Consider the following 123453-nt stretch of genomic DNA (forward strand, 5'->3'; position numbering starts at 1 on the left):
GCCTCGCCGCTGCCCCCCGCTCCCAGCGCCGACAGAGCCGGGCACGGGCGCTCCGCGGCTGCGAGCGCGCCCTGCGCTGAGCCCCGCGGCGGGGACGGCACAGAATCGTCAGAGATAAAAGGGAGCGCTGGAGATCACCTAGTCCGACCCCCTGCCAAGGCAGGGGCACCTGGAGCAGGTGACACAGGAACACATCCAGCTGGGGTTTGAGTGTCTCCAGAGACGCATGGAGGTCCAGCGCTCTGCCAGCCTCAGTGGGAAGTTCTACCTCATGTAGTGGTGAAACTTTTTGTGTTTCAGTTTATGGCCATTGCTTCTCATCCTGTCACTGGGGACAACTTAAAAGAGTCCGACGCCGTCCTCTTGGCACCCACCTTTGAGATACTTGTATATATTAATGAGATCCCCTTCAGTCTTTTCTGACGCCCAGAGTCTCTCCTCATAAGAGAGATGCTCCAGACCCCTAATAATCTTTGTGTCCCTTCGCTGGACCCCCTCCTGGAGCTCCTTGTCTTTCTTGTACTGCAGGGTAAATATTTGCTGTTGTGAGGAAAACAGTCTGTGAGAGACAGCATCCTGCAGGGGGCTGTGCATATGCTTAGTCCTACACACCATGTGCTAGGCTAGGCACGGGATGGGGACTGCTCTGGTTGTGAACCATCTGAATCCATCTCCTTTTTCTTTTCTTTTCTTTTCTTTTTTATTTTTTTTTTTAAGCTTTTCCTGCTATGTGCAGAAATAATTGAAAATAGTAACTCCATTCTTTTGCCCAATCCCGGTAGTACACACCCATTTTGGATTAAAATAGTCAGCCTGAGGTTAGTAGTAGGTTGCAGCCCACATATCACATACCAAATTTAAGTAAAACTCATCAGCTTAAGGCTGGTCCTCTGAAATCAATGAAGAAGAAGCCATAAGCATTCTGCTCTGGGTATGCAAGGTTCTAGAATTTTTGGAGAAGGGTTGCGCACAATAACCCTAGGAAGGCAGAAGAGCATCATCCATCAGATATTTTAAATCAGAGCCTCTCTGTTCTGCTTACAGTTTTTGAGGTTTTTGGTTTTTGTTTTTTTTTTTTTTTGGTTTTTTTTTTTTTTTTTTTTTTTTTTTTTTTTTTTTTTTTTTTTTTGGTTTTTTTTTTTTTTTTTTTTGGTTTGGTTTGGTTTGGTTTTTTTTCCCTGCACTAATTTATCAGGTAAAATTGCTAAAGGGAATTGAAGAAAATCTTGATCAGTCATTGTGAGATTACTGCCAGGTCATTAGATGCTTCCTGGCAATAAACTGTTGTGGCATTCATTATAACTCTAATTAGCTCCACACGGAGTCCTGCACTCCGTGTGGACAATAGGCTAGATGGAGATGTTTGCCCACTTCCAGAGATCCCAAATCCTAGGCCAAGGAAATGCCTGGAGCAGAGCAGTTGTTATCTCCATGGAGGAAAGCACTGAAGTATTGCTAGCAGAGTATTCACAGCCTGTCAGGAGAGAGATTATCAAAAGACAGAGATCAAAGAAGAGGCTCATCAGAGAGATGTTTTTGATTTAATTAAGCTCTTTTATTTTTCTTTTTTTTTTAGGAGAATTTAGCAGAGAAACAAAACACAGCATGTTTTTTAGACAACAAGTAAAGAACATTGCAAGGATTCTGGCTGCTTGTTGCCTTTCCACAAGAATGCCTTATACACTAAAGTATTTCAATAAGCACATGGGATACACTCCCTGATGTGGAAAAACTACAGTTTGCGCTCAGCACGTTCAGTTTAAAGCAGCTTCTAATTAGTTTTACAAATTTCAGCCAGTAATTAGTTCTACAAATTGACAGAAGATAGAAATTTTTAAGGTTTTACACCATCCCACTCCATTCTTTTACAAAGAGTGTTGTGGGTCAGGATCACCTTTCCATAGATTCTTTTGGGGGTTTTGTGATGTTTTTTAAAATTTCTGTATCTTTCATGTGTGCTATTAATCATCTGTCCCTTTCCTTTGGTCCAGATTTTGTAATCCTTGAAGTCTGGGATTTTTTTCATTACTGTATATGCGAAACATTATGCCACCTGAATTAATTTCAGCAACACACACTGGAATTACATTTTCATAGAATCATAGAATGGCTTGGGTTGGAATGGTCCTGAAAGACCATCTAGTCCCAAGCCCCACTGCCATGGGCAGGAACACCTGTCCATTTTTCAGAGAGCAATACATCTCACTGACTTCAAAGCCATATATAACTACATGCCCACTTGCTGTCTGGACTCAGTACCACCAAAATACGAGACAGTGCCCGTCTATTTGCCCAGGAAAGCAAGTCAGATTCTCATCTTTCATCCTACCTGGGGAAGTTTCTCATATACACACCAGTGCAGTGTGAGCTCTCACTAACAGAAGTTACAGCCCAGACCTCAAAAGTTTCTTGCTGAATAGAACTAATGGCTAATTAGCTAGCTACAAACAAGCAAGCTGTTTAAAACAGTAGCACAAAGATGACCCAGTGGAAGTTGTTCAGGCTGAAACAGCAGAAGAGAGGTTGTCAAGGGCAATTTTATTGTACAGTCAAAAAATATAAAGAGCCTAACATATAGTACTTGTTTAAACAAAAAGCCTATGAAAAACAAAAAACAACAAAAAAGGTATCCCCAAAAATTTTGAGTATCCCCAAAATTAGGGAGATAAGAAGAGAGAAAAACAACAAGCAAACATGTTCCGGTATTAAAAAGTTACTGATGCTCACTCTTCCAGGAACTGGCATAATCCTTGTGTTTGTCTGCATGCAAGACGCTGTGGTCAGGAAAACATTTTTGCAGAATTGGTCATGTTGCAGTGTTTTCAAATGGCTGATTAAAAATAAAGGAAAACAAATCTTTGCATCCCAGAACTTTTCTTTCTTTTTTTTCCCTTCCTTTTGTAGCATTTTATTCAATGAATAATTATAAGTTTTGAAGCAATGGTGTACCTCACTTCTTTCTAACCAGCTGTATTTTGGTTTCGGGAGGTACAAAGCCAAGTGGCTTTGGTTTTCAGCAGCCTTCCTCTAGAGCTTTCAAGTGATGGCATGGTGTCCTTCTGTGGTCTGGAGCAATGGCAGCTGGGGCTGCTGATGTCCTTCTCTTTGCCCCTACTCACATGTGTCTGCCCCACTGTGGCTCATGCTGGTAGAAGACTAGTTTAAAAGTTTTCTAGTTTTCTATGTTTAAAAGTTTTCTATGACCTCAGTCTCCTCCTCCCTAGAAGTGGTGTAATGGTATTTAGAAAGCCTGTATTGGTAGGAAACTGGATGCTTTTGAGGTTCTGGCAGTGTTTGTAAGCTTATGAAGGCATCTTACACTTCCTTCTCCTGCTTCCTTTCTCTGTGAGTGACGTAGGTAGAGAAAGATCCATCCAAGACCCTGATGTGTACCCAGATCCTGAAACTGCTGTTGTCTGTCCCAAACACTGATGAGTTACTTCCTTTCTCCCATGTTACTTCCCCTCTTGATTTCTTGGCAAGCATCTTTCTCACACAAAAATGTTATCCCCCCCCTTCACTGGCTAATTCAATCCCGACCCTCCTACTATGGGCTGCCATCCCAGCTCTTATTCCCAAGGCAGGGAACAGGAGGCAAGTTAACTCCCTGTTGCCCAGGAAGAAATGCCTCTGCATCCCTTGGATGACAGAAACGTGAAGTACAGTAATGACTGCCACCACAGAAATCTTTCTGGTGCTTGCCCAAGAAACTGCCAAAATCTCTTAAAAGGAAAGCAGCTGCTGCTGAGCAAGCTGTTCCTTGACTGGGAGGAGCAGCTTCCAGCTCCTAGATCCCATACAAAATCCAGTGTTTATGAAATGGCTAAAATTCTGGGAGATGCTATTTTTGTTTGTTTGCTTATTTGATCAAAGTAAATGTTTAGTTAATCAAAATTTTTTTATTTAAACAAAGGCTAGAAAAGGACTGCCCTGGAAAAGCATCATGAGAGTCCTGAGACATGAAAACCAGAGAAGTACAGGAATGACCCGGTGGAAATAAGAGCATGATTCTGATGTCAGCTACACAGGTCTTAAACCACTGCAATTTATTTTTTTTTAGTTTGAGAAGGGTTATTCCATTTCATTGCACATGCAAAAAGTGAATTAGGTTCTTTATAACTCACTGGTTCCAGCGTTAATACCTGGAGATTATGTAGCTGGCTGCTACTTCATTTTGTTGTAGAGTTGCTTCATGTTTTAACATCTTCTGTTTATGGCAGTTGGATGGTCCAGACACTCCCTTCTGAAGAGAAAAATCTGCTGGAAAATGTTGGAGGGGAGTAAACCTCTGCAAGATTCTACTTGCAGCTTGACTGCCGCTTGACTGCCAAGAGCTCCAAAAAGCACCATTATTGCCATTGAGTGAAACCTGGAAATTGTTTGTGCAAAGCTTAGCAGCAAGCTTCTTGTTGGACCTTGTAAGAGATGCACTGTTCCTAAAGTATTTGGGAAACATTTTGACATCTTTGGCATTAGAGATGTATGTTTGTCAAGAGGGTCAAGATTACTCACTGCTAATCCCCAAGGCAATCTCCTATCAAAGGAGTGAAAAATTATGCAAGACTTCTCATTCTTTACAAATGATGTCCCATAGCCTCAAGCTGGTGATAGTGCAACTTTTCTCCGCTGTTAGATGGGGAAAGAATTTTAAAAAAAGCTTTTTGCTTACATCAGAAAAACAGAAGCTGTGGTATAACTTGAGAACACTGCAAATACCATAGCAAATTAGGTACCAAGAAGGGACAAGAACTAGCTAAAGCAAAATATTGGCTCAATTAAAGAAGAGATCTAAATTAGCTTCAGATGGATTTAGTCTGGAAGCTAGGATTAGGGCTTTCTAAGTCTTTGAAAAGCTCAGTCAGAAAGATAAATGAAAAGTAAACTAATTTAAAGGTACAGCCTTATACAGGTAAAAAGAAATGTCTGAGAAGTCTTGGAAAGCAGAAGTCAAGACTCAGTGATCCAACAGATTATTTGTCCATATTGCTGAGTAAATTGGCCAGTGGGCTCGGTTTGACTGGGGTAGAGTTAATTTTCTTCCCAGTGGCTGGGATGGGGCTGTGTTTTGGATTTGCACTGAACACAAATTAACAGGGTTGGTAATAGAGACATGTTTTTGTTATTGCTGAGCAGGTTGACACTGATCCAAGGCCTTTTCCGCTCTTCGTACTGCTGTGCTGGGGAGGAGGCTGGGAGCATGTGGGAAACTGGGAGAAGACATGTCTGGGGCAGCTGACACCAACTGACCAAAGGAATGTTTATTTGACATCATACTCCATTTATAAGTGTGGGAATAAGGAAGAAGGGGGGGACATTTGGAGTGATGGAGGCTCTCTTCCCAAGTCTGTGCCATGTGTAGGGGGGCCCTGCTCTCCTGGAGTGGCTGAACACCTGCCTGCCCATGGGAACCAGTGAATTTATTCCCCTTTTTGCTTTGCTTGCGTGCGCAGCTTCTGCTTTGCCTATTAAATGGTCTTTATGGGAACTCGTGAGTTTTCCAGCTTTTACCCTTCTGATTCTCTCCTCAATCCCACTGGTGGGGCAGAGAGTGAGTGGCTGCCTGGGGCTTGGTTGTTGGCTGGGGTTAAACCATGACAGCCAGTCAACACCAGCTGTTGAGGCTGGACATCAGGTCACAAAGGAATCAAGTTAGAGCTCTTTCTGCTGAGACTGAGATCATCTATGTGATTTTATGGAATCAGTCCAGCAAAATCAATCCAGTTGCTGCATCCTGGAAATTCTTTATTGAATTTGTGAATTTGTACAGTAAGTTCTTGATGAAAGCTCTGTATCTTTTTATCAAACTCATTTTCCACATGAACCTTATGAAAACACTGATGTGAACTCACAAGGCTGTGCGAATCCTTTGTTGTGTATCATTCCATACAAAACCATGCCTGAGCATGCAGGTGTTTGCAGTGTAAACACCAATCCAAACAAAAGCCTATTGTGATTTCCTGTACCAAGGCACAGCTCAAAACAGGGGGTCACTATCTGGGGGATATTCAAGGTTGTAATTTTGTTGTGTCCATAGCTCTTGTAACATGCTCTGTTTGGCAGGTCCTCATTTTGAGCTGCCAGTTTTGAGAACAGTTTGTAAAGATGGCGTGATGATTGTCCTGAATGAGTCCCTGGACATGACAAGAACTCAGTTTACTTTTGGTGGCGCTAACATTGGTTTGCTGGGCTCCTTTCATGCTTCTGGCATAGGTGACACCTGTTACTTGCTGCTTGGAAGGGAATGTGAAGATCAGCTTTACCCAACTATTGGTTGTCTGGTTGGAGTGATAACTGGAGATCTCTACTTCAAAATTCAGGCAGTCTTTGCAGCAGGTCGGTGATACCTTCTTGCCTTCCAGCTCATTGCAGGAGCAGCCCAGTGAGGTTCTCATAAATTACAACTGGATTTACTGAATAGACATGCTGTTTCCTTCTAGCAGTACATTCCACAGTAGACTATTCTTGTATAGAGTGGTGCAGTATCTGGTTTACCACCATTAGCTTTGTATGAGGTGAAGGAGCCTGTGTTTACTACCAAATGAAAGGAGAGCATACACAATTCTCCTTTTAATTAAGCTTAGCCTTATAAACTATGAAAAGGGTTTTATACTAAGGCCAAAGTTTTATTGTCAGGCAAGCAGGCTTCTGTTGTGCATACTGCCAAGGAGAGATAACAGGGCTCTTGTACTTCAGAAATTTGTCCTGCCAAGTGAGCGTCAGGTTTGTCTAAAACATACCCAGCATGTGCTGCCAGCCAGAGCAGGTTTGAACTTACAATGATTTTTCTCATTAAATCTGCAGGCAGTGAATGTACATTGATGGGTTCTTCCTCTGGTTATAGAAGACCCAAACAGGGACCTTCCAAACAAGGCTCAAATGAAAATTTTCAAATGAGAATGCATCTATCCATCCTGCCCTTACGGTAGTTTGGGCAGTGAGAAGGGCGTCTGTAGCCAGCTTGTGGTGTCACTCCTACCTTTTTGTCTGCATCAGTGGAACTGGGTGTTCATTAGGAACAATCATGAGGCAACTGCAATGGAGAAACTAAAATCCAATTGTAAGCCATGTGATGTCAGAGGAGACTTATCTTACGTCTTAGTCCTTAGTCTTACATAATAAAGTTGATTCCTTTGTTTAGATTTAACAGTGAGGGGATCTTTGCACTCCCAAAAGAAAACAGGAAAACAATAGGAGAAAGGAATTTCAGAGGGAGAAAAATCTGATAATTTTGATGATAAGAAAGAAATTCTCATCAATTCATAAAATCTACAGCATAAAAGATAGAGTTCCTTTTTCCCTCCCCCCCTTTTTTTTTTTTTTTTTTTTTTCTGCTATGAATAACATTTTTGTGTGTTGAAATGAGCTTAAGTCTAAGTTTGGGAGTGTGACCTCCCCTCTTTCCACCACTAGTCTAAACAGCCCTGAAATGCAAAGGATTTTTGATGTAAATTCAAAATTCCCTTTTTGGGTCTATATCCTTCATGAAGATAAATTAACCCTTAAAGAAACCTGAAGTTTTGCAAAGTTTTGACAAAAAAATTTATAATCATTGCTGGTAATGATGTTGGCATTTTTCATTTCAGGACAACTCCTTGCTTAATGTTTATTTCAATTTCCTTGTACAGCAGTGGTAGTACTGCCTGTTTGTGGACCTCAGAATCTGGCTCCAACACAGATAATCTCAGTTTCTCCAAACCTAAAAATAAATAAGAAGTTAATGTGCTTTGTTTTGTAGGTTTTTTTAATATATATTAATAAAATATTATACATGGGGGAAAAGAATGCATTACTTTATCAATAGCTTTAATTTTCTAATGAAAAGTAATAATATAGTAATCTCTTCAAATAAGCAATAACTTCTCAGGACCTGAGGTGCTGATTATCCTGACGTAACTAATAGCTAAGAAACTATCTGGAGTAGCAGAACCCGGAAATATGCACAATGCAGCCTGTTTTATCAGTCCAGCTATTTTACCCTCCTTCTCAATCAGTTCTTGCGGTTTCTTTAAAGATGATGGGTACATTAGGTCCAAAAATCCTGCAGTCCTCCACTAGGAGGCTTTAAATGTTATTTTTAGGGCAATTAAATGTAAAAGAATAGTTCTATACTAGGTCTGCACTCTAAGGGTCTGCAGACTTACCTTCATCACACATAGATCATGGAATCATATCTCTCATTTTCACAGTTAGAAAAGTTTTAAGAATAGATGAGAATAAAAAAGTAATAGAGTAGTAAGTCTTGAAGGTATAGCTTAAAGAGAACTAGCACTAATTACCTTCAGCAAAGGAATCAGCAAAGTGAAGGCCTATCTGCAGAACAACCTTAAAGAGAAGCTACATGGTCATAATCTTTCTTATGATATCAGAAGGGTGGTAAAATGGATTAGAAAATAAATCTGATGCTCTGGCAGAGACAAAATATTTCACCAAAACCCAGAAAGAGTCAGAAGTCTCATTTTGGTGTTAGAACATATTAAAAAATTCCAATTCAATCTTCAAGGCTTGGTTGAAGTGAGTTTGAGCTAGTAGTGCCAAGTAATTCCTTTCAGTAAGACAAGTGGCTGGAATGGTGATGTGGTCCCTGACCCCCTGATCCAAGTGTTCATGCAGTCATTAGCAAGGGAAGAGCCTAGCCTGTGAGCAATTTGGACTTTATGTGAGCCACTACTGTTCACTTAACTTCTGGGCTTGTGACTTGACTGTAATCCCTCTTCCAAAAAAGCTCAGATGAACTGCGTCTTGGTGGGAATATCCCTTTGGCTCCTACACGGAGAATGGGAGCACTTGGGCATCTGGTTGACTTAGGTCATAGCAATTTCCAATAGCCTGAAAAGTAAGGAAAACAGACCACTGGAAATAGGAAAGGATCTGGGAAGCTGGGTCCCAAATGATTTGCACAGAGGATGAGGAAAAAATTGAACTACTCTCTGGCTTTATCCTGCAGGAAGGGAAGGTTAACAATACTGTGGGAGTTCAAAGAATTCCATCCAGATGCAAAGCTGCCTGGGCGTGTTATCCCACAACACCAGAAAGTTCATAATATCTTATTTATTCCATCACAGGAGCGAGGACACAAAGATGTCTTTGAGGAGGAACCTATTGCACACGCATTTTTGGACTTGTCACCCAAAAAAATAAGCTCACACCGAGGGCTGGCTGATTGGTTTATCTAGTCCAAATGAAGTGTGATAGGTAAGTAATCAGGCTCAATGTATGTATGCTGTGTTAGTGGCACATCAGGAGTGAAATGTGGAAGAAAAAGGAATGCAGAGATTTTTGAAGATAAGATTACCTAAATCCTGCCTTAAAGCAAGACATGCGGCTCCCGGCTCTTATCTTCATGAAGGATCTGTCTGCAGATCAAAGAAACAAAATCAGGCTACAGCTTCTTTTTTTCAAGATAAGCCAATTTTTCACTGCCTCTCCTCTAACTAGCACTGGCATGCTGTACACTGCTTGCTTTTGTGTTTGCTTATCAAAAGGTATCATGAGATAATTAATGCATATAAGCTAGAGCTTTCCAGGAGAAAGAAGTTTTCCTTTATTTTCAGATCTTAATATCCCGAAGTTTTGTTCCATGTCCGTTCTGAGAACTTTACAGATCAACTTTTCATGGGTAGCTGAAGGACACCACAGCAAGCACAGCCTTCTATTTAATCTATTTCTCACTGCGGCAAATTACAAACTAAAATCTTCCCTGTGTATTTAATCTAATATAAATCTTAAAATACAATTGAGGGAAAGGATGTAATACATAATTTGAAGCTAATCCATTAACCTATAGGTTAATAGCATTCATACCCTTAAAAAAAGGAAATTCTGAGAACTAAATAACACCTTTGTAATATTAGCTCTCTATAGACAGGTCTTGCGAAACAGCAGAGTACTTTTCAAAGGAAAAGATGGAAAGCCCTCTGAAAACATTGTGTCTGCGCCGACTCCTGTACCAAATCCTTTCCAGCGCTAGGGGCAGACCTGGAGCCCTTTTAGCTCCTGGTACCAGGGGAGTTCACCTTCTTCCTTCTGTCCGTTTTGTACGAATGTGAGTCTTGCAAGCTCCTTCTCCTCCATAAAACTCTTCCTCTTGAAACAGGGCACAGCCTTCCTTTCACTAATTTCACTTTTATTTCAGTAAGCTGTCCCACCTCACAAATGCATGAATTTTGCCAAGGGAGCAGTTAGGACTAGGCACGGCCAGACTAACAAGGTGGTTACGCCCTCTGAGTGCATCAGAGTGGAGAAAGCAGGGATAAAGGCAGAATACTCTGTTTCTACTGTTCAGCAAGCAGTATATGATTAAAAAAAGAAAAAGAAAAAAAAATTAATTCTTGATCAGGAGTCAAAGAAGAATCAAACCTAATGTATTTAAACAGGGGTTTCATAAATGTAACAGCTTGATTTTTAATAATGGAACTCAGGACAGGATTATCCCTCCTGCCAGGATGAAGTCCTCTAAGCAGGGCTCAGTTTCTCAGTGTAAGAGCTCCTTGTTCTCTCTACGAGTGGCTTCTTAGTCTCAAAAACAAAATCAGCACTGTGGTTTTCAAAATACTGACTGGAATGAGATGCAAACAGGAAGAGTGCAGAGAGGGTGAGGTACATGCATGCAAATGTACAACCACAGCATACCCAGCTCAGTATGCTTATGGATGCCAAATTAACAGCAAAATTGCATTTAAATGAAAATGTTGCAGCCACTCCATTAGGGAACAGATAGAATTTTCTTCTGTGTTGCAACTGCAGACGGTGTCCCTTTAAATCAACGTTATTTTTATTATTATTAGTACTTTTCCTGCCTTTTACTTCCAACAAGTCTGGCTGTAGTCTCATTGCCAATGGAATATCTGAGGGTGAGTGCTGCAGCTTTTTTAGTTTTTACTTTAATATTTTCAAAGGGGGGTTCACTGGAATAAATGACAGTTAGAATATACTGAGGTTCTCACGGGCTAAATCCATCTTCATTCAGAAAGAAGATTTCCTGTATGCTGTGCTTGACAAACATATTACACTAAATCAGTACTTTGATCCCACCCAAATTCCAATACCACTGTGCATACTTTGTCTGTCTTACTTTATGAATCACTCAATAAAACACACCCAGTTTAAGATATTATTGGCAATGCTACAATGTATGTACATTAAATCTCATTTTAAACAGAAACCTTGGAACCTGGAATGTTTCCAGTGCTTGAATCCAAGAAGAATTTGAAATGCATAATGTAAAGCTTCTTAATATACCTGACACCCTTCAACTGTTCCCACAGTTAAAAAATATGACAGCTTACATTTGTACCTCAACCAGGCACCCAGGAGGTCAAGCCCTATATGATGGTAAAAGAAAAGGAAATAATCATTTTTATATCAAGTGAGCAAAGCTGATTTGAAAATTATTTTAAGAATCAGCCTAGTCAGGAGCTGCTTTAGAGCTATAATTGCTCTTTCACATCTTAGCTAATTTAATTAAACAAGGAAATTATTTTTGGACTAGACAGGTCTTTAAACTTTTGGTACCTTCTATTACAAACCATCTTGCCCTGTATGTAGTCAGATTTCTTAACTCATACTTTATCACAGTCTTCTTCAGAAATTATGCATGGGGTTTTGTGTGTATTTGTATCCCCCATAGTTCTGTGTACATTTATTTCAGATAAAAAAACTTAATTCTTTGGATTCCCTCCCAGTTCAATAGCTGAAAATTTCAGTGTAGGAACCAGCACACGTCAAGAACCATCATTGAGTTCTTCTCTTTATTTTGGGTAGCTTTTTGGTGGTTGTTTCCTCTGTTATATAATTCTTTCCTCATAGTCTGTTATCCTTTTCTAACATTGCACAAAAGATAAGCATTGAGTCTTTTTGGATATTGTCAGCCTTCACTTTGAGAGGAACAACAGTTTCAGTTTTAATTAATTCTTCAGTGAAAGGACCTCTGCTATATTTTGCATATATTTGACAGGTCTCCAAGTGTTGTGCCACAGTCTGTCCGTACCTCTGTCTGGGCTCAGTGCTACACGAAGTGTAATTACACAGTTGCTGATTGAGGTGGACCAGAAGCAGAATGAGCTCACATCAGAAGACTGAACAAGCACACACATCTGAAGGCTGCCTCCTCCAGAGGTCTAAAATACACGTGTGTAACTGACCCTGAAATTCAGTGCTCTTCCTCCAAGAGCCAGGGTTATCTAAACAAAGGGTTCTTAGGAAGTAACCTCTTGACTTCTCCACCCCTCACATTTTTAAGGATTGACAGGTCCTAGCACTTGCACAGACCAGGATAACAAGCCGTGTCCCACAACAATCATTCTCCTGACATGCTTCCCACTGGCACCTACCACCCTTCAGATCAGCAAAAAAAGAGCTTGTCTGCCTGCATAGGCATGTACCCAGTCCTCCCTGACTAAATGGATTACACACTTGCTGGCTGAATAGGGTGCCAAGAAGACTTCCAGCCAGCTCGTATTCATGTGGGTTATGAAAGAGTGCTACTCCTGAGTCCAACCTAAGTTCAGTTAAAATATGACAAAGGCCTTACAGACAAGGTGCCAGACTCCATTTTTGCCAGGATTTTGGGTTTTTTTCTGTTTTATTTTGGAAAAATGCAATGTTAGTATAAGAAAATAAGCAAGAAGGTTAAAAAACTGCCAATGAGAGCAGAATGAAATGTACTGTATACAGCAGCTTGCTGAGAGGAGTTTGGAATGGAAGAAAGTGGGGAGAGCTGGTGCTGAAGTAAGAAGAGAAAGGATCTTAGGAAGGGACCAGTTGGAGGAATGTGAAACTCATGGAAAAGAAGGTTTGGGAGTAGTAATAATTCAGCTCCATTTGTCCCTTTGAGATAGGTTCTGGGATTTTGGTAACTCATCTCTGGTTCAGAAGAATGCGAGCCATCAGCTTACATGTGCCAATATCTAAGTAGATCTAACAAGATGCAAATTTAAACTCAGTAGACCAGGAAGCAAAGGAGTGAATAAATGCAAATATATTAATATGAATATTGGGTTAGGTATTTCCAGGCAGGGACTAGTTGGGTGGGGAGGGGAGACTGCGTGGGCTGAGGAAAGGCTGGAGAGCCTGGCTGGCCCAAGGGCTAATCTAACAGGGAGGGTCTGGCCTGGCATACAACTGAGCTGGCACAGTAGGAACCATGCATTAGATTGCTACTGTCATATATGTAATGGCACCAGGTAGCAAAAAATACCACAGAAGATTTTTTTGTGTGTGTATTTTATTTTATGCACTAATTGTCATCTCAGGCCTCAAGCAGTATCAAGCACATCACTTTGCTTCTTTTGTTCTCTGTTTCTTTACCTGTAAGATGACAGTAATTTATTTCCTTTCAAAATGATTTGGAGATCTAGGATGAAAGGTTGGGAGATAAATGTATCTACTACAATGGTATCCCAGCTGCACATATAGGTGGTTGCTGGAATTTCTTGAAATAGCCAAAATTCACTCTTTTTTTTCTTCTATCAAAGCAAACAATACCAAAATAACAAAACAAACACAAACAAACAAATGCTTCCCTCTCCCCCCCCACCAAAAAATAATCAACAAATTTTTCCCCCCAGGCAATTCAGTGAGGAGAAGATTCAGTTTCTTGTTGCTCAGTCTTGTTCCCTTCTGATACGACAGTGAGCTAGACACCTCTGAGAACCAGGAAATCCAGAGCTAAGGTACAACCTGAACTCTGCATTGTTTGATCAGTGATTCAGTCTTCCTGTAACACACATATGCATGACACCGTGGCTCCTGAAGCAGAACATCTCAGAGCTGCAGCACTTTAAGTGCTCTTAAAGGAAAATTTTCTTTTAAGTGCTCTTAAAGGAAGACCTGTGTTCAGGTGAGGGCTACAAAATGAGGAATCCTGCACATATGCTGCAGTCAAACTCTGAGACCCATCTCCTCGAAACAGCCCCTGATGCAGCAATTCTTTGTGCTCTTTCACCAACTTCAGCACCTGAAAGGTCAGATACAGACAGACTTTCACTTCATTGCTATTGCGATGACAGACCCCACTTTCTTTGCTCTTTGGCCAAAGGAGTTGTGAATACCACCACTGGTCATGGTCTGAATTGAAAAATGAGGCACCAGGACTTGTCTCCTGACTTGCATGCCTCTCTTGCTTTTGCCCACACAGCTGCCATCTCCACATCACCAGTGCAAGAGGTTTACTTGAAAATTAATGGCAAAAGCCACTGCAAGCTCCAGGTACAACCTTAATTCCGCACTGGGATGTACCTCAGGTGGGTATTTCCTAGTTTTAAGAGGTTTGAGCATCACTTGAACTTGCCACAGAATTTGCTGCTGACCTGGAATGACATGAGGAACCCACAAGGCAAACTTTATATTAACCAGGCTCTTTCTCAGCAAATTTAGGTGTTAATTTATTCATGGTTGGCATATTGTGTGTTTAAATCCTTCTGCAAGGATTTGAGAGAGACAATTTGCTTCTCTGAGAGCAGCAGTAGCTGAACTTTAATGCTAAAGTCACCAGGTTTGCCAATAGTCACCAGCTCAGACTCTTGCCCAGGAAACAGCAAAAATTAAACTGAGTGATGCACAGTTAAAAACTTTTGCAACCACATGGAGTACAGATATATAAAAAAACCCAACCCAAAACAAACAAAACTCCACCCCTCTTCAGTATTTTTATTGGAGGGGGAAAAAAGAACAGGAGTAGGTAAGGGAAGAAGAGAAGGAAAACGGAAAGGAGAAGAAAGGAAACATTCTATGAGGAACACCTCTTTTTAGCAGAAATGCTTTACTATATTTTCAAATGCAAATTGACTTAAATCCTAGACTTCAGCACTGGGTTTTCACATGTATCTATACATATTAAAGCTATGTGTGTGCTTCTGTATGTATATATATATTAATCTGTATATTTACTTATGGGCCAAATTTGGTTAAACACTCTGTAAAGAACAAAGCAATGGTCCAGAAAACAAAGAGTGAATGGTTGAACCATCAAGGACAACACATGCAGGCAGACAGAATCCTGGGGGTGGCCAAGAAGACTATGAGTCAGGATTACTCAAGAGGATAAGCAGTAGCCTTGGTGCACCAGCAGTCTAACCCTGATCCATTTCTTGATAGGCTTCACAGGAAAAGAGTTTCACAGAGGAATCCAAAGGAAGACAGAGAGATGGCTGCAGATATTTATGGGAAGCTTGTCCCAAACATGAAGGTAGCCTGGGAGGAATGCAAAGCAAGTTAATATATGGACATTGAAAGCTGACACTATCTGATCAGACCTGCTTCTTCAAGCAAATGAGCAAAAATAGATAATAGTACCTTAGATAATAAATAAAATAACATGGGTGAGTTCCATGTGCAGCAGTGTTTTTGAGCCTGAGGTCCTTAGACCCAGAACAGTTTTAAATGAAAAGATGTCACCAATCAAACTACAGAGTAACTTGTTGCAAGTATGTCTCAGTGGATGTCGGGTATCTTGTGTTTAACGTGCAAGTTTGGAAGGATTTATGTAGTACTTTATGTAAATACTACACTTTTACTTTATGGAAATGTCTTGCTGATTGCTATGAACTTTTTCGAGATACATCCTGGAGATTACAATGCAGGTGTCTTTTATCATGTGCAAAGGATCATGTCAAGGAGTCTTCCATTTGTATCTTCCATCCCTAGGCTGAAGCAGTGGTGTAATGTTTGTAGTGTGTTTTTTCCATGAGATAGAGTGTGAGAATGTGAGTTTATCATTTTGCAGTTCTTTACTTCCTGGTTCCTGTAAGGGTACTTAAGCTGACTATGAGAACTCCAGCACAAAATCTGCTAGAATGTTTTGGTAGGTGTTATATTACTTGCTCCTTAACAGGTCTCATCTAACAAAACAAGGCTGTAATGAAAATTTTCTTCCATAATTAGGTGTGCTGGTTTGGAACGGCCACTCATGTGCAAGAGTCAGCATCTATCCTACACTTACAAAGTTCTATATCTGCCTCATCCTTGACCAGTGGCAGGGAATCTTATCATCAACTTGAACTTTGGATCAGACCCTGAAGGGCCCTCTGGATTTACTGAGGCCAACAAGTTTAGAAGTACCTGGTTGCTTATTCATTAAATGGGATTTTTCATTGCGTGTTGGCATTAACCCTTTTTTGTTTGTTTGTTTGTTTGAAATTATTTTCCCCCTATCATGAGTGTTGTCACTGTATGAGCCAAAGGTTTTGCCAGAGTTCCTGCTCCTTTCCTGATGGCTGCTAGTGATGGTGCTGGACCCAACTGTGCCTGAGGAGCAAAGTCTGATGTTCTAGAGGTAACACCAAGCACAAAATCCCCTGCAATTCCTGAACAATTATAATTTATAGCACACTGATCCTTGTTATCTGTGCTATGTAAATACCACATCGCCTTGCCTGCAGAGAAAGAACCAACAACCACTGAAGATCACAAGCCCATAGGAAGATCCAAAATTAATTTATATGATCCTACGTTCAGTATGACTGCTTGCAATTGTCATTGCTTTATTCAATAAATTATACTTCCTCTCTTTAAACAAATACACACATAGAAATTTTTAAAAAATCCTAAATACTCTAGAGGCAATTATGGAGCAATAATTAATTTATGATAATTAACACTATTAATACATTTTTAGGAGCACTAATTCGGGTCATTGTATACCCAGTTCTCATAGATGTATCTCATTAAGTTCTCCTTATGATGATAACCCTAATAATGCTTAAGGTAGCTTTGATGGTCTCAGACCACAGGCTTGTGAGCATTAATGCCTTTTCCTAAATGGTTGGAAAAAGGAGTCAGACCCCTTGATTCATTCAGTAAAATGAAGTGCATCAAATTTTAGTTGTGAGAGAGATTCTTAGATTCACTTCTAATGAATTCAGTAGGAGCAAAACTGGTTGTGGGGAATGATGCAGAGGAGATGTGAGAAAACTTCCTGGAAATAACTTGCAGTAATAAAGATAATAAAATGAGGTCTTGAAGTACACCTCATTTTTCTATTCTAAGTCTATTGCTATCACATTCAGCATTACCAGAGATTTGTGATGTCAAATATTTCCCCTGAATCCCTTCGTAAATTACACTGGCAGAGAATAGCACGGTTCATACAACTTAGTCATGGTGAATTTACTTGATTTACTCAGATTTTGAGATTATATATCTGAGTGAAAGAAAATGTTAGATTATCAGTATCCAGTAGGCCCTAGTGGCTCATCCAAAGATTGAACAGGTGTCAAATAGGACAGAGCTTGTTCTACAGGATTGTAAGGAAAGGGATGTATGGATTTTGAAAGAAGATTACACATTTTCATTCACCATGGCAAAGAGAATGAATTACTATGGAGATTTAATCCTTGTACAATTCACCAAATAAAACCAAAAATTGTTAAAAAGCAGCTTACAAGACATACTATCAAACACACAGTTAAAAATAGTGCTAATAAAATTGAATATTTTTTTGCAAGCAAAAAACATTTCATTTTGCTTTTCTGTGTATTAACAACTTCATCAATTATTATGGAGGTTTAAAACAAGACTGTGGAAGACTCAGGTAATATACCCAGGTAGCACTAGTACCAGTAATGGTCCTTTCCTCTATCAAGTGCCCTGGTTATCAACTGAACAGAAAATTTGTTTCATCCAACACTTTTAATATTGCAATTCACAGTGGAAAAAAATCTATTGGAACAGTTGAAATGAGAACCATCAGCAGGGACCAAAAGGTACAGCCAAAAAAAGCAGAAAACCATGTGTACCTTTGTGTCTATGTACACCTAAGCTGCCTGTTTTTAAAGCAGAAGTCGGAAGGCACAGCGGGCAGTGGGGCAATATCCTGCGTGTTTAAGCCATGGGATCCCAGCTGCAGAAACCTGGCAATTCACATGAGGATGCTTGCGGGCAACACAGTGGTGGTGGGTGGTGGCACGGCTGCCCGTCACAGAACCATTAGGGTTGGAAGGGACCTCTGGAGATCATCTGGTCCAAACCCCCCGCCAAGGCAAGGTCTCCTAGAGCAGGTGAGGCAGGAACACATCCAGCTGGGGTTTGAATGTCTCCAGAGAGGGAGACTCCATGACCTCCCAGGACACCTCGTTCCACTGTTCTGCCACGCTCAGCGTGAAGTTCTTCCTCATGTAGAGGTGAAACTTCTTGTGTTTTAGTTTATGGCCAATGCTCCTCATCCTGTCACTGGGAACCACCAAAAAGAGTCTGGAACCATCTTCTTACCTCCATGACCTCCCAGGACACCTCGTTCCACTGTTCTGCCACGCTCAGCGTGAAGTTCTTCCTCATGTAGAGGTGAAACTTCTTGTGTTTTAGTTTATGGCCATTGCTCCTCATCCTGTCACTGGGAACCGCCGAAAAGAGTCTGGAACCATCTTCTTACCACCCACTTTTAGATATTTATATGCATTAATGAGAACCCCCCTCAGTCTTCTTTTTTAGACCAAACATTGCCCAGCTCCCTCAGCCTCTCCTATGAGAGAGGCTCCAGACTCCCAATAATCTTTGTGGCCCTCCACTGAACCCTCTCTAGTTCTTTCTTGTACTTGTCTTTCTTGTACCGAGGAGCCCAGAACTGGACACAGTACTGCAGATGTGGCCCCATCAGTGCCAAGCCGAGGAGGATAACCTCTCTGCTGGCCACACTCTGGTAGGTCACGGAGCCTTCCTCCCCAGGTAACCCCACGGCGTTACGGCGCCTGGAAGCGACCCCACGGTGACCACGGCGAGGAGCTCCTTCGGGACCCTTCCTGCAAGTGACCCCGCAAACTTCACGGCAGGGGAAGAAGCTCCGTGGCCTCGCCTCAGCCCGTCGGCGGGCGGCAGGAGGAGCCCGAGCCCCGAGCTGGCGGAGGAGCGTGTAGCACAGGTGAGCGGGCCGGGCCGTATGGCCGAGCCCGGGCGCTCCCCAGCCCCAGGACCAGCCCGGGCGGCTCCGGCCGTGAGTCAGAGCGCGGCGAGGGGAGGCGCGGCCGCCTCAGCGAGCGAGCGCCGAGCGAGCGAGAGCAGCTCCGCGGGGCGGAGGCGGGGGCAGCGTGTCCGGCCCAGACCCCTCCTCCCGCCTTCCTCCGCCCGCTCCCTCCTCCTCCCTCCCTCCCTGCGCGGCTCTCCCGGGGACGCGGAGAGGCGCCGCCGGGCCCGGGGCCTGGACCATACGGGTGCCCGCCCTCTCCCACCGCCGCTCCCACCGCCCGGCCGCGGGCTGGATGTAGCCGGGCGCCCCGCGGGGGCTGCAGCAGCAAGATGGCGGGTAGGCATCGCCCCCCTCCCCCTTCCCGCACACGCCGCCTCCCCGGCGAGGCGCCAGCCCTCCCTCCTCTATCCCCCCTCCTTCTCCTCTCCCCCGCCCCGGCTTCGGGAGCGCTGCCCGCCGCTGTCCGGGCTCGGAACGCAGGGGCTGCGGGGCGGGTCGCGTCGGGGGGGCGCAGCCCGCGGGCGGGGCAGGGTCACGCGTGGCACGGAGGGTCGGCGGGCGCAGTGGCACATGGTGCGTGTGTGTGTGTGTCTCCCCCACCGCAGATCTGTCACTGCTCCAGGAGGACCTGCAGGAGGAGATCGACGGATGTGAGTGGGGACGGGGGGGGGAGCGGCGGGGCGGCTTTCGGGCGAGGAAGTGGCTTCCGCGGGGGAGCGCCCAGGGTGCATTGTGGGAGGCGGCGGCGGGGAGGAGGAGGAGGAGGAGGAGGAAGCAGCCATGGCCATGCTCCCCGCTTCCCGGTGTCCATGACCCGGTCCCGGTCGCGCGTGGGGCTGCGCCGGGCGGTCCCGCGGGGTGCGTTGGGCGGCGGGCGGGGCGGGGGCGCCGTTAGCGGCCGCCCCGGAGGGAGCGAGGGAGGGGGGGAAGGAGGGATGGAAGCCGGGGAGGCTCTGCCTGCGGGGCGGCGTCCCCTCATGGCCCGGGCATGGCAGGGCGCCGGCGGGGAGGAGCAGGAGGTGGCTAAGGCTGCTGCATCTGCAGCAGCGTGTGGGTTGCTCGTTCCTTTTATATCTCTGTGTTTTGTATATATATATATATATATTTTTTTTTTTTTTTCCTGTGTCCCCCATCCTTCCCCCTCCTCCACCCCTCCCTCTCAGGCTCCCTCTTCCTTGTGAAGGGTCTGGAGCACATGCCCTGTGAGGAGCGGCTGTGGGAGCTGGGGTGCTTAGGCTGGAGAAAAGAGACTCAAGGAGGGACCGTGCTGCTCTTTACAGCTACCTGAGCGGGGGCTGTCCCCGGGTGGGGGTCGGTCTCTTCTCCCAGGCAACCAGCGATAGGAGAGAGGCCATGGCCTCAGGCTGCGCCAGCGGAGGTTCAGGCTGGACACCAGGAGGGATTTGTTCTCAGAAAGGGTGCTTAGATATTGGAATTGACTGGCCAGGAGGCGGTGGAGTCACTGTCCCCGGAGGTGCTTAAGGCGAGCGGATGTGGCGCTCAGTGGCGTGGTCCAGTTGGCAGGGTGGCATTTGGTCACAGGTTGGAGAGACGATCTCAGAAGACTTTTCACACCTGATTCTGTGAGTCCTGACCCCGCTGGAGAGATCTGTGGAGAAGAGTTAATGTCAGGGTACAAAGTCACAGAATTGTGTCTGGGGTGGCGCAAAATTGGTACTAACTCGGGGCTGAGAAGCCTTAGCATGGCAGACTGAGATGCTTACTCAGGTGAGAATGTGTCTGTTGATCGTGTCAATACTGAGGGAGCTTCTTGGATGCAGAGGAGGATGAATTTTGGGTGGAAAGTGAAAATGGAAGTAGAGGCAAGCGCCTGCCGGACCCCCTGGTGTTGTGTGCTGTGCAGTCTGCAGGGCATCCTCTCACCAGGGCTGGAGTGCAGGGAAAAAACCTTGTGTTTTGTGGCTTACATTTTTAGAGGAGAGCTATTTAAACTTTTCGGGATTTAACTGATACATCTTCTTTTTCACTTTTGTCAGCTGATATTTAGAAGGCTTGTATTGTGCTTTGCCTGGCACAAAGAGAGAGCCTTTCCCTCAGGCTTTTTTTTTTTTTTTTTTTTTTTTTAAATTCAGTGTGATAAGTCGCTGTTTGAAAACTCTCTGTGATTACAGAGGACTTTTTCAGAAGGGACACACTTAAGAAACAAAAAGTGCGTTCTTAAGTTTCCACTTAGATTATGTTTTTAGTTGACTGTAAGACAGGAATTGAAATTATCTGTAGTCATTGGAGGGGTGACAGAAGCTGTAGGTTCCTGGTGCTGGTCTTAATGTTATGGTCTTCAAAAATGGAAAAAAAAAATGCTTGGAGATATGACTCAGTCCAGATGAGAGCATCCTGAAGGCAGAAACCATAGAAATATAAAGATTTGAAACCTCATTAAAAATTACTGAGGTTTTGATGGAAGTAGATAAAAGCAAATGTCTCAAACTTATGCATGGTATTTTTGGAGGAAAAAACCAGGACTCTGTATGAATCAATATGTCCTGTTTGGATGTAGTTCAGTCACACAGTGGCTTTTATGGTTCTAAATTTTACATGGTGTTGTTCTTGGGTGGTGTCTGTGTGCCAAAGAAAAATAATACAGATCAAGGAGACTGTACATATCTAGTTAAAAGTACTGTTTCTTGTGCAGTACTATTTGAAATAGCTGAGTTATGTACCCATACACGACATGTTTTACACAATTATGGAAGTGTTTCCAATTGGTTGGTTGCACTTATGAAAGAGACAATTAAAAAATAAGACACAAAGTTGCAACTCCTGCCTGAACCCCACCCTACACTATCCCTCTGTTGTAAATATTTCAAATGTTTGCAGCTCTTTCAAGTAGCAGAGTTAGACACTGGTTTAGGGGTGTATTACTGAAGTAGTAGAATGCAATAGTGATAAAACTGGAAGTGCTGGCAGCTTTTATGTCTGTGTGATTCTGCCAGCTGCATTCTTGTTAAAAGTGTGCTAGGCTATACTTAAAGACAAATAAGAGAGAAATACTTGCAGGCATACCTGTAGTCCTGGTTGTATAATTTAGGAGGAGGAATCAGATAAATGTAAAATAGTCTGATTGATTGACTTGCTATTTTGAAAAGTGAACTATGTTTTCAGTAAATTTTTGGGCTTTTAACTGATCTGATATCAAGCAAATAGCAAGACATGTGTGAGGGTGTGCTGGAGAAATCAGGAGTGTTTAAAACTGGATGCGTGTGTCAAGGTCTGGTTTGGACATCTGAAGCTGAGTCTCTGTTCATATGGCTCAGAACATTTCACTAGATTAGGTATTCATCTGTAGCTCATCAGTGGGCCTAGGTTTGAGTCTGAATCATGAAAGTTTGTTGTTGTATTGTTTTGGTTTTTCCCTTTGGTAATGAGAATTTCCAGTGTTTCCTACTGAAGAAGGAATCATTAAGGTGACTTAAGAGCTACCTTTTGTTGGTAATGTTCTAAAGCAATGGGAGAAAGTCCTGGACCTGAGCAAACAACCATGCACAGTTCCTGCTGAAAGTAATGAACCAAGCATCTGTGCATCTTTTAGACAGGCAGAGTGAAGAACAGCTGCTTTATGATCTTTGTCTTTTAAGGTTTCTGGAGTAAAGTGTTTTACTGGAAAGTTGGAGTTTAATCAACAACTTGTACAACTGTACAGTTTGTTCTTCTCATTCATTATGCTAGCTTGTTGGAAGCTAATTAACCTGAAATATAGAACAGTAAAATATTATCTCTTTGGAGTACTGTTTTAATAGCTGCTCGTGAAACAAAGTTTACCTTTTCTCTGAAGAAAACTTGATAAGTATTTAGGTTAATGAAACATTCTTAGATTTCAACAGGGAGCAGTAAATCTGCTGTTGGAATAGTGGAGACCTTCAGAATATATGCTGTGGAAGGCATCTATTTAAAAAAAAAAACAAAAAAAACCTTCCTTTTGTTGATTTGTTTAAGAAGTCAGAGATTAAACAAGAGCTTTTCTAAGAAAGGCTTTCAGAGAGTGGTTGATAAACCAGCTGGATTGACTTTTAAATAATTAATTTCAGCTTTGGTTTGCATTTCTATTTTGAAAGCTTCGTATTATTTTTCTGCTCTTGGTTGCTTGGTAACCACTAGAAAGCTCTGATTTTTTTTTTTCTTGAGGTGAATGCATACTTTACACCTGGTACATTAAACAGATGATTGCTTTAAGTATTTACATAGCTTGCAAATGAAATGGCATTTCAGTATTTTGATTTTAGCTGATATTTCACTTCTGTAAATACAGCTCCTGATGTCAAAGGCTGCAATAATAATTGAAAAAATTCTGGTTCTTCCAGAATTCTTTAGGCACTGGCTTTTCCTTGTTTGCTTGTTTAAAGTAAAAGGAAAAATAACCCGAAACCAAGACAGTGAGTATACCCTGGCTGAACGTACAGAAGGCTAGAAAAGAAAAATTAATTCCTAGATATGAGTTCTTACCGTGAAAGACAACTTAATTGACTCTAACCCCCCCAAATAAGGAACATACAATGTATTTCATTTATGTGAAGATAAAACTAAGAAGAATCCTTGTGTGATATTATCTATTAAAGGAAAAAAAGAATAAAGGCGCCTCACTCTAAAGACAGTTGAGTGAAAATTAAAAAATTCAAAGTGTAAGCCTGAAGAAGAATCTCCATTCCACTACTTGGATTGTTAATTTCCTTGCTCTTCTGTCTGAAATCTTGCACAATATACAAAAAGCCAGGGAAAATTTGGCTTTTATTCAAATCATTTGTGCCTACAAAATCAAAACAGAGTAGTAGAAGTGTCTAAGATAAGTACAGAAAAGAAAAGAAAACAGGCAGCAAAAATGGTTGAAAAGCAGACGTGGGCTTGTGGAAAATGAAGTGTTCTTTATGACTCTTGCCAGACAGTTTGTGCTCCCCCCTCCCCGCCTGTTTCTGAAGGCTGAGCTGATCAGTCCAGATAGATGAAATGAAACGTACCATGATGCTGACGTCTTTCAGTCTGACCATTGATGTGTGCAGGATGTGTGCTCTAAAAAACAGAGCCATCTGTAATTAGAATGCACATTTGGGAAGGGGATAGCTTTATTCAAGTCGTTATTTTAATTGTGATTTAAATCAGGAGAGAAAAGAAATTTTGAGCTGATAAGTGGTTTTAATACTGTTTTACATTTGTTTATGGAAAAAGTCTTTGTTAGTGATAGCTGACAGCTGCATTTGCATGCAGTGTCAGGACTTCTGGTGGTTGCAAGTATACATGCATGCTTTGGTGGTTATGTAGCTTACTCAGATTGTGGAACTTTACCTTTTGCCATGCTGACAATGCTGAGTTTCTTTTTTTCTGTACACTTAGTTTCCAGATGTTTTAATTAAAAATGCAGGAAATGGAGTTTTAATATATACACATTGTTTAGACAGTTCTAGTTTAGAACTGTTAAATGGGTTTTTACATACATACATATATATATATATATATATACACACACACTCCTGTGTGTAAATTAGTTTTCTATAGCACTTATTGCTTTATTTCTTTAGCAGTAAGGTAGTTTTTGCAATTGGCAAATCTAATGTTACGGTTTGGATTTTACTAGTGGATGAAACAGTTATAAAAACTAAAAACAGAATAGTGATGATCCAGCATAGCTGTATTTTTGTTATTGAGTTCTTTTCCATTGATTAAAAAGGGAGGACAGGTCTTCCTTGCTTTTCCTCCCAGCAGGCTTCTCAGTGAGTGAAACACTTCTTTAGCTGAGCTGAAGAAAATTCTCTTTGTGCATCTGCAGATGTCAAAAGCTGTTTTATCATTGATGCTATGTTCTTTTTCCAGGTGATGAGCAAATCATCTGGCATTAGCAGTGAGCTTGTGTTGGTTGAATGCTTTTAATTAAATTATTCTCTTAGACTTTGGGCAGGGCACAAGTCTCTCTCCAAATGGAAGCTAAAAAAAAAAAATTAACCTTTTAAAATTATATTTTAAGTTTAAAAAATGTTGGTTTTTTTTCTTTGTTGTTGTTTTGTTTGTATTAAATCAGTCTGTATTTCCCTGTGGTGTCAAATCACAGTCACAGCTTGATGCTGTGTTGTAGTTTTTATTCTCTGTCAGTGAATTATGCTGGCATAACATGCATTCAGTATATTAAAATTCACCTTCCCTTTCCCACAGCTGTACATAGTAATATCAGAAGCTTTTGCACTGTGCTTTCTTTGTTTCTTCACCACAGAATAAGAATTAGCAGATTTTGTTATGCTGGTAGTTGTTTTGTATAGGCTGCACATTGTGTCACTCTTAGACTTAATTCCAGCTTTGAGTACAGCTAAATTTCCAACATGAGGTTCAGATGCCCTGTTGCAGTACTGACCTTTTGGTCCCATCAGAGTCTGAGCTCTGGTGAAAGAGTGCTGAGATAGTTTGAATTACTGAGTTGGCATTTAAGCATTGCAAAAAAGTAGTAACAGAAATTAATGGCAGACTTTCTGTGCTGATTGGAATCAGTTCTCTGGTGTGACTGAGATTCTGCTCCTTTGGGAATCCAATAACCGTTCCGTAATGCTAATGAAGCACACTTGTTAAGGCCCTTGTTTTCCCTAGAGATAAGGGTTTAATTCTCCCAACACTTCAGTTCATTTCTTTGTCTTTTAATGTGGTGATTGACCCTCATAGAAACTGGGAGACTCAGGTGGATGGCAGTGTCCCCATGGAATTCTGGTGTTAGTGGTCTCAGGTGGGTAATGGTTAGTCTCTCTTTCTCCAGCAACCGCTTAGGATCCTAGAGAAAAGAAGATGATGTGAGGAAAGGATTGTGCTTGATTTGGTGTAGGCTAATGAACCTTTCTCATGCAGCTGCACATTTTTTCTTCATTACACCTAGTAGAGGTTTGAAAAAGAAGTAATTTTCTAGGCTTTCAGCTTTGTGAGGCCACTAGCATCACTTCTGATGCACTTCTGAATGTGCTTTTCACCAGCCAACTTTTATTATTCCATCTCTGGCAGGGATCCTCAGTTAAGGTTGCCAGGTTTTTTTTTGGTTTTTTTTTTTTTTGTTTTGTTTTTGTTTTGTTTTGTTTTGTTTTTTTTTCTTATGATTTATCTTCCAGGGCTTTGGATATTCTCCTCCTTCTCCCTTTCTCTCCCACTTGCAGCTAAAAAACAGAGGGAGTGAAAGAGTCATGAAGGAGCTGGAAATGTTCAAAATCCTAGGCTTAAGATAGTGAAGCCTTGGTGCTTGCAGTTATTTCTGACTGCTGACCTATTGTGGAGCTGGCAGACTGCAGTGTGTTGAAGCTGAAATGCTTTTCTTTCCTGTGTGTGCCTTTTGCTGCTAAGACTTTCCCTCTGTGTGGGCAGGAGGTTTTCATTGCAAGAGTTATACCATGTGCAGAACTGGATGAAAGGATAGCTTCTGCTTTGAGAGCTGGAGGAACAGTTCCCTCTTTGGAAGAGCGAGGCAGGGACAGCTGCCCCTAAAGGTTCCCAGAATATCAGGGCTCCTCTGTCTGCTTTAGAAGGTACAGTATAAGAGAAACTAATGTGGCTGTTCCTTGGTTTGAGAGGGATGCTGCATTTCTTTCTGGCAGTAGGGTGCTTAAAGAGTGTCAGAATATGTTTGTGGAGGGTGTTTGTTTGCAACAGCAGAACAACTGCACTGATGGTTGGGACCACTGGTTTGGTGGGTTTTTCTTACTGCTTTTAAGGTAAAGAAAATAGAGAGGTAAGTAGTAGCATAAATATGTGTTATTCTCTGTACAGTTTCTGGAAAAGCTAAATAGATTAATGTATAAAATGGACGTGGTATATGAGTGATATTGCAGGCTGTTGAAACATTTTTCTCTGATAAACAAATCCGCTAAGGGAATATTTTTTGTGTTGTTGCCATAGTGCCTGAACAGTTCCCAGATATTTGAATGGAGGAGAGGACTACCTTTTCCTTCCTCTCTAGCCTACAGGAGGAACAGCTTGATTAGTCTGTAGGGATGCATTCTTGTGCAAGTAATGTAAACATGAAATTGCATTGAAATGAACACCCCAACCATGTTCATACTTTTTTCCTAAGAGTGAATCCGCTGCATTCTGTCCTGCTCAACCTTCTCCCATAGACCAGTTTTAGACTTCAGACTGAGCACAGAGAGGAAGAGTGTGGAGAGTTGCAACAAGACTTTATCTGTATGCCCAGAAAACACAGATGTTTATCCCACCTGCACTTTTGAAAGCTGTCAAGCAGTGTCTCAAGAACATTGTCTGGGACTTAAGCAGAGAGAGGAAAAGTACAGTTAGAAAGTTGAAAGGGATTTATGTTGCAAAGCCATGTTTTTATGGTATATGGATGTACTGGTTGTAGAGCTTGCCCTCTCTGCAGCATTTAGCCCAAGTAAGTGTATTTTAGTTACTGCGATGATGCTGTCAAAGTCCCTGCACAATGGAACAACACATCATAACTCATGGTGTCACATTAAGCACTGCAGAGCTTGCACAAGTCTTTGGAGTGTTTGAGCTTCAGTTGCCTGCTTCATGTCTCTCTTCCTTCTAGTTAGTCCAGAGTTAAGGCACATAGAGTTAGAGCTTGGTGGTTTTGTGTGTACCAGATACCCAGCTGTGTAGCAGAATTTGAGCATGGCCCCAAGCACAGTGGATGTATGTGTCCTATTGTGGTAGGAGCAGAGAGAACATGTTGGTTGAAGATGGAAGTAGGATTTCCCTGCCAGTGCTACAAAATTCTCGGTCAGTCATAAGGTCAGTTGAAAATCCCATGAACAGCAGTGCTCTGCAGAGAGAAAAGGGATACCTTTTTTTGATGGTAACAACCTTGTAGAGGTGAAAAAAGTACCTTAGAGGAGCTTCCTACTTGCAGTAGCTGGCTTTTGCTTCACTCCAGCCTCATTCCAACAGTTCTTAAGTGTATGCAGTTGTTTGGAAGGGGTGGAAGACCGAGACTTAAATAGCAGGGAACTTGAGTGCCTTGGTGATGGGCGTGACATGCTCCCTACAGGAAATAGGCAGACAGAATATAAACTGTTGATTGTTTTAACTGGTAGCTTGGATGTCCTTCTCTTTGTTTCAGTTTCCTCTGGAGCAGCTTTTGTTGCAGGTCAAACTGTTAATTGGTAGAAGGTGCATTCAGCTGTTGTGCAAATAAATGACTAGTGAGCAATATGAGATAGAACTATTGCTTTTTTTTCCGAGCCAGTCAGGATTTTCAGTGCTGTTTTTGTATACCTGAAAGAAGCAAACTTGTGTGTAGCTCCACCTCTCCTCCTTAAAGAATTTTGTACTGCTCCTTGTTTCCTCTGGTGCTTGATGAGAAATTCAGCTCCCGTGGCTGCTTCGTAGCTATCTTTTTGTGAAGGCCTTTACTGAATAAAAATTTTCTCATGGCCTGTTACATTTAGATGACTGGGTCTTTGAAATTTGCTCTGCCATGCTTGCATCAGTTTTGTGTGCAAACAGCTGCTGATTTTTTGATTGCTGTGTCTTTCATCTGCTAAGTGCTCCCCGTCCCTAGCCCCCCAAACCTGTACTGAAGCTTTATTTTAAAGAGTTTGCTGTGTCTGTGCTTCTAGCTGTTAGCAAGCTCTGCTATCAAAGGGCTGCATAGGGGCTAATGTGGTAATTGTGTCATAGCTGCTTTGCATTTCCATTTTTCTTATCTCTTCCTTGCTCCTTCCTCTCTACTCCTGCCCAACCCCCAAACCCAGTCCCGCCAAACTTGGAGTTCAGACAACAAAGTCTGTGCATACAGGTGTGGTAACTTGGCATTCATAAGAGGCTTAAATCTGATAGTGCTCCATGGTTTGATGGGCCAGTTTAGGGGAGAAACACGGAAGGAGAAGGGTGGTTCTTGTTTCTGCTAATATGGTAGGTGGGCTGGAATCTAGCATTATCACTTGCAGTGATGACTTTTGCTGAGTAGAATCACACATCTTGTGGCTTCTCAGTTGCATTTTCAGTCTCGGACTACAGCAGGAGGAAAACAAATAAAGTAGGTTTGAAGCATCTCATGGCAAAACCAGCTGCTGCTTTCTGATGGTGGGTTCTGTGATGACCTGTGAGTGATGCCTGAATGGGGCATGCAGGGTGGTAGAATTCAGCATGACGAGCACATTTTGTAAAATTTGTGTGATTGCCATTGCAATAGCTGTTGGTTAATGTTACTGAAGCAGTGCAGTAAATATGTGGTAGCAGATTAATTTGAAATAATGTCACTGATGCTTTGGTCTGTGTTGTCACCACAGAAACAGAGCTGGGACATCATGCAGTAGTAGGAAGGGGTTAAGAGTAGTGAGTCCAGCTGTGAGCAAATGCAGATGTTTAAGCATTAACGCTCATGCTGAGGTGAATTTCTCTTTGCAGCACATCAGATGCAAAGTGATGTTTCTTACAGAAAGTTACATAGAAATGAATGTGTTTACAATATTGAAGGGCTGAGAATACTGCTTATGTTCCGCAAAAGTCTGAACCCAAGGTGGATTTACTCTCTTGTAGCATGAAGGGCAGTAATTTAGAACAAAACCTGCTGCTGTTATTTTGTGCTCATGATATCAAATGTCTGGGCTCATAAGATTACAATTCTTGCTTTACAGTTAAGCAGAAAAATTACTTGCCTGAGCAGCAGAACAGAACTCAGTTCTTTCTGCATATAAGTGCTGTATTATCCTGAATATTCATATGATAACAATTGATGTAGAGTGTAATAAGTAGTTTATACTAAAATTGAATAAAAATTTGTCCATTTTAGTAGATATATCTGCCACATAGTTTTTGCAATAGATCGTGAGAACTTTTTGGGAATGCAGAAGATAAAATGAGAGAACTGTTAATATTAGCTGGAAATATTGAATCCTTAAAGTTGTTTGTTGTTCAGCTTTCAGAATTGAAAGTTGCTTATTTTTTTTTAAATAGACTTCTTGTCACTGAGTTTCTGTGCCAAAACAAAGAAGAATATGTTCTGCCATGAGGCTCATAGGAAATATAGAAGAACAAGAAGAATACATATAGGCCTCGTTACTGAACAGTCTATGGCAGAGAATGGTTCGTGCATTATTAAATAAGAAAAACCAGTAGTTATGTTTTTCAAATGTGATTTTGTGCACCTCTCTGTAAAATATTCAGTATGAGAGACCTTTGCGAAAGATCCTATGAAGGTGAGATACATAGTAGAAAAACCAACTCCCTTGAAAATTGGCCTAGAGGCTATGGTTTTATAGGGGACTGAGTTTTAAATGGACCTCTGTTTTGTTGTTGTATGCTCAGCCAAGCTTGGCAGTGGTTGACTGAGCACCCCTAAATGTAGTCTGCCTCAGCAAGATTGCTGTATAGTTCACATTAGTTAATAACTGTGTCACGTTATTGTTGAGTCCTTGCCATAAAACAGAGGAGCACTTAAGGGAAACAGCAGAGCTTAAAGCAGGGAATGTTAGTATATATTTTCACACAGTACAGTATGGTCCAGGTGCAAGACAGATAGACAAGCTTGAGCAACTTCTACAAAAAACGTTCAGGTGTTTTGGTAGGAAAATGAAGGTACACAGAGGAGTTACTTGTCTTCTTAATGGAAGTTAATGGCAGTCAGACATGGAAGCAAAAGACCAGGTGCAAGACAGATAGACAAGCTTTGAGCAACTTCTACAAAAAACATTCAGGTGTTTTGGTAGGAAAATGAAGCTACACAGAGGAGTTACTTGTCTTCTTAATGGAAGTTAATGGCAGTCAGACATGGAAGCAAAAGGCAGTGCTTGTCTTGTTATGTGATGCTTCCTTGTGTTTGGCAGTCATTGTGTAGAGTTTTGAAGAGACACTTTCAAACTTTGTCTGGATAGATTATGAATGTATTCATTTATCTTTGCTTTGGTACTTGAATATATGGAAATAGAAGCACTGTGGTTGCATTTGATATCATCATGCAATTGCTGTTTCTCCTGACACCACTAGTGACTTTGAACTCCTAGGATAGTGTGTTCTTAAGGAAACTCCTGTTTTCTCTAGCTCTACTTTTGCATGCTTACATGTGAACACGTAAGACCAGATTAGAAGGTAGTAAAGGCTCTGCACTAGCAGTAGTTTTCAGTGGTGTCTTGTAGCTTATATGCTTTCTGAGGATTTGGTCCTTACTTGTACCTGTTTGGAAAAGTAGATAAAAATAAGAAAATTGATCCCTGGCTTTTCTGCAGTAGATAAGTAATACATGGCCCTGTCACCTGGTCTGCATTCTGAAGCGGGAAGAAATTTGTGTGCTCTGCATTTGAATTAGCCAAAATTTGTACTGGTTTTGACCAGCATAGAGCTAAATTTCTCTGTAATACCTTATCTGGGACAATGTTTTGGATTTGTGCTGAAACTAGCGTTGATAACTCACTGATGTGTTAGTTAATGTTGAAGACAGGGCTTAAACACTCTCTGGGCCTTTTCTATTCCTCATGATGTCCTCCCAGTGAATAGGTTGGAAATGTGCAAAGTATCCCCATATAAGCTACCTTGGAGAGGTTTAATGCTGTCCCAGCCAAAACCAGTACACTTATGTTGTCTAGGCGTGTGGCTTGCATTTGTAAAATTCACAGAAGGTCCTGTGGTACTTAGCCAAGTGCTCAAAGTTGGGTGGCAATATTCAGTTAACAGCCTTTTTGTTCACTGTTTTGGTGTAAGGTGGAGGGAATAGCAGAGTGACTTGGTTAATTGAATAATGCAAAATATGTCCTTTATGCATTTTAGATGAGGAGTGATCAGATGTTGGTGATGTTCATGTTTGTGGCAAGTTGAAGGCAAATATCCACTTGAGGGGCTTTGTTGGAATGGGAGTTCTTTGTCAGAATGGACTGTCTCTTGACTTGGAGAGATGTTGTGAAAGTGAAAATAAGTATGTGATGTAACCGTAACAGCACTTTAAGAACTATAATGCTTCATGTGCTGATTGATTTCTTCCCTGTATGATAGCTGTGTTAATCAAGATGCTGTCATTTGAATGATCTCTTATGTGACTATGAGCTGAGATGCTGGAATGATTTAAATAATAAATGCTGTTTGGTAGCAGAGGCACATCAAGCTCAATGTAGTGCTAAGCCTAATTTTACAATCAGTAAACTCAGCAGAGCTAAATCCACACAACTCACACAGTTGAACTAGCAGGAGACATCAAACAGATAAATTGTAAGCATATGCACATATTTTTATCATTGGTATTTACATCTGATATAGAGTGGATTTAGCAGTTGGGTTGACTTAACTGGATTCAAGAGGCGAAAATTGTAGAAAAATAAATGTAGAGGGTACAAGGAGGAACATAGAACAAGGCTGAGGTTGAGAACAGGGAAATTGAGTGAGTAAAATTGATGGTGCATGTAATGGTCAGCATTTTATTTTTTTGCATTCATGAGTTTGATAGCTAAATAATTATTGTCAGCAGTATAGTTATTTTTATGTTGGTATTTTGACATAGATTCTTTAATTTATGTTTTTAAATTTACAGTATGATCAACAGACACTGAAATAGAAAAATAGGACCCTGTGATAGAAGTAATTCCACTGTCTGGTTTGGAGAAAAAGAGGCTGAGGGGTGACTTCATTACTTTCTGCAGATTCCTGAGAATGGGAAGTGGAGAGGGAAGTGATTTAAGTTTTGGTCAGACCTGAGGTGGTTGGGCAGTTGGACTGGATGACAGCTGAAGATCTCTTCCACTGAAATAGTCTAGGTGTGAGATGGCAGAACTAAAAGCACAGAAAAATCCCTGCTTTCAGTTGGGTTTGTGGGTTGAATTAAAGACCTATGAGCCTGTGAAAGGATGTAGCCTGTTTCTTGTTAACTTAACCTGGCATAAAGTCAGTCCTAGCTTGCACTAGGAGTTCATTTTTACTTGCCTCCCACTTCCTGTGAAAATAAAACAGATTCTTGCAAAAAGCCCAAACTAAACAACAAAAATTAAACCCAAACAAACCCACAAACCCAAACCAAACACAAGTTCAAACAGTTATGTAAACCTGGAGTTGCTAAACACTTTCCCTTTGTGTTGCAATAGCTTTTTGCAGCTGATCTTTCTTTTCAGCCTTCCCTTCCTCCCCCTGCAGTTTGTTATTCTATCCTCTACCTTACAAATATCTAACACCACTAATTCCCCTTCTCAGATTGCTCTTTCATTTCCTTTGGCTTGTAGACTTTCTTCCTTTCTCCCATCTCTTAGATTGTTCTTACACACTTGCTCTTTCCCCATCGCTTTTTCATTTGATTCCTGGCAAGAATTTCATGTCCTATCAGCAACTGCAAAATCTGGTCTTTTGTGCACGGACGGGATCAGTTGATGTATAAAATGGGAGAATTACTTTGTTTGTAAAAGGGTGCCATTACCTTAGTTTATGTCTAAAAGTATAAGTCTCCCAGAGCTCAGTGTTTGTCTTTTGACATTTGAAGTGTAGAGTAAGGAAGATGTTCAGCAGTGGTAGCTGTTTATGTGTTCTGAATGTTGAAAATAATGACACACTATTTGGTAAGCAATATATATAGCACAGCATAATTGCGTGGAAGGTAGAGGACAATAATTTTTTTTTTCTTCCTTTTGTAGAGTTTATTTTAAAAAAGTCATTGTTGGACTTGTAGGTCTGCCTTCTGATCTTCTCTGTTTACAAGTTCTGAAAAGGCATTTCAGAGAAATTTGGATAGACTGAAGAATAGGGGTAGTGTACTGTAGTGTTGTGTTTTCAGAACTAACGGAGGTGACCTTTCCGACAGGTGATCTCATTTGCAGCCAGAAGTGTGTGTTTGCTATGGGATTGAGTTTTGGAGCAATTTTGAGGGCATACAGAAACTAAAAAGGTCGTAATTCAAATCTTAATTCTTAAGCAGCTCTGCAGAACATGATTGGACTTCTTTCCACTTCTTTGGTTCTATGTTGTATATGAAGTTCCCTGATGATTTGTTGGTTAATAATTATGCAGTAATTGAAGTGACTTGTGCCCATTTTATTTAGTAGTCAGATCTAGCAACACACCGATTTTTTTTTTTTGACATGCCTAGTTTAGATTTTTCTGTTCTAGAACAGTGTCTTTTTGGTCTTTTAATTCATGTTGTATAAACTTTGGGCTACCTGCAGCTATGATTTGAGTAGGTGTCTTCAAAAAGCTGACTTTATAATTAAATAAAAGTAATTTTCTTGAGAAAAATGTAAGGTATAAAAATACTCAGGAAGTTTAGTGATGAATCTTACTTGGGAACTTAGAGAAAATTACTCAAAATCCATTTATACATCACCAGTCATACTTTTATAGAAAAGACTATGGGGGCTGGGGAAGCTGGTGGGAACAATGTGATGCAGTTACTAAATATGTTGTCAGTGGGACCTTGCCTAGACTCTTGTATTTCAGACCAACAACAGACATCATTCTAGTGTCAAACTACTGTGATTATAAGGAATATTTCTGATGTCTCTGATAGTTGGTGTGGATGACTACAGCTCAGAGTCTGATGTGATTATTATACCTTCAGCCCTGGACTTTGTCTCACAAGATGAGATGTTGACGCCTTTGGGAAGATTGGACAAGTACGCTGCAAGTGAGAACATATTTAACAGGTATGCTTTTAAAATGTCTGTCTGGCTAATGGTATGCAAACTGTTCATCTGATTCAAATCTGACTGAAGTTAATTTGCATGGAATACAAATAATTTCAAAAAACCCAACACCTTTATGAAACTCCAGTTTTCACCCCTCCTTCTGTTTGCTCATGCGCCTCCTACTTAGAGAGAGCAAAATATTAATGGTAAGAGAAAAACATTAATTCACCTTTTAAGCAACTATAGTGAAGGACTTCCTGAACTTCTTCCTTAATTGGAGAACGTAATTTAGGTTTTTTTGCAGATGCTAACATTCCTGTTGGCACAGGACTGTAAGGTGATAATAAAGTCCATCCATAACTCTGTGTGAAAGTAAGTTTAAGAAAATACTTCATGAACGGTCAGGAGAGCATAATGAAGAGCCAAGAGATTGCCAGGAGAAAGCCAAGAACTTTACTTCAGAATCAATCTCCTCTGTAGTTTACAGCTTGAATATTGGTGCTTCTGGTTATTGAAAGTGAATTTGCCCAGTTAATACTGTGTTCTGCATTTCCCCTTTTTATTTCTGTAATGCCACTGAGATGGTTGTTTCATCTAAAAGCACAGGTATTGTAGCATACTTCAGACAGACACACATCCCACCCCATCCCATCCTCTTGCACTCAGATGTTCTGCACTCGAATGGAGTAACTCAAACCCATAGTTTAATTGGAACTGTAAACATTAACATGATCACAGAAGTGTATAAAATATGTTAACATTGAGATTTTCTGGTATTTCGTTTGAACACGGTTTAGTTTGGGCTTCAAGTAAGCTTTTAATGAAGCGTATTTGCTTTAATGTTGAATTCTTAATACAGTAATATGCAGAAGCAAAGTCTGTGATCAGCCACCCAATAGGATAGCCTCTGTTTTGTTGTTCATGGCTTGGGTTTGGAAAGGATTTAGCCCTGTTCTTAACTTTAGTCACATGAACTGTACTTAAAATTCCACGCTACGTGTGTGAACATACCATTGAATCGAAGCTGAAAATTGCAGAATGGTTTCTCTTGTTACAACCTGCATAAACCTGTATGCACTTATAAGTTCTGAAATACACGTCATTTTCAATTTTTGTTTTTTCCTGAAATCCAAATTTGCTGTATTTTACAATTTAAGATGAAATTGGCTCTTATACTACCAGGAGAGAATTTTTGCATGTTTTGACTTTCCATGAGGAGGGAGGGAATAGGAGCTTTCAGGCTCCAGGTGACAATTCTATAATAAAAGCCAATAGGGAGGAGAACAAACTCAGAAACTCGAGTTGTGTATCTTGAATTTTAACCAACAATGCTGTTCCTAATATCTTACTTGCCTGCCTAAGAAAAAACTGTGTCTGATTTCTCAGTATGGATTACATTGGATATGGGCATGCATAAACTGGGAATCCTTTTAATTGCTCTGTCCAGCTTTATTCATGCTGTGCTTTCCTGCAGGGAAAGGTGGTCAGAGTAACTAGTTTTTCCTGATTTTTTTTTCCCCTCTGCGTTTGCTTGTTTGGATTATTTTTGCTGGTACAAACATTTTTTAATCCTAGATCTCTTTGTAGGCCTATTGCGTTATGTAGGATAAGAAAATACAGGAAATAGCAAATGATAATTATTAGTGGTATAACCGAGTAGCACTTAGATCACAATAAATGATAGTGACTACTGCAGTCAGTTTATGATGATTCAGCATTAGTCAGTCTCAGAATAATAGGAGGGATTTCTGCTAAGCAGAGGAACTGGAGCATTTAATACAAAAAAGATTAATTAAATTACATTCGTTTATTCCTATGTCTTAGTATGGTATCAGCACATCCAATTACTAATGAGTAGTTGAAAAGTATTAAAGTACTGTGATTGAGTTAATAATGTTTCAGTTGTTTCTGTGACCTGGAACCTGCATTTCTGTGGAAGCTTCATATTACACATTCCAAATTCTTGAAACATAATCATTGAATCTGGGTGAATTAGGGTAAGATGTTTCTTTTCCCTTTAATTGGATGAATTTGCTTTTAGGATGACAGGTTTTAATCTTAAAATTTCATTTTAGGTATGACTTCTCTTTGCATTTGGTTTTATTATCCTTTTCTATCTGGTTAGTCATCTACCTGTGCAGCATATTTGCAGTCTGTGATTGCACTGAATGATTAAAGTGAATGGATTTTTAACAACTGCTGCAAAAGTCTAGTCTCCTTTAATTGGATTCCTTGAGCACTTACGATTTCTCAGCCACTTGTTGTGAGATGGAAACGAATCTGTGTCTGTGTCCTAAAAAATTTCAGGAGATGAGGCCTGGAAATAGGAATGTCTTCTTTGTTTAAATATGTAAGATTTCTGATAGGATTAACTGAAAAAGAGAGAGAGAAGTAGGGAATCCTTTAACAGCTTCCCAAGTGATGGAAGGTGTTGCTTTGTGACAACTTTTGGTATGTTATGGTTTACATTTTTACTGGTTTAGGTGTTGCTCATAAGCACCACAGATGTTGCCTATGAGAATGGAGGGGAAACTGACAAATATTACAATAAATTACCCCTGTTTGTCTGCAAAATAAGGCAAGTGGGAGTCTGGCTGTGGTGTGATTATTGAAGAGGCAGCCTTCAGTTCAGATTTGAGAAGCATCTCTAGGATATGCGTTAATAATCCAACACCACATTGCAGCAGGAGTCAATATTGAGCAGAAAGCCAAAGCCATCACCCTAAACCACAGTGTCTTCTTGTGTCTGGTAGCACTGGTGTGTGTACATACATACAAGGATGATGACTCCCTTTTCCTACTTGCTTTAAAAACCAGTTGCTAGTTGCTGGTGGAGTTTGGAGCATGGCTTTTGTATCTTTTTGGGGTTTTTTTGTGTTAAAATCCCTTGTGGGTTTTTCTAATCTTTATTGCCGTGAAGTTGCTTCCATTCCTCATTAAGAAGGCTCAGAAGTGTAGGACGCTCACCAATAAATCTATGTGAATAGTGAGGCAGTTCCTGAACACAGATCCTTCTTTTCATAAGCCTATGAGGAATTATTGCTGCTTTTTCTCTTCAGACCAAAGCACATCTTGGCAGTAGCGCTGTTTACTGTGGTTCCTTACTTGCTGAGACTCAGTGGGTTAGTTGACTTGTCTCTCACTTTCCAAGACTACATTTAATATGTAGGAGACACGTGTCCACACAGGCTGGTTTATGAAATTGCTTCATCTGTTCCTCTTCTCTTTTCAGAGGTGTCCAGCCCTTTAAAAAGACCAAGTCAACTCTGCTTCTAGGTTAGTGTGTCATGCAGTCTGTTTCCCTCTGTTAGGGTTTTTATGGCTGAATTTTAACTGCGTACCAAGATCTCTGCTGAGAGATGTACTTCTGTTGAGTTGAAAAGAGTGAGGGAGAAGAAATTCGTTAAAGGCAAATGGTTTCTTCAGTTTGTTTTTTTAGAAGATTTTATACACCTGTATGTCAAAACAGTTTAATTTAAAATAGTTCTGCAAGTGGCCAATGTGAAAAATTTAAATTACTGATTTTCAGTAGGAGAAAATGTTTGCTTAGCTTTGGGAATTCATGGAAACCTTCTGCCTTTCTCTGATTGCATGGAATTGTGAAGTTCTTGAGCTTCCCTTGTGCACTAGGAATGTAACCACCTGTTCTCTTTTCAGTTGTTGACCACTGCTCAAGTTCACTGCTTGTAGTGGACATAATAAAGGTTAGGTATGCATCTGCTCTTGTCTGCAGCAGTGCTGTTTGTCAACAGTGCTTTTACCTAGGCTATATCCTAAAAGTGTTTCTGTCCTTCAGTTCTGGAAATACCTGGCACTTGACACTTGCTACTTCAGTGTTTTGTTGAGTTACCAGATCTACCAGTGTCTTGGAGGCTGTTCCTTGGCTCATTCCATTATCCTGGGATAATTCTGCTAGCTCTCTGAACTGATGTGTAACCCACGTTATCCAGTAGGGCGAGAAAAGTTATGCCATTGCAGGGTGTTTTTGAGGGGAAAGGTTGATTGCCACACATTCCCAGCTCCATTTAGGGCTCTCTGGGTACCTGATGGATATGGCTTTGTAGCGTAGGCTGCAACAGAACCTTGGAGGACAAATTCCCAAATTTTGACTATATCTCATTACTCATTAATTAATCTATAGAAAATTTCATTGTGTATTAGAAATAGTAACTGAGTTGATTATGACTTATTTAATATTTTCTTAATGTTTCTACTTTGTGTAATGTATGTCTCAGGTACACATGGGTTGGGTAGTACATGTTATTTTCACAGTTTGTACCCACCACTCACAGTATGTACCCACAGCATTCGAATGACGTTTGACTTTTAAATGTCAACCACCATTGGTTTAAATGTCAGCTGTAACACCATTGGTATGAAAATCTTTGACTTGAGTGTTCATGCTTTTGTGAAATAAATTCAGAATTTTGTTTAAAAACATTTTAACAATACTAGTGTTACTTTGCTTTGTATGGAACAAGTTAGGGACTTCATAGATGAGGATGGATGGAAGGCTGATTCTGACTTCCTAACATTCAGCTCCTGTTTGCCCACTTAGCAGATGATTGCTATTTCTGGTCTTGGTCGCTGCTTTCTCTTATCCTTGTAAATAAAAGGGATACTTTTAATGTTATATTCAAAACTTACAGTTCTTCAAGGTTATGCCAGGTATCAAAGTAAGAATTCCCAAAGCAGGGTTAACTAAACTTACTGTAATTTATAAATTAAATTTTAAGTGAATATATGTAAAATTCTATTTGGTGTAAGAAACTTCTATGATTCACAACTTTTTGATTTAGCAGTATTTCTGGACACAAATAATGCTGATTTTTAATCTTTCTTGTAAACTAGGCAAATGGTGGCTCGAAGTTTGCTGGACACTTTGAAAGAAGTCAGTGATGATGAGAGAGATTGTATTGCTGTGTTGGAGAGAATCAGCAGATTAGCTGATGATTCAGGTAGGTAGCATTAAACATTTTACTGGGTTGATGTGGGAAAATCAGAGGTGCTAAACCTGTGTTTAGCACAGGAGCAGTATGTTCTTTCTCCAATATTCAAACTAAACTTCTGCAAATTCAATAAAATAGTGTAAAATTTAATTTTTCTTAATCATCCCCCAAAGATTACTTTTTTCCTTACTATTTTCATCAACAGATTTACACTCCTTCAAAATGTAGGACTGTGGCTTTCCAACAGTACATTTCTTAGTAACTTTTATTATTTACTTTTGCTGCTCAAAAGATCTACATGATTATTTTAGATTTGTAGATCAAGATTAGTTTCATGGCTTGAAAATAAACTTGGAAACCATCTCTGCAACACTCTCATAAGTTTTGATAGAATTTAAATGCTGAAGTTGTTCCTTTACACCTTTTTGGGCAACCAGGTGTGAAGGTAAGAAGCAGCAAGAATTGGTAAAGGTGCAAATACAGAACCAGAGAATGGTTTAGGTTGGAAGGGACCTACCAGGACAGGGACACCTTCCACAAAACCAGGTTGTTCAAAGCCCCATCCAGCCTGATCTTGAACACTTCCAAGGCTGAGGCATCCACAGCTTCTGGGTAACCTGTTCCTGTGCCTCACCATTCTCATAGTGAAGACTTTCTGCTACCTGCCTTCTTTCAGTTTGAAGCCATTACTGCATATCAAGTCGCTACTACTTTGTAAAAGGTCCCTCTCCAGCTCTCTTTCAGGCCTCCTTAGGTACTGGAAGGCTGCAGTAAGGTCTCCCAAGAGCCTTCTCTTCTCCAGGCTGAACAGCCCCAGCTCTATCAGTCTTCTCTCGTAGGACAGATTCTTTATCTCTCTGATCAGTTTCATTACCCTCCTCTGGACTTGCTGCTACAGGTCTAAATCCTTCTTATCTTGGGGTCCCCAGAGCTGGATGCAGCACTCCATATGGGGTCTCACTAGAGCAGAGGAGCAGAATCCCCTCCCTTGCCCTGCTGGCTGATGCTGCTTTTGATGCAGTTTAGGATGTGTTTGGCATTCTGAGCTGCAAGTTGCTGGGTCATGTTGAGCTTCTCAGCAACCAACACCTCCAAATCTTTCTCCTCAGAGCTGCTCTCAGTCCATTCTCTACTAACCCTGCATTGGTACCAAGGTTTGTCCCAACCCTGGTGCAGGACCTTGTTCTTGGCCTTTTTGAAATTCATGAGGTTCACGTGTGCCCACTAAACCTTGGTACCAATGTTGGCCTTTTTCTTGGCCTTTTTGAAATTCATGAGGTTCACGTGTGCCCACTTCTCAGGTACATAAAGGTCCCTGTGGCTGCTGTGCCTTTTCTGTAGCATGTCAATCCCACCACAGAGATTGATGTAGTGAGCAGACTTGCTGGGGGTGCTCTCCATCCCACTATCCACGTCACCCACCAGGATGTTGAGCAGTGCTGGTCCCAGTATTGACCCCTAAGGAGCTCCAGATGTCATTGGTCTCCCCGTGGATATCAAGCTGTTGACCACAACTGTTTGAGTGCAACCATCTAGCCAGCTGTTTATCCACTGAGTGGCCATCTCTCAAATCTGTGTCTCTCTGATTTAAAAACAAGGACTTAACGAGATAGTGTCAAATGTTTTGCATGAGTCCAGGTGCATGATGTCAGTTGCTCTTCCCTTATCCACAAACACTTTAACCCCATCGTAAAAAACCAACAAATCTGCCAGGAATGGTTTGACCTTAGTGAAGTTGTGTTAGCTCTTACACATTAATTACCTCCTTATTTTCCATGTGCCTTCTCACAGTTTCCAGGAGCAGCTGCATCATAGTCTTGCAAAGGCACCAAGGTGAGATGGCCCTGTGTCTTCTTTTTTTCTCTTTTTGAAAATGAGGGGTTTGTTTTCCCTTTTCAGGTTGGTGGGAACTTCACTGGACTGCCACAATTCTCAAATACAATGGATAGTGGCTTCTTCCACCAGTTCCCTCAGGACCTGCAGATGTGCTGCATCAGGTCCTATGGACTTGTGTACCTTCAGGTTCCTTAGATGATCTTGAGCCTAGTCTTCTGTGGGCAGTTTTTCATTCTCCCAATCCCCATCTCCGCCTTCTGGGACTCAGATGGAGAACTTGTCACTGGTGACTGAGGGGAAAAACATCATTGAGTATCTCAGCCTTCTCATTGGTTGGGGTAACCAGGTCTCCCTCTTTCTTCTAGAGAGGGCTCATATTTTCCCTAGTCTTTCTTTTATCACTGGTGTACCTATAGAACCTTTTCTTTTTACCCTTAATGTCCCTGACCAGTTTTAATTCTTTGAGGCTTTAGCTTTCTTAACCCAGTCCCTGGCAGCTCAGACATTATTTCTGTATTCCTCCTAGGCTACCAGTCCTTGCTTGCACCCTCTGTAGGCTTCCTCTTTTTTGCTTGAGGTTGTCCAGGAGCTCCTTGTACATCCATGCAGGCCTCCCAGTGTTTTTGCCTGACTACTTCTTTTGGATATATTGCTCCTGCACTTGGATGAGGTGATCCTTTAATATTAACTAACTTTCTTGGGCACCTGTTCCCTCAGGCTTTATCCCATGGTACCTCCACCAAGCAGATCCCTGAAGATGCCAAAAGTCTGCTCTTTAAGTCCAGTGTAGTGAGCTTGCTTGTGCACCCCCTTTGCTATGAGTAGGAAGGCTCTGTAGATCCAGTGTGTCTGTTGCTAATCAATATGTTGGGACTGCTTAGCATTTGAAATGAAAGGCAAAAGCAAAAGAAAAATTAAAAACAAATGTGAAAGAAAAGAAGTGCTTAAAAAGTCACAGGGAAGTGGATGAAGGGAAAAATTATGTGGACAGAGCTGTGCCAGAATTCTGGCTTAAAAATTATCTAGAAAGAATTTAGGGTTTGATTTCAACATAGCTAGATACAGCTGACATACCAGAAGGAAGAAATTCCTGCAGCAGAACATCAGAAAAGATCTGGTCATTCTTTTGTTATTGTTGGTGTGCTGTGAAGATAAATTTGTATTAAATCTTGAATGAGAAGAAAATGTTTCTTCTATTTAATATGTGTTAGTTTTTCTCCCTTCTTGTGGAGCTGCAGAAGATAATGCTTTCCAAGGGTAAAAATACATTCTGCTGATTTCTGTTATTCTGTCACTATTGTCTTAATTTAAAATGCATGGTTTTATTTCTCTGAGGGAATGTCCTTGTTTAGCCAGGAAAAGTAGCCTGTTGTAAGCATTACATAATTGTATTGAGTACCCCTCCAAGGATTCTTTAAAAAGGAAAAAAGTCACTATTCACTTACAATAAAATGTGTCTTTAATTGAGAACAGTGGCATGCTACTGTTTATAGAGTGCTTTCCTAGCAAAGCTCTGCTTCTGAAATCTGCATGTACAGTTGCCTGTTTGTGTGGCCCTGTGAATAGTTTTGAGCATCAGACACTTTCTGAAGCTCCACTTCAGTTTAGAAAACAGGACAGATGTGTCCAAGGGAAAATGTCCTCTTGCAGCAACTTGTAGCCTTAGGCTTTTCATTGGTGACCAACTAAGTGTGTCAAATTGAAGTTTATTTAGGCAGAAGCGTAGTAGAAGCCAAGAGTTAAGCTCAAATCAATTTGTTGCCTTTAACGAGGGTGGGGTACATTTTTAGTCAGGGCTGATATTTTCTCAGCGTCAGTAAAAGCAGCAGTTCAGGCTTTTCCTGCACTGTAGAAGTTGTCTCAGATCTGCCAAACTAGTAGCGCTGGATTCTGCAGCTGCCCCACAAATTAAATTTCTGCAAACTTAACTGTGAGCTTTGTGCCTCGAGCAGTTGCAGTATTGGACTTGGCTGGTTTCGGTAAGACAGGTTATTAGAATAGCCTTGTGTTTTAAACCATGTGAAAATTCATTAGGGAACTAGATCTGCTTTGTATCTTCTTAATATATGGGCTTGACTGTTACTCATGCTGCAGCACGGTGGGGTTTGGGTTTTTTTTGTTTGTTTTGGCTTTTTTGTTTTGTTGCAGGGGTTTTGGGTTTTGTGTGTGTGTATGTTTAAGGTTGTTACTGTTAGACTTCTTAATTTTTGTCTTGCTTCTTTTCATTTATAGTATTTTTCCCCCATTTTGTCCATAAAATATAAAAGCCCTTGAATCTGGAATAAGAAAACATTGTAAAAGTGCCTGTGTGTTTTAACTTGCTTGGTTAGGGAAAGACATTTGTATGGGTAGAGCCATCCTGGAGTCAAACCTTCACGTTTAAATAAATAAAAGAAACAACAAACTTGGAAGTCAAACTGAACGATGACTAAGTACAAGTCACTGCATTTCTAATTGTTGATGTTTGTTAGTCTTATGCCATTTCTTTTAAATTTGGAGCTCTTTGTCTTCTCTTGTCAAATCAAGTCATAGAAAGTGAGGTACTTTTCCCTTTTTTTTTTTCAGTAGTTGGTATAATGAGGTTGGAATTGAAGGATATACCCAGGATACACAATATCTGTTCTCTTTCTGGGCTACTGATGCTGTCTTCTAAAATGGAGGTACGGCAGTGAACTAAAAATACCAGCTATCCTAAAGTTGCCCAAGGAGTCCTCTGTCCTGTTAATACCTTGCAATTTCAGAAGTCTTGTAGTGGGGTTGATGTTTTTCAGACACAGTCTTTGCTTGAAAAAGAATCAGTCTCAATGGGTTTTTAAAGTTCTTTGAGTTTGTGGTTTGTTGGTTTGGGTTTGTGTGTTTTTTTTTTTTGTTTTTTTTTTTTTTTTTTTTTTTTTTTTTTTTTTTTTTTTTTTTTTGGTTTTTTTTTTTTTTTTTTTTTTTGTTTTTTTTTTTTTTTTTTTTTTTTAGCTTTTTTCAGGTTTGTTTTGGTTGTTTTTAATACCTTTTAATAAGCTGGGACTATGCTGATACAGCATTTCTGTGTTTAAAAGCAGGAGAATTTCTAATAATTTTTGTTCTTCTTCTACTGTGATAAAACTTTAAGAACCTAAATGTCATCTTGATTTCACTAAATACTGTTTTCGTGTGTAATAAAAATAATCTTTACAAGAAAAATACCTGGGTCCAAATATGATAGTAGGATGGAAGAAAATTATGAGAGTATGGTTTGCTATGATTGGTACATATATTGAGATACCAACTGGCTAACCGAGACACATTTTTTGAGGCATCATGGCAAAAGCAAATATCAGCTCTAAAACTGGTTTTATAAAAGCTTTTTGTAAAAAAAAAAATCTGAAAGAAATAGCTTTTGATGGAAACTCATTTGGACCCTTTGAGTAGAGTTGTAGTGAATTGTATTTTGTGAAAGAGAGTTTTGACTACCATTGTGTCTGCAGATACAAATAATATAAAGTGTGCCTTCTCCTGACAGGGTAGTTTGGACTCTTGGTAATGAATTAGTTGCAGTTTACACTTGCAGCCTTAAAATCAATCACGACATCAAAATGTTGTGTTTCTCCTGGCAAAAAATGTTCACTTCAGGTGGTACTGGACATGAGCTGCTCCCAGTGCTGGCAGAGCACAGGATTTGCTCTGCCCTAGTGTCATGTGCTGCTGTTGTATGTATATGGCAGCACAGAACAGCTGTTCCATGGAAGAAACCCATCAGTGGCATTTGGGGAATAATCCCCTGCCCCCAAGGCCCTTACTTGCTAAAGAAAGTTATTCTCTGAATCTGAGTTATTTGTAAGGCTTCAGTGTTTGTTTTCATTGCTGTAGTTGGGTGTTGCTGTTAAATCTGTAATTCTGCTGTGGAATTTGGGTATTTTCCAGTCCTAAACTGGACTTCCCTGCTGTCTTTGGTACCAAGTTTTCTAGAGTAGTGACAGCTAAGAAAGGTACCTTGTACTGCTTTTGAATCTGCTGTTCAGTCACTTGGTAATTTCTCTGTTTCTTTAGGGATGTTAGGTATGACTTCCCACTTAGGTGTTTTTACGATGCCTTTGAATCTATACAAGCTCAGAAGTAGTTTGGCATATAGGCTTGGCAAATGTTAAGTTATCCCCCATAAAAACCTTTGTTAGATTAAAAATGCTTATCTTTGTATTAAGATAGCTGGGTCCTCTTCATTTTCAAATGTACACTTGCCACAGGCTTGTGAGAGCTTGAACAAGGGCCTTGTGTCTGAGTTACTGACTTAAGTAAATAAGTATAATTCAAACTTTTTTTTTTTTGTACCAGCTTGTGAGTGGCTTAGATAATACAAGATTTCATCATTGTGTGCTGAATTAAAATTAACTGGCTTTGAAAGTTAGCCCCAGCCAGAATTACTGCATTATTGGCATTTTGCTTAGTGTGCAAAAGGCTCCAGAAGCTTTAAATGTTATTTTCTGAAGTTTCTTTTAAAGTGAAAGTCTGTGTCTTCGTTTCTAAAATACATATGTAATGTAGCTTACTATGAAATAGATGAACATAAATATCTTTTTAAAGAAGTGATGGAGGGAGGAATAAAATGGCATCCTGAAGGGCTGGTGCTTCTTTGTCTGAATATAGCCAGATAAGATGTTTTTCTTCTGAACGAAAAGTAATCTCTTTACTGCAAAGAATCAGTTGTAAATGCAGTTTCCAAAACAACCTGGTTTTGAAAACAATTATTAGGCTAATTGGTCATTAAATTTTAAGCTCTATAATCAGGCTTCTTAATGTGGATGGCCTCACAGCCCTAATTACTTAATAGTGTGTTTAAATGGCTTTATTAATGTAGGTTCAATTACTGCTGTTGATATTTTGAGACATGCCAACATTACCTGTCAAACAGCACATAGTGCAGCATTTCATTTAACAAAAATCTTCGTATGTAAGCAATATTAATGGGAATGCTAACATTTGCCTTTCCCAGCTACCAATATCTCCAGCTGCATTTTCTTCCCTTCCCCATCTTCATGTTTCAGGATTTTCCATATCTCATCTCCCACCTTGTGCTATGCTAATAATGTTCTCCTGTGCTTGATGTAAACTTCTTTTGCCTCTCTGTGCATCTGATGAGTGATTAACAGTGACTTTACCCTCCCTCATTAGTCTGTGTTTCGCTCCTTGCTCTGCCAGTCAGTAATGAAATCCATTTCTGGTTAGTAGGAGAAAAGAGCCTGACTACTGAAGCAGCACATGCATCAGACACATCAGCCTTTCTGCTGGACTCCTAAGCTACAAGGGATGGGCTCTGGCTGTAGTGTATTTCCACTTGTCTAGCTTTTATTTTATCTTCAACAGAGGTAGGAAAGTCAGAGGGAAGGATCAAATGGGATATGATAGAAATCAAAAGGGAAAAATACATATGTTCTACATATGTAGAAGGAAAAAAAGAGTGAAATGGAAGGTTATCATTGGGGGAAGAAGAGGATAGATAAAATTGTGTCAGGGGATGTTTAGGTTGGATATTAAGAAAAGGTTCTTCACCCTGAGGGTGGTTGGGCACTGGAACAGGCTCCCCATGGAAGTGGTCACAGCATCAGCCTGACGGAGTTCAGGAAGCATTTGGACAATGATCTCAGGCACATGCTGTGACTCTTAGGGTGATCCTCTGCAGTGCCAGGAGTTGGACTTTGATGATCCTTCTGGGTCCCTTCCAACTCAGGATATTCTGTGATTCTGTGAATTACTCTTTTATTTAATTGAAGTGTTAATGTAAAGCCGTGCAGTTACACCTTTCCCTGTTGCTCACAACCCTTAATAAGAACAAAGGGCAATATTACTAATATTCAGATGTACTTAAAACATTCATAAAAATTGTCAGTTAAAGCAGCTTTAACATCATCAGTGGTTGTTCTTCATACACAGTTTTACAACACAAAACCTTACAGCTCCTCACAAATCTAGTGGAAATTTGCTGCTTGTATTTCAGAATGGTCATAGTGGGATAATGAAAGCACTGCAGACTTTTTTTTAATACTGTATGTTGCTGCAGAGTAAAGCATTGTGAAATAAATCTAGTTGTGGGGTGGCTCTGAGTAATGACTTGATTTATAAATAGCTGGTCTGAAGCAATTAGTTGGTATTGCACTGTGCAGTTCTAAAATAATCCCTTTTTAATTTCCAGTATGCAGCTGATGGTGGTGCTTTACTTCCTCATAGCTGAAGTGGAATAGAGAGTGAACTGAAGCCTCAGCAGGGTTGAAATAAACATTAGACATTTATAGGTCCAAGCTGAGTGTATGTGCTAGGAGTAGCCAAGTGAGCATGCGAGCACTTTACATGAGAGATGGTGTCACATTTTAGGGGAAATGGTTTTTTTTCATGGATGAAGAAGAAATAGTTAATTACTTCTATGATTTTGGAGTCAGTTTAGTCATAATGATTTGAATGGTCATTTGTGAAATAGCTAAAACTGAGGGTTTGTTTATGCAGAAAAAAAAGTCCGCCCCGGTTCTGTAGATGCTGATTTGAACATATTCATGGTTTTGTGCGATTTGGAAATGAAGAGAGGTAGAACTATGTCATTTTATTCTGGAAAGTTCTTTTCCAAATTATTTAATGAACAGAAGAAATGGAAGCTATTTTCTGTCTTCTGTCATTCTCTTTTGCTTGATTACTAAAACTCAATTCAGTGCAATTCTGTATGTAGATAATACACAAGATATGATAGAATGAAATAAAATGCTAATGAGTAAGGAAATCTAGTCTTTTATATTAATATTTCTTTTCAAAAGTTTTGTTTTAACAAATTGCAGGGTTTATTTTTAGTAGATTGCTGCTTTAAGGAACAGATAGACTCTGTACTTTCAAGAGGTAGTTTGAAAAGATCAGCATTTAAAAATACCTCCTCTGCTAAACAGAAAAATACTGTTCCAGGCAAATGTTATGTGGAACCTAGCTGTACACAGACATTTTTCCAGACTGCCTAAAATAGGAACTTGATGTGAAACAAAATTCTCCTCCTGGTTTGTTTATACTGTGTGAAAGCCTGGTCCTTGACTATATTGTACAGTGCAAAAAACACAGAATGCAGACGTATTCCCCAGCTGGATGAGCTGATGCTTTGCAAAGCAACTTGTAACTGCTGTGCGCTGTTCACTGTGTTGATAACTGCTGGTTTTGGCAGAGGTAGAGTTAATTTTCTTCATGGTAACTAATATTGGGCCATGGTTTGGATTTGTGCTGGAAACCGTGTTTAAGCTGCCTTCTTCACTTGGAATGTGAGAGGAACTGATACACCACTTCCCATGGGCAGGCAGCTGTTCTGCCATCCCCAGGAGAGCAGGGCTCCATCATACCTGACAGTGACTTGGGACCATAAACACCACCATTCCAAACTTTCCCTCATTCCTCCTTCCTCCCTCAGCTCTATATGATCAGCATGACACCATGGTCTGGGGTGTCCCTGTAGTTAGTTGGGATCAACTGTCCTGGCTGCTTCCCCTCCTTGTGTATCTCCGATGCTGCTTGCTGGTGAGGTGGGGTGAAAGGCAGAAGAGGCCCTGGCTCTGTGTTGCTCAGCAGTAACTAAAACATCCCTTATCAACCTTGTTTCCTGCAAAAATCAAAAACATGGCCCCGTACCAGCTACCATGAAGAAAATTAACTCTGTCTTGGCCAAAACTAACACAATGACCAAGCTGTAAATTTGGTTTTAAACAACAGGGAAGTTTAAACTGGAATGGCAGACACTGTTATGTATTGAAGCCTCCTGGAATCCCTGCTTGGAGCTGCCAACTGTTCAAGCTGAAGACAAAGCGAGGAATAGATGAAGGGAATGAGAAAGCTCTCTGACTTCAGTGGATTTTTTTGGCATTGTTGCTTGGGTCTTAAGGAAACAAAATGCAAAAGAAATCTCTACTGTAACTGCATCAGACTGCAAGATTAGGCTCTATTCAGTACACACTGGAACGTATGCTTCAGCCTTTGGAAGAATTGAGCTCTTATCTAAATTGGTAAGCTTAAGGTTCAGGTTCTTGCATAGCAGCAGTAATTCCCCAGAGCAGCACAAACGCCTTTTGATGGCGAATTATGGTGTTGTGTTACACAGCCAGTTCCCTACACAGCACTCCTTGTTTGTTGCTTTGAATCGACCTTACAGAGATCCCAGAGCCGTGTACTTAAAAGTTAGGGAATGTAAGAACTCAGGTGACTTTACAGTTCACTCCTGGGCATGAATGTTTCAAATCTTTAATTGCATTGTCTCATCTGCCTGTGTTCTTCACAAAGCCAGAGCTGACTTGGTAGCTCAGGAAGGAAGGGGCTCACTTTACATCTGCAGGTCATTAGTATTGTAGGCAGCTGACATAAGTGCTGCATAATAGATGAACCCTGTTCTGAAGGAAAAGGATCTCGTGGTTTTGGTACATCCTGCATTCTTACTGAAGTGCTTCATAAAGAAATGTATAAATCCAGTTTCACAGCAAACCTCATCAGGGAAAGGGAGTGTTGCCATTGCTTTATCAGTGGGTGGGCAAACTGTAGAGGTGTCAAAGAGGTATGGAACCAGTCTCCCCGTTTTGAGTGCCTGGTGTCCAAAGTATGTACACAGCTCTTGATACGCTTAATACAGAGTTCTTGTTGACTTTGATTGCAGACCTATTTCTTCAGCATCAAGACAGAGCTCAGACTGCAATCAAATGAGTAGTGTGCAATTACTCTGAAGAGCCTGGCTTGAACATTTTGCTCATATTCACACTAGGCAGAGGAATAAATTGGCTTTCTCAGTATTTTGCTTCTTCCCCTCAGTTCTACCACCTTCTTTTACCATTGCTTGCTTCCGTCATCAGACAGTTCTGCTGCTTGAGGGAATTGCGTGATTGCACAGGGAGATCAATATTAAGTGCCAGTTCTTGCTGTTTAATTATGCTGCTGTGGTGAGGCAAAAGCTGCATCAGCTAGATCAGTTCTTTGATAGGATTTATTGTCTGGCTGCATGAACAGTAGCATTGGCATAAATGGAAGCTGCAGGTTTTGTGTCTGGGAGGGTGGGAACTGCCCAAAGCAAATTTAGAAGCCATTTAAGGAGCACTGCTGCCAAGCATGCATCCTCAGTCAGATTGATTTTGCTTACTCTCCATCCCCTTTAACCTCTACCCTCTCTCCCTCCCTTCCCCCAGTCATCTTCTGTCTGCCACAAGAAACAAGGCATGAGTCATAAGATGGGAGAGCAAGACCCTAGGGATAAGTGTTACATTAGTCTCTTGTGCCACTTGATCATGTCCTGGGCATGTCTTGACATAACAGCCTTCTGGGAAAGGTGGGCATGAGTTCCTCCAGCCCTGGCTTTCGGCACTGGTTCCTATTGCTTGTCCATCAAGTTCTCATCCTCCTTGCCCATGATGGTTCCTCATCTTGCTCTGTTTGCCATCTTCACCCTTTCAAACAAATTGCTCTTGGGAGAGGGGCTGTGTACAGCCTGTTTTCAGAGATAATGCCTTTCTTTATCTCAAATATACTCAGTTAGGAAGGACTCTTCCATTTGTAGCTGCTCTGCTTTCAGTGGATACTGGGCAGTTGCAAGTTGGAGGGTGCACGGCTTCTTTAACTCAGCCACCTTTGGGCAGGTTGTCACACAGGTGAAAAAAAACCCGCATTGATGTGTCAGAGTTGGCATGTGAAAGGACTCCTTTCTCAGGCACACTTCAAGCTTCTCTTCCAGAACTGTAGAAGCCAGACCTTGTCAGAGAAAAGGACCAGAACTGAATTAAATGTAGGAAGAAAATAGATATTTTTGCTGACTTGACTCTTGAAAGCGCCCAGTCTACTTTGGTTGAACCCCATACACCACCTTATCCTAATGAACAATTACACCTTCTCTTCCTTGTGTTCTAAGGACTGCTCTGGCAAATTTTTATAAGGAAGCAAAAGATGAGTTACTACGATAGGAATATTTTCTTTCTTTGCGTTAGTATGATATGGAGACTCCACCTTTCAGAATTAATTATCTCATTAACTATTAGTTTGTCCTAGTTACAGGTGCATATTTTGGTCAGCTGTTGCATTTAGTGCTACAAGTGGAGTGTTTGATCACGAGACTAGAGTTCAGCATTTTGTTACGGTGTGAATTTTTGTTGGATCTGCTAAAACTTGCACATAGTTTGTATAGTGTTTTTCAGGATCTGACTTCTTCAATACGAGCCTCAGGATGCCGGTATTGCTTATGGAGTTCAACCTGCACATGTTTCAGAACATCTGAAGTTTAAATAAAAATGTTTTTCTCCTGTGTGCTCCTGATAACATTTGGGAAGAGATACAGAGCAGATTGGAAGATGTTTTTTACTTTATTGTCATGAACAGTAAACCTATACAATATTGATTTTTGTGAGACTTCATTTTGTATTCTGAAACTTGGTCAGCAACTAAACTTTCCAGAGCATCCTTGGAAGTGTTCAAGGCCAGGTTGGATGGGGCTTTGAGCAACCTGTCTAGTGGATCCCCAACCCCCAGGGGTCAGAATTAGATGATCTATAAGGTCCCCTTCAACTCTGATTTTGGTGTGTATTTCTGTAGGAAAAGTAATTTAAGTCTGTAATGAAAGAACTGGAGCCCATAGGCATTTAATTACTTTGTGTGCAGTGATCTTTTATTTTCTCATTGTCCTCAGTGAAGAAAAGACTGCACACAGCAGGGGACTTGCTTTGTCTTTGTTATGTTTTATTCAGACCTGAGTTTACTTGTAGCCAGCGTTCAAGAATGCCAAGTGCTGCACACATTTGCCATGTTAAATACAAATGCACGTTGCATGTTTCTGCTTAACAAAAGGTTGTATTTTCAATGAATCATGTTAATTACAAGTATTCCAAGGAAGATGGTTCAGGTTATACCATTAACTTTTAGGTAAAAATTTAGTAAGGCATATGTATCTGTCCTGTGACATATACGTCTTATTATTTAAAACATTGTAAATCAGATTAGTATAGCTTGAGAGTAACTGATGTTATGTCTTTTTGTAGGTAATCAGTAGACCACTGGTAACTGCATATATCAGCAAATCCTGAAAGGGCAGAAGTACTTAGTTCAGATTTTTTTTTTTATCCGCATGGAGAAGTTAGGCACATAATAAGGTCCTGCTTCTTAAATTCAATCTTTTTCTGATAGGTGGAATTAAATTTACGTCTGTATTGTTTCTTTTGCTTCTCTCATCCCCCAGATACATGTGCATATTTTGTGAGGATTAGGATTCATCCAGGCAGTGTGCCATTTCTTGAATTTAAAAATGTAATTAAATGTTTCTTAAATAATCACCAGCTTTGCTGAGAAACATATCTCCAAGGTTTAACAGAAGCAGCTGGAAAGATGCGGGACCTTTTCCATCTGACAATTACATCAGTAGCCTTAAAAAGCAAAGGATGAAGAACAGAATCTGTGGTTATGGCTGGTTGTCCTGCTCAGTGGCTGTGAGGCTGAAAAGGCTGTGGCCCAGACTCCCCCTCAGTTCCTTTCTTCTCACAGTGGTGCCAGTTCTGGGCTGACTTTCTGTGTAGGAGGTTTCTGAGAAGCAGGTGATGCTCGTAGGGAGTTTGGACAATTCTGATACTCCTAATGCTTGATGGCTGGCTGGCTGTCTTACACCTCTTCTTTTTTTATTACTGGGAGTGTGAGACGTGACTTAGTAGGTCGGCAGCACAGAGTGTAGTTTTATCTGGTTTTGTAAAAAGATGTCAAAATGGAACTTGACAAACACACTGACATGAACACTTGAGAGCATACTTTGTATGTAGGGTACTGTAAGAAGCTTACTCTTGCAGGATCTGGGAGCATGCTTGTAAACATATATTGTGCCATTTTTTTGGTTCTGTTTTGACCCTTACAGAGCCGACAGTGCGGGCAGAACTGATGGAACAGGTGCCTCACATTGCTATGTTCTGTCAGGAAAACAGACCTTCAATCCCTTATGCTTTTTCCAAATACCTGCTGCCGATTGTGGTGCGATACCTCGCCGACCAGAATAACCAGGTAAGTTTCCTGTAGGAGTAGTTTACTAGCTGGTGAAATACTGTTGTGATGCCAAATTATTTAAATTTATCATGGTACAAGTGTGTTATGTTTTGGGATATAAGGATTTGTAATGGATGTGAAATACATGGTACTATACATTTATTTAAAGAAAATATTTAAAGAAAATGAACAAGCCAGGCTTTGCATCTAACATGCTCTCTCCTGATTTGGGGTCTTTTATCTGATATTGTATTCATATGGACAAAATTAGTCATTTAGACAAGCTTGCATAATTTAAATTCTGGCAGAAAGGAATGGTAGTAATGAAAAACTGAGTCCTTTGTATAATTCAGTTTTTTAACACCGTGGTGTATGTTCATTACCAGTTATTTGTATTTCAATCCAATAAATGTTTTGGATTCAACTCATGTGGTTTGTTTCTCTGCATGTGTAAGTTGGCTTGTCCAAAGCTTTCTTGATGCTTGTCCAGTCATTTCAGACTAGACTAATGCTAGTTGAGACATTATTTTCCATATTTTAGGCGTCTTGAGTTTGTCACTTTTTTCCTTGCCCTTTTCAAAATTTATATAGTTAAAAATAACTACCCAAACCTATTTTTCTTAGTAGCTGTTTTGCTAATTCATGTATAATACAACACCTCTACTTTTTTGTTTGATGTTCTCCTGCTAGAAGATTCTGTGATTGTTTTCATTGTGTTAACCTCTGTTGAACAGCTCATTGGGCTGCGGATCTCTGAAACAAAGAGCTCAAAAGTGTTTCCAAAATTGCTGCATTGCAGTATATGTAGTCTCTTACTGTATGTAATGTTTTCTCTTCTGGTGAAATTACTACTTTTGGAGTAGGGGTTAGCAAGCTATGACGGTAATAATGGGTATCTTATTTTTGCACAATTTTCTTTTTAAATGGGACTAAGCAGAATTGTGTCTCAAATTTAAAAAGCATTGGAAATAAACACAGTTTCCCCTTGCCAGCCTATTTCTTGTTAATCTCAGAAAAAGGGGATTTGTTTTGTATAATTCATCTTCCTTAGAAATTTGTTACTCTCCATTAATTGTGCTGCTTTTTCTTCACACATTTGCATGAGATTTGCCATGACTGCTCTTTTTGACATTAAAACAAATAGTGTGTGAACCCAAGAAACACCTGCACATTGTCAACTAAAGCAGGTAGCCACCTCCATACTTCCCAAAACACAGGACAGCAAATATGAAGTGCTTGCAAAAGCACTTGTCTCGAAGCACGTGTCCTCTCACTGTGTGCAGTTACTACTGCTGTGTGTTGGTATATAGGTACAGCTTCCAAAATACAGCACACATGTATTTCAAAAAATAAAACTGTCTTGGAATTGCTTGCTTCAATTTTTGTCTTTTTATGGCAGGTCAGGAAAACAAGCCAGGCAGCATTGTTGGTGCTGTTGGAGCAAGAACTCATTGAGAGATACGATGTGGAGACCAAAGTGTGCCCTGTGCTGATAGATCTGACAGCTCCGGACAGCAACGACGATGTGAAGACAGAAGCTGTGGCTGTAAGTAACAGCAGTGCCAAATCACGCAGCCAAAAGTTTGCCTGAATGCTTGATAGTGCAGTGGTCATGGTATGTTTCCAAGTTGCACAGCCATTACCAAAAAAAACCCCGTTATATTTCCTGTCCGTAACAAATCTGTAACTTCTACTGTGCTATGTCAGTGCTGTACACACTGGTCAAGTTAAGATTTCAATTCAATAACTTAAAAAACTTTAAAAACAACCCAGCTGGACAAGACAGTGCAGGGGGATTCATTTTATTGACTCCTAAAGCATCTGCTGTGTTGGCTTTTTAGTTTTTTTGAATGTTTGTCTGTTTATTTTATGGAAGTTTAAATTGTCTGTGTGGAAAATTTCCATCCGTTCAAAAGCTTTAATGCCTCAGTTCTGTTGCTACTTGCTGTATGTCTGTTCTCTTTATTGACTTTGTTGTGTTTTATTGGACAAAGTAATAAGCATCTGTGTTGATTAACTCATGGTTGGTTGGTTGGTGGTGGTTTTTTTGCATTAGACACAACCTTCGTAATTAAAATGTATGTGTTGAATTAAAATAGTAAGCAGATTAGTTAATTTATAATGGAGAAATGGCAGATGTAGGCCCTTTTGTTTCTTTTTTTATTGCAATTTATATTGATGCTTTCTGCTGGGTGGATTTTTTCCCTGTTCTTTTTGCTTGAGAGAGACCTCATTTAATATTTTACTTTCCTGCAGTGGCTGGACTGATAAACAATAAAAAGGCTCCAGCACTGTTGAATTTGGCACCAAATTTCTAGTGCTTCTTGGTGAAACTTACAACTACATAAGAGAATAAAGTATAAGCAGATTAGTTTTATCTGTCTTCATGGTTTTGAAGGTACTGAAACTTGACAGAAATTTCTGTACCTCATCAACCCCCTACAGGGTTAGCAAAGCCATCACTTGTTATTATAGGGGAATGAATATAAATACTTCTACTGACATGATGGGGAATGATAAACATAAAATTCTTTTTGCTTTTTAAGGCTTTTTTTTTAAATTTCAGTACAAATTAGAATGAAAGAGCAATTAGAGGGAAGAGTTCTTTTTTTGGTGTGATACATTTCTTTGGGAATTTTATGTTAGGGAGTTGCATATATGCAGTGTAGTGTTGTAATTAATTTTAAGCCATACAGGACTCAAAAGTCTCTTAAGCATATTAATTGTCAATAATTTTCTGTTAACTGTACATATATATATTTTGTATTGAAAAAATAAAAGAATCATGTAGTTTTGGTTTTTTTTAAGGTCTGTTGGGTAGCAGAGAATAATTTTTAAGAGTCCAGTTACCTTTGTTAGCTGGAAATTTGATTCATTTTATTGGAAGATCAATGTCATCTTCTACACCTGTGTCGTGGCATTACAACTAAATGGGAAACACAGTTCTTTGCAAAAGTGGCCAAACCTTTTGAATTCAAATGGGATTTTGTTTTCACTATTTTTCAGTTTTCAGTAAAATTATGTTCATCAGAATAGAGAGTAGATTTAAAAAGCCTCTGCTTAGCTGACACAGAATGGTGTGTTCTGCAAGCATCTCTGATTAGTGTCTGTCTGGTCATTAGATTATGTGCAAAATGGCCTCCATGGTTGGAAAGGACATCACGGAAAGGCTTGTGCTTCCCAGGTTCTGCGAGATGTGCTGTGACTGCAGGATGTTTCATGTTCGTAAGGTATGAATTCAGAGCATCTGGTCTAGATTATCTGTGAAAAAATGTGTCATGGGCTTGGACCATGCATGTGACTAAGAAACTCTGCTGGTAGATCTCATTTGTGACATGTATAAGTGAAAGCTGTGAGGGTTTTTGTATCTTACATTTCCACAAATTTTAATATTTGACACTGAGATTTTTTTTCCAGAATCACTACCCTTATGACTAGAAACGAAGGAAGAATCTGCTTGGCCTTATGCTATAGATAGCTGCTGTGTGATTGGGGATTTGTCCTTAAGGTTGTGTTGGTAACCAGGAAAACGTGAAGCAACTGTGGCTGGCACAGCATCAGCCACCTGAGCTCATATCTCTGTGCACAGATGGAACTAAAGATGCTCATCTTCATCACAGATGAAGTAAACTAGTATTCCCTCATGATGTTTAGGTGTGGAGGCTGCGCTTTGGTCTCACCCTGCCATTGAATAGCTTATTTCCCTTGATAGCTGCATGTGTTCTTTAATGTGACAGCACCTCAAATACATTTTATCCTCTTTTATTTTCATTTAAGTTCTGAGGTTCATCTATGATTAAAAAAAGACTGACTAATTTTGAAGAAAAGAAAATGATTTATTTTTGAAAAGCTATGTAAATTGATGGAATGGGGAAATAGCTTATAATGAGTTTAAACCAAAACGCGTTTTTCTGATTTTAAAAGTTGTTTGTTTTTTTTTTCCCTTTGGATTTTGCTGTATTAAAACTGTGGTCTTAGTCTTTGTTTTTTGCATTCTGTCTGCAAGGTATGTGCAGCCAATTTTGGAGATATCTGCAGTGTGGTTGGACAGCAAGCCACTGAAGAAATGCTGGTAAGCCATTTCTTAAAGGGTTTTTCTTCTTAATACAATTCAGGAGTGGAGCCAGACAAGCTACAGAAGAAGTTCATAAGAGATTGCAGATGCAGGGGAGCGTGGCAGGGGGGATAAAGTGCTGGGAGTGGTGAGGCTGGTGAGGCTTCTGTATTGGTTTAATCTTTTCAAGTCAGTTTTCCTGCCTAGAACAGCCTCCTGGAAAGGAGGGAAAGAGAAAGAAATGTAAAGGAGAAGTAAGTGAACCTCAGAAATAACAAATGAAATAAAAGAAAGAGAGACAAATTCAAAATGGAAAAGCAGGGAACTGGATGAAGTGGTGAGAACAGGATCCTTAACTGTGCACACATTCCCGTGGTGGGTCCAGGAATCTAGTGGATGTTGATAGATTTGGAGACGTGACAAGGCTAGGAGCAGAAATCAGCTTGGCAGGCTCTGGGATCCCTCTTCAAGCTTTCTCCTCTTGGGAATGTGGACAGTGAGCTTGTTGAGGGCCAGCAGAGGCTGATGAATCAATGCCCTGAATTAGCGAGGGACTTGCATGGACAGAGTGTAAATGCAGGCATGACTTCAGCCAGAGGCTCTGCAACTTTTTGCAGTTGTGGTGTTGGACAGGTAGGCCTGTTGTGGCTCTCAGGCCATTTCTTATGCTCTTAAAGCATTTGCTGCATTTTTCTCTAGCTGGTGAGTGGTTCAAGTCATTTGGTAGTGAAGTTTAGTTGTGTGGATTTGCATCCCATATGCTTCCTGATTTGGGCTGTAAATTGATTTCTCTCACACAACTGCCTTTGTAGTGATTAGCGTAATGAATTTGGATTAAAACTTTGCAGAGGGTGCATTACTATGAAATAAAAAAGTGATGATTATTTCGTCTAAAAGCAGTAAAATGTGGCAGGACAGCTGGGCTTCTTTTTCTATAACAGAAAATGCCAATTTCTGCTCTTCTTGGATTATTGTTAGGAAAAAAGAAGGGCGTAAAAAGCTGAATGATAAAACTTCATTTTCTAATCTAAAAGCTTTTTTTAATTAGAAGCAAAGTCCAGAATACTTGGCTGCAGAGAGCAGGAACAGCTGAACATCAGTAACTGTGAACAAGGCTGTAGCAACAGCCATTGGATTAGTTGTGTTTTGTCACTGTGCCGTTGCAAAGCCAAGGCAGCTGTGCATGTCTGTGCCTCACCTGCACTCTGTCCACCCTTACCATTACTGTATCCAAAAAGCCCAATCACCTGAGCACCTTCAAAATGCTTTCATTGTATTAGTAAAACCACTGCTCTGTTCAAACATGTTTTCTCTTGAGCAAATGCAGTCTTTTTCTCATTCTCCTCTTTGCACTTCATGTCCTGCATTGTAGGATAGAGGGTGTTGATAAATCTAACAATGAGAAGTGTAGGTAGAAGGGGAAGTTTTTTCTTTCTGAAGATGCTGCTCCTTTGCATTTCAGTAAGAATCTTACAAAAAAATATGAAGTGGTCTCTGATAGGTAAAATGTTAATCATAGAATCAAAAAATGTTAAGGTTTGGAAGGGACCTTAAAGATCATTTAGTTCCAGCCTTCCCTGTCATTGGCAGAGATGGCTTCCACTTGATCAAGACTTTATCCACCTGGCCTTGAACACTTCCAGGCTTGGGGCATCCACAATCTACCTGGACAGTGTGTTCCAGTGCTTACCACCCTTGCAGTAAAGAATTGCTTCCTAATAGTGCACCAGTATTATTTTTCTTGTGCCTGCTTTAAAAGAATGGTGTAGACATGAGGTCTTGTCTTATGATAGGTTTGTTGGTCTTGGATGTATATTTGAAGTTGGGCTTTTTGGGGGTATAAATCAGGTTTAAGAGTTAGTACTTCCTTGCTATTCTTCAGAGAGGTGAATTTTCCTGATCTCTATCCATAAGTAATATGAAAGCAGCAGATTAGAAGCATGGTGCTACTGAATGTGTGTTCTTTGTCTTGCAAATGTTAAACTGTGCATCTGAGTATGAAGGTGGACAACCAGGTGAAGAAAATGAATGTGAAAAGAGAACTTGTTTTGAAACAAGTGCTGCTTATTAAGACTTGCAAACTCACTCACTGTATTCCTAACAGCTGCCAAGGTTTTTCCAGCTCTGCTCTGATAATGTGTGGGGAGTTAGGAAAGCCTGTGCTGAGTGCTTCATGGCAGTTTCTTGTGCAACATCACAGGAAGTCCGGAGGACAAAATTGTCAACCCTTTTTATTAATTTGATTAGTGATCCTTCACGATGGGTAAGAATTGCTCTTTATTTTTTGAATAGCTGTCATATTTGAAGGATTTTTCTGCAATACTCTATGTAGAACTTCTCATGGGTGTGGCTAATCTAACCTATTCCATGCACCTCCAGTGAAATTGTTCTTAAACTGGTTAGTTCATTGATGGGTGTAGAGAGTTCCTCACATTTTTACAGCAGCATGTAAGAAAAACTCTGTCAGTGGAGTAGCTTTCTTTAGCTACAGAATTGCCTGTGTCTTAACATTGCTGAGAATCATTAACAAAACTGGAAAATTAATTATGATAAACTTGTTCTTCTTCAGGTTCCCTACCACCATGTTGTTTTTTTGAGGGAGGGCGTGGTGGAGTTTGCAGTTGGTTTGGAGGTTGATTGGTTTTGGGTTTTGTGGGTGTTTTGGATGGTGATGGTGGGGAGTTTCTTTTAATTAAATTTTTATTGTTTCTTGAGTGATGGGTTTTTGTTTGTGGTTTTTATTTAGGGGGGTTGGGTGGGATTTTTTTGTTGTTGTTGTGGGGGGGAAGGTTGTTTTTTTGTTTGTTTGGGCGTTTTTTATTTGCCATCTTGAAGATTTACTCTTAAACCTTAAGTTTGTTACTAAGCAGACAGCTTCCAAGAGCAAAGGATCATCTGCACAGAAGCATGAGCTCATGGATCTTGGAAAGTCATGCAAGTTTTGGCCCAGCAGAATTAATCAAATAACAAAAATTGAGATAGAGAATTGTTGAGAAGAGAACAAATAGTAGGAGAAAGGAGGAGCAAATGCACGGCATAGCCAAATAGGAAAGGGATATAAATATAATGCTTATCAGTCAAATTCTTGAAAGTGAAATGTCTGTTTACTGTACATAATGTTTTTTTTCCTTTCAAGTTAAAATTCTGAGCTGAGCTCTCAAATTTACTTGCTTCTATTATCTAAACAGATTCTTCCTCCTTTGGTTGTGGGGAATAAGCCTGTCAGTTTAGTAACCTGTGATTTAACTGGTTTCACCTTGCTTTTTCATTTTTCTTAACATTTTTTTCAAACTTGGCACTCTGTATACATCTGGCTGATTCTTTCCAGACAAGAGCCTCTGCTCTTGATTTCCGTAGTAGGCTTATGACCCTTTCAATTCCTAGTAGCAGGCATTTTATGTTTCATAGGACAGCAAGATTTATATATATAATTTTGTTTTTTCACCTTGGACCCTTTCCCCTAGGTTCGCCAAGCAGCTTTTCAGTCTCTGGGGCCTTTTATATCAACTTTTGCTAATCCATCCAGCAGTGGCCAGTACTTTAAAGAAGAAGATGGTAAAAACCCAGAAGATTGTGAGTTTGCACAGGAAAACAGGTAAATTTGCTAAGTCTACAAATTATTTTTGCCTGCTTGTTCTTCTTCTCCATGAACTGTTAGAAAAACTGACTTTCCTGGATGAATTGAATATTTGGTAAATGGAAAGATCTGGATCTTCTCATCTTCACAGACCAGAATTAGGATATATGTTCTGTGGTGAGATGACTGACTTGATAGTTGAGGGAGAGCAGTATGTACCATGTACCTGGAATTTTTTTTGACACGGTCCCCTGTAAGATCCTTGTGGAGAAGCTGCTGAATTTTGGGTCAGATGAGGAGATAGTGAGGTGGGCTGAGGTCTGCCTGCCTGCCTGGCTGGGCCCACGGGCACTGGTCAGCAGCACGTAGTTGAAGGTCACTAACTGAGCGTCTATGAGACGGATCCAGTCCTGTTTAGCATCCTCTTTAGTGATCTGGATGGTGGAGCAGGGTCTCCTCACAGGTCTGCTGATGACACAAAACTGGGAGGAGTGCCTGCTTCACCCACAGGGTCATGCTGCCATCCAGAGGGAGACCTGGAGAGGCACACTGGAGAGGGTGCAGTGGAGGTCCACAAAATGACAGACTGTGGCATCTCTCCTGTCAGGAGAGTCTGAGAGAGCTGGTACTTCAGCCTGGAGAAGAGAGGGGTCTTACCAATGTTCATAAACACCTGAGGGGAGAGTGAAAAGAGAATGAAGCTGGACTCTCTTCAGTGATGCTTAGTGGCAAAACCAGAGTTGATGGCCACAACCCCAAACACAGGAGGTCCCCTCTGAACATCAAAACCCGTTTTTTTTGTACTGTGAGGATGACTAAGCACTGGCAAAGGTTGTCCATAAGGGCTGTGGAGTATCCATCCTCTGAAGTACTCAAAACCTGTCTGGACACAAGTCCTGGGCAAGTGGTTCTGGTTGCCCCTACTGGAACAAGGAGGTTGGCCCAGGTGGCTTCTAGAGGTCCCTTCCAACCTTGACCCTTTTGTGATTCTATGACTTCTGTTTTGTTATGGTGTAAATAAATTTACTTTGACGAATAACAAGTTGATAGCATGTGTGTGAATTTTCAAGAGCATAACAAGTCTGTTTTGGTTTTTTAATGTCCATTTTGTTTGGCATTCAACAGTGAGCAAGTCAGGACCACAGAAGGTGGCACAACAGATGAAGAGCACAACAGGACAGAGGATCTGTCTTCACATTGTGATGATAGCGATGATTTTGCAACAAAACTTGAAAATGTCATAGAAGATCAAAATACAGTGTCAAATACCTCCGAGAGGGAAAGTGATTTCCAGACTGAATCATCCTTCCATTGCACTTTGCCTTCAGAATCTTGTGGGGAAATGGCAGATGAGAATGAGCAAAGTTCTCATTGCTGTACAACAGATGTGCAGGAGGCTGGGCTGTATTCACAGGAAGCCTCTCTTTCAGAGCAGGAATTATACAACTCTTTCCATTTCTGGAGGACTCCACTTCCTGAAATAGATATTGACTTTGAGCTTCAGCAGACTTCTGATATAAAACTTGATAGAGAAATTCAGGAACTCACTATGCCAGTGTCTCCAAGCATTCCTATGGCAACAAGGAAGGAATTAGAAGAAATGATAGAAAATTTGGAACCCCATATAGATGATCCAGATGTTAAAGGTATGGTAAAGATACTGAAGCATTTGTATTGTTTGGAGATTTGTGTGTGTCGCTTCAGCAGTTTGTGCTTTAACCTCTTAGTTGTTTTAAAAGTCGGGAGTACTGTTTTGTCCTGGTCCTCAAAGAGATTGAGGAAAATTGATAGTCAACTAAAAGGGAATTTGCATTTGTGTAAAGATGTTTAAAAGCAGTATAATTCCTTTTATAAACTGAATGCATGTGCAGTTAGCAGTATAAAGTTGTCTGCCTGTTTTGACATTACAATCAAATAGATGGTTCAAAGGCATAAGCTGTTGATAAGCAAGTTTATTTCTAATTAGCATACATGCAAAATGAGGCAGATTAAGAGGGTTTTATTTTTTTAATTATCAGTGTGAATTACGGTTTTCTTTTTACACGTTGTCCGTTTGATTTGGATGAAATAGTCTCCATTTTTTCTGCAAGGGCTTTTTTATTGCAGTCACATGTATACAGCTTTAATGCGACAAGTTTGTCAGATCAGGCTGATAATTGATGCAAGCTGAGTTCTTGAAGTGAACACACATTCTCCATTTTAAAAGCTCTTGAAGAATGGAGAAGGGTTTCATAAGTGTGACAAGGTGGTGGAGCAGCACTTAGAGACACCTCCTCAGCTAAAAGGACTTGGCTCTTCTACAGATACTTACTGGAAATAGGTTTTTCTTGGTATTCATGTGCTGAATAAATTCTAAGACATATTGGGCTTGAGTGTCATAGTCAGAAAGTCTGGAGGTGCTACTAAGGAGGAAGCCATGTTATTTTGGTGCTGAAGAATCTCTAGGGGGGAAGCATGCCTCTATACCAGAAAAAGTAGGGGGAAAAGAAGGGGCAAGTTGGGGAAAAATATTTTAGAATAAACTGATACTGCTTTCTACTTTGTTTCATTGTTAGTAGGTTGATATGCTAATAACTTTTCTTAAATCCATTTTGTACTTTTATTTAATCACTTGTGAAGTCAGCAGATAAAACTTTGCTTTAGGAGTGCTTTGGGCACTAAGGAAAGAGGTAAGAAAAAAAATTCACCCTTGCTAATGACTTCAGTCTTCATATAACCCATCTCTGAAGCCAGCTGCAGAAGCTTGCAGTGCTGTTCAGGTTTACTTTATAAAGCTGTTGTCTCTATAGTTAAAGAACATACCTTAGTGCAGTATTAAATTACAGTGGTTTATGTAAGCATGTAGTTGTACATCCAGAATCGTCCTGTGTTACGAGTTTATCATGTGTTCATGTCTTGTTTTGGAGCAGGTTTTTGGAATTCTTTCTGTTTGTTTGTTGGCCTCTTGACTGGGTGTCAGGAGATATTCTGTGGAGTTATTGACCAACATTTGCACATTTAAGTATAAGAAAATTGTTACTTGGTTGTCAACACCATGGATTCCCCCACTCTGACTTGGTCAAGGCTGTGTAGTGAAACCCCATAAAACATTCCTCCTAAATCTTCTACTCTTTTTCCTTTTGCCTGTGCTCTTGTTATTCAGTCTAAATACTTGAGAAGCTGGAATTTAACAACATGCCGGTTTCAATTTATTAACATTGCAATTTTAATTTTGCACAAAGTGCAAGTAGTATTAATTTTGCATGCTTGTCTCAAACTCTGTGGCACACATAGAAGTGGTAGAGATCCAGACTGTAGTCTCTGAGTTGCTGACTTAATGCCCGTGTTTTGAATCTTACACTTGCCAAATTGTGACAAAAGGTAGGCTTGCTCTGGGGGTGATCCAGAAGATCAGAGCCCTGTCTCTTTGCTCGTGGCAATATAATCTAAAACTGTTGTTGCAAACTGATGGTATAAATATTCAGTCAAAATCTTATCTTAGTTGTTTTCATGGAAATTTTATGAAACTACCTAATGTCACAGATAATTTTGTCTCCAGTATACATGGCTTACAAATGTATGCCAAAGAGCTCTGGTCCCAAATGGTCCATAGGGTCTTAGCCTGCCTGCACTTCCCCTCTCTGCAAAGCTGGCCATTATGTTTTTGAGTCTTGTATGGTGAGTAGGCTTTGCTTTGACAGCAATGACTGAGCAAGCTAGGAGGGTTTTTTTTCCTCTCTTTATTTCTTTTTAAATCCCTGTGATCTTTTTCTTGCACTTATTTTCTTCATTGGCTTGCTGTCACCTAAGTCCTGGACTCCTGCTTCCATGCTGTGCTCCTGTCTTTATTGCTGCATTCCCAGCCAAGGGATGGGAGTGGAAGATGCTGTGTTCTCTGTGGTGGGTAAGTGGAGGCCTGCCATACTGGAGAGCTTCCATGGGTACACATCTTCTGGCTTCTATAGCAAATTGGCCAAGGATCCTGAAGGCATGACAAGATGAAGTGATGAAGTGTGGTTTGGGAATGAGACTGCAGTGTATGATGTTTTGCATGTATCAGTAAGATAAAGCTGTTCAGATGACCTTGTCTCTGGCTGTACCTATGCTAGACTGTGCAAATTCAGTAGCCTTCTTTTGACATGGGTATTTGGTTATTTCTTTTTTTCTTTTTTTTTTTCTTCTTTTTTTCTTTTTTTACGTTTTAGAAATTTATGAGAATAAGAAAATTAATTCATGTTGTGTGGAATCATAATCACACAGGGTTTTTGAAGTTTCTTAAGATCACACTGAATTTTTATTATTTGACTTTGCAGGATATCTAGTGATGGTAATAAGGTGCTGTTCTTCGCTAGAGTCAATCAGAGGAGGTTGATTATTTCTATTTTGCTAGTTGGTTTCAGAGCCCCTCCCGGACAGCTGAGGCAGATGTGGAGATTTGGTGCTGAAGTTTAGCCAGCAATTATTCCTTCCGAGTCAGAAAAAGATGGTTTTGTTGGGGTTTTCTTGGTGGTTTTTTTGTTGTTGTTCCTTCCTCCCATCACCCTCTGCTTTGCGCTGGATGTTCATCCCTAGCAGCTGCTATACCTTTGTACCACTATCCCCTTCCCTCCACATGTATTCCCCCTCCTATTTCCTTTTTTATTTTCATTTCTCTTCCTTTCTGGGTTTGGCATTCCTCTGCTTCACATGTCCCCCTTCACCCTTCTATTCACCCTTCTGCTTCTCCCCTCATGTGCTTGCCTCATTACAGCAGAAGTATTGAGAAAGAATAACTCCATTTTTATCTGAGGAGTACCTGAGTGTACCCCGCCAATGGGAAGAGTCAAAGGAAAGGCATCACCAGGTTGTGCAGCCCAGAGTATGGCATGTTCAGTGCATATCCCCATCTTCCAGAGGTCTTGGAAGCCAAACACTAAGGGGTCACTGTTTACATACACACTGGTCATGGTTGTGTGGTTTTGGTTTGGTGTTTTGTGTTGGGGTTTTTTTGGGAGGTATTGGTATTTGGGAGGTATTTGGGTGGTATTGGTTTGTTTGGGGTTTTCTGCAGTGCTCCTCAATAGAGCAATTTCTGTTTCAAGCCTTAGATCTTTGCTTCAAGGCATGGAGACTGATGAGATCTCCAGCAAAAACAGTTCTTTTAACAGTAATCAGTAACCAACATAGAATATTTTTTTCCCTAATCTCATTGTCAAAAAAGGATGAGCTGCTTCACCTGAATCTCACTCTTCACCTTGGGGCTTTCCTTCCAGAACCAGCTTATTGCCAAAGTGATAAATCTGAGTAATAGGTGGTTGAGCAGTCAGCAACCAAGACAGAGAGCCTGTCTTCTCACAGGCAAACTGCTGGCTAGCAGAGCTATATGGGCTGTGCAAAGTTAAGCACTGCTATTGTAATCCCTCTTGAAAGGACCTTTCCAATCCACTGGCCAGACATCTGGAAGGTCTCAGACTGGGAGATGGGAACCTGCACGTTCCTGTGAAGTATGCCAGCTTTTTAAAAATTATCACAGGGTCTTTTTTCAGGTCATGTTTTTCCAGTTCCCTGAGACTGCTGCTGTCTTCACTTTCTTTCCTCAGATGCTTTTATTCTCTATTTTTCTTTCCACAGACGCTTTCTTCAACTGGCTTTATCTTACAATCTGCACAGAAAGGGCTAAATCATGTAATGTCAGCTTTCCTTAATATTATTAGGGGGAATAGAGAGAGGAAGCCTGGCTTGCAGGCTACTGAGGCTAACTGTGGCCTCGGCCAGCTAGTTACAAGCTGCTTTGCCAAAAGGAGACCTAATATGGACAAACCAGCCCAAATGTGGGGTCAATTGATCCCATTCCTTTATAAGAACTATGTTTATAAGTTAGGTTACTGGCACTGCCTGCAATAAAAGTCTAAAATAATGTTGTTAATGGAACAGGTGAGGAGTAAGTGGAGAAGGAACTCTGTTCTTATGTTTCAGTTACTTCATCTCTGTACCCATTATTGCAGCCCATAGCTTTTGCCTCCGAGTAAGAAGTGAGGCTGAGGAAGGCAGATCCTTTAGAAAACAGAAAGAAAGGAAAAAGAAAAAAAGAAACATCAGTGTCTTCCAGTGAAACATCAGGAAAAACAGAAAACAACAGTAAGGTTTATTGAATGGACAGAAATTCCTGAAAACCGAGAAATTCAGTAAGACCAGATAAACATGTGGCTTAGAATTTACAGATTGTACCAGTTATTTTAGGATGCAGGTACAGTAGCCAAGACTAAATACTTTTTTGTTTAAAAATACATCTCATCTGAAGCAAAAGTTGAAGAAAGAGTTAATTGATGGTCTAAGATCCAGTGAACATTGCCTTTATCTGAGCAATGCAGTTACCTGAGTTCTGTGCTATGTGCAAAACTGCCTTTACACTCCCATTTTTACTGATGGTAGTTGTGAAAGCTGGTTAGCCAGAGATTCCCTTCTTGAAGCATTTCCCTGTCATTCATGAAAGGGGAACCTTATCCTTTACTTGAATTTGAAGTTATTTTCTGCAAACCATTGCCTGTCTCATGTCAGTAGGAAATCTCTTCATGAGAGATGAGAAGCAGCAGTTATGCTTGGCTCTTCTTTTAGCTAGGACCTGAAGGTGTTTAGGGACTAAAGGACATTCACCTGTCAGTGAATGGCAGCACTGAAAGAAGAAAGAAGGCACTTGCCAGTCAGTGAAATCCTTGGGAGTTTGGCTTCTCCTGTCCTTCATCCCCATATCTTGAGACTGTAGAACTGACAAGAAGCTGAGGAAATACACGTTTTTGTCATATTTCTTCTAGGGCAGGCAGAGGAAGTCAGGGTTGGTGTTGTCTCCATCCTGTTAAAGCAGCCCCTAAGCAAGGGTGGTCCAGGTGTGCAGGCTGACAGTGGGGCATAGGTGGGGAATATGTCTTGGAAAATTCCCAATTACTGCTGTAGATACTTTTGTTATTATAAGTAATCTTTGGTGCTCTGTATTTTTCAGAAAATACATAAACAGTGTTGAAGTAGTGCATGTTTACCTAGTAGGGTAAGCTTTCTTCACTTTTAAGTGAAGGTGAGAGGAATGAACATTTTTCATGAAGTTGTCCTTCATGAAAGGGGTCTTCAAGAAAAATGTCTCAATGTGCAGCAGAATATAATTATTTTTAATTTTCTTGTTTGATTTCTCTAAATTAAAATAGTTTGGAAATAAGCCAGGCATTTCTTACCTTAGCATAGCTACTTATTTTGCCTAGCTTTGGGGGTGATTTATTTAACGTTTAAATTTTGGGAAAAAAAAAAATTTATTAACCTTGATCTTTTTTATTCTCATGGGTCTTAGAGTACAGAAGTTCATTGTCAGTGAAGTAATACTTAAAGAGTAAGGTTGTAGCAGTCTTACTAATATTAAAAATGATAAAATTCCTTATTTTTATGTATTTATATGTAAATTATATATATTTAAACTATTTTTCACATGTTTTATAGTGGAAGTATTAGTATAATGTTGGTTACACTTTAAGTTTCTAAGGCTTCCAATCTGAGATTCTGCTAAGTTAACAATTTTTGTTTCTTGTAGCAGTTGTATATCGTATCTGTTTCTTCTATCTACAAATGAGTCCAACTTTGTTTACTACTTGATAACAACCATATTCAAAATGCTGGAGGGAGAAATTCAGAATTCTGTAGTTTAGTATGGCAATATGGGATTAAAAAGAAGCATATGGGTTGTCATGTAATTTCACAGTGAACATTTAAGAAACCTTGGAAAAGACAAAATCTATGAGGAACAGATCTTCCGGATGGCTGGGTAAATTTAATAAGTGAGGAGATTATTCCTCCCTGCCTTCTTGGAAAGAAGTGGAGGAGGAGTTTGGCAGGGTAGATCAGTCTGCACTGAATTCTGTGTCACTTGCAGCTGAGATTGCCTCTGATACCTGATCTCAGGTCAGGCTATATCCAAGGAGCATTGCTCAACAAAGCTTTTTCTAATTGGCAGTAAACAGAGGGATGGAAAGCAGGCAGCCTCAGAACTACTGGATCTTTTCCAAAAGAGTGGATAACAGAGTAAGAAGTGCTAATGCCTTCTTTAGATGAATAAGAGAACATCACACAGTGCAACCTTCTTATTTGTTTGGAGGATCCAAGAAGGCTGAAGTATCGGGTCTGGCATCTTTCTATATAGATTTTGCTTTAGAGTTGCTATTAAAATGTAAAAATTTAATGAAGATATATAGAGGGAGGAACAATCTCTCAGGACTGAAATCCTTTGTGTATTACGAAACCTGTTCTCAGTCTTTATTTGAATTGCTTTGTCCCTCTTTCTCTTAGTCCCACCTCCCACAAATGGCCCAGTCTATAAGTTAATATTCATGGGCTGTTCTGTCCCAAAAAACCTGTTTGCACCATTAATATTTACTAAAATTGTTAAAGAGCTGATCCTGCCATAACAGCAGTCTCCTTATTCATCTTGAGTTATGGGGTTTGTTTGTTTATTTCAGCTTTAGGGACAAATTTCACTGGACTGTGGTTTGGTTGAGTACCCTAGAAAAAGAGTGGGGTATTAATCTAGCACTTAATTGGTCCCTAGTTTGGGATTTACTAATATGATCTTAAGTTGGTGTACCTCTCCTGTAGTTCCTCTGCCATCTTTCAGTTAATTAGTCTCTGTCTGAAAGTTGAATCTGTGGACTTGCTAAAAGTTTTATTGCAGTTTAGTCTCTCATGTATTTCTCTTTTGTGTACTGCAGCACAAGTGGAGGTGTTGTCTGCTGCACTCAGAGCATCCAGTTTGCACCCTCAAGAAGAGACAATGGCCAGTATTGGCAAGGGAACAGATTCACAGACTGAAGTAACCATCAATGACCAACAAAGTTTTAAACCTATACTGGGTGATATTGTGCCTTTAATTGGTGACACTGTAGAGGTAAGAAGAGAGTTTTGTACTTTATTTTTTCCCATTAGGATTTCCAGGGCTCCAGTAACAGAGCTGTAATTTGCATTCATGTGATGATTGCAGCCAAAGGCTTTCTACTTTTGGCTGGTGTGGATGGTATTGAAGTGCTAGCTACTAAAATGAAAGTCTTGTGTTGGGTGCCTTTGTTTTTGCCAGTTCTGTGCTTGTCCGTGTAATTCTTTAAACTGTTTCTGTTAAAAATCTCTGTTGTCACTGTTGCATTTGGAGATTTTTTAATGCTACCACATTTTATTAATGTGAAAGTGCCTTGCTTAAAATAGATCCCGTACTGATAATGAGTGAATTTTCTTCTCCAGTGCCCCTCCCTGAACCTGGAGAATGAGATACTTTGCTCCCTTTGTTCCCTGTGAATTGATTTATTATGGTTTACCAGTCTGCATGAGAGAAGTTCAGGACCTGCAGCTGAGGTGTTGTGTGGACTGAATCACAGAATCACAAGGTTGGAAGAGACCTTCAAGATCATCGAGTCCAACCCATGCCCTAACACCTCAACTAAACCATCGTTGCCTCCTCTGGATGCGCTCAAGAGTCTCAACATCCTTCCCAAAGAGAGGGACCAGAGCTGGACACAGCACTCAAGGTGCCGAGTACAGGGGAAGAATGAGCTCCCTGCTCCTGCTGGCCACACTATTCCTGATATAGGCCAGGATGCCGTTGGCCTTCTTGGCCACCAGGGCACACTGCTGAAAGAGAAAGTTACTCTAGCAATCAGTAACATCTTGAAGTTTTTTGCATTTACTTCTTCAGCCCTTCTCTCTGTTCCCTGCCTGACTGTAGTTCTGGTATTTGACACTCTTTTCTGTTCTTTGCTCTGTCAGGCCAAACCCACTACATTCACTGCATATAATGCCACAAGCTCAGGTGGTATTAAATGCTGTTGCTGTTGCAGAAAGCAGTGGTTCCAAAATAGGCTCCATAAAACCAGAGCAAGTGATTTGTTGAATCATACTACTGAAACTGTGTTTTCCAGATGAAATTTTGACAAGCATCTTTGAAATGTCTAGGAGTCAATACCAGTTCAGTGCAAAGATTTTCATCCTTCTTTAATTAGAGTGGTGTTTCTTGATGGCATTTAATTAACTTTTTCTCTAAGCTGTTGGACTACCATCTAGACCAAAAATATATGAGGAGTTCAGGAATGCGACATTTACTTGGATACTGCTGATGACACAAATTGTAATTTAACTCTACAAATGTGGTTTGTTTCAAAAACACCAGCCTGCCTCCAATTTCTTTATGTCAGGCTCAAAATGCTTTTTTTATTATAGGATCTCTTCTTTCTAATGCTAACCTAAAATTACAGTGTACATTTATCCTCCATTCTTGAGAATTTTGGGGGGTGGTGAGGGTGGTGTTTGTGCAGAGGGACCTGTCCTGTGTTTTATGTTTTTGTATACAGAGTATTGTGCTAACAGAAAGTTTAAGAACCAGTCACATTGCTGGTATATGTTGATTTTGCATGTTTCAGTTTTATGCTTTAAAAGGATGTTCTTAATCTGTCAGTTTCTTGTTTGTTACTGGCACTGAATCAAGTCCTCCATTTACAAGTGAGCAGATATTATAGAGGTGACCTAGAATTCTGGGAATCAAGCTGTGATCTGTTGAGCAAGTAGACTGTTGACCCTAGCAGTGAAGAGACCTCTGATTTTCACAGGTGGTTGTTGGGATTTTTTAGTTTAGTCAGGGTTTTGTTGTGGTAGTGATTTTTTTCTTCTTGTCTTTTCTTGAGTTTTTTAAGTCTCAGGGATAGCAGTGTGTCAGTAGGGTACTGGACACTTGAGAGAAATCAAACTCTCCAGCATTTTGTATTTGAATGCAGCCTGCACAGTTCTGCACATATGCCACCAAGCAAAACCACAGTCTGCTTGTCCTTTGGCAGCTGTATTGTCTCATAAAGGAGTTACTGCTGCATGTTAAAGAGAGATTCTCTATTCAGATGAAAATAAATGATGTAATAGAGTGGACCAGAAGATTTTTGGGATATGATGAAGCTTGTTTGTTGAGGGCAGCTGTTTATTTTTTCTTAAGAGGCACTGTTTTTATTTTCTTTAGGTTACGTGTTCTTTATAAGGTTTGATAAGGGGATGAGTGTTGGAGTCTGTTTTTATTTGGAGGTAGAGGGAGAAAGGAAACTGGGCTAAAACTTCCCACTCCTGTCTGGCACAAGTACCTCTCTCTAATAAGAACAGGATGGATGCCAGGAGGAGATGGACCCCTTAACACTGGCCACTTCCTTGTTTGGGCCAGCTGCTCCATCAGGAAGCAGCAGCACCGCCTCTCCTGGTGTGCAGCCCTTGACACAGAGCAGAGATCTTCGGAGCACAACCCCAGAGCTCTTGTTACACAGCCAAGGGAAGCTTAGCCTTAGAGATCTGTAAGGCCATGGCAAGATTTTGCATTTGGTACACAAGAAGCTTTCAGGCTAAACCCTGCTGAATTTTCATGTCCTGGCTCTATGCAATGCTCAGTTTGGTGTGTGCGTGGAAAAAGATGGAACTTCATTTTTGGGAGGGAGATAATGCATAACCTAAATACTGACTGATGGCTGTCGTTCTTCTCTGCTGAAGCTCTTCCTCTCTGGAATGCATATTTGACTTTGAAAGTGGCTGAGTGGAAACGTTCCCATCTGTGACACCCTCCATTATATTCAGTTGTTTGACTAGTTCAATTCATAAAGTGTGATTTTTTTTAAAACATAAGCTTTTGAAACTGAGCAGGGAATGTAAGATGGAGTCCTTTCACTTTTATTGTAACAGAATGGATGATTAAACTCTGGTCCCATGCAAACTGGCAGCTCATGGAAAGTACTGTGGCTAGGGTGTACTGGCTGCCTCATAATTCCTTGATTTGCAAGACATCAAAACTGGTGACTAGCAATGCTGAAAATAATCTCTTTTTCAGGGGGGAAAAACCCAAACAAACAAAAGGCTAAAAAAGAGTGAAGGAGGAATTAACTGTCAAACTAAAAATCCTGCAGAGATAGTTTTCCAAGCCTCTGGAGGTTTTACAGTTGGAGCTGTGTGCTGCTGGACACATTTAGTTATGGAGTTGCTTGCAAATCTGTTCTCCCCTTGGGTCTTTAACACCTCCTTGCTGCTGCTTCCTAAGCCTGACAGGTGACATGGACTGCTCTGCCAGAGATATGCAATTGCCTCACAGCTCTGCCTGTTCTTTATCACCTGTAATTATACCTCAGCAGCTAAAATTACAGCCCAGTGCTTAGATGAAAGCAGCTCGTGGAGAAGGAAAAAGCAACTGTCTGAAGTCAAACCAAGGAAGACAGATTATATCCTGGAGACTTTTTTTGGAAGAAGTTTGTTGTTTGCTGGAAAATTCTCGTTGTCAAAATCTGAGCAGCTGGTGGAAGTAGGCATGTTCTTGTTACTTGTGTTGACCCTAGGAGCTCACCCTGCAGCATTTGTGAATAGATACCTTGGCTCAAATCTAGCAAAAATGCTTTTGTCCTGTTCCAGCCTGATCTGCTTTTCAGATATTCATCGTGTTCTGCTTGGAATGCATGGTTTGTTAGCGAAGCCCGTTGTATTTGGGGAGCTGCACTTGTACCGAAAGCGTTGATGCTGCATCCCCCCAGCAGCACAGCTCATTGCAGCCCATCACACCTCTGCCACTCCTCAAGGCCCAGATGTGTAGCCAGGGTGCTAAAATGATTGCTGAAAAGGATTTTAATAGGACTGCTGAGAGAAGTTATTACTCTTGTCAGCAGCTGTGGCCAAGTAGGACTCAGTTTTATAAGGTGAAGCTTATCCAGAGAAGATTATAGAATAATCACCTCCAGGAAAGGTGCAACAGCATGAGTCTTATCAGGTTCTACTCTTCAGTGGGAGGGTGGCTTTGTTTTGACCATATTCTAGCACAAATCCAAAGCAACAAATCCATCAAAATCAGCTACAGGTGTTTTCTTACTTTCCATTCAGGGGAGAAGCAATGGGACCCATATGTTAGTTATATTTTCCTTAATGCCGTCTCAAAAGTACTCCTCTCCTGTGATTTTCATTCCATAAGAACCAAAATGGAGCAGAGTAAGAGGAGCTTCTGTTTGAAATTGAAAGCAGATTTATCTTGCAGACCGTTTGATTTTGGGCTGTAGCAAAATTGTATTTGATATTAATGCATATATTCCTTTAATCTAAGAAATAGACTCTGAGGCGAGGACAGCACTTCTTTATGTTGGTATTTGTTTTATGTTTAGAGTGTGTTTTATGTGACCTTTTATTTTCTTTTTTCACAGAGTATGGATTCTACACTTCACTATATTCATAATGATTCAGATTTGAGTACCAACAGTAGTTTCAGCCCTGAAGAAGAAAGAAAATCCAAAGTACAGGTAAATGACAGTGACTTCTGGTTTTTCTATATGTAGCAGATAAGTGGAATTTTTAAAAATATATATGGGTATTTCCTTTATCCCCTTTTTCATTCAGTCATTTCTGACATGATCTAGTTTCTGTTAAATACCTCTTAATTAAGTAGTTTTAAAATAGTCCTTGTTTTCAGAGTCAGTGGCTTCATTTAGCAGTTGCTTCTGTTACATTTATGCATGAGAGATGACAGTATTATTTTGACATGAGATAACACTTGGCATAGATTTTCAGGCTCTGTTTCATTTGGTTTAGTTTTCGATGGGAACCATGCTGTAATGGGAATTAAGTTATTGAGGAAACAGGATGACTTTTTATTGCATGTTTTGAGAGGAACCACCCCTTGATAGCTTTTTGCAGAACAGTTTTGGAAGTGTTTCATTAAGCTGGAACTGCCTCTGCTATTTTTTCCAAATGGAATCAAATGTTTGTTGTTTTGGTAGTCTGGTATTACATTGCCACTGTGCATCAGTGTGACACCTTGATTGGGAACCTCAGTCCCTGGCTTGTTCCTGTCAGTGGAGCTACTCAGCAGCTGTGCTAGGCAAATGCTCTTGTGCACCCCTTAAAAGAGTCAGTCCCTGACAACAGCTGAAGCAAAGGCAGTAGTAAAGGGGTTTTCACAGAATTTTGGTTCAGATGCTTTGATTCCTTAGTGGACAGAAGGATAGTTCTTCACCGGAGATCTCTTTGTCTCTGGAGAAGCCTCTTTCTCCCTGTTGACTGTTCAGGGAGTTTGGGAGCAGTTGAACACACTGTACTCTGCTCCCTCCCCTTCCCTGCTCCTCAAGGCGTTTTAATTTAGTTTTCTTCTCCCACCTTCTCAAGATTTTGAGAGAATTAGGAAAGGTTTTTTGAGCAAGTCACATCATTTGCTATTGTACTTGTCTTTATGGATGACATAAAATGGCCAATTTGCACAACATGTGAGCCTGAATGTTTGCATTCAAAGGGTAGAATGCATTCTTTCCATTTCCTAGACTCCCTAAGGAGACTTGTCCATTTGCTCCTCTCTTGAGCTGGTCTGCATATTTCCAAATAGCCCCAGTCATGTCATTGTTTCTTTGGAACCTTTTGGTGGAACTTAGCAGATACAAAACTGTTGTGCCCTTATTAAGACACTGTAATTAAATAATATTCTGTAGTTGTGGAGAAAAAAGTGGGAAAAGAGTGCCCAGGAATTGTAGTGAGCCTTACGAGGAGTCAGTGAAAATAGTGTGGATGCTGTGCCTTTGCCTTGCTGCAGGACGTTGTACCTCAAGCCTTGCTGGATCAGTATTTGTCCATGACTGATCCGTCCCGCGCACAAACAGTGGACACCGAGATTGCCAAGCACTGCGCCTACAGCCTGCCCGGCGTGGCACTGACCCTGGGCAGGCAGAACTGGCACTGTCTGAAAGACACCTACGAGACTCTGGCGTCTGACATGCAGGTGAGCTCAAGCAGTGAGCAGTCTGAAATGCTGAGATGTGACAAAGACCAATTGGAACCTCTGTAATGGTTTCTCTTGTTCACTGGATATTGGGCTGCTGTGCTTTTTACACAGAGCTTTCCGTCCGTGGTGTTATCCTATAAGGAATGATGGTGCAGTGGTTGTTTCAGAGGAAGCAGGGGGTGTGTGGTGCTCAGGTAGTAAAGAAATGGGCTGGTTAAAGTGGGAGATGGATCTCAGTAGGAAAATGAGGACAAGTTTCTGATTTCCTGTGCATGCTTGAGATCTTATGGCAGTGTCTGGGAGCCTCCTAGGTTTGAGAATTTGGCCTGTGCTGTGTGTGAGCAGACGTGGCCCTGCAGGCATGTCTGGAGCTCAGTGAGTCAGCCTCACACCAGGCCTTGGTGCCACATCCAGTTAGTCATACAGGAATAACATCGCTATCGCCATGCAGCAGCACTGCTGCTTTAGAAACAAATCCTGGAAATAGCAGCATTTTCCTTGTTGTCAGGTGGTAAGGAGGTGGCTTTCTGCATTTTGTGGTTTACAGTTGTTTCCCAGACCTCCTTTGTTTCCTTTTTTGGAGATGCTCTTCTTATTTTTTTAAATATTCTCAGACTGCTTCACCTCTCTTGAACTTGATGCTTGCTCTGTCAGAGCAGCAGTTCCCAGTGATACATTGTGAGTAATTTTATACATGGCTGTTGCTCATGTTTTCCAGGCTCCTTTGCAGCCATTAAAAACAGCCAGCTAATAAATTTAAAACACAAGTATAAACAAATTGCCCTGTGTTCAGAAGTGTCCAAAACTTATCGCCAGTCTAATCTGAACTGAGATTGGATCACCAAACCAGGGCAAAAGAACAGTGCCCATGCTAATTGGAAAGTGCTGGCTGAAGAATAGATGCTATTTTATTTTTTAAAGACTTTCTTGAAATAATTACTCAAATTAAACAATGTGCCCTCGGTTTAGGGTGTCTGAAAGCTCCACTGGTTCTTGGGCTGCTAGGCACTGAGTATGAAAGAAACTTTACCTATTATGGAAGCAAAAATATCCCAGCTGAAATATTGTGGGATATATATCTTACTCATTTAATTTTAAAAACAGAATGAGAGAGTAGTAGCATGAAACTAATTTATGCGGAAGAATTTAAAGCAAAAAGTAATGTGTGCAAGAGCACTGATGTCAGGAATACTATTTTGCTTCCTAGCACCTGGAAAATGAAAATATTTTGATGACTTGTATTTGAACAGTTCCTTGATATTCAGGTGGAAGAAATGATACCTTGTCATTTGTCTTCTCTTCCATTTTCCTTTTCTTTTTAATTTTAAATTTCCAGTGTAATTTTCAGTTGTTACATGAGACAGTGTAAAGATATTTGTAAGTAGTGGAATTTGCTGGGAGTCCAGCTTGGATACCGACCCTCAGGTTTGACTGGAGCACTTTGGATCGATAACATTGTTTTATTTATGTTGCAGTGGAAGGTTCGGCGGACACTGGCATTTTCTATACATGAACTTGCTGTCATCCTTGGAGACCAGCTTACAGCTGGAGATTTAGTTCCTGTCTTCAATGGCTTTTTGAAGGACCTAGATGAAGTGAGGATAGGTGTGCTTAAGCACTTGCATGATTTCCTGAAGGTATGTCTCTGTTCCTTCCCGTGTAACTCTGTGGGAATCTCTGCAGATATCTGTTGAATACTGGAATGTATGTTGCAAGAGAACTGTGTTGGTGCTACTTTATTTTCTCTGAAGAGCTTTGTTCATGTTTATTCAGGATATGATTTTTTGGGGGGAGGGCTCTAATCTGCCTACACGGCTTACTTGTCAAATTTCTTACTTGTAGAAGTTTCTCTGTGACTACCTCATTTCTGGAGCTGAGAGACACAAATCCTAAAACTATCTTTACTGTTTATGCCTCCTTTCTTAGAGTAAAAGAAAAGACTTGTCACGTTTTCCTTTCAGTAGTGCCCATGTGATTTTACAGTTTTAAGCATTACAGGGTTTAGCCCAGGAAAGCAACACCGTTGCTAAAGATTTAAGGTTTTTTAAATAAAAAGAGTGTTTCATTAGTTGTATTTAAAGCTCTTGTTCTGTCTGCTGATTGTAGCCTGCAGGTCTTTATGTAAGTTTGTATTTACTGTTTCAGCTTCTTCATGTTGACAAAAGACGAGAGTATCTTTATCAGCTTCAGGAATTCCTGGTGACTGATAACAGCAGGAACTGGCGTTTCCGTGCTGAGCTGGCTGAGTATGTGGTTTTCAGAATGATTATTTTCATTGTTGTGGATACTTAAAAATGGGAAAATCATATAATAGATGTTCTGCAGTGTTATTCCTAATTCCATTTTTGATTAGTAGATGGTCCTTCTCCTCCTCCACATGTCTCCCTTGCTTAAAAATTCCCAGTAGTTGTATTGTCATTGTTGTGAATAAGTGACCCACAGTCCAGATGATGACAACTGAAAAATAGATTTTTGCTTCCCAGTAACTTCATTATGGCCACATTGCATACTTGATAAGTGTTGTCATATAAGTGATGATACTCAGTTAAGCTGCCTTTTTTCTTACTGTGATATACTCTCTTTGGTTCTTCTTCCATCTTGTAGGCAACTGATTTTGCTCCTAGACCTGTACAGTGCCAGGGACATCTATGACTACCTGCGGCCCATTGCTTTCAGCCTCTGTGCAGACAAAGTGTCCTCTGTCCGCTGGATTTCCTACAAGCTGGTAAAGCAATCTAAATAAATTTAGGATGTCAGACTTCTGAGGGTTGGTGGTGGTCAGGAGGTAATTTTTTTATTTACTTGGTTTTTTCTTCTCATTTCTTCAAGGTTAGTGAAATGGTCAAAAAGCTGTACATGGCTTCAACACCAACCTTCGTGGTAGACCTCATGAATGAACTTGTTGAAAAGTTCTGTAGATGCCACAAATGGTCTGGTCGGCAGACTTTTGTCTTTATTTGCCAGGTGAAATGTCTTTTCATTTATATTCTGGGGGTTTTGGGGAGGTTGGTTTGTTTGTTTTTGTTTGAGGAGTGGTGGTGATCAGAATTAAGGGGATTGGAACTCTGCAGCTGTCCACACTATATTGGTGAATATTTGAGGACTTTGTTTCCAAGGGAATAGTTTCATGGTTGTTTTTTTTTGTTTCTCCATAGATGAGCTTGACTGTATCTTACGTCAGCATATTAGCACCAGGTCATCAAATCTGATATTGAATATAGAGCACAAGTGTAGCAAAATAATCTCTGACTTGGGAAGCTGCTTTGTTGCTCAGCATGAAGTGAGATTTGTATAATAAATCTTGAGAAATCAATCAGTAGCTGCTGCCTGTACCTCTTTAACCAGCTCGTGCAGCTTGGTCAAAAGCCAGTGCATTCTCAGTAAAACAAACAGGAGTTGAAACTAGCTGGGATCCCAAGGAAATGGTCAAATGTGGAGGCTGTGGCAGAGGTGTAGGCTGGGAGCCACTGTGGCTGCTGCCCAGGTGGACAGTTCTTTGAAGTGTTTGGAGAAATGTGAGCTTTGAGCTTATTTAGAGAAATGTTTTGGTATAAGAGGTGTTTATTGATATTAACCATTTTTGTCTCAATATAGTATCTAGTTTAAACAAAGACTAAATTAACTGTGAGAAGGATTGTGAAGGTGGTCTGCTTTTCTCTCCTGTTTTCAAGTGGTACAGTGATTTTAAAAAAAATAAAAGGGAGAAAAGGGAGTTCCAGGTTTCTGATTATGTGTTGAGATTTCATCCTCCCTGTGCTGAAATTTAGTGAAATTGCCTCTGTGTTCCTGCCAGACTATCAGTGAAGATGACTGCCTGCCCATGGACCAGTTCGCTGTGCATCTGTTGCCACACTTACTACACTTGGCATCTGACAAGGTTCCAAATGTTCGAGTCCTGCTCGCAAAAACATTGAAGCAAACCCTTTTAGAGAAAGGTTAGTGGCAGAAGGAGTTGCAGTGGCTGACTGCATAGGGGTTTTTTTGTCCCTCAGTTTTCCTAAGTTCTGCTGGGAAAGAAGAAGCAACATCAGATGTGGGCTGTTGTTGCTTTTACCATCCCTTTGGTGTGAGATATTACCTTGGCTGACATGAAGCTATGACCCTGTTGTGATGTCCAGGCTGCTGTTGTGTAATGCTGAGGAAATGAGTTCTTGCTCATATGCCAGCCTGTTCCTTTGGTGTCATTTTCCATGAATGAGCTACTTGGTAGAGGTGTCACTAGAAAGCACAAGTGAGCAACTAGCATCTGTGAAGTTGTTGAACAGTGCCCTTTATTTAGTTTAATAAAAGTTGATATTCTGCATAATAAGAAAGAAAAAGATACACAAATATAAGCCACCATTTGTTTTCTCAGTGGGGGAGAAGAGATGGCTGTTGTTTGGGCTTTATATTTTATGGTAGCAGTGGGAAGAAAGCTCCTCTGGATTCTCTTTAGGGAAATAAGACATGCAAGTCTCAAATTGCAGACTGTGCTTAGGAAAGCATCCCCGGTGCATTGCAGGTGCCAGAAGAGTCAGGAGTGCTCAGAGTCCAAAGCACTGTAAAGGAAAGCAGCATGAGAAGTATTAGACTATTCTCTAAGACAGCAGAGTGTCCACACTTGGAATACTTAATCCATTTCTGGTCACTTCCACTCTCAACACCATACACTGGCTTGAGGACTGCTGAGCCCTGGGCTCTTGGGAGCTGCCTTGTGCATACTGGCTGAGGAAGCATATGGAGACAGCTGAGATGGAGCTGATGGGCAGATTTATCTCCTGTCAGCTGTGCCAAGAATGTCACTGTTCTTCCTGCTCTCATATGGCATTGGTGTTTTTGTGTGCCCTGCATGGATAGTGCACCTCCATTCTGCATTGCCACTACGTAAATTTATGGCAGGTGGTCTCTGCCTCAGAAGTGTTCTGTCTATGATTAGGGAGGGTGGATAGATTGGGAAAGGCAGATTTAAAAAGTCAGTTCAGGAGATTTTAAACCTCATATTTCAACTAATCTTCCTGTGAGCCATTTGTAGCTAAACTGCTTTTATGCACCTTGTGTCGAATGTTGGAATTTCTTCCACTCTTATTTCATGTTATCCTAGGTCTGTCATTTGATAATTACTTGGCAAGGCTGGCAGGGAAGTGGAGTGGCATGGCCATGGGTGGATGGTGTCTTTCCTCTGTCACAAATACATGCACTCTCATCTGGAGTTGCTTCCAGGCTTTTCCTTCCTCTTTGGCCATGGAGTTTTGTCACCCTTTTATACTGAAGGGCTGTAGAAATCCTGTACTTGAACAGCATCCTTAGAACAACTGTACTCTGAAACATGAATTTTTTTTTTTTAAGATGAATTAATAGATATATTTGGAAGTGTCTTGTGTGCCTACTGAGATATTCCAGTTAGACTGTAAGAGTTCACTGTCATCTGAAATGTTGTATCTCATGGGGTACACTGAGGTTGGCATTGAGGTTGGCTGTCCTTCCCTCCCATGAGTTTTGTGCATTTTCTCTTACAGAGTATTTCCTGAATTCTGCCAACTCTCACCAAGAAGCTGTGGAACAAACAATTATGGCTCTTCAAATGGACGGTGACAGTGATGTCAAGTATTTTGCGAGCATCCACCCTGCCAGTACCAAAATTGCAGATGATGCCATGAGCACTGCTTCATCAACTTACTAAGTTCTGAATGTTGCTATGATTAAAAAAAAAAAAAAAATTTAAACCAACTATCCTCAAATGCTTCTAAAATGGTTGATTTAGAGCAACCTGTTTGGAAGGAGGGATTTTTTGCCAGATTTAACAGGTGGATGTTATCTAAACCTGATAACCAGGGATTTTAAGTCAAGGCAAAGTAAACATACCTGTATCAGCTTGACTTTAGAAAAACACTGCTCAGAGGATTATTTTTGCCACCGAAGCCTTAAATCTTCTGTCTTCCTGAACAAATGAAACTTGAATTGGCAGATCATTTTCATTGTAGAAAGGATGTGATGATTTCCAGAGACCTGCATTGTTTCTCCTGAGGAGTTAATTTAGCAAGTATTTTCTGTAGCAGCTGATGGGCGGGATGGCCAGAGAGGCGAGTTTGTACAGAGACTGAGACCTCCAGTATTAGAGCTAAAGTTTTTATCAGTCAAGGACTTGATTTGTGTGCAGCTGGGCACACCCTTAAGTGGGAATAGCTTTGATGTTTGTAAATGGGAAAAGTAGAAATTTGGATTTCTCTTAAGGGCTCAGTGCTAACACTAAACTAGAATCTGATTTTAATCCTTAAATGCAGCATATTGCTGTATCCATTAGCAGAAAACTTTGCTGAGTACCTGTGTCCTAATTATTTTCATGCTGGTCATGACCTAAAGGAAATTTATTAGCACATGTACTTTAAGTCAGGTATTTTTAACTTGATCATGATCAGCTCTGAAGGTGCAACTTTTTTTCTTCATATACTGTACATATCTGTGAGCCTCCTTGGAGTGCTGCAGTCTAATCATGTTGTTTAAAAGCTGTTGTGATACAAGTTGTTCTCTACTTGTCCAAATAAAATTTATTAATAAGATGGAAAGAAATCTTGTGACCTTTTTAAGACATTAAAATAACAAGTTTGAAATTTAAGTGGACTTTTTCTTTCAGTTTTCTACACTTTGGTGGCTCTTTCAGGGGCAAGGGGTTTGGTTGATGATAATGAAGAATTCTGCATTTTGAGATGGAATATGCTACAGCACAGATGTACTTTGATCATATTGTTGAGGTTTTGCTGGATTCTTCCAAGTGTCCCTTTTGCTTGGGAACCTGTTGCCTGCAGCCTGAAATGGCATAGTGGCTGGAAGTCTGAACATCCACCTCAGTCAGAAGTACAGAAAACTGTGAGTTCAAACTGCCCTTAACCTGCCTGCAGTCCACTGACTGCTTTCCTTTCCTCTCATTTAAAATTACTGATCTAGTATCTCCTTCTGTCTTCCAGGGACAGCTTCCTTAAATCACCTTTCTTCCAGCCTGCGGAACCCAAAGTGTGTAAAGTTTTTTTTTCCCCCCCCCCCCGAGGAAGTAGAAATGGTTGTGGCAGCTTATCTTTGATGTATTTTAGCAGAACATTTTCACTTATCAGTCAGGTACCTGATGCCCTGGCAGTTGAGCCTTAGGGGGATATCTTTTTTTCACCTCTTGTTTTTTTGGAAAATTGATTATTCCGCAGTTTCTTCTCTTGTAAACAGAAAGTTGCTATTTACTCCCAGAGGCTGCTTTTGTACTCCTTAGCACAGCCATGGAGGTGGTTAAGATGCAGAGTCATCTCTGTCTGCCTTGAAGTATGATGGGTTTGGGTTTTTTTGGGGTAGGTTTGAATTTTCCTTTTAGGCTTGAGGATTTTTGTGGCATTTCTTTATTACTTTTTGTAGGCGTGTGTTTTTCATCTCCTTTTTTGGTGTGGATTTTTAATATGTAAATACTTTTTCTATGCATGTCCCTTTTTTTTTTTCAAAATTGACAAAATCCCTGGAGGACTAGGTGGGGTGACAGCACTGTGGGTGGCAGCAGGCTGTGTGGAAACAGGGAGCAGTGCAGCTCTCCCTGCTGCCCTAAGGAGAGCACCTGGAAGTGACTCGTCTTCTCCCAGTCCAACGATTCCAATATGCGTTGAAGTCCAGTCGATTTCTGCATTTTGTTCAGAGAACATAAATCCCATCATCTGAGGGGTTTTCTCCCTGAGTGTAATGACAATTAAATTGTAGTTGAATCCTGTGTGCAGTTCCTGAGGTGAACAAGGTGTTGAGACCAGAGGATGGTCCAGGTCATCCTCTTGACTGTGAAGGGGGCCCAGGATTCGCTGGAAGAGTATTGGAGTTCAATCCCAGTGTTTGGAGTCTGAAAATAACATGGCCCAGCCAAATTCCATCACTGTATTCACGTACTCTTCCACTAGTCCAGTAAAATGAAGGATTATATCTGATTCCTTTGGGTATTTTCTAGTGACTTCAAGGTAAAACACTTCCATGTTGAAAAATGAGACAGAAATCCTGGATGCTTTATTTATGCAGTAGTGGTGCAGGTCTAGGAATTTGAGGGAGAGTTTGAAGCTTTTCTTGAGGGAGACTTGAGTGTTTTCAGTTTCAGAGTGCCTGCATCCCCCTTTCATGTAACAACTGAAGATTATCTTCAATGAAGAGGAGAAATGGCTTTGGCCTTTCTCCTCCACCCAGCGTGTCATGGATCTGTCCCTTTCTTTTCTGCTCTGTTTGATGATTCCCAAGAAGCAGAGGGGAAGGAAATACTTGCTTTATTGTCAGCAGTTCCCTAGAGCATTTGATCTACAGCCTGAGGGATGTGCACTCTATTGCTGAACTCTGATAAGGGATTTCTCATGCCAGCAGTGTTAGCAGTGCCAATAATTCAATCTTCATCGTGTCCCTAAGGAGATGGGGTTTGGGGAAATGTGCATCCTTGTTCTGAGCGCTGCTAAAGGTTCTTGTTTCTGCTGTGGAGCAGTGTCTGGGGATGCTGCCAGAGATCCTGCTGAATTACCTCCTGGGTGCCTTTCCTGAGGAAAGATTTGAGCTCCGTATCTCAGTTCATTTCTGTTTTGGTCAGGATTTCCTGAGCAGAAAGGGAGGTGGCTCCCGAGTTGTCATGTGTTGGTTCATGGTTTTCAAAAGCTGTGTCACCACTCAACCTTCACCTGCTTGGTGGAATACCAGATTGGCTCTTCACAGGCAATTTTCATTGTTTGCCTTTTAATCTTTTGGCTCACTTATCCTGCATCTTCATGAGAATTCTTCACAGGAAATTCCTTTTATTCCCATGTCCTGGTTGCAGCACTGCCTTTCTCCTGCTTGGTGTTTTCAGCAGGTTCTCTCCCTTCAGTTGTTTCTCCCCCCACGGATCCATTAGGATTTTGTATGGCCATTTCCTCGCCACACTTGCCTGCAGATTTCATGGCAATAAAACTGGCAAATGTCTACAGCTCTGTAGAGAGGGGGGTTTTGTTTATAACTAAGACATGAGCAAGGCTTGGAAATTGTTTTTTTTCTGCTCTGAATGTCCCAGATGGCTGCTGCACAAGTTCCTGGCCCCGTGGGTTCATTAGGACAACAGAACAGCAGGGTACTCGTTACAGCCTTGTTAGTGCTCGGCCCCTTGTCCCTGTACTGCCAGAGGTCAGGCTGCAGAGGTGGCTGATTGGAATTGGTAGTGGAGGGGCAGGAGCGCCAAGTCTGTCCCATGGCTCTGGCACTCTCTGATTGACTTCCCTCCTGCTGGCAAAGGCTCCTGTTAGTCCCGTCTCTTTTGGTGGGGAAGCTGGTGTGCAGCTCACGTTTTCTGACCTGGTTTCAGCCCTTTGTTGTGAAGGATGAGAAGCCTGAGGCAGGCAGGTGGGCAAAAGCTGGTTCTGTATTCCACTCACTCTGTCCTCCCTGATACTGATGGGAAGGGTTTGTCTCCCTGTCTGTGCCAGCATGGAAAGAAAGGATATATCAAGTGATTAAATAATTTCTTTGTGTGCAGAGAGTTAGGACTTACTGAGAGACTGCCTTAAAAGTGAAAGTATGACAGAAAACCTCATTTTGCTTGATCTTCTCCCCCTGCCCAAGTGCCTTCAGATTTTGCCTGTTAGTTTTAATTAACATTCTGTTTAGATCAGAAAAATAAATAAAGAGCCCAAGTTAATGGGATTATTTTAGAGTTCAGTTCTGTTGAGGCTGGGCTACATCTAGCTGATTAGAATACCCTGTCACTTAGCAGAGATAAATAACCAAATATTTAAACATTTTACAGCTCTCTGATCATTGTCTGCTTGAAATTCCGTGACCCATTTCTGCAGACGTGTAGTAGTGTCTCTGTGTGGGAAATGCTTTAAAGGGATTACCTGCAGCTGCTTTGGGATTGTGCCTGTGACAAGTGAAGGTACTGAGCACACTTCTCTGCATGTTTTTTGCAAGGCTGAGAAGAGATTCACGTTTGAACATCAAAAGGAATTTCAGTTATTTTTCAGTCAGTCTGGGTTTGCAGTGTAAGAAAAACCCAAATAAACTCAGTTTGAGTAGGGCACCAACAAAGGCACAAATGGGCACCAGGCCATTTTTCTTGTACTGGTCATTGATTGATCTCATGGTTTCTTCTTCTGGTCTCTTGGCTGACGGTTTTGGGGTTTTTTTTGTTTTTTCCAATCACCTCCTAGATCTTTGTGCCTGGCACTGTTTCCTATAGGCAGTGCTGTTAGCAGAAATGTCCTGCCCCCATCTTCCTCAAGGCCCTGAACTGGGATAACAGCAGGCAGTGACTCTGAGTAGGAGTGTGCCACAGCAGGAGCTCACTGGGACTCCCAGGCACATCTGTGTGTCAGCAAGGGGTGTTCATTGGTGCAGAAATCTGGGATGCAGTATTCCCATCTCTCAAATCAAAATGCTGGGATTGCAGACTTCCATGGTGATCTGCTGGGTTTTAGATGAACAAGGCTCTGGCTGTGCTCAAGGCGCCCTTCCCCCTCCATGGACCAGCTGTGGTTCCTCTACTGGAATAGGGAGTTCAGAGAGAAGAGGGATTTGGGAAGGGAAGGTTTGCAGGGTTGGTCTGAGAACTCTTGCGGTTCAGATGGGGAATTTTTCCAGGCTGTGGGAGTGGGGTTGTTTGGTTTAAAATCATATGTTTGTGCAGTGTAATCCTTTGGCAGCCCTTGTAGCTCACGCTGTTAAGGCAGCAACACAAGAAATTGCAGAGGAAACGTGGCAGCAAGTGTCATGTGTGCCAGCAGTGACAGTGCCACGGCAGTGCCCCGGGAGGGGCCTGTCCTGACAGGTTCTGTGGGTCTCCACCTCTGAAAGGGCGGGGCAGCAGCCGAGGGCTTCCTCCGAGCGACAGGAAGGACAGACAGCCATGCTCTGGCACAGGCTGCAGTGCTGTGGCTTCCGAAGTTGGAGTGTGTTTTAAAGAACAGAGTGGAGTTTGATCTAAGCCATGTTTGGTCTGGATGAGGCGTTTTTCCCTGTGCAGATGAAACATTGGGAGTAAGAGCTCGTGCTGAGAAATGAAGACCTTGACAGATGAAACCTGGTCAGACCTTTTTGGCAGAGGTTTGGGTTGAGGCTTTAATTGTTATCTATTTTTAATTGAAGGAAATTAGCTTTACATGGTCAGGTATAAAATTCTTGGCTTCAGTACATAGATTTTAAAAATTACTACTTAACTCAATAATCTGAGGGGACAGAGAAATAAAAGTGCCCCCAGTGCTAGTGTAGGAATGGTGAATAGAGGTGGAAATCTTCTGTACAGGAGTCCTTTATGTCCATGGTAAAGGACAGTGAATTTCTGGAGGCCCATCTGACATTTTATGTTTTGTAATCTTTCAGTAAATAAAATAGAACGACCCCAGTTGTTTTCAGCTGTTCAGGCAATACCAGTTCACTTCAGGCTGGTTTTTTTCAGGTAAAAAGAGAGAGAAAAATCCTGCTTGGTGTGCAGACGTCTGAGGCTGTTCCAAGTACCGCTGCAGTATTTCAATGGGTATAAAAGCTGTCATGATTTCAGCAACCTGTGGGCAACCCCCCCGCTTTGTGTCCTGGCTCTTATTGGCACAGGAATCCCAATGATTTGTTCATACAGACTTCCTGATCCCTTGGGCTTCTGACTGTCTGATGTGACCAGTCTGTTCCAGGCCTGTGTTTGTTGGAAAGGGCTGTCAAAACAAGCCAGGTGTGTCATTGTCACCTGTCCCATCACCTGGGCCACCTCTAGTGGAAGTGCTCACATTTCAAGAAGGAAGCCAATGGGCAATCACTCACAAACGTTAAAAGTCCAGAACAGTGGAATTAACGTTGTGAGCCTGTTCCTCCCTCATTCAGTAACCAATCACTCTCACAAACTTTAAGTCCATGTCATGGTTTGAACAGTGGAATTAACGTTGTGAGCCTGTTCCTCCCTCATTCAGTAACTGTAAATCAGTCTGGTATTTCGTCCAAAGGGTTTGACAGGCATTCTGCGCTGCACTTGGCACACACAGGCTCGAAGGTGTTGCAAAGAGGCTTATTTTAAGTCAGCTCAAAGAATCCTTTGACTTAGACAACCTGCTCCTTTAGGACATGTATGTGCTTCATGCGGATGACCAGGCTGCTCAGGTATTTTTCTGTGGCCCTTGGGATTAAGAAATCTATAATGTGATCTGAACAGCACACTCAGATTATTGTGCTGTAGTTACTTTCCACTTTATTTGAAATTAGCTTTGGCTTTTTTTGCTAATGATTCACAGCTGCCACATGCAGGCTTTCAAATGGCTGCTGCTCTGTGCTTTTTCCCTGCAGGCATCGGGGTGAGGAAGCCGCTTCCATGCTTGGGGTAGTCAGGCCCCTCTGCGGAGGAGGAGCAGGTGCCCAGCCCCAGCCTCACCTGTGCTGGGGCACAGAATAAAGAAACATCTCTCGGGTGTTTTGACACCAAGTTTCTGCCTACAGGAGCTGCGCTGCTGCAGGGGCAGCAGCAGCACCTCTGTTTCAAACCTTACTTTGAGTAATTTTGCATAGAAACTTCTCAGCTGCAGGCACCCACCCAGGAAGAGTAACTGTGAGCTGCATTATGAAGTAGATAAAGGAGACACTACTTTCAAATGGCTGTTGAATTTATTTGCTTGATAAATACAATCCTAACAAAATAAAAGTTAACCAATATTAAGAGATTTGTCTGAAGAACATTAGAAAAATCCATGATAATTCAATAGGAATTAGTGTGAATTAAACAAACAAACAAAAAGTTTAAATATTGCCAGCAAATATAAAATGTATGTAACGAAGGCAAGGGAGAATGCTTTAGTTTACATTTGTAATCTGATCACATTTTCTGTGTTTATAAACTTTTTTCCAAATTTTAAAAAAATACTATGCTGTTTTTTTCTATAACATATCAAAGCATTATTTGTACAAAAATCAAATCATGGCCAATGATTCACAACAGTGCAATAGATAAAGAATACAACCACATCCAACAGGTGCTGAAAATAAATATCCAGATTAAAAAATAAGATAGCCTATATGCACTCTGTGGAGTTTCTGTCTATATGTGGATTGAGGGCTGAGTCCAATGAGTGTATCCAAAACATTAAAGGGCCCTTAAATGCCAGTGTGGGTGGAGGATTTGGGAGGGTAGAAGCATTAAAAACAGCCAAACCAAAACCAAGTAGCAGTGGTTGGTTTGTTAAACACCAACAAAAAGAGGCTATTGCTGAAGCCCCGGTGCCTCCCGTTGGCGTCGCTCTTCAGGCTCGTTTGGAATCCCAAGTGACTGGCATTTGTGCAGGGAAATGCTGTATTGCTTGGTCAGGCAGATACGTCCTAAAGACATAACCACTCCCATCCCTGCCTACAAGCAGTGGCTTTTTCCAAGAGATGGAAACATTTAAAATGGATGAAGACAAAGCGCTTGGCTACATGGCAGCAGCGTGAACAGGGCCTGTCTCAAACAGGTGTGATGAGGGTGGTTAATGATGAGTCAGTGATTCCCTACACTGCTAAAGGACATGGACATTTCCATCATACGGGGACATAAATAACATCTCTCAAGTTTTTACACTTATTCAGTACATCTCAGAACAGAAATGAAGCTTAAGGGCATGTTAGGTAAACATGATACCCCACAGTCTCCCACTGTTTCAACCAACCCAGAATAAATTTAAAGCTCCCTTGTATATAATCTGCATCAGAAAGGTATCAAAGGCACAAGCAAGAAGTGACTAGGTTAATAAGCAGAAATAATGGTGAATGAGGATGAACAGATCCACAAGGCAAATCATTAGTAAGTGTGGGTGGGTTTTGTTTGTTTACTGAAAAGGAGATCTTCCAATTCTGCTCCAGTGAATGTAAATAATGATTTTGGTTTGAAATAAAACTGTTACTGAATTATTTTGAATCACCTGAAGGAAACCAGTCTTGAAATAATCTGATACTAACTGGAAAACTCTTCTGGCCTCTCCAAACTCACCTGAGTCTGATGAGTAGAAGCCACAAGTATTAGAGACAAAAGTCTCCAGGGCTTAAAAGAAAAGTTTCTTTACAGAATGTACACAGCCACCAATAATTTGTGCAGTTTGACTCAAATTACAGTAATTTGCACAGTTCAGTTGATTTTGTGCATAGCCAAGGAGCCGGATCAAATCGGGGTTTCTTTCCTGTCTTTACTTGGCGATGGCTTGACTTGCTGCTCCTTGCTTGCTTTTGGCTGCTCTTTGGCTGCTTTTGTCTCCAGGACAGTGTCCCTCTGCTGCTGAGAAACGCCGCCGCGCTTTTCCGGCTCCTCTTCCTCCTGCCCCTGCTGCTCGGATTTTGCGCGCTGCAGCAGGCGGAGCTGCACCCGCAGCTCGATGATGGCCTCACGCTCCTCGTGAATCGCTTGGTTCAGGTGATTGTTCTTGATCTTTTAAGGAAGGGAAACAAACGTCAGGGAATGACAATATGTTCCTCTGACACAGCAGTGCTGTAGCTCAGGGGTGTTTAGCACTGCTGGCCCAGGCAGCAACAGGGACTCACACACAGCAGTGATTTAAAAGCTGTGTGTGCGTCACAACCAAAAGTGATGCAAACAACCAGTTCGCACCTGTGCAATCACACATCCACCACAGGAGAGAACCTGTGAATGCTAAGAACCCAATCCTACCTCCAGTTCCTCATTCTGTCTCTGCAGATCCTCCAGGATGACCTGCAGCTCCTCCTCATCTTCACTCTCACTTTCACTCTCGGAAGAGTATTCCTCGGTTTCACTGCGGCCATGCTGCTGGCGACTGAAAGACCAAGGGCAAATTCCACTTTAAACACTCCTTGAGTCTGCCAGAACTGTGACAACACAAGTGACTTAACTTTCATCCCCTCAATCATCTGCCAATGGTTTAAAGAGCAAAATCAGATTTCCCTTTCAAAGCTTAATTTAATAAAGCAGTGATTTCATAGGGGGATTTTTTTAGTGCACAGATTCAAGTTTCCTTTAGATTAAAATTCCATTGTTAAAACAATAGAAAATATCCTGCAAGATTCAAATTCGTCAAGACTTCAATAAAAACAAGTGGCTTTCAACTGTGATGTTCACTGGGTGAGCTTTTAAGTGTGGTTTGGAGTATTCTTTCAGCAAAGCATTTATGTCCTTTTAATCACAGCGTGCTGTCCTGGCCGGGCTCTGCTGTGAGCTGTCCCCTTTACCTTTGTATTTCCGCTATTTCTGCTCGGAGCCGATCTATTTCTTCCTTCTCGGAGGCGATCTGTCTGCGCAGAAACTGCTCCATGGCCAGCAGCTCTTCTTGTTCTGTTAAAATCTCATTCTCCTGCAATGATCAGTTAGTTCACTTAAAGCCTTGACTTTATTTCCTACAGGAACATACAATAAGGATGAGATGATGCTGTTCTCTGAAATACTTTCAGTGGCAGTGGTTAGCATGTCTGCTTTGGACTTTGATCCATCAAGACCTCAAAGCAAATAAAAAGTTCAAATCCAACAATGTCTGTTCTAAATCCTCAAGATAATCACCATACTGAATAGTTGTGGAGATGACACACCATCCTGGCATGTTTGGCTGCCTTTCCTTAAATCACAGGGGAAAGCTCTAGCCAACCGGTAAAATTACTAGAAAAACTGAATTACATGTCTTTGATCTTCTCCCCTCTGCACTTTCCTCCTTATATTCATTTTCAGAGCTACTGGGGAAAGCAACAGAAGGCAAGAAAGCCAAAAGAGTTGCCTTATTTCCTTTGATCGGCAGGAAAGCAGTTAACAGTACTGAACCTGGCTGCACGGGGAAGTGGTGCTTTCTATGTGCATGAACAACAAGGGCCACTTTTTTCTTTCACAGTGTCTCCTGTCTCCTGTCAACAAGAGTCTCCTCAGCTCTGGGCTCACTCTTGCAGTCAGCTTTCCTTCCCTGCTTCACTGGCCATTAAAACAAAGCCTTGTGGTTTTAATGGACACAGAGACCCCTCTGAGCCTGCAGTGTCCCCTCGGCATCAGAAGGGACAAAGGAGTGTTTAACAGATCTGAAATATAAAATACTATTACCAGGCAAACAGGTAAGTGCCTGCCAGCTACCTGTGCAAGCAGAATATTTATAACTTCTTCATTCTCATTCATTTCTTCTTTGGAGACATCCTCCTTTGAAAGGCTAGCAATTTCTTGTGCAATCTTTGTTTCACACTCCTGCCAGAGAAAGAAAACAATATTTAAAAGGACAGCTTCCCTGGTTACTGTATTTACTCTAAAAAAGATTTTTTTTAATGCATTATTTTCCAAATTTAGAACCACCATCACATTTGTATTCCAAATTTTGAGCATGGTCTGTCCCACCTGTGGGACATAGAATAGTTTAAAAAACACTTCTCAGATTTGTTAACCTCAAGTCTTCCAGTAATTCCTCTTGGTACTCTAGGACTTGATTTTTAAGCATGTAATGAGCATGCTTAAAAATGTGCCCTAGCAAACACTGAGGTTTTCATCACACACACATTTTTTTATGAACAACTGTGAAGATCTCCCTGTCCCTAGGGAGAGCCAGCCAAGGAGAAAACACAATTGCTCATCAGGCATGTAAAGTTAAAATGGGAAAATCTGCAGCAAAGAAGATTGAAAGATGTTATGATCTAACTGGGTGCCTCTGCACTGTCATGGATTAGGATCCATGATTTACCTGTCTGGCCAATAAACAGGAAAGTTACCCACCTGTCTCTTAGCTTCTCTTAGTTTCCTTTTAAGAGCTGTTAAGATTCTCTGCACCTCCCAGAGTCTCTCTTCTTTGGATAAGTCTTTTATCCCTGCCTGCAAGTCTCTGTGTAAACAGTTCAGAAGGAACTCCTAGAAAGATTGCCAAAGAAATAGTCTTTAAATATATTGTAGCAGGGTAGATGGAAAAGGAAGATCTTTCTTGCTTTGTAGCAATGGGCTGGGAGTTCTGGTTTTCAAACCTTGACATGTCCATGAACAAGTATTAACACACACCCAGCATGGATCCAGAGCCAGCTTAAGAGCAGTACTAAAGAAACCACCCTCCCTAATGGCTCTCCTGACCCTCCTCCCACAGCCAAAGTATTGACCAACATAGCAAAGCACTCCATGGATGACACAGCTATGAACCTCACAAGACCATAACAACTTCCACAAATGAAAAAGGAAAGGAAATCATCAGGCTCTTCCCAGTGGTCTCACTGATAGGATGAGACCACAATAGGATAATTGTGATGGACTTAAAGTGCATGTTACGAACATAGGAGAATTTTCTGCTGAAAGTATAAAGCCAGGGCAAAGATAAACAGAAAAACACTCAAGTTATTGCCAACCTGTCGCCTGATTTCTTCTTTGATGCTCTCTTGTGTTTCTGGAAGTGCTGGCATTGTTGCCATATTTGACCAGCGAAGAGGTTTTGTCACCTGCTTGAGGGTCACATTTCCAAAGAACTCTTGAACATGTGTAAAGAACACATACAGGACACGGTTGCTGATCTGAAAGAAGGAGGATATTGGTTAGGATGATTTATTCACATCATCTTTATCTGCAAAACAGTGTCCTCCAGAAACAGCAGCTTTTAGTAAACCTTTCAGTGAGCCACAGTCATATCAGTCTGTCTTGAGATTAACATCTGGATTGAACAGTATCTTTACTTTCAACAATGCAGTGCTGGCCTCAAGGGATCACTTCACTGTTTCTCTTACCTGTGCATCTGAGGCATTTTCATGGCCTACACTAAACTCAGCATCTTCACATCTCTTAACCGACCAGAATTATTTCCATCACTGGTAGACATAGAAATTCATTAAATCTCTTTGTACTCACATAAAGATAGATAGTTAGATAGAGGGAACATCAACCCTACTGTGTTATACCTGATGGCTGGCTACACCTTCTCTCTCTTCCCCCAACCTTTAAGTAAGTATTCTTACTTAAAGAATAAGTATTCTCTACAGCTTCTCTCTCAGATTACTTAATATAGTAGAAAAAGGTAGTATGAAAATATCACTATATTCCTTGTTTTAACCTGAGACAGAAGCAATTATATTTCTTTTGATATTTTTTCTTCCATTGACATTTAAAGAATTATGCTGAAACAAATATTAGTTTTTTAATATTTAGTGCATTTCCTGCACTTCAATTGCTAAGATCTAGTTACCAACAAAATGCGATTGGGCCTGCATTGTTTTACCCTAATTGTCACTTCTTTTCCTAACTAGAGAGGTATCTGACGAAGCAAAAAAGCCAGGAATAAGAGCTGGCCCTTCTGCTACTGGGCCTCCACCTGGACTCTTAATTATAAAGTCAGGCTTTTCTAACTTGTGGGGTTTGCTCTAGAAGATCCACACCCAATAATGCCACATTTTCATCATGCACAGCACTAATTCTGAGCTGTATTTAATTAAATTATTTCCAAGATGTCTATTAAGGAATAAAGCAATCCAGAAACCACAAAATCTTACTGGAAAACCAAGTCAGTTGTTATTCCCCAGCCATTTGGCTGCAGACAACAAAGCCATTTTACCTAAGTCACTACTGCACCAGGAAGATCTACGTGCAGGACAGGGTTCATTAGCTTGATATTAAAATTAAGCAACAATATCTTAACTAAACTACCACTAAATCAAAACCCCACAGAAATTGTGTATCTGTATGAATTATTGAACAAAATCAACATTAAATTACTTCCTCATGACAGAACTGAAAGACAGCAGTCTTTGTAATACTCTGATAATAACCCAAATATCAGACCCACAGTATGTAAGCCCACATGCAGAAAGTCTTTTGTTCCCCCTTTCCCAGCATTTTGGGTTCCTGAGGCATAAAGAGGAGCTGTAATTTAGCTAAACTGTATCAGACAATACCCAGTTCCCACCTGCAAAACAATTCCTACAAAGAAATCTTTCTTGGGCTGCAGTTCTGCTCTAAGCCTTGCTGTGTGCTGCACGTACCTGAACAGTAGGGCTGAGCACTATAGAAATATTCTGGATGTTCATTTTTGTTTCCAGTTCCTTTGCAATAACATGGTCCATATGCACAATCAGCCAAGAAATCAGGAGATGGTTACACTCTGGCAGCTCTTTGAGCAGCTTCTGGCACTCCTGAACTTTCTCAGCTTCTGTGCTCTTTCCACAAGCATCTTCAAAGCGGGGCATGAGCTCTTTGGTAAGCAGATTTTCAGGTAGTTCCCGTAGGTACTGTTTGAGCAAGCTGGCGACTGTATTGGGCTCATATTCTTCCAGGTTTGGAGATTCTTCGCGATCATAGGCTGCCTTCAGCTCGTCAACTTTTGATTTTATTCCTTAAAATAGTTAGATCAAGAATTAAGAAAAAATTTGCCTGTGTCTAATAGTTATATTTCAGCTTTTACTTTTGGAGATGCCTTTATTTCCCCTCTCCTTACAATTTAAGATAATTGAGAAACACCTTTTAAAAGTTATCCACATGTAACAAAGTGAAAATCGTGACTCAAAATTACATGGTCACTGGTTCTAAAAGCACTGACTACTCCTATGATGCCAAACCAAATCACTGACAGAGCTGTGAATCAGAACTGGTGCCAGCATTCCCTTTCATCAAAGAACATAAAATAGAGTGAGGAAAGGCTGGGAACTCGAGATCAATTGTGTATTTGCATTAAGCTTGTTTTTGGATGTTCAATTATCCATCCCTGATCCTGGCAGCAAATATGTTTTTAGTTCAGATGCTGTGCAACAAGTTGTACCTATAACAGCTTTCATTTGTCAAAACAAACCCCACACTTTCCAGATTTCCAGCTGGCCCTCCTCAGAAGAGGAATCTCACACAAGACCTTGATTTGAGGCACTACATGATTTAAAAGTGTGTTCACAATTATTCAACCCAGCCAAGATTTTCTACAAGGTTTGTATAAACTCAGTGACATTCCAATCTTCCTAAGCTTGGGGAAATTTCATTCTTGCAGCTCAAACACCCACTCGGGTTACACCAACTTGGTGCACAGCCCTGGCTTGGCTCATACTCAATGAGCACAACAGGGCACATTCAGCCCCTGGAAAATGCCAGGAAAACATGCTCAATTTCATGGCCAAAATGAGCGCTAGCTCACAACAGCTGCAGGCCACTAAGGCACGGCAATGCTCTCTCTGAGCTCTCAATTTAAACAATCCTACTCGCACAAGAGGGAGCTGTTGCACTGGAGAACATGTACAAAGGACACAGCAGAAATTAAGGAAAACACACCTGTGAAAACTCCCAACACATCCTGTGTAAAAACACAAGCAACCAAAATGTGTCACTAGGCACCTGCTGAAGGTGCTGCAGTGTTTCTCCATTCCCACCAAACACCATGCAGATGGACAGCATGAAGACAGCTAATGAAGCCTTTAAAATCATTTCATTACTTGTTTGCAGTGCTGGGTAACTTGATTCAAAATGCTTTTCCTGAAATTCCTTTCCTTGCTTGTTCTCGTCCCCTCCAATGTACCCACAGAAGTACTTACAGGAGCTGCATTTCTGGTGCAGCTCACAAATAAAGGGACTGTTTTGTCTAACGTGACTAAAACTGAGGTTTCACTTATGTAAGCTGGTGTTACACAACTACCACAGTTAATTAGCTGCTGTTGCTAACCTTAGTGAAACTTGCATTTTCTGCTTATTAGCAAATTTGCTGAAAGAAAAGAAGTTTTCAAGAAAAAAATATACAATGGGAGTAACTGGAAAAAGTAACTTAGTGGGAAGCATAAGCAATGAAATGGTTTTGGCTCATCTTTGCTTTTGCAATCAGCTACCATTGTATTTCTGAAGCAGAAGAAAGAATACAAGTTGGCCATACTAACACATTTTATTCATTGCTACCATCCCATGACAAAAGGCCAAAATAGGTGTGTTTTTACTGCCATTGAGTAGTACCACCACATTATCAATTTTTTCTGGTATGTCAGACCTACAAATTTGCTTCACTTTGCCTACCTGATTACCTTCTGGGTAATTAATAGAGCTACAAACAGTGCACCTAGATGTTGGAAGTGATAAAATAATAAGAAATTTGCAAGTAAAGACCTTAGGAACCTGCATGTCAGTGTGCCCAGAGTACCTGAAACTCTGTAGATGCCTTCACATTTCATGCCATACTTCTCTACATAATCTATACATTCACGGAAAACTGCTGGCAGGCGGATGCCATCATACATCATGGTCCTGTCTACTGCGTCAGACAAAGGAATGCCAAACACGGGTCTGTGACTTGGAACATCCACTTGAGGTATCTCTGTCTCTTGAATTGGCTTTTTCTTTTTCTTCTTCTCTTTCCACTGTTTTACAACATCTGCTGCAGTTAAGTCTTTTGACTTTTTCTCTTTGTGTTTGTCTTCCTTATGTTTTTCTTCCTTGTGTTTTTCATCTTTGGGTTTCTCTTTTATTTTAAAATCCTTCTCCTTCTTTTTGGAAAAGCTGGGTTTTTTGAAGACATGTATTCCCTTGGACCGCTTCAACTTGGAAGGACTTTCAGCTTCATCACCGGAACTGTCCTCTTGAAATGCAGCGTAACCTTCCGCTGTTGGGCAAAGCAGGAGAAGGGAAGGGGACAGCTGTGAGTCTGTTTACTTTCCAGACATCAACAACAAGAAGTTGCATGTAAGGAGGAGAGGGGAGAAGCAAGATGAATTAAAAAACAGTGCCCATCTGACTCCTTCAGAAGGTTTTCTTTAGTTGTTACACACTTGAGTGGACAAGGATTAAATCAAGTTGTATAATTACATCAAAGATAAGCCACAGAGCTCCTGAACGATCTAAACAATGAATACTTTATATACTTACTCATAATGGCTATGTCCATCTTATGGGCTAGATTCCCATCTAATAGTCAAGGAAATGCAAAATAAAAACAACTGTCTGGCAACTTCTCTATGTTCCTGCAATCAACAGTATAAGAGTTGCTGTTAAGGATCATCTACTGCATACACAGAAGTCTAATAAATTTCAATTTACAACAAACTAAACTTCAGCCACTTAAAGCCCCAATTTTTTTCTAGAATATTATGAATTTAAATACAAATATGAAGTTAATAAAGTTTCAGCCTCAAATAAAATACAAAAAACCCACCCCAAACATAAACCAAAAAAAGCACTAGCACTTACTTTTCACTGGATGAATAACACAATTCCAGTAACACTAGAACAATACCTGCCCATGAAAGTGCAGATTTGCCTTAAAAAGCACATGGGAGAGATTCAAACAAGTCCCTGGGCTGAGCACACCATTCCAGCAGCAAACATCCAAGTGCCGTCTAAAACATGCACCAGGTGCTTTTAAGTCACTACGCCTCTGCAGCTGGCCCTGCCTCACCTTCAGGCAAGAACACAAAAGTCTTTAAAGGTGGATTACAAAAAATCCCCAACAAACACACCAACAAAAAAAAAAAACAACCCACAAACAAACCCAGCAACATGCAATCCAACACAACTTTCAAGTCCACTAATTTTAATTTTACATACACAGTACACTATATAAGAAAAGTAAGCCTGAAACCTGGATAACAAAGGTGACATTTGACATGCCATCTGCACCAGCCAGGTGCCCCAAGGCAGTGGGCAGCAAGCCCCCATCAAGAGCCCTTTGAGACTCTTCCACTGCCTACAGGCAGAGCCTCTGCTCGAGTCAGGCAGCACTGACAGCCAAGTGCTCTTGCTGCCCGAATAGTTTTGGGCAGAGGAAAATTACCCTCTTGATAATATGCGAGCATATCATGCACGAGACTATAGGCTATCATTTTTTCCAATATCTGCAGAAGAACCAGGGGGCATTTAGTCTTTCCTCCTTCCAGTTCTGAACTATATCAGACTGCAAAGTTTCTCAGCATTTTTTCAGCATATAAAAGAACTCTGTCTATTTTGAACCCTCCTTGACTGCTCTGTAGAAGATAGCTTGTAATAGTCAAACAAATACAAGAAATGTATTAAAGCATGGAACTACCATAAGATAATTACCACTGTTGAATCAGCTCAGTCTTTGCAGCTGGTACTCTTCCCTAGGACTACCAAACACACTTTCCTAGAAGACTGAAAAAGACTGTACAGCTGTTCCTGTCCAAGTAGATTTTAACATAAAAATGCAAACATTAACTGAAGACCAACTACCAGCCAGGTCTTCTCCTCCCTGCTTATGTCATTAACTGGTTTTTGTAAACTAAACCCAGAAACGGGCAAGGATTCAAATCTCACTTTGGTACAGAAGCAACTGCAGATCCACCAGCTACAGGACAAAGCAGGAGCACACATCTTCACTGTGTTTTATGAGAATGAGACAGGGCTGGCACCAAGGTTCAAGATGAACTTCAGAAATGTAATTTCCAAACAGAGAGCCAGATGTCCCCCAGAGAGAGCCCCAGAACAGTCTGCCCTCAGTCTTTCCTCCTGGGTAGCTGTGACAGCTCCCAGTCACACAGCCTGGGGTTCCCACAGGCACACCAGGAAGTGTCAGCACTGGAACACAGGCTGGGAGGTCGAAGCCACCAACAGAGCACTGCTACCATGTCCCAACATTCCACTCTGCAACACAAGCCCCAGTGCCTTCCTAGATCTGTGATAATGTAACACCAGCAAGAGAACGTTACTGGAACTGGTATTTCTTGAATTCATGAAGGAGCAAGACATGAAGGAGCAAGTTAAATACAAACCCAGCCTTTTAAAATTTGTCTCAGTAATATAAGTCAACAAAGTTTAGAAACATATACTAATACAGACTCACACAGAATATCCCACCCATACCAAGAGAGGATTTGCATGTCACTCAAGAATAGCCTGATTTTCTTTACTATACTTTTGATTATAAAACTGCTGTATCCCTTTCACCAGTAATACAATATATTGAAATATAAGCAACTTACATTTATGCAGAAGAAAAATTACCAAAAGTGCTTGAAAAATCAGGCAATTTTAAATATGGAAAGAGTATTACCTAGGGTATAGTAAACTGATATCTCTGTTCACTGTTTCCTCAAGACTTCCAGTATTAATAGTCCCCATTTTCCAATCACTCTATGTCACTGACATTTTCCTCCATCTATATGAGAAGAGTACTAATGTAATAAATACTCCAATTTCACCAGCATAATGACACAGCATAATCTGCCAGTTCCTTTTGTTAGATCTTCCTTCCATAAGCATGCCTTCATTGCAGTTATTTTAAATGTAATGCTTCAAGTACAGCCCTTACCTTACCGAGAATTATGAAAAACCCTTTTAAAAATAATAATAAAATTCCAGTGTTACTCTGGAAAAATGTAGTTTACAGGCTTATAATCTTTGTCATGCAGCGAGTCCACTGTCTCTATCAGTCTGCATACTTGGGAATACTGTGTTCTCACAACAAAGCACTGAAGTCATGCTGTAGTATTTATTGTTAACTCCAAGGGTGGCATTGTTCAGAACTACCACTTATCAAACCTACTGCATGAGACATTTTGTCCATCAAGTCTCTGATGGGTTTTTAAGTAATTTAAAACTCAACAGCTGATTTGGCTCCCTAGGGAAATCTGCAGCATCTGTAATTAATTCACTAAAAGAAAACACGGATGGCTTTTACATATGAAAGAATTAGTAGGTCAAATATGACTGAAGAGCAATGCAAGCATTAGTTATCAATTGTCAGTTTGTCAGAAGGATTGTCATGAGATTGTACAGCATTTCTAAGTAAAACTAAGACACACAAATACACAATGAGCTTGGATAGATGGCTTCTACTTCCTCTTCTTGCCCACAAGATACATTTTTATTATCAACAGAAACTTCTACTTTACAGACATTACCAACACTCACTATCCAACTTTCAATTAGATCAGTTTGTCTTTAATATTTTAAAGACAAACTCACTCACTGATGTCAGCACAGCATTCCCAAAAAAATTCTGCATTCAGATTACTCCACAGCGCCATTCCAGCAGAGCAAATGAAGCTGAAATAAGAAATTTCTCTTACTTTTTTTTTTAATTTAAAATAATCACTGGCATTGAAAGGCAGACGTTTAAACTATCTGCAAATGGTGCTTTGCTAGATAAACACACAGTAGTATATAGAAATACACAGTGATTTGTCAGCAGAACAGAATGTAGAACACACCCTATTTATCCCAAAGATAAACCATGATATGAAGAGCCTCTAATCTTTATCAGGTGTAGAAAATTCTAATAACTTTTTAGTCTGTACATCTGAAAACTTATTCAGAGCTTCTCCACACACCGGACAGTAAAAATAGCAGTGGTTTGGTTTCAGCCCTCATCTACATTCCAAAAGAACACAGAGAACTCCCTGTCCAACACATTAAGGATCTGTCTTTCAAAAATATTTCCTCAAATTTTCAGAAGAGTTCATACTGATGATCCTACTAACCTTTCATGTGATAGTTTAGTACAATTCAAACAATTCTTTATTTTCTTGAGAACTGTACAAAGAAAATCAAGATTCTTGTAAACAAAAAAATCCTAGCTGCATATTGAATCCACTCTGCCCATCAGCATCAGTCTCAGAAGTAAAATGAATAAGCAGAGTAAGATCTACATACAGACTCTATCTACAGAAATTCTAACATGTAGAAGAACTTCTTCAGAAGTATTTTACCATAACATTTTTCTTCTGCAAGAAACTGCATATTTTATGGCTTTATCAACATGTGATTAGTGACAGGTGGTCAAACATTTTCAAAAATCAATTACAGTGGTTGCTGTTTCAGATAATCCATTAGTGCTTAACACAGATCCATTTTTGCTCTCCTGCTGTCACAGGACAAGTTTTGTTTGAGTCAGGGAACAGATCTCATTCAAAACTATGCCAGTAAAAAGAAAATTCTTTTTAATCCCTAGTAAGTCTCCTAATCTAACTCACTCTACAGCCAACCAACATCCAGTCTATCATAAAAGAGGGGAGAATAAAAATTAATGGCTGAAACATTTTTCCAGTAGCCGATATTCCACATAAAAATTTCTAATTTTCTATTACCTCCAAAACATTTTTAGCACTTTTCCCCCAGAATAATTGCTGTGTATTGTTAGGTTACTGACACTAACATGAAAAAATCAAATCATTAAATAACTGTATCTATATACAAAATATGGAAAAGGATATTTTGCTAGCACACAAAAATGCTTTTTTGATATAGGTGATAATCATGAAGCTAAGAGTACATTACTCTTGCAGAATGATTTACCTGAAAAACCAAACTGAGTAACTTTGGGGTATTTAACCTTCCCTTCCCTGCTGCTCTTCAAGTACTTCTGAAGTTGAGATTTAGAGTATTATCAAAATAGCTCAAGATTTTTGTAGGATTAAACTTAGATACAGTTTCAGGTGTTAGAATGACTGTCATTAATTCACTAATATTGCAAGTTCAATAAACACTCTGTCATAATGTAATGTTAACTTGTCTTTTTTTCACTGACATGTTCAGTTATGTTTGTTTATACCCCAAACTGCATGATCATGGCATGTGCACTGCTCAAAAACAAAGCAGGCAGTGAGAAAAAATGAATATAACCAATCTGAAGACAACAGAATTGAAAAAGTGAAATAAAATGAAGAATCAAAAGGATGGGAGGAACAACACAGGCCAAATCTAGAAGGAAAACTCTTAAAATCTACCATGATAAACAATGTACAGAACACTTGTAATTGAGAGAGGTAAAGTGTCTGTTGAGGGTATATTTACAATATGGATTATTTTTGGTGTGTATGAGATGTACTGAAAGCTTGGTATGTAACTTACTCTTCTATCTGACTGGTAATTATATGACAAACATGTATGAGGGCCAAGAAATGCTGAATGCCCTTTACATTAGTGCTGCAAGAGATGATTTTGTTCTTCCCATATTTTGAATTTTTGCGTTCTTTAAGGACTTTTTCATACCTGTAAAGTTTCTTACAAGTAACAGAAATTGCTTTACATCAGCTATAAAATGTGTTGCAATCCCTTGTGGGAAAAAACAGTAGCAGTGCCAATGTGCACAGACCTGTGTGGATTTGCTGAAGTAGCATTTTTCCTCCTAAACAACAGCCTTCAGCTACACTATCACCATGAGACATCCTGAATTCCATACAAAGAAATCCACACAATGAAAAATGTTGGCATCTACCAGTTCCAGATTTAGAGGTGCGCAATACAGAGCTCTAACAGAAAACTGGACGGTAAAAAAGCAAATCTTGATAGCCTGAATTTAGACCTATCCAATCAATACCAAATTTTCATTGCCAATCCAGTAATCTGTATTAGATCAATATGGTTTACATTACAGGAAAACACTAAGGAATCACTTTTCTAAAAACCTGTAGGAATTTCAACTCTTGGTTTTAACTTGAGGATACATCTTTGAGTTACAGTATTTTTTAGGCACACAGTTTTTAGTTAAAATAGCCATAGTCCTTCTTAACTGTGGTAGAAACAATTCCTGCATTCCAGGACACTGGTTTGATTAAAAGCAGTGCAGTGACAGCAAGATTCTTAAGAAATGATTATTTAAATATGTGCATGCATATTACAAATAGTCACCATATTAATTCTAACAGAATACTGTCTCACTGTTTCTGATCTTCCAAATTCCACATGTAAGAAGTAGCAGGATACACTGGCATCAGAGATACAGGCACTTTGAAATTTTGCTAAAACAAATATCACTTACCAAGTACTAGCACTTGGGCATCCTGGGATATTTAGGTTTCAGAGACTTGGACAGGAAGGGTTGTTCTGGTACTGAGAGTGCTCAGTATCAGCTTAGTATTTCCAAGTGCTTTGTTCTTTCAGAATATGTAGAAAAACTTTCTTGAATAAAAGCTTTCTCATATTTCAAAAATTTTCTGCACAAATCTAAAGTGGGAAGTAATAGTTCTGTTGTTTTGGAGGAGGGGTAAGCATTTAAGAAATTTCCACTCTGGATACTGATACACTGACAAAGGATTCTATAGTCAAAGCTTTACCTTCTTCTAACCTTTGCTCAGTGAGTTCTGGAAAATTCAGATCTCAGTGCTGGTTTTCACATTTTTGACCTCTGCAATAATACTTTGGCACTGCTGGAGGAAACTGCATGATCAGACTAAACTGAGAAGCTAGAGGAAAAAAAAGGACAGATTTTATGACGGCTCTAATAATGGTGCGGTGTGCACATGAAAACTTGGGATGGTTCACTGAATAAGGCAAATAATGAATAAGGGAGACACATGGGAAAAGGGCTACAGTCGTTCAAACTGCTTCTTCCAAATGCACAAGTCTGCAATTAAGATCAGACATACAGTTTTATTCTACAGTTTTATTCAGCTATGATTAAAAACTGATGTATTTGGAAAGACATTTGAAAACCTCCACTTAGAACATGAAGAACCAGCCCATGCCAGGATTTACCAATGCATCATGAAAGGTTTTGGATAAATGCATTTATTATTAATTCTGGGCACATCCTTGGCACCTGTATTACACAACAACAACAACAAAAAATTAAGGTGTGGAGTTTTTTGCAAGAGAAATAGGTGCTGCACAAAGTCTGCTTGTAGCAGTCTAAATTAACTTCCTCCACATTGAAACAAATTTAAAAGAACCCACTGGGAATACTTAGCAATTTTGAGAGAGAAAAAAGGAAAGAGAACTTGAAAGCATCGAATTAAAAAGGGACATTGTCTACTCACTTCTTTTTTCTTTTTTCTTAAATTTTCCTTTCTTCTTCCCATGCTCCTTTTCATCATCAGATACTATATCTGGAGGCTCATGTAAGCTGTCGTGAGGTGGTGAAGGCTCACCGGTGCGGTACAATCCAGGGAATTTTGTAGGACTGATCTCTTCAGAGCTGGGAGTACGAGCAAGTCCCCCACTGTGCTCTACCCGACGGTGTTCACTGGGGCTGCTCGTGGGAGGCAGGAAGCACTCGGTCATTCTGATACCCAGATATCAAAGTGAAATCTTCTGCTACCTGTCCATCACACCTGCATCAGAAGAAAACCCACACAATTTTAAGCAATGGGTTTCAGAACACCTTGCTTAGAGCTTTACCCTGAAATCATAAACAGCAATACCTTCTACGAGAGTTCCAACTTCTGTCAAGACACAGTAACACAACATCAGGTCTTCAGTTCAGTGTTTGCAGAATTTATTCCTTAACTCCTGAGCCATATTAACATGAGATCTGCCATTTTAGCCATTTCTACTCTATGATGTATAAAATATATATATATTAAGTATGTGAATATTTTAACTGTTGAAATCTTACAAAATTCATAGGCAGCCTGCATACTGATTGGTAGTATTTACTACAAATTAGTTTGCTAACCTTAATTTTTTTTTGACATCAAATAGATTTGCCTGGAAGCTCAGAGTGTTTGTGAGCACTGCCCTTAAGGCAAAGATCATTTTCTTCTTTCCCAAGCATATTTTATAGATGCAAATAAGAACTTTCCTAGCCTGTTGCAATAAGGGGGGAAATAAAATAAATACAGCTAAAGCAAATCCATCTTTTAATTATGCTGCTGCAAATTAAAGAAGGTAAAAAAATAATGATTATGCTTTTCTGGTATACAACAATTTCCCCTCTGAAGAGGCTGTATGAGGTAATCTGCACCCAGATGCTGGCACATTGTTTGCTTGGGAGTTACGGACAAATAAAAGCTAATACAAAAACTGCTAAAGGAAGCCAATGCATAAATTCTCAGCAGTGGAACTCATAAGCAAAATCTCTTCATACCACAGATAAATTTCAGAAATTCCACAGAATGGATGTGCTGTACAGGACGCCACACCTCTGGAGTCCACTTGGCGGGATTTGGCCTCTTGTGTCTAAATGGCCACAAAGGACACATTCCACAACCCTCTCCAGCAGTATCACTCAACTCCAGGGCTTTTATTTACAGGTTGGTAGCATACAGAAAAAATACGACTTGGTGTTGTATTCTACCCAGTTAATAATTATAGATGAGTCCAGCTAAGGGGGTTTTGGGGAGGGTGATTTGTTCACTTTTTTGGGGTTCGAATTTTAAGGTTTTGGGGTTTTTTTAATTCTCATCTTTCTGCTCTCTGTATGCAGATCAGAGTGAAATTTTGGAGTATGTATGCAACAGTATCTCCCAACAGGAAATCACTCACAGTGTTTATGGAAATTACCAGTTACTCAGATCAGAAATTGAATAGGGCACAGTAAGACACAGAATTATGATGAGAAAATATTAATGAAATCTTTATTTAATACTGTTCATTCCTTATTCTAGCTAAAGCAGAGGCACTGGCTAAAAATTAAGACAATGGGGTGTTTTTGCAAATGCAACAAATTGAGACTGTACTTATTTCTTATTTATTTTACAGTTTCAAGAAAGCATTACTTTCCTATATGCAATATTGCCTGGGCCGTTAAATAAGGGAGAAACTTTATGATGCTCAAATTATGTCAAGACTATCAGCAGAAGAGAGCTTTTAAGCCTATTGAAAAAACCTCTTTCACTTTACTAATGGATGTTAATGTTCTACTGCCGTATAAATCCTTACATTTTCTTTGGATTTTACCATTTTCTTCTGACAGCAATAAAAGACTGAAAAAATCATGGACCTTCTAGGCATTTTGAGAAGGAACATTTCTAACAGGCTTGCTCTTCTGCCAATTTCTCCCTCTCAGACTTTTTCTTCCCAATCTGTTACTGCTTCAGTCCTGCCTCCCCTCTGCAGCAGATCCCTTCCCTCAAACTGCTTCTCTTCACCTGTGCAGTTCTCATGTGTCAGGAGATTCAATAACTCACTGCTGCCACACGAGGAAGGTCACACTACTCCCCCCATTAACCCTCCTCTGCCTCCAATTGCAGCAGTTTGCTCTTTTTGAGATGATTCAAGTTGCTAGCTGCTCCAACGGGCTTCTGCTGCTGAGCTGGCTTGGGAAAGAGCTCAACAAGCACTAACTGAAAAACAGAGAAGTGGCAGAACCACCATGACAGGAGTGCAGCCTCTCTCTCTGGGCACCTCTGTTTTGTCATATGGCACACACAGCTTCACCTCCTCAGATTTCAGTTATTTCTTAGTATTTATAACTTAAAACTTTGATTCTTTACCACCAAGTGTCAGTACTCCCATAGCTCTTGTCTTGACTTACCACTCTGTTTCACCTTCAGTGTATCATAGACAATCTGATCTTCATCTGCTTTGGTCTCTGTGACTCAAGCTCAGTTTCCAGCTTTCCCTTCATCTTGTTTTTTATTTGGGCAGTTCCTACTTTTCTTCTGCACACCACTTCCTTGCAGATAAAGTTCTCTCCCTTCTTCCTCTGTTTCTTCTACCTGATTAGTTACCAGTCCCCAGTTCTTCCTGAATGTTCTCTGCTGCTGTTTTTTGTTACCTCATGATTTATCTACCTCATCTTTTCACCTTGTCCCCCTTTCTCCCACTGGCTCTCAGACTCTCCCCAGTACCACAAGAAATCCCTTCTTACCTCCCTAACAACAGCAGGCTCCTTGACTCCCACCACTTCTCATTCACCTGACATTTGACTCTTCTTCCACAGGAGCCACAAATGCTGTTACATGACAGGATCAGAGAGCTTCTTGCAGTTCAGGCACCTTCTTCTCAGACCTAGTTACTTTTTTCTGTACTCCCAAAATGCAGTTTCTTGAACCACCTTCCTCCTCAACACTGAGTAAAGCCTTCAGAATAACTAAATGTCAAATAGAAGCCTTCACTGAACATGGGCAGAATTGTGACCTTTCCTCTATCCCACAAGGAAAGACTAAATTATAGGAGATTTTAAACATGGAAAGAAGGTACATCATTAACACAAAACACCCTAGCCATCATGCCATCACCACCTTTCTAGACCATAGACTAAGCACAGGGAAGAGGGCTGGGGAAAAGAAGGAAGATGCCTGCACAATGCAAAATAATGTGGTTTTTCAAGTCTCATTTTTGAAAACAACCAAACTCTTTCCTAAAAAAATTCAGTCTGAGCTGCTTATTTAGTAAGTAAAGATGAGGTTTGGAAAAACGATAGAAAAGGGAAGACAGAGACATGACAGCCAGCTTTAAGAGATCTCACTTCCAACAGCGTATCATCTAAGTCAGTATGAACACATTAAAGAGAGACACAGTATGAAAGACCAAATTCACAGCTTTTCCATTCAGTGCAGAAGGCTCCATTATTTCTGTTTTGCACTGAGTCTGTACTGAGACTTTGTGCTTTGTAACCAATTGCAAGAGCAGAAGCAAATTAGAGCAGGTGACTGCATGCACAGATGTTATTTTGTAAAGCTTCTGGGTGGAATAAAGGATGTGGATTTTTTTTTTTTGCAATAAGTATTATGCAAGACCACATCTGAAGCACGATGGGTGTCCCCTGGTCATTCCATTTTGCCACAAACAGACACCCTCTAAATACCTGGGTGTTACATTGAAAATAGTGCCAAGAAGTCACTAATCACAGGATGGAGGCAGAGAGAGGACATTGACTCAGCTACCAGTACCTGCTCTATCACAACTATCCAAAAGCAAGACAGAGAGCACAGCAGTACCTCACTCATCACCACAGACCTTCAGTCCAAAATACCTGCATATGCGTAAAGGATCTGATTCTTGCAGAAATGAGGCACACCATTTTTGGACAAAAATATCCTAGTAACAAACACAGCTCCATTTTGGAAAGCAATGAACCATAAGAAGAATAAAAACTATCACTTGTGGGCTAAGTATGTCAAAACACTTCAGACACCATGAGTGGTACTCATATAACTGTTGAGACTTTGGAATAAGATGAGAAGATCGAATTAGAATTTATTTACCAAGACTATACAAGGTCTGTATCACATCTAAGTTCTGTATCTATTGCATTTTTTACAACATACTGAAAAGCTTAATACAAATCACTGGTTTTATTTGAACACTTCTTAGATGGCCTCTGATGTAATCTTGACATTTGACTGCATGGCAGCATTTCAGTCTTTCATTTAATAAGCAGTGGCCAGGTATAAAATCAGTGCCTTTTCCTTTCTTTAATAAGGCAACACAGCCATGAAAGGAGAAGGAATAAGGAAGTACTTCATGTAGACAGGCAAAGCAAGTTTAAAATTTCACAAGTCACAAGCAATCACACAAACACAGCATGAAGTAACTCCCCTGTGAGTCACACACTCTTCATAATTGGCAAAAATTAAAGCCTCAAGAAGGGACTTCACAGAATTTTTTTGATAGAATAAAATACAAATAGTTTAGCAGAATTCAGCTCCTCAACCTCAGATTAGTTTACAGGATATGTGATGCCATGAGAATTGGAAAATTTACTTCAAAGGAGGGTGTATAATCATACAGTTGAAGTTACATAGGAGCAAGCTGTACATTTTTCAAATAATGCCAGCATCAGCTCACCTCTAAGAGTAGCAAAACCAGCTTTTGTGTGGTCTCTCATTTACTTGTAGATGGATAAAGTCTGCCAGTTACAGCACCATCCAAGGCATTTCAAGTCCAGCTCTGAGAGTCCATTCCAGCTCAGGAGTGATATACAAACAGACAAAACTACTTAGCTCTCAACAATCAGTGAGCTACAGACCACATCCATATTTGAGCGGGCACTTGGAGGAGCCAGCTCACATTTAGAATATGTAGCTGTATCCAGAATACTCCCTATTATTGAGGGTATTCCAGCTCTTCAATAATCTAATCAGTAGGGAGCCAGTCTTCAAATAAATAATTAAATAATACCATAGACATTTCAGAAATATTGAAAATAAGGTTTCCAATCCCATTATGATAAAGTCTTGCAATCACATGAAGATAAAATCACCAGATATGTGGAAGCACATGCTTTCCAGTTTGTTTCACTTCAGGCAAACCAGTATTACAGCCCCTAGCCTATAAAATTCTGTAGCCTACAAAATTCTCTAGAGCTCCATCAGGATGCAATTCACAGGCTGTTTCCAAGAGACAGATTTTGGAAAAAACAAAAACGGGATCCCTGGAAGGGATCCAACCATCAATGGTTGAATGCTTCGCTCCAGGAGAGAGCACATTGGAAAGAGATGGACTAGAAGTGCCTAGGAAAAGCCCCTGTCCCATGGTGCTGCCTCCGGGACTGTCACACTCCTATTTTACTGTAACATCCTACTTCCCTGGAGAGACAGCCTGTGACAATTTATATCCCCACTATCTCTCCAAAGCAAGTGGTCTGCAAGCAAAGTCTGGGCACAGATCTTTGTTACACAGTAACAACCAAAGCCCTGTACAGATGATACACAAACTATGCCCCACATGTGGCCTCCTCCTACGTGTCTCATTCCATCCTTCAGGGATATCACAGCAAGTCCTCCCACAAGTCTTTCCCCAGCTGAACCAACGGCCACGGAAGCAGTTTCAAAGCAGTGCACTACATTACAATCACAACCAAATATTTAAGAGGCATTCTTGCAAATAACTGTGCAGCTAACAAGCTGTTTAATTGCTTTGCATGGCAGCTTTGTCAAGGAACAAGCAGAAGGCCTGAACTCTGCACCACGAGGCAGACGGGCACTGCACCCAGACCAGACTTCTGCAGGAGTATCTTGACTAATCAGCCACCTGCACTGCAACTGCTACTGCCCACCCTGGGAATAATTTCCCATTCTCCAAACTTCTTAGCAATGGGCTACTCTGCTGTTTAGGATTCTCTGTTTTTAACCCCAGCAAATCTTACTCTTGGTTCCCATGGTCCTGTCAGTACAAAGTAATCCAATACCTCCAGTAACAGTACTCAAGCCCAGTACATTAGTTTCCCACTCCATGGTTTAGTCGCACTCTTCCCCAGGCTCTCTCCATTTGCTTCCTCATCCCCTTTCCTGCACTCCAGTTCCTCCACAATCAGGACTGCACCTCATCTATCTCACAATCTTTTCCTCACCAAGCAGGTGTTCACAACAGACCTGTGCAACCCCAATTTCACCATTCCTGTTCTCCACACCCAGTGTCTCATCTAACCTCACCTCTTGGCTGCTCACTGTTTCCCAGGTTTCCCTCACCACCTTCTATTTCTCCCACACTCAGTTCTCATTAAAACTTCTGCAAATTATGGGCCACACATAAGCAAGGCAGTCTGGGAGGTCTTCTCCAGCCAAATGCAGGTTCCCCCTCTAAATTACAAATAGCACTAAACAGGTTTGCTGGATTACCAAAATATTCATTGTTACAGAAAAGAATTATTTTCTTGCTAGCTGAATTCTCAGAAACAGTTTGAGGAATTTGGTTAGTGCTTTAAAAAAAAAAAAAAAAAAAGAAGTACCAGCCCCCGATACAAAACTTTTCAGCCCAAATTAAAACATGGTAGCTTTTGATAAGAGCTGAATTACAGAGAGCTGAATTGAATACTACAACTGTCCTGCTAACATATTGAACCCTCCTATACTTCTGAAACCCACCACTGCGAAACATATGTGATATCCACTATTGCTTAGACTGGCTTTAGAATTATTCCTGGTGTGACAACCCTGCCTCTTCTCTCTTGTCCCAGTTTGTCTCCAAATTCCCACTTGTACCACCAACAGAACAGAAAGTTTTACTTTTACTACTTAACAAAGGAAGGCAGGAAAATACAACAAAAGGTGTGCAGTTTACTTTCTTAACAATCACTATAAACATAGTATCACCATGGGTTTTGTCTGCCCTTGGAACTGCATCCAATCTTTTTACAATTCACATTTTCTGACAAGCCCTTCGAAGAGTAGTCTAGTCCCCAAAGGTCTGCAGAAAGTTGTACAGAGATTATGATTTTGCAAACTAATACTAATTGTTATACTTTAATCAGTTCCTGGGCTGGATCTATTTAATGACAAATTCCCCTGATCAGAGATTTAAACTACAGCATTGCTCAGTCACACTCCAGTACCTGAATGCAGCCAGCTTGAGAACAGATGTCAGTTTAGTGGAGTCAGGGGAAAAAACCAAACATCCTAAACCCATGACTGCTTGAGCTGAATGTACTACAGATGACATTAAAAAAGCAAGTGCTATTCAGAGTAAAAAATGCAAAATGAAGCAGAAGAAAACCAATGGATTTGGCATAAAATATTTTACAGGAGTTTTAAGCATTTTTGCTGTTCTTTCAACAGCATCTGCAGACTACCCGTGACAGATCAAACAACAGAGAACAGAATCTAGTTTTCCAGACAGGCCAGAGCTCCACACACTCAGTTCCAACACCAAGTAAAAAACAACTACGCCTGTAAAAACCCTATTTTTGGGTTTTGTGGGTTTTCTTTTAAGAGAGTCTTAGCTAATACAAGCTAAAATACTAGAAATGGCAAGGGTAAACAGCAATTAGCAAAGATTCTTTGCTTTGGATTTAACAGTGGCAACAAATCTGGGAATGGCCGCACACCAGAAATGCACACCATAATGCACTGGCTTTTCTCTAACAGCAGTAATTCACCTGGCAAATTCAGCAGCAGCAGTGCAGAGGCAGTAAGGCATTGTGAGGCTCCTGCCAGCAGCAGAGTTCAAGCTCTGTGGAACTCTTGGGAACTCACTCAGCTGACATGTGCAGGCAGGTGCCACTGCTGCTACATCACCATCATCTTTCCTACTGTGCCAGTTGCAATGACAGGATGGTGTGTGCCCCTCCACCAACATCACTTCACTGGTGTGTCTGCTGGTTTGTCCTTTGAGTGCCACCTGCTGCCACCCTCAAACACAGAGTGCCATAGAGAGCCTTGCCACACTCCGGCAGCTGCATAAACCTGCTCAACACGTAGAGGGAACGGCAGAGCACGGGTGCTGCACGGAGAACTGCACGCTGAGTCCAGACAGCGTGGCTTTTTAATCCACTATTCAGATATCATCTTTCAGACTGGACACAGAAAAAAAAAATCAATTAGAACCACCGTTCTTCTTCACTGAATTGGGTGAAATGCGATCATTATTTTATTCATAGAATTTTGAAACAGCATTAACTTTGCAGAAGTCACTTCATAATCCTTTAACTGGGAGGTCAGTACAAACAATCCAGTTTACGTTACCAAAGGCAAAGAATATTCAGTTCTGTGGCCTATCACACCCAGAAAGAAGCAATTTCTGAAAGTATATTAATGACACACAAACCTTTAGGGCTTGAACTGTGAAAATTAACTTTCTTATGCTTTACATTGAATTTTTTCCACCATCTATTGAACACAGATGAAAAGATCTATCAATTACAGGATATCACTTGAACTGACAAGTCTGTAGCAGAAGAGGAAGCAAAGAACAGCTTTGCTTGGATCTCTTCATCATGTGATACACGACACAGATGATCAATTTCTATGTATGATTCTTTTCGTGTTTAAAATGCTGCATGTTCCAGTGCAACAATGGCAAAACATGTTCAGCTTCTAGTGAAGATGAAGTGGAACTATGGTGGTTGAGACAAAACCCATTCTATCATAACAGCAGAAAGGAAAAGTAAAAGAAGACTTTGATTCAGAAACACTGTTTCTTTTTAGTGATTATTTAATAACTGTGCCTATCAGCTGATTATTTTTAGTCTATCTACGTTTATCACCTTTGCTTTTGGTTTAAGAGTCCTGTTTACTATCATGCTAGCATCAATGGCTATTGACCTGGAAATCAGCCTTCACTGGTTGCTTTATTAAGCCAAATTTGAGTACAATCAAGCTGCATGCAAACGTTTTCCCAACTTAACAATAATGGATTGACATGCAACATGTCTGTGTTCCCAACACAGCAGATTTTAGCAAAGCCTTACTGTAGATGCAGTTCTACCCACCAAAAGGTTTTTTCTGATGTAGCTTGTTTTATTTTGAGATCTGCTTTGAGACATGCCAACAAAGTAATTGTTTTGCTGATCCATGTTATGTCTGCAGCAGGAACCTGCGGGGAATAGATGTCAATGTTTTCAAACTCATGTTATATACTAAAAAAATGAATAAAACTTAGCATAGTATGTTACTTTTTGTACAAGAGTAGGGCTATACCATCTCTTCTTCCCAGACATACTCCCGTTAATGCCAGTGACAACTCTTCATCAACACCACATGAAGGATTTAGCCTTTCAGCAAATTTCTGAATTTTTAGGGTTTTTTTCAGTACCATACATAGACATGGGATTAACAAGTTCTGTTTTTCATGTCTGCCCCAGATTCACTCAATAGCCAAGGGGAAAGTCAATTTAAATATTTACAAGCTCAGCAGATTATTAATTATGATTAACATCACCACCTCCAGGGCTGAGATGTTGCAAAATGTCACGCATGTGAACACAGAAGACATTCAGAAATACATGAAAGACAAGGTGTGGCACCACCCACCATGGGGCAGCTGCTGGTCTCTGCAGAGAAAGCAGGAATTGTCATCCATTAAAATGCCAATTACTGGGACAGCAGCAGGACACACAAGTTCACAGTATTTGCCTTGTCTTCCATGCCAATTTACCTAGTCAGCCTTAGAAGAAAGCTTACATTAAACACCTGCCTTCTAGAAAAATGTAAAAACATCCTTAGAATTTAAAATTAAATTCACATGCACTTTCTAAAACAGGTTTCATTTAGCTCAGTCTGTAGCATCTACTGCAGCAATTTTCAGCAATCCTGTGTCTTGAGAATATCACAGTAAAAAACCCCCACACGTTAAGAAATTCACTGATTGATGTTTTCCACCTACTTGCCAAATATAATAAAAATTTACTAAATAATAACATACAACATTAAAAATACTGTATGCTTCAGAGATGGAGGAAATTAGTATTAGTATAGTATTTGGTAGCACAGGACCAAACAAATTCTGATTGCCATTCCCAAATCTGTTGTGTTGCCTTGTCTAAACACAAGTCATGCTGCTTTAATCAAAATGAGAGCAGATAGTTTAATGGAAGCCCCAATCACATAAGACCAAAGATGGCCCTTTGTCCTATCCCTCCCTCAAAAGAAGATAAATTGCCTCCACCAGTGTAAGGCAATTTTAAGAGTGGTGAAATCCTTGCACATAAGTACTAAAACCTACCAAATGTAATGAACCCACCTGTCGAAATATCCACCAACAGCTGACTGTTCTAATGATACACACTGACTGCAAACTTCTTTTACATGTCTGTGTATCTTTTAGATGTCTTTGAAGTTTGACTGAAATAACATTAAAACCTAACTACCTAAAGGATTTATCAAAAACGAGCAACCAAAAGAAGCCCATAGAAAACTGCAAAGAAATTTGATCACAGACCAAATAAAATATCATAAATTTTAGCACACAAAATGAACGACGTAGGTAAAACTGATGTGACTTCTCCACTGCTTTTTGGGGGTGTATACAGGTTCTGACATATTCAAAGGTTACATTTGTGAAAGCCATTGCCAGAAAATTAGTTCTTATTTATCTTTGTGAAGGAACATGCATTTAAATATACATCCTGGTATATCAGTTACACTAATATACTGAACCAGCAAAGAACTCCACAGGTTCCTCACTTCCTCTTTCAGCTGGAAAGTTGAAATTTTTGAACATTGTTTCCTCCGACAATGTTTCAAAACCTGCCTGCTTAAAACGCATCTGCTCCCCAGTGGTACACACCGCGCGAATTTTGGAGAACTGCAACCCCGAATTTCAGGATGAAAACTTCAGAAGCATGACCTGTGAAAGATCTCTGCATCTAGAATTAACAAGTGGCCAGGATGGAGAAAACTTAGAGAATTTGTCAAGATTAAAACACCTAAAGAACAAGAAAAGCTAAAACCATTGGACTGAAATAATCCAAGGAGTTTCGGAGTAAATCTGTTTAACCACTTGGTGTTTTCCCCCCCAAGGTTTTAGTCCATTCAATCAATTAAAAATATCCCATAAAATATGAAAAGGTCTTTAGGCTGTCTTAAGAGAATGGCATCTCCTTTGAAGCCACCACAGTTGAAACTCAGAAAGGAAATTACACTCTTCTTTGAATCCAGTTAAAAAACAAAAGGTATTTTGGGTTTGGGTTTGTACAGATTAGCATTACACTTTTATATACAGCATTTGGTTCACAATATTAAAATCTACTGGAGTAGTACAAATACAGTAAAATATCTTTCAACTTAATTACCTTTTATCAGTAATTATACACTACATTAATACACTCAGTATTAAGTATGCAAAAGCAGTATATTGGATATAAGAAAACAGTAACTGAGAATTATGAATTTCCATAGTACTCATGGTAGAAAACCACTACTACTACAATGAAATGAGAGAGTTTAATTGCTGGCATGTTTAGCACTAGAATTTACATTTAGCACTCAATTCATGCTAATAAAACTCACTGAAAATTTATTTTCATGGCAACATCCAGAAAAATTCTGCACCTGACTGCTGATCCTTGTATTTACAAAACACAACAGAGCAGGCTAGAAATGTTAAAGTAGCAACAAACTTCACACCAAGGTAAGCTAAATGCTAAATTTCACAAAGGCCATTAGAGGATAAACATTAAATTATAGCTTTAAACTCATAGGTTTAAATAGGTTCTATTTTATGAGTTAGATATGATTTTAAAGAGAAGTAATACCCTTGAAATTTTCTTACGTATTTTTTAATGAGAAAGAGCAGCTGCATTTTTTCCACTGTGATATCCTTTTTTCCACTACTGTCAAGTTAACAATTATCATCGTATGTTGTGTTTTCAAAAATCATTCTTTGAGCTCTGGTAGTAGAGTCCTATGATCAGTTCCAAGAGCTCCTTTCTGCCAGATGTCTTGTCTTTTAGTAACAAGCCCAGAGATCCTACTGAACTGTGAAACAGGAAGAAAACTTCATGAGCTGCCTCCACCTAGATAACAGAAACCTGTGAAATTTTCATACTAGAGAGGACAAAAATGTACAAAAATACATTTTATCTATACATAACTATTGGAATTGACTCAAGAATTAGTCACCGCTAAGAAATGTACAAAACAACGAACACGAAACTAAATTTATTTTCCTTAAAATAAATTTCAGTGTTGTCCAAACCTGCATTCTGATTTGGAATGTCAAACCTTACCACCCAGCACTAGCTCCCCTTTCTTCCTCTCCAGCAACCATCTGGCTGTTCCCACCTCATGCAAACAGCCATCACTCATCCTTTGCTTTCCTTGTGCGCCTCCAGAGACCAGAATAGCCAGTCTAAAAAAGCTCTGTTCCTTGTGCGTGAGAAAGAGAATAAAGATGGCACAGTGGATATGAGGAATCTGCTCCTACTCTTTGGAAAGTTGACCCCTCCACATCACTGAAGGGTGGACCTATCCCTATGAAAAAGCATAGCCCCCAGCAGCCAAAACAGGGCATCCGTGCACCTGCACACAGGGTCTGCCCCAGCGCTGCGCCCCTGTCGGGCTGCAGCTGGCACGGATCATTAACCATTCCCTGCTTCCTCCAGGGAAGACACAGCCTGGACAGAAGCAAGGCAGGGATCACCTACAAGGTCGTATCATAAATTAATGTGCACCACCAAGGATCATAATCTTTCTTTTAAAGAAATTTTCTCTTTGCATTGATTGCATAAGGTCTGTATTTCTGCCTACCTTCCTAGCACTTATAACAAATGGACAGACAGCAAGCTATTAACAATGAAGGGCACACCAGGATAGATGAAATGACTTACATCACATTCTTCAATTATTAGTATTATATCAGAATAATTGCATTATTTTATTCTGAACTATTTCTTATTTCTGTAGAAAACAATACTAAATTTGCTTATTTAAAATACATTTTCTTTATAAATGAAATACATTTTTTAAAACTGGGCTAAATATCACATTACTATTAACACACATTAACAATTTGCTCTATGTACTGATTTATATTATTACTGTTTTAGCATCTGGCAAGCACTTTTTCTTTATTATTCTAAAATGACGTGGTTAGTAAATAATTAGTTGCTATTTTTTAGTCAGGATCCTACACCAAGCTGCTTCTGGAAGAAACTAGGACATCTTCATTATCTGTACTTTTGTTTACTGAGCATCACAGGAACTAGACAAGGAAAAAATACCAAATCATGTTCTCTATTTAAACACACCTTAATTAGTTATCAAAGGAAATACTGCTTGTAGGTAGTGAACTGATTGCTCTAAATGCTGTGATCTCATGGCTTTGAATTTGCAGATCTCGGTCTCTGATGTATACGTGCAACTCATTATTAGATAAGAAAAAGAGATGCTTTCTGTGCTTTTTTACTGCACAGCTAATAATAAAAAACACTAAGGACCCAGTTACACATTCCAAATATTTTTGGTCAGACATACTTCATTCAGGTATTAAGTGTTGTTTTGACCTTCTTATTATCCACTGAAGTCACATATTTGAGGCAACTTACTGGATCACCACTCCTTACTTGGGTAATACCATATCAACCCTCAACTTCCCAGCAGCTGCCCCAAGTAAGCTGTCATTCCCCAGTTTTTACTGCAGTCTAAAGAAAAACTGGAAGCAAGGAGCACTGGATCCCTGCTGCTGTTCAGCTTTGCAGACTTGCTGTTGCTGCCACCATCCAAGTCTGTTTCACTCTACCATACCTCCACACTTTCAACTGAGTTTGTATTCCCTGATGTGAAGCCCAAAAGGTGAGGGATGGCTGGGATGAGAAGGTTAAGTATGGACAGGAATGGAGTCATACCTTTCCTTTTTCTAAACTCAGCCTGCATCCTTACCCTTCTGGTTTTGGCCATGGCAAGCAGAAGATGTAAACCTTACCCAGACAGCAGTCAGCCCTCAACACCACCACCTCTGGGGATGCAGCCTAAGTAAAACTTCCTACTCCATAAGGTACTTCCAGCCCAACTGGGGGCCCATTTGATATACTTTTTTTTTTTTTTAATTGAGCAACAATTTGAAAACTACAATCCATGAGGCTCTGGGGAACAGCAGAAGGAGTTGATGAAGGATAGCAAACCATGGCTAGTTGTAAGGGTAGCAAATCATTCACTGATTCAATATAATCAGATATGTTAGTTCAGAGACAAGCTTGGTAGATTATGCTACACTAAACTACTATAAACTGAAGGTAAATATCATACTATATTTTGGCATTTTGAGGCTAGCTACGTGACACCAAGCTTTACAGAAGGCAAGTACATTAGCATTCGTGGTATTTATTGCTGAACAGCAGCATCTTCCATATTAGTCTAAGAACTGCCCATAAGAAACAGCAGTGTTTACTCAGGAAACATGCAAACCTTTTCTGTAAGAACATACAGCTAAAGCTCAGTGGGAAGAGTGCCTGAAGGGTGCAGTGGAGATGAGAACCCTGAAGAGTTGGATGCAGTGTTTGTGCACGTCAGCTTTGCTTTAAGGACACCGCAGACCCGAGCTGCGCAGCTCTGAAGCGGGAATGCAGTTATTGCAATTCAGGACAACATACTGCAGCGTAGACATCACATATAGAAATGGAAATAATCTGCCCTACAGAAAAAGAACTTTTTTCTCCACATAACTACAATCACACCAGCGATTTCACTGTGAAATCCTTACTTTGGGGAAAAGCCCCACCAATCCAAACTACAAAATATGCCTTCCCACCCCTGAATACACCTGAACTAAGACAGAACAATGCCCAAGTTGCACGTGGAGTATTAAGATTTGAAGGCAGCTATTCCTACACTGCATTTCAGATGTGGGAAGACTAAAGAAAACTTATTGTCTCCAAACTAAAAAATGAGATCCGTAGGACAGAGAATGTGAAGTTCCCTACTTCAACATAACAGACACTCTATTCTTGGTGTAATTAGTGCTAGAACATTACAGCAAAAGGGTTAATACATTTCATACACTTAGAAGTACTAAATGCTCAAAACAACAACAGTTTGGAAGGGCTTTTTTTAATTCCTGTTTATTTTCTCTGTAGAAAAGAGCCCCCCAAAACCTTGTCACACAGACTGTAGGGATTATACCCAGACTGAGCTGAAATGAACTGAAGCACAGCACCATTCACCACGAGCTGTATGCAACACCTCCAGTAACAACAAAACCTAAATCTAAGGGATCTAAGGGATCCCTCTGCCATTCCCCTGTAAGCTCATTAATAAACTTACATCCATTACCATCCTGCATCATGTCCAACAAAACCTTAACACCAGCCTGAGAGGGTGGGTGTTATGTTATGGCAGGGCACAGCACTCATGGTAAGCACCTCAAGCTGTTTCCAGATCAGAAACCTGTTTAAGGGCACATTTAGGGCTGTTTTGCCGTGCTGAGACAAGGGACTTGCACAAATCATCCTGGTTTATGCAACTGGCAAAAAGACCTTAGCCTAGTTTTTTAAATTATTATTTTCTATCAACAATTGCCATTAACCTTAGGGACACCGGGGTGGAGGAAATCCAAACCACACCATTCTCATTAACAGATATTTTCAGTGTGGATTGCTGGCATTTTCTTTGTCACTTGTTTGAACATCTGTTAGCACTTAAAAATAAGATTCATTTGCTCATACATCACCCACTAACATATCCTTGGAAGTGTTTGAGGCCATCTGGGATGGGGCTCTTAGCAACCTGGTCTAATGAAAGGTGTCCCTGCTCATGGCAGAAGGGTTGGAACTAGATGGTCTCTGAGGCCCCTTCCAAACCATTCTGAGATTCTGTGATGAACAGTAACACACACTTTCTAAACAACACTCTCAGGTAGGAAACACGACATCCTCAGAACCTGCTAATCATGCTAGATGCAGAAAAATTACAACAGTAAATTTTCTGGGTTTTCAGATGAGACCTCTAGGTGAAGGTAAAAGAATAAAAATCCCTGATTTCTCCCTCCCCACAGAAAAAAAACCCCAAAAAAAACAACAAACCAAAAACGACCTTGCAAGAGCCAACCCACAGCCCAGACTAAGCTGCAGCGAACCCCGCACGATCCAAAGGGAGCAAACGCCTGCGGAAACAGGGCGCACAAGACGCCCGTAAGGGCAGGAGGGGCAGCACGGCCCGTAAGTATCGCACACGGGCCGGACACCCGCCCGAGCACGGCACGGAAGAGAGGGAGGAGAGGAAGGGAAGGGAAGAAGCGAGGAAGGAAAGGAGACAGGGAAGGAAGGAGGCAGGGAAGGCAGTGGAGAGAGAGGGAGGGAGGGCGAGCAGCGACCCGAGGGAAAACGGGCGGAGCCTCCTGAGGCCCCGCCCCCCCGCTCGAGCAGCCCGCGCCGGCCCCTCCCCCACCCGGCAGCCGCGCGCGCCGCGGGGCGGTGGCGGCTCGCGCCGCCAGTTGCGCCCCCTCCCCCCTTTCCTCCGCCCCCGGCCAGACCCGGAACGGCCCCGCGGCCCTCACCGGGTGTCGGGCCGGACCGGCCGCCCGGCCCCGCGCTCCCGCACTGACCGTCGGGGGGTCCTGCTCGCCCTCGCAGCGGCTCCACCTCGGCCTCACGCGCGGCGGGCACGCCCCGCCTCGCGCCCCATCCCGCCGCCGCCGCCGCCCGGCGCTCGCAGGGACGGGCGGGGAGCGGCGCGAGCTCACGCCACCGCGCACGCGCCGCTGCCTCGCTCCGCGGCCGTGAGGGCGGGGAGGTGGGGCGGGCGGGCCCGGTCTACCCCCCGCGCGGAGCACGACGGGAGTTGTAGTTTCCTCCGGGGGACGCTGCCGGCAAGGGCACTACGGGTCATTGCCGGCCGCCGCACTACAGCTCCCAGCGGCCAGCACTCCGCGGGGAGGGGTTCTAGCTCCTCTGCCCCCATCGCTGGTGAAGCCCCCAGGCTCGTGGGAGCGGGGTCCGGTTGCTTGAGGGGACCCTGGCCTCCGTCCCGGCCGGAGACCCCAGCGAGATACATGGGAAGCTCCCTCAGCAGCCGCCGAGAGCCGGCAGGCAGCAGGTCCATAGCTGCTCTGGGAACACAAGGAACGTAAGCGTCCCCGAGCCATGAGCTGGCAGTGGCCCTTGTGGCCAAGAACGCCGACGATGTTCTGGGCTGCAGTAGGAAGAGCGTTGCCAGCAGGCTGAGGGAGGTGATCCTGTCCCTCTGTTCAGCACTGGTGGGGCCGCACCTGGAGTGCTGGGTCCAGTTTTGGGCTCCTCAGTACAAGAGAGACATGGAGCTCCTGGAGCAGATCCAGTGGAGGGCTACAAAGATAATTAAGGGGCTGGAGCATCTCTGTTATGAGGGAAGACTGAGGGAGCTGGACCTGTTCAGCCTTGGGAAGAGACCACTGGGAGGGGACCTCATCAATGTCTATAAGTATCTGAAAGAGGGAGGATGCCAGGAGAAGGGACCCAGGCTCTTCTCAGTGGTGTCAAGCAGTAGGGTAAGAGGCAACAGGCAGAAACTGATTTTCAGGAAGTTCTACTTGGATATGTGGAAGAACTTTACCATGCTGGTGACCATGCACTGGAACAGATTGCCAGAGAGGTTGTGGAGTCTCCCTTGTTGGAGATATTCAAGCACCATCTGAACACAGATGTGTGCTGTGTGCTCTGGAATGATCCTTCTCGAGCAGAGAGGTTGGACCAGGTGACCCACTGTGGCCCCTTCCAGCCTGACCCGTTCTGTGATTTTGAGATTCTTTTGACAGTGATTAAAGACAGGTATGGCCAAATGAGTTGTGAGATTACCCTAGTCAGAGTGGGAGGTCACAAACACCACAAGCCATCCATCTCAGTGTGGGAGCTGACAGCCCCACAGGTGGGGGCACCTGGGCCACCTTCCATGTGATGTTACTGCTGACAGAATTCCTCTTCCTCAGTTCACATGGGAACAGCCACCGGCTTCGGCTTCATCCCACATAACAAATATGACCTCCTGAGAGGAATTACCCACTTCTCTCTACCGCTTTCTGGAATGTGTGGGAAGTGGAGAAAAGTTCTGGATGCTGCTTGAGGTGACCTGTGCCAAGGAACACATCCCCATCTCAAGATGCATCCTGTTTACAGTGGTGTTATAAGGAATTTTGTGGGGTTTTTTTGCCTCTCACAATGCAAGTTTCTGTTACGTTGAGCACCTGCGTAATTTGAATCCCTTTCAGGATTGCTCATCAACAGGGGAATTTGTTTCAGTCAGAAGCAGGGCCGATTCATTCCCACAGCCTCAAGCATAATCCCCGGCCTATTGGACACATTAATACTGTGGCAGCGTGCCACCTGCTCCATTTATTCACTTGAGACTCAATGCTGCTTAGTCCCTGCCGAATGAGCTCTTTGTGCCACCTCCTGCCGTAATGTAAAAGGTCCCCCACAGGAATTTGTGCTATTCAGTGGAAGCTACAAAAGGGAGGGTTGTAAACACTCCGATTAGTGTTGGAGCACAGGGATATTGTCTTCACCACGTATTACATAACCTCGCAACTTCCAGCCTCCCTCCTCCTCTCCAGAAGAAACAGTGTAACAGCAAGGGCTCACCAGGCTATTTAACTTAACATCACAGCTAATGTGTTTCTTTTTTTGTTACATACAAAGGCCACCTTACTCCTGGCAAAAGAAGAGAGAAGGGTTAGTTCTGTAACGTCCCGTAGTAATTGGAGATGGTTGCCCATGAGGATCTCCACTTGAAGTGACAGTGGCCAGAGGCTCTCAGCTCTGAAGAATGTGTATTATTAGAGGCCACTGCTAACAAAAGTTCATGCACAATGGGCTCATCAGCTAATGAACCCAGAATGAATTTTCTCCCAGATTTTGAGGACAAACAAGTGATTGTGTGCAGTGCTGACTGTACTAATTTACTGCCATGTGAAACAGATTTGGATGATTTCTGACTTGCAAAATTCACTGTGGTCAGCTTACATGGACTGAGGCACTTTCTTACACCCTCAGCTTGCCCCACATTCACTCAGTAAATTCTTACTGCTTGAAAACAAAGTGAAGCAAGAATTCTGAGGTGGCAAGCTCTCTGCTTGGAAAATCAGTCTCACTGACGTACCTGAGCTTCATAAAAGTAACAAAATAATAATGGGGAGTAAAATGCTTCAGAAAGCATTTGGTCAGGGAAAGAAAAGGGGAAAGGCATAGCTGTGTTAATGGATGATTCCTTCCTCCTACTACTACTTCAAGAAAGCCAGTTCTGGAGTTGAGTTATCTTGGACAGATGGGAGTCTACATGGGCTGTACCATTCTGGGAT

The 123453-nt window shown here is 40.9% G+C and overlaps 2 protein-coding genes across 11 annotated transcripts; one reads left to right on the top strand and one right to left on the bottom strand.

Moving 5' to 3' along the window:
- Positions 1–18747: 18747 nt before the first annotated feature.
- Positions 18748–82140, top strand: PPP4R1 (protein phosphatase 4 regulatory subunit 1). Of its 6 annotated transcripts, none has more exons than XM_041399338.1 (20): positions 18748–19231; positions 19501–19545; positions 34299–34434; positions 39268–39374; positions 53050–53192; positions 54574–54720; positions 56297–56404; positions 57181–57246; positions 59333–59491; positions 60693–60823; positions 61931–62451; positions 69508–69683; positions 73984–74079; positions 75360–75545; positions 77024–77185; positions 77694–77794; positions 78153–78273; positions 78378–78512; positions 79342–79483; positions 81044–82140. In XM_041399338.1, the coding sequence occupies exons 1-20, from the start codon at positions 19225–19227 to the stop codon at positions 81205–81207; spliced, it is 2853 nt and encodes a 950-aa protein (XP_041255272.1). In that variant the 5' UTR covers positions 18748–19224; the 3' UTR covers positions 81208–82140. The 6 variants fall into 6 exon arrangements, with proteins under 6 accessions (XP_041255272.1, XP_041255275.1, XP_041255274.1 ...); XM_041399341.1 differs by having other exon boundaries at positions 34350–34434; XM_041399340.1 differs by lacking the exon at positions 19501–19545.
- A 5971-nt stretch (positions 82141–88111) lies between these two features.
- On the bottom strand, positions 88112–120890 carry RALBP1 (ralA binding protein 1). Of its 5 annotated transcripts, none has more exons than XM_041399307.1 (11): positions 120727–120890; positions 113180–113283; positions 104124–104417; positions 96557–97015; positions 94434–94783; positions 92814–92975; positions 92200–92331; positions 91573–91680; positions 90693–90814; positions 90157–90280; positions 88112–89916 (listed from the first exon to the last, which is right to left on the bottom strand). In XM_041399307.1, the coding sequence occupies exons 3-11, from the start codon at positions 104365–104367 to the stop codon at positions 89653–89655; spliced, it is 1965 nt and encodes a 654-aa protein (XP_041255241.1). In that variant the 5' UTR covers positions 104368–104417; positions 113180–113283; positions 120727–120890; the 3' UTR covers positions 88112–89652. The 5 variants fall into 5 exon arrangements, with proteins under 5 accessions (XP_041255241.1, XP_041255243.1, XP_041255242.1 ...); XM_041399309.1 differs by lacking the exon at positions 120727–120890 and adding an exon at positions 120679–120694; XM_041399308.1 differs by lacking the exon at positions 113180–113283 and having other exon boundaries at positions 120679–120890.
- Positions 120891–123453: the final 2563 nt, after the last annotated feature.

The sequence above is a fragment of the Onychostruthus taczanowskii genome, unplaced genomic scaffold (assembly GCF_017590055.1).
Source record: "Onychostruthus taczanowskii isolate IOZ18803 unplaced genomic scaffold, ASM1759005v1 scaffold16, whole genome shotgun sequence".
Classification (NCBI taxonomy): Eukaryota; Metazoa; Chordata; class Aves; order Passeriformes; family Passeridae; genus Onychostruthus; species Onychostruthus taczanowskii.

Coding starts and splice junctions, on each gene's coding strand:
- RALBP1 (XM_041399307.1), bottom strand. CDS start 104,367: ATGACCGAGTGCTTCCTGCCTCCCACGAGCAGCCCCAGTGAACACCGT. Junction 91,681..92,199: donor TAAGAGAAGCTAAGAGACAG/GTGGGTAACTTT, acceptor TTTCTCTGGCAG/GAGTGTGAAACAAAGATTGC. Junction 90,281..90,692: donor GAAATAGCGGAAATACAAAG/GTAAAGGGGACA, acceptor TTGGTCTTTCAG/TCGCCAGCAGCATGGCCGCA.
- PPP4R1 (XM_041399338.1), top strand. Junction 54,721..56,296: donor TGAAGACAGAAGCTGTGGCT/GTAAGTAACAGC, acceptor TCTGGTCATTAG/ATTATGTGCAAAATGGCCTC. Junction 79,484..81,043: donor GCAAACCCTTTTAGAGAAAG/GTTAGTGGCAGA, acceptor TTTCTCTTACAG/AGTATTTCCTGAATTCTGCC.